General features: G+C 34.0%; 1 protein-coding gene across 6 annotated transcripts; it reads left to right on the top strand.

The window, feature by feature from the left end:
- The first annotated feature begins 23,170 nt into the window (after positions 1 to 23,170).
- On the top strand, positions 23,171 to 115,199 carry LOC131065974 (probable leucine-rich repeat receptor-like serine/threonine-protein kinase At3g14840). Of its 6 annotated transcripts, XM_058000610.2 has the most exons (24): positions 23,179 to 23,569; positions 23,719 to 23,893; positions 24,003 to 24,074; positions 30,964 to 31,035; positions 31,186 to 31,257; positions 31,385 to 31,456; positions 40,191 to 40,262; positions 40,387 to 40,458; positions 40,581 to 40,652; positions 40,883 to 40,954; positions 41,062 to 41,133; positions 74,407 to 74,490; positions 88,907 to 88,969; positions 103,784 to 103,837; positions 104,147 to 104,191; positions 104,334 to 104,380; positions 111,903 to 112,267; positions 112,420 to 112,618; positions 112,915 to 113,094; positions 113,209 to 113,327; positions 113,407 to 113,617; positions 113,812 to 114,049; positions 114,169 to 114,319; positions 114,589 to 115,199. In XM_058000610.2, the coding sequence occupies exons 1-24, from the start codon at positions 23,443 to 23,445 to the stop codon at positions 114,901 to 114,903; spliced, it is 3,021 nt and encodes a 1,006-aa protein (XP_057856593.2). In that variant the 5' UTR covers positions 23,179 to 23,442; the 3' UTR covers positions 114,904 to 115,199. The 6 variants fall into 6 exon arrangements, with proteins under 6 accessions (XP_057856598.2, XP_057856597.2, XP_057856594.2 ...); XM_058000611.2 differs by lacking the exon at positions 31,186 to 31,257 and having other exon boundaries at positions 23,177 to 23,569; XM_058000612.2 differs by lacking the exon at positions 74,407 to 74,490 and having other exon boundaries at positions 23,178 to 23,569.
- Positions 115,200 to 144,179: the final 28,980 nt, after the last annotated feature.

Raw genomic sequence — 144,179 nt, 5'->3', positions numbered from 1 at the left:
CATGCCGATTCCGGTGAAAGAATCCAGATCAATTATGTGCTCAAGAAGTTGCGGGTGGGGGTCTAGTAAGTCAAGAAGTTATTGTTGGGTTGTCCCCTGATGAACACGAAGGAGGGAGGCGGACATAGGGTCCCTATGGGTTTAATCATTGTAGGATGTAGGAATGGTCAGCTATCGTAGCGCTGCTTTCCTTTCCTTTCGCATTTGAGCCACAGGATGTGTTTGTTAGGGCGACCATTTCAATTATCATCGCTTCACTCTAAATTGGGCATTACAAGATCCAGTTGAAGAAAAAAGGTAGGGTATAATCAGCAAATTCAGTGTTATTCATATTCAAATATTTAGATTCAAAGTTTATTATAGATTTATCAGATTAATTGCCAATAGCAAAGATGGTGAGAGGTTTCTGTAATATGATATGATCGATTTAAAAGAAGAATTTCTTACAAGACCTAAACCGTTGAACAATCCTACAATCATGTATTAATTAAACACTGCATTTTAAATAATGAACAATATAGTAAGCCTAAAACATATTAACACTACTTTCCATATTTAAAATATATCCTAATTAAGGAGAGGGATGACCTAAACCTACGTGATCAAGTTTCATTATGTAAAATATATCCTAATTATGGATGCTGGTATATATGGTTTTGATAGAAAATCCTTGTTGCAGAACCGTGAGAGCATTGTGTAGTGATCAAGTGCTATTTTTGTTAGTGTTTTGGAAGGGAGCATAAGTGTACCATTAGGAAGGTGGTATAAAATGGAAGCTGAGAGGTATAAGGTTATGAGGTGTGGGTTAGGATAAGATAGGGAGGTAAGTGATGAAGGATGTAATGGTGAAAGAGTAAGTTAGGATATGTTAGGGGTTTGGAAGGTAGGAAAGTGAATGGGGGGAGATAAAAGGATGTGAAGGATGGAATGGGGTTAGGTAGGTGAAGTAAAAGTAAGTGTGTATGAGGTTAAGGTTTAGGATAGGATGTAGGAAAGTTGAGGAGGTTAAGATAGGGGATATGAAAGGTAGATGGAAGGTAATAATGATAGGAAGTGAGGTAAAGGTTATGAGGTGTGGGTTAGAAAATAGGGTGTAGGAAATGGAAGGAAGGGTCATATCACTTTGAGAGTTTTCACTAAGATGAGTAGCCTGAGTATGGACCTCAAATCTTACAAGCCATGAGGATCCACTTGTAGTAGAGGAGCATATACTTGCACCTTGGGAGCTTATTAAGATTTTGCCTTGAATTTGGGAAATACACATAGAGGAGATAGAATATTGATCAATACACATTACCTAGCCTCATCATGCATAAATACAAGAGGTATAGACTATAGCAAGCACATATCATGAACCAAAGGATCATATTCAAGAGTTGCTTCATCTCCAATCCTCTACATTTTTAAGATCCACAAATGGGGTTGAGGATAAGTCTTGGTTACTTATCTTGGACTTATGCTTTGGGTTGCATCTATATATGAGCAACCTAAAGGCATAATTTTCAATGCAATTTTTGAGAGGACTTGCTTCCTCCTTGTGGTACTGGGAGGATAAAATGCACCAACTCACATTGGAAACCCTCTCTAGATACCATTTTGGAGTGCTTCAAAGTGTGTTCTATTTCAAAATATTTTTGACGGAGATGCATAGATGAGTTTCACAATTTACATAATAAGGTTTCATAGTGGCTCAACATGAGAGTTAGTTTTTGGAGTTCTTGTAGTTTGTAGATTACATTCAAGAAAAGTTACTTGTCAATTATCTCATTAGGAGTGGAAAGCCCAAAATTTCAGTTTTCCTACACATGGCCAATCCAAATGACTTTAGGGTTGCTATGGCAAGTCTCTTATGGAAAAGGAGGTACATGGGAGGACACAAGAGGCATGAGAGAAGTTTGTAACCTTGATTAAGGGACTAAAGTGTCCATAGGCCTCCCCATCCTTCAAAGGATAATTTAGACTTACTATATGATTTACAAAGAAAAACCCAATAGTATCAATATTAGGGACAAAGGTCTAGAGCATAGTAGGGGCCATAGGGTAGTCACATGTGACCATCATCGACACAAGGATATTTTAGGTATGAGAGACTATAGGGATATCAAGCTAGGCCTTCTATGACTCAACAACCTTTTAGGGGAGAATCTAGTGTTTTTAGTAGTTAGGATCTTCTAATTATGGTGGGGCCTAGCCAACATAGGGTTATATGAGAGGCACATGTTATATATATGTTAGTATCAAACAGGGAGTGCCCACAAGGTTTTAGAGTAGGTGGACACCATCCTAGGATGTCAAAGTAGATAGTTGATATGTGGGTCTTTACCCTCCCAACCACTCAACATATACCACCATGTGTCTTTACCCTCCCAAACACCCAAAGGTCAAAGAGAGATTCACTGCTACAACACTCACTTTTTGTGACAGTCTCAAGCACTTAGGACAGTCACTCCTTTCATGGCCATTCTTCTTCACACAACACTCTCTAACATTAATTATGATGATAGTGTACCTCCTTAAAACCTTCCACCAACACCTAACTCAATACCAAACTCTTTCCCAATCTCGCTAATGGACTAATTAACTCAACTCACTGTAAAATTGTGACGGTCAATGCAAGGTTTAGGATAGTAGTAATTAGGATCTTCTAATTATGGTAGGGCCTAGCCAACATAGGGTTATATGAGACAGAGGTAAGTTCAATAGTGATGTGTATTAGATTGTCAACAAAGTTTCCTGGTAGTGTTACTTTGTATCAACATTAACCACTTATTGTCATGGGAATCAACTAATAGATAACATATATATTTATCATCAACCTCCTTTTCTTTCACCAAAGGGATAAAAAACTATTAAACACAATGAGAATTACAGAGCAAGAAAGTAGATACATAACCTAATCTAATCTCCATTTGCATAACCTAAGAAGGTAGATACAACTAAATAATATTGAAAGAATTGCATATGAAGGGCACTATTAGAAAAGAACTTATGTACCATGCTAGTCTATGTAGCTACTACTAATTATTGCACAGAAATAGATACATGTGTTAGAATGTGTTGAAATAGTAGCTAGCTTGAACATGACAAACCCTATAAATGTAACCTGTAATTTGAATATACCTTGAAGTGTGCAATATGGAAGGTTTGTATTCTTAATCTCCTGGCCATTTCTTAATTTAAAAGATGATATCTTTATTAAATATCTCCTCTATTAAATATCTTTATTAACTTGATTTCTTTGTCAATTCTTGATGAATGCTTGATTGTCTATTCACTTGGAATTGAATTGATTTTATAATTAAGAGATCACTTGAATTGTAGGTAAACCCCTTCAAATGATAGGGTAGGCTTCCTTTATACCTAATATATGTCTTGAAAGCATTTTATCCTAATGGCTTTAAATTAAAGTACTTTCTCTTCTATTTGGTATTGGTCTAGAGTATAGGTTGCATTGCATCGACCTGTGATACATATTTCTGCAGATACAACACAAGTTAAATGTATCCCAAGTCGATGCAAAGCAACCTCTGCTCCAGAGATCACCAGAAAATAGAGAAAGAACTTTAATTTAATGCCATCAGGATAAAAGGCTTTCAAGACAGATAAAATTTGAGTTTGATTGTCATCATTTACTTTGCCAAATTCTTCACACGTAACTCCTGAATCAATTTCCTACACACAAAATGACGAAAATAGGTTTGTTGATGGGAGCTTTCCTAGGTCAAATAGGTTTGAATATACCTTGAAGTGTGCAATATGGAAGGTTTGTAATCTTAATCTCTTTCCCATTTCTTAATTTAAAAGATGATATCTTTATTAAATATCTCCTCTATTTTTGGAGGTAGACATCTTTACGAAAAGATCTCTTCCTCCCTCTTTAAAATGATCCCTTTAGATCTAATCTAAAAATGCTTAAAATTGAACATGATACCTTGATGAATCTTTCTTGAATCCTCACACAAGGTTTTAGGATGTCATGCAGACTCCAGATCATGAATGTTGTGTTTTAACTTGAATTCTCCTTCAATGCTTGATGAATGCTTGATTGCTTGTTCACTTGGAATTTAATTGATTTATAGTTAAGAGATCACTTGAATTGTAGGTAGACCCCTTCAAATGATAGGGTAGGCTTCCTTTATACCTAATCATACATAAAGTGTTTGAGTTTTTTCTCACACATGAGGCAAGAAATGAGGGGTCATATTTTGGGCCCCAATCACGAGTCTTGTCAATTTAGGATGTGGCATGCTAAAGTGGGCATCAATGTCTCAAGATTAGATGGACCTTAAGTGATTGTCTCCCTTGCATATGATTTTTTTGGGTGATAAACTTCACCATTCTACTCACAAAAATTTTATTATCTCAAATATAGGGAAACATAAGGCTTCAAATAGAAAACTTGTACATGCAACTAAATCCATTGACTAATCAGAAGAACAAAATTAAGAAACGGTTCGATCATCTGAGAGATGTTGTAGACTTGCAACTCACCAGCTACTTAGTTTTTGCGTGTAAGATTTTTTGTTTTGTTTTGGTTATGGTTGTGGTGTTTGTAGGGAGACATTTACAAATTTATATCTATTTTCACTATTTAATGGTTTATGGGTTTGTAATGGTAATTTAATGTTCTTTCATATTTTTGTATATATTCTTTATAATGGCCTATTATATTGATTTGTTCTATTATGGATAATGGTGTGGGTCAGATGGCTTTGCCATCGGTGCATGAAAGCATTGAACAAGTTCTACTTTTAAAAATTACATGAAACTTTTTTAATTTATTTGATTCAGTGTTATTTGCAAAAAAATTTATCAATGATGTTTCCTTTCTCCAAGAATTGTCTAGGATCTTTCCGTCAGATAATATGTAACATCGAATGACTAAATATTTTCTTTACAAATGCTTATTTTATTTAATTATTATCTTAGTGTGAATTAAAATTTATATCTGTATGGAAGCAGAACATGCAAGCTGAAGAGTCATGTGAAAGCAAATTTTGTAAAAGAAATCAAGCAAGCATTATCTTGAATGACATGGAAACAAGCTCATCAGCTGCCTAGAAGAGAGCAATTGGAGAAAAGAAGAGGAAAGTGTTAAAGGGTGATAAATAGATAGAGAGTATGCAATACAAACAAACAATGTCTAGAGTGTGTGATGTGATGTCTCTAATTTATGTCCGGAGGGACTAACTGGTTTTGGAGTTCCTGCGAAACCTATTGGGCCACACTTGGAGGAAATCAATGTGTTCATGTAAGGAGCACCTTTTTTCTATTATGAGAATTATTATTTTGCACCGAAGGATATTTGGAAGTCAATATCCAAAACTTTCTATAGTGTGGAACCAGAGTTGGTGGACTCAATATAATTTTCAGCTTTCAGAAGACTAAGAGGTTATGTACACAATCTCCCAATAGAAGGGTGATTTCAAGCATTAACTATCCCCCCCATGAATATTCAGGAAGCACTTCCTCAGACAAAGGACTATTTGCCTCCATGGGATCAATGAAAAAAATTGAAGCATAGACTCTAGACGATGTGGTGGTGTCCTTCGTGAAGAACTCTGCACTATAATTAAAAATTCACAAGGGAAACTACAAGATAGTGAAGAGAAATACATTGTTGAAAAGTGGGAAGAATGGATCTTGGTTTGGGTGGGGCCAAGTTAGGTGGCTCCTCTAGAGGTTGACGAGATAGAAATCATATTAGGATTTGAAAAAGATCACACGTGTGGAACTTCGTGTGCGACTGATCAATTGCGCTGTTTGGGTAATGCATTCCAAATAGATACAGTTGCATACCATTTATCTGTCTTGATTAAAGCCTTTTATCTTGATGGCATTAAATTAAAGTACTTTCTCTTCTATCTGGTATTGGTGGCAGGTCAGGTCGATGCAAAGCAACCTCTTCTCCACCACCTCCACCAGCATTTCCAAGAGAACTAGTGCCACCAGTAGAGGTAGTAATAGTGTTGACTATAGAGATATGAGTTGTAGTAGAGGTAGAGGTCGAGCTACTAGATATACCTGTATACCCCAAGGAAGTGGTAGAGGCATTGATGCTAGGAATGATTGGCCTGGGATCAACCATGTGTATTGTCAAGCTAGGTATGTCAACAACCAACTAAGAACCACAAGTTTTATATTGGCCATGCTAAGGGGGTACATCTGTCAAGGGTACATGGATTTTAACAATCATAGATAATGCCCTCAACATCTCTAAACCTTTCTTGTCTGAGATGAGCATGTCTCTCAAGGTATTAACTACATTCCCAACTTGAGGGAGGATATTCTACCGATTAAGGAACCCTCTGAAATCTCTCAAGTTCTCCTCTAGAGACTAAATATAGTCAAAGTCGATAGTGACAGGGGAGTAATGATCAACAACAAGAGGAGAAGGTGACAAAGAGTTGTTCTAAGAACTAGTAGCTGACGAGCCTGCCATGAAAGGTATCTGCAGAGTATAAGAGGGGAAAGACTCGGTTGAGTCATGCTGGGGTTTTTTTATCATCGTGTCGGGTAGAGGAATGTAACGATCAATAGAGAAACTTTGTCTAGATGTCCTCCTAACTGTACAACTCCTTTGGCAGTCTTGGTCATAAAGCTCATAGACAAGCCTTGCAACACTAAGACCACACTACAGGACATAAAGTGTTTTGTCTTTTGATAAAGTTTGCTAAAGATGAAGAAACGAGTAGGTGTATGTAATGATCTAAATGATGCAAAAAATAAAACTGGTTTCATGTCAAGTTCACCAAAATGTAGAGGAGGAGATTTTTTACCCTCAAGGTGATGAACCTCAAGGAACAAACCTATCTACTACTACCTCACTTAAAGGGGTACTAAAGGTGAGCTAGGGGATACAAATGCAAAAATAAACTATCAAACCACAAATGGAGCTATTGAATTATCCTGCTTAGTCTCTATCTTTAGGACGAGTGCACAAAACCAAGACACTAGCGTAGAGCGTTGTCGTCCTGTACGGAGAGAATATAGAATCCATATGAGAGTGATAGATGTGATTAAAATGTTAAGTAAATTGATAAACTAAGTTACCATGAAATGTGAAATGTTGACACTAAGTAAAATGCGTGAGGGAAAACACAACCGGTCCATGATTGAAGCCTCCCACAAGATGATAACTTTCCTATGATTATGAACCTACACACACAAGAAAGAAAATGTTGGGGGTTGTGTTTTGGAGTCTGCCTCAGTTAGACCCCCGCTTCGGTGTTTTCACCTCTATGGACAATCCAAATGGTAGCAATAGGGAAAATAAAATGATAAAGATGAAAGAAATATAATCAGAATAACATATAGATTAGAGCAAAAGATTATGAATGTACAAATGTATCAAGAAAGGTAAGTGAACTCCCCTTCTAAGACTTATGAAGATGACATCGTGAGTTGTTCAAGAGTGTGCAAGAATGGTGGTGTTATGAAAACCTATCAAAATCGTCCAAGGAGATTGCCCAAAAGCTTCAATCTGCAAGAAGTAAATAAAAATGCCCAAAAGATCATCAAAAAGCCTTCAAATAGGAGAGATATAGGCTCTAGAAGAGAAATAGATGTCGGTGGGCGCATGCAGGGGCGTTATGATTCCTTCTAGGCATAGACATAATACTCAAATGGTCACCTATGGATTGTCAGATTCATTGGACACTAGCGTGCTACGCAAACATCTCCATGCCGCGCAGAGTCCTGAAGATGACAGGTCGACAAAGTTGGTAAGATTCCAGTTTGAAGCTGATAGAATGATCCCAGTGGACAAAAAGACAAAGATGATGGTACATGACCTTTGATGATGTGGAGGAAGGCACCATTTGTTGCATTTGAATTGTGTTAGGTGCGATTTTTGATATTACAATTCCTAACCAACACTTTGAAGGTTCATGGCCAGAAAAAAGCTTAAAAATCTATTTAATTGCAAGTGAAATGGCTAGAATTTTTGAATATTTGAGCCCTATCCCACCACAAATTTTATCCACTTCCATTTAACTATAGACCTTTTTCTATGACCTTTACCATTTTACCATAATAATTCTTGAATATTTTTATGAATTTCATTTATTTGATAGCTATTAAACATCCATACAAAATAATGGTACGATTATAAGAGGAGAGAATATTTTGGCACACTTGAGATCTATTAGTTAGTATTGACTATCAGGTATTCCATTTCACAATCTTTTCTCATTTTTTGTAAAAATTTAATACCACATATCTTTTAGGCAAGGATTAGCAACAAAGGGAATACCGATATACTTGACGTATTTATTAGGGCCTCCTTGCTAGAACTAGAAATTACTGAACCAAAACAAACAATTATATTAGTATGATGTAAGCCATGAAACTTTTACATATTTCATTTTTATTATAAAAAAGTTAATAATGCAAACTTGTTTTCACGTCACTTTATTCTATTTATTTTTCGTACTTGATAAATTATATATTTTTTTATTTAAGGGATTGTGGACTAATGAATACAAATTTTTTAATCATATTTGAAATAGTTTTAATATATTGAAAAAGATAAATAGAGTTCAAATATGAAATATTGTGATTAATATAATTAATAATAATATTAAAAATTGCATCTATTAATTTAAACCATTTAAAAAATTAACAATATAATTTAGCTTTTTGGAAGGTGGGTCTACATCTACCATGAGGAGTTGTTGTTCTTCCTTTTGCCTTACTACTGGTGTTGCGTCTCCCCATGTTTCCCTTACTTTGGTTGCTAGTGGAGTGGGTCTATCAGTATGGATGGTTTCAATAACTCTTTTTCATCCCTCATTGAGGCTATCTTGATGGTTAGGGTCTCCACCTCTTTGGATATTGAGAAGTCAGATTTTCTAGAGGATTAAGTAAATGGTAATGGTGCGAAGGATAACTCCAGTGATGTGTTGGCTTCCCTTAAGGTTTTTGAGGACCCTTGTGGAGGATTTTATGGTTTGTTGTAGGGTGATCCTATAATTTTGGGTTACACATTTTAGCCAAACTTGACACTGAAATTAGTATTTTGCACCAGGTCTTTACTTTCTAACATGTATAGTAGCTAAACCATTAAGATTTTGAAGATGAAGTAAACTACTATTTGTGAGATTTTTCATATAGATTCTAAATATAGTTTTTGAAAAATAATTAGAAATGAATTTTCCATATTGTTATGTAACTTTTAATAACTTAATATTTATAGTAATCAACATTTTTCAGAAGTGACATTTATTCTACAGTGCATAACATTTTTATAGCAAGAAGGAAATTCTAGTTTTAAAAATATAGATTTTTCACACCAATATTTAGTGGATGGATATTTTTTTATAATTTTTTGTTACAAAAATATTTTTTAATTACTTTTTGAATTCAAGGTAATTATCAATTGGATAGAGGTGTATTTCATAATGCATAAGTTTTTTTGTATGAATTTGTATCAACTTCTTCTTTTTGTGTTGAAATGAGGATATCAATAGCTAGGGAAAATTTTTTTTTTTACAATTTTTTAATTTTTCCATGTGTGAAACATAATCCTTAATGTTCAATTAAAAACCTACATTCATAAGGAGTAAAACATAAATATATTAATGAAATTAAATATATTAAAATATACTATTTGGAAAGCTTATAATAAGGAATACATACTTAAAAAATTAAAACTTTTGAATGATGTCATTTGACCCCACAAAATCTAATGTGAATGTGATTTTTTATCAGCATTTTGATAGGTGTGAAGGAGACTCCATTGTAGGTATGATTTAAGAGTAGAGAGGTTCTATCCAAGGGATTTTGTTTTTTATATTAAGATCAAGGAAAAAGAAATAAAAAACATTACAACAGACCCAGGGAGGAGAGACCTCAGCCTGGCAAGTTCAAAGTAGTAGGTAGAGCAGCCAGTGACACATAGCATAGCTCAACATAACATCAAGAAAGAAGCCAAGATACAAAAGGGCAGATAGCCAGCAACAAAAAGGGCAGTTAAGTAGCACAAATTACTATAGGATGGAGTTGTGATCCTCCAGCCAAGTAGTCTAGCCAGACGGGCCTTCCATCCAAACATTTTTTTTCCTCTCCTGGATTTGGATCAACATCTGAATTTGGTCATAGCAAGGGCCCCTATTGTCCTTGAATTCCTTAGTAAGTTTTTTGAGGGCCTCCTCAAACAAAGAAATGTTCTCAGCATGCCTCATCCACTCATAGCCGCACCTCATCTCATAAACAAACATGGAAGCAAACCCATCTTTTAGGAACCACAAAAACTTGTCTCTCTCGATGTCCATGATAGTAGAGACCTACACAAGAATGTTATAAGAGGTGAGTCTTTTAAAAGACTCATTAAGGGTCCTAGTTCGATCTTGATATCTGTCCTCATTCCTAATCTTCCAGATATACCAAAGAATGTTAGCAGAGAGAATAGACCAAAGAAGGTTGGCATCCTTTTTAATGCCATGAATAAAACTAGTAATAATCTCCATAATAGAAACACAGTGAGGAATCAAAAAACCAAACATTAACCAAATTTCTTTAGCAATAATACATTCAAAGAAAATATGCCTGGAAGTGTCCAGAGCTTTACAAATGGAGCATAGATCGATAGTATCTTTATTATTTCTTAGGGGAAGCCCATCAAGTAATAACAACCATTTAAAGCACTTAATTTTAGGAGCAATGGGAGATTTCCAGAGTCTGCTAAGAGGAGATTGCCAGAAGGAGATATCCAAGTCATAATACCAAAGGCGATTAAGATGGTGCACAATAGAGTCATCATAATTGACAATAGTGTAGATATCACGGGCTTTAACTTTGTGGAGAGGAGTCCCCCCATGCCAGCTAAAGGTAAGGAAGCTATGGGAATCAACCATACAACTCTTGGGAAGATCAAGAGCGGCACAGGCCATCTGGAGAAATTTATAGGTTCTTTTCTAAGAGTGGGGGAGGTTGAACTTGCTACTGATTTCTTCCCAAGGGACAAGAACATCCTCCTTCAAGATATCCATGAAGGAAGTGATGCCCTTTTGGGCCCAAGCCTAGCCGAGGAACCCCTAGTAAGAGCAAGAGGTTTAGAAGACTAAAGAAGGTTCCACCATATGGATCTTTCACCATGAATTAGGTTGTTGGAAAAAAATTCAGTGTTCATCAAAGACCCCCTAACAAATTCCCAGGATTTCCATATAGATTTGAACACTGAGGTGCCTTGGATAGAGGCAAGGAATTTGCCAGCAACGATGTCAATGAAGGGGAGAGATTTCTAGGTTTTGGCATGCTTCGGGACAACTCTCTCGATTTTGTTTCTAACCAAAATCTTCCAGGGCACCTGGCCATCAAGGGCATGAAAAATCCATTTAGTAGCAAGGGAGATCCCCTACAGTTTGAGGTCTTTAAGCCCGAGACCACCAAGTTTCTTCTCCATCAAGATGTAACAAAAAGTGTAACCTAATATTTTGGGATAACCCTACAAAATATTGATAGCCAGTATAGTGGTGGTTTGGATAAGGGTATTGATGCCTCTACATTTACCGATTCTCCTTCAAACTATGTGTTGTTGGCAAGGCCTACTATTTTTGTTGTCCCTCCTATGGTTGCGTCTTCTCCATCTCCTATTTTTGAGGAGGGGTTTGAAGTTGAGATTCATGAATCTCTTCTTTTTGAAAATTCTACATGGTTGGAGAGGTCTCTTGTGGGTTTATTTTGTGGCAATCTGCCTCATACTGATACTATCAAAGATAGGCTTCTCAAGTCTAGAAATTGAGAGGATAAATCAAGGTAAATACTATGTTGAATACTTTTTCTCTTTTCTCTTTTTTTGATTTTGAATATTTTTCAAGGGTTCTTCATGGAAGTCCTTGGTTCCTAGGTTTGAGTGGCCTATATCTTTCTAAACAGTCTGCTAGTTTCAATCCTTATAATGACTTCGATCTCCTTGTTTAGATTTGTTTATTAGGACTACCTTTAGAATATTGGATTAGAAGATTCTTATGTCCATTGCCAACTCTTTTAAGCAATTTTGTGTTATTGATTCTATTAAAAAATACATGAACCATCTACTTTCTATGAGAATTTATATGCTTGTGGAGAGGAATATTGTGCTCCCCATTCAACCTACTTTATCTTCCAAGTTTAACAAAAAGGTGTGAAAATTGAATATGAAATTTATCCAATTATTTGCAATTATTATAGTAAAGTGGGTCATTCCACAACTACTTGTGAGACAATTAAGGATAATAATTTGGTTTAGAGGAAAAATAAATAGATTCCTTCTAGAAATTAACAACCCTCCTCCCCAAGCACGAAGGAACAAATGATAAATAACAGGGTGAAATCTCCACGAAGCCTCCCATCCCTTAATGGTGTGTATATGCATTAGGATTCTATTGGTGGTTGTAGCGTCCTAAAATTGTGACACTTGCAATTTCGACTACATTTCGGTCTTCACGATGGCGATGCAACACGCAACCTGAATGGAGACCCCGAAACCTGTTTTTGACATTAAAAACTGCATTTTCTAGCACCCTGGCCTGAACCTCCTTTGCACCCTGCTGTCCCGGGAGGTGGGACCAGAGCGCCCAGCGCCCTGGTCCTTCAGGACCAGGGCGTCCAGCACCCTGGTCCCCCAGGACCATGGCGCCCAGCGCCCTGGTCCCTAGGCCTATTTTGGGCCCAGTCTCGTATGAGACTTCGAGTCTTTTTGTTTGCAAATTGGAAATTATTGTTTCTTGGTCGGCCTAAGGTTGGGAAAATCAGTCTTTTAACCCTAATTGGCAAGTATATAAACTACATTTTCCTCTCCCATTTGGGGAAGAAGGATATATGTGACAAGCGTGGAAACTATACTCAAGCATTCAAGCATTCAAGCATTCCTTCTAAGTCTCCATTCAAGGCTAAGTGTTGCATTCAAGACAAGGATTCAACCATTGAAGAGGAGATCACTTACTACAAGCTACATACAACATACAACAATACAACAAACAACAACATCTATACCTTCGCACATAAGGATACAAACATCCTTACAACAAGGTATTAGTACTTGTTTTACATTACAGACATTTACATTTACAACAATTTCTCATTTCTTGGTTAATTCCAAAACCGGGGTTTGACCTAAAGGCAAACCCCTAATCCCTAACCCCCCAATCATCTTCACTTTTCTGTGTGTAGGTTGCAGGTACGCGACTGAAATTGAAGATCTGGAATCCTTGTGCAGAGACGAACAGATCCCCCTTCGTTTCGTGGATTTTCCGGAGGACCGTGGCGCCGGGCGCCATCGTCCCGACAAATTTTGCTCAAATTTGCAGGACAGCGCCGTATCGACATTTTACTACTAATTCCAGGTCCGCAGCTTCATCCTATATCCCTATCTCAGTTTATAAGTGAATCTTTGTCACTTTCTATGCATTCCTAGCTTAATTCTTCTATCAACATTCTTTACAAAAGAGGGTAGCCTTGCTGTCTTAACCCTTGAAACACATTTAGCATCCAATCTTGCATTGTGTGGGATTGGATCTTGTGGGTTTCAACCCCTCTTTTGAATGTAAAGTCTCTCCCCTAAGTGAACCATCAACCCTAGCGATCTCCCTTCTCTCTCCTCGGAGTTGGAAGAGGGGAGAGCAACTAGGGTTCGATTGTTATTTTCCGCTTTACATTTTGGTGAACCCAACGTGAACATCCTTTCTGATTATTCATGGTTAGATTTGAAAATTGGATTCCTTGATTACATTTCCATGTTTGATCTTTTGCAAATTTTAGAGGTTGATTGCATAAAAACCCTAAATTTTCTTTTTGAAAATTGAACTTGTGAAATGTTTAATTATTAATGCTTGTTTCATATCTGCCCTTCTATTACAAATTATCAATTCATATCTGTGCTTTAATTTTGAAAATTAAGTGGTTAAGTGTCAAAACCCTAATTTTTGAAACCCTCTTGATTCAACCTTTGTCCAACAATTTCACTGATCAAAACATCTCCAAATCAGCTGTAACTTTGGATTCTGCAATAAAATCACAATATCTTTCATCCCTGAAAATTTGGAAAAAAGTTGCGAGGACCGTGTGCACTCCGAGCGCCATCGTCCCCGACATTTTTTCTGAAATTTCGGGAGCTAGATCTTACTGTATTTTTCTGCTAAAATCCAGAATTTTGGCTGATTTTATCAATTATAACACTTTCAAAATTACAGTCAAAGTTGGTCTTTTGATTGCTTGGATTAAGGCTTCTAATTATTCAAAAATCATTGAAATTGAAATTTTGTGTCAAAATTGTGTTCTTACTGTCCTAAATCTGAAAAGTGTGTTTGCATTCATTCGAAATTTCAGTGCTTTATTCAAATTCTTGCAATTTGTGACTTTTGAAATTAAGTGCTTAATTACAACAACTTTGATTTCCGCTTTCAAAATCGAATTTTGCGTGAATTGAGTCAATTTTTAAATTTCAAAACTTGCATTGCTTTTGACATTCCCTCTAAAATCATAAAATTCAAAATTTCAGTTTCCCTCTCTTTTTCAAAATTCAAATTTTGCATTTTTTGACAATCTTGATAGGGTTCAATTTTGAGATTGCAACTTTAATTTGGCCTATCTACAGATTGTAAAATCGCTCAATTTTTTCAGATTAGCTTTAAAATCATCATAACTTTCATCCCTGCAAATTTCGAAAAAAGTTGCAAAGATCGTGTGCACTCCGAGCGCCATGGTCCCGGACATTTTTTTCGAAATTTCAGGAGATTGTCCTGATTGCATTTAACAGCTTAAATCTAGAAGATTGGCTGATTTTACTGAAAATTGCTACCTCTGAATTCAAAATTTTCTCTCTCTTTCTAGTGCATGAGTTTTACAACAATAAGCCCTACTTCCACTATTCCCATTAGACGAAGCCGTAGAATTAAGTCTTTCCGAGGTTTAACTACCGAGGAGATGGAACCTAATTTGAATAGCCTTTTTAACGAGGACATGGGTAATTCCTCTAATCCTCCTAATGATGAAGAAGCTCTCCATGAGGTTTCTGTAGAACAACTTTCAAAATTGGATAACCAATTCGACGATTTTCACCAATGGATGTCTCATGAGTATCCCGATAGTCAAGCTCTTCCTTTAATTGAGGGTCTAAAATGCATGCTTCAAAGTGATAAGAATGGAATTGATATTTTGCATGGTATTGCACACATTGTAGATTCAAATGTGATGCCTATAAAGAGTTGTGCTGAAACTTTAGGTTATACACAACCTCCTACTCAAGTCAATCATTCTATTCCTTTGACAACTTCTATTACTAGCATACCTACCTTTACATCAAACATAATGGCTACTTCTATACAAGACATTCCTCTTGTGATCACTAGTCATGGGGGCAATCCTTCTTCTTCAATTAACCCTCTTCCTTCATTTAATCCAACTTCTTCATTCATCCCTTCAATGAGTGTTCCTATTACATCTCCGCAAATGAACATGACGCAGGGGGGCAATTCGTTCAACCATTCCATTCCTCCTTGTAGTGTTCCTCTTGTCCAATCATCTCCTATGATTGACTATCATAGGGTCCCACCACCTTACTCTTTACCTTCTTTCAATAACATAACACTTCCATCTCAATCTAACATGTCTAATATGAACTCTTCGACTGAAGCGACCATTAACAATCTTGCACAAACTGTCTCTTCTTTACAGCAACAAATTGCCTCTATGAATCAATCTAAGTTTAGTGTGCCCACATTTGATGTTGCGAGCCCACTTTCTCCTGACATTGTTCGAGCTATCCCTCCTAAACATGTTGAAATCCCGCATTTGGAGCTTTATAATGGTAAAGGCGATCCTCTAACACATGTTAAGACTTTTCAAACAATTTGTACCGATTTTGCTTATGACCAAAGGTTGCTTGCAAAATTATTTACTAGAACATTAAGAGACAAAGCCCTACAATGGTATTGCTCGTTGCCTTCTTATTCTATTACTTCTTTTGAACAACTTGCAAATGCTTTCATTCAACAATTTCAAAACAATATAAGTCCTAAAGTTACTTTGATTGATTTAATGCATTGTAAACAAGGTGTTAAAGAAAAAGTGACTGATTTCATTGGTAGATATAAGCATTTGTATGCTCAAATTTCTTTTCCAGTGCCTGACAATGATATTCAAAGAATCTTTATTTCTAATTTACAAAAAGATATTCGAGACAAACTTCTGTTTTCTGAGTTTACTTCTTTCCAACAGTTGTGTGCAACTCTTCACAATTATCAACTGACTGTGAGTCAAATGGAACAATCACATCCTATGGCTCCGAGTGATAAGGGTGATAGCAGTCAACAACCATTTGGGAAGTTTAAACCGAACAAAGATTCCATCAAATTCAATGAAAACATCATCAACAACAATGTGAATGCAGCATCAGGTGTGCCTCCTATTTCTAAATTTTTCAAGAAAGAAAGAAAGTATACTCCTTTGAATGAATCATTGCATAGTATTATGAATAAGTTATTGGAACAAAATGTGCTTACTCTTCCTCCTATAAGGCAAATTGATCCTGCAAAGATTACTTCACCTTATTTTGATAACAAAGCTTTTTGTCACTTTCATCGTCAGCCTGGGCATGATACTGAAAAATGTTTTTCTTTAAAGGGTAAAATTCAAGATTTGATTGATAATAATACTATTTCTGTCTCTAGAGTGAATGATAAAGGCAATACATCTGTAGCTCCTCCTAACCAAAATCTTCAGATTTTTACTGATCCATTACCTTCTCATACCTCTAATGTGATTGAGGCTAATGATTCCTCTCTCTCATCTGATGGTCTTGTGTCTATGACTCCGAATGTGATTAACTTTGTAGAGCAGCAAGAAATCCCTAAAGAACCTTCCATCACATTTGATTCTAGTGAAACCATTAGGGCACCTGATGGTCCTTTATACATAGTTGCAAAAGTCAAGAATACACCTTGTCGTGGAGTGCTTATTGATCCTTCGTGCATGGTTAATGTTATTACTGAAGAATTTCTTTTTACTTTGCAATTGAATCAAGTGATCTATGACAAAACAGATGTGACTGTGAAATTATTTGATGCATTTTCTTCTCCTACAACTAGTTCTATTACATTACCTATTGAGGTCCATAACAAATCCCTTGATGTGAGCTTTGCTATTATTCCTTCATCCGAACAATTTCGTGTGAAGCTTGGCTATCCTTGGCTATCTTCCATGAAAGCTATTGCTTCTCCTATTCACAAATGTTTGAAATTTCCCCATAATGGTGAAGTTGTTACTGTCAATCATAGTCTCTTTAAACCAGCTGAAAGAACTTCTAGCGTTCCTATTGATTACTTTTGGCCTAAACAATTCCAGTCTCTTCCTCTGCGAAGTGATCATCTTTTCAAATCTTATCAAAAGTGGAAAACAGATATGATCCTATCTTTAAGTGAACCTAGAACACCTAAACTTGACATTCCTATCATTCTTGAGAAGGAAGTTCTTCCTTTGAAAGATAAAACTAATGTCTTTCCTCAAGAAGATTCCCAACCTGTCCCTATGGATGTGACTATGTCTATGCCGAACAAACCTTCTAAAAGTAGACCTATACCTCCTTTTCATGATGGACTTGGTCTTCTTCCTAAACCAAAAATTCCTCCTTTATATGGAGCAGTTCCTCCTCCTTCCTTCTATAGAGAGAAGAGACCTTCTTCTTCTCCTATTATCCAGCCTAAGAGATCACAACCTAAACACCCAAGTAATAAGGATTAGAATATTCCTCCTCCTCAATCTTCTCCACTTCCTACTAAGACTAGACGAAATCATTCTGCACGTGAACGCCGACGAAAGCGTCGTCTTAGGGCTCAAGCAGCTGCTTCTCAAACTTTGCAATCTCCAAAAATACCTTCAACAAGCATTATTCCATTTTCTCCTCAGCCGGAAATTGAGCCTAAATCTCCTAAACATAAGATGCATGATGGTCTTGATCCTGTGCGAGTTAAAGATCCTATTTTTATAAATCTTGATGATGATATAGATGAAAATGTTATTCATGATGAACATGTTACTCCTCTTGCTTCTGATAGTGAATATGAACTTGTTGATGTTGATAACCATTTATCTAATGAATTTTCTAAAGCACTTATCCTAGCTCCTAGACAAGAACAACGTGGCTTGGAACATGAACATAGCCCTTGTTTGGATCTTGTGATAGCTCCATCTGCTGTGTTGGATGTTCCTCCTCTAGCGTGTTCCCTGCCTTCCCGAAACATTGATCAGCAAGATCGGGAGGTAGATGACGTACTAGACTAGTTACATTAGCATAGCAGACTCCCTCCTCCTCTCTTTTGTTACTTCTTCTATATGTTATTCTCATTCTTCTATTTGTTGTCCTTAGTGTTGTCTACTTGAGGACGATGCAAAGCATTGAGATCTCTTTTGGTCTCTCTCATGTTGACTCAAAAGACACATGTGTTCCCTTCTCCTAGGTGACCTTCCTTGATTGGGGAATAAAGAACAATTATGCATACATACATATGATATATATACATGAATTATCATATAGCATACTGACCCCGAGGAAAGCGAAGTCACCTTGTGCTTTGTGTTTGTGTCTATTATCCTTGGGTTTATCTCACACTTGGGGGCTAAATCTTTGCGATAACGTGCTCCTTTCCCTTCTTATTTCTTATGTGTATCACTACGTTAAAACAATCACCCCCGTTGAGGCGTGTGCGATCGCTTTAACGTGGGGGGCATACACCCTATCTATCCTTTCAGGATACTTGAAAATTTCTTGGCAAACTTAGCTTTGCCTTGAAAATTTTTGGTATTTTTCTTGCATGACTCATAGTGAGGGAACCTTACTACTGACAGTCATGGTTCTCCCTCGTGATCTTCCCTTTTCCTTTGTCAATCGAAGTCGTAAGATCCTTAGTCCATTGGGGGCTTGGTGTGTCTTGCCTCCTTGACGTGGTGAAAGTCTTTCAATGTTGTTTCCTTGTACTTTACCGGAAGTATGAGCATACATACTCCCGCTAAAGTGGGGGCTAAATGTAGCGTCCTAAAATTGCGACAATTGCAATTTCGACTGCATTTCGGTCTTCACGATGGCGACGCAACACGCAACCTGAATGGAGACCCTGAAACCTGTTTTTGACATTAAAAACTGCATTTTCTAGCACCCTGGCCTGAACCTCCTTTGCACCCTGCTGTCCCGGGAGGTGGGACCAGAGCGCCCAGCGCCCTGGTCCCCCAAAACCATGGTGCCCAGCGCCCTGGTCCCTGGGCCTATTTTGGGCCCGGTCTCCTATGAGACTTCGGGTCTTTTTGTTTGCAAATTGGAAATTATTGTTTCCTGGTCGGCCTAAGGTCGGTAAAATCAGTCTTTTAACCCTAATTGGCAAGTATATAAACTACATTTTCCTCTCCCATTTGGGGAAGAAGGATATATGTGACAAGCGTGGAAACTATACTCAAGCATTCAAGCATTCAAGCATTCAAGCATTCCTTCTAAGTCTCCATTCAAGGCTAAGTGTTGCATTCAAGACAAGGATTCAACCATTGAAGAGGAGATCACTTACTACAAGCTACATACAACATACAACAATACAACAAACAACAACATCTATACCTTCACACATAAGGATACAAACATCCTTACAACAAGGTATTAGTACTTGTTTTACATTACAGACATTTACATTTACAGCAATTTCTCATTTCTTGGTTAATTCCAAAACCGGGGTTTGACCTAAAGGCAAACCCCTAATCCCTAACCCCCCAATCGTCTTCGCTTTTCTGTGTGTAGGTTGCAGGTACGCGACTGAAATTGAAGATTTGGAATCCTTGTGCAGAGACGAACAGATCCCCCTTCGTTTCGTGGATTTTTTGGAGGACCGTGGCGCCGGGCGCCATCATCCCGACAAATTTTTCTCAAATTTGCAGGACAGCGCCGTATCGACATTTTACTGCTAATTCTAGGTTCGCAGCTTCATCCTATATCCCTATCTCAGTTTATAAGCGAATCTTTGTCACTTTCTATGCATTCCTAGCTTAATTCTTCTATGAACATTCTTTACAAAAGAGGGTAGCCTTGCTGTCTTAACCCTTGAAACGCATTTAGCATCCAATCTTGCATTGTGTGGGATTGGATCTTGTGGGTTTCAACCCCTCTTTTGAATGTAAAGTCTCTCCCCTAAGTGAAAACCATCAACCCTAGCGATCTCCCTTCTCTCTCCTCGGAGTTGGAAGAGTGGAGAGCAACTAGGGTTCGATTGCAATTTTCTGCTTTACAGTGGTTTATTGGACTCTCCATATCAAGAAAATATGTTTGGAGAATAAAGATCAATCTTTTATTTCAAATACAAAGGAGTGAAATTAGGGAAATTCTGATCCCAATGTTGTTTCTTGGGATTCTCCTAGTGTTAAGACAAGGAATCTAGTGGAAAAGGACCCTCGTTATATGGTTAACAAAAAATGCTTAGACCACCTTTTAAAACCCAATGATTGGGTCAAATTTCAATTTCAGTTTGTTGTCCTATTGTACTTGGTAGTTACTTTTGGCTATCCTATTGTGCTAGTTTTCAATTTGTTGTCCACTTTAGTTTTGTAGCAGTCTTTTTTGATTGTTTTTGTTGTCTTGTTGTGCTTATTGTTAAATCCTTCTTAATGTAAATTGTTTTGAGCCCTTTTAAAACCTTTCTTACTTTAATAGAAAATAATAGAAAGCAATATTTAATTAAAAATTAATAATTATATTTTTAATCTATTTTATATTTATTTGCTTCATAAATTATTCATAAAAACACTGTATATGTAAATTCTAGTATTTTATTTAAAGTTAAATGCATTCATGTTAGATTATAATTATTTTACTACATCATATTCAGAACTTTAATTCTAAATGGGCATTGGTTCTTTTTTATTAACATAATTTTAACTTTTGTTGAATTAAGTTCTTTTATTTTTACTTTTAAATATCATTTAGAAGCAAAAATTTAATAGTTCAAAAAATTTCATTATTTTATTTTTTTATTCATAAGAATAAGATTGTACTAGATTCAAAAAATGGAAGAGCTACAAGATATATATGTCCTGAGGAAACCATTAATATTTACTTCCTTCCCCCATCTAGAGAAAATTTCATTATTTTATGATAGTAGTAGTAATAACAAATTAATAATTCTATTAATAATACTTTAAATCAATTAACATATTACAACATATTAATGACAAAAATCAAATATCATTTATTAAAACATAATTTAAAAATTAAGAATATAAAAAGTTAAAATTGTAGAAAAATCCATGAAATAGAAAAATATTTAACGTGGAGGCTAAACATTAAATAATTTATGGGACGATCAACCTTGCCATCTTTGAATTTTGCGAGTTTGTTCTTTTTCTATACAAGATGATGATGAGCTCCCCCAACTTCTCAGCTACCCCTTCAAGAATCAGTTGTCAAGAAATTAATATAATTGTCGTTAATGTGTTTGTAAGCATCACAAATGTAGTGTCTTTCCAATTTGAGTACCCACATGTACAAAAAAATATGCTCAAATTCCCAAACATGGAAATTGCAAATGCATGTACATTGCACTAGCTTATGACACACACTTTACATAATGCAAAAAAATAGATTTAAATATGAGCAATGTCAAGAAACAATTCTACAACAATTGTACTATTTTTTTTTTCTTTTTATGGTGATGTATGTCTTGCATCCAATTTAGAATAATTCAGCATCATCAATAAATCAAGCATTCATTATTAAATATGACAAAAAATGCATAGTGGACACAAATAATCACACAAATTAAATATTTGATAGAAATCACAAGTTCAAAATCTTACAAAAGGATAGCTTTCGATTGTATAATTACCTTTATCATCAACAAGTCATTGACCATAAATTGAATTGTAATTTAAAAAAAGACCGAGATAATTCAATAGATAAGAGGAGTGGAGCACAAGTCCTAAAGTGAATTAAATGCATTGCACCGGTGTGATAGAAGAATACTGACACAGAAAAGTGTTGTTCGTTGAAAAGTATAAAATAATACAAATTTATTTTGATTTCTGGATAGATAATTCAATAAATAAGAGGTCTTAATTAAATGCATTGCATCGATGTGATAGAAGAATACTGAAAAAATATAATCAATGATTCATTTTGATTTCTGAACAGATACTTGGTGGAAAGTCACCATCCTCAATTCGCATTGCGCAAGGAAAAAAAATTCCCCGTTGAACGGAAAAAAGTGTTAAATATAAACAATGTCCAAAAAAGTTCACATTGTTAAATATAGACAAATAGACTGCTCCTCCCTTTAAATTTTGCAGCAATAACTTTGTTTCTTTCTCCTTCAACAACCTTACAAATGAAGGGCTTCACTATTTTAAAGGTGGATTGAAAATTCGCAATTTATGCCAGATCTGTTTGACTGTGATCTCCTCTTTTAAGGGTGTCAGCTTCACTTCATTGAGGAGGTGGCTTCTGCATTGAAAGCAGGCTTGACAATGTTGATTTCAAAAATATTTTGCCCTTTCAACTTGAGGGGCTTATCTAATTGGAACAATATCACAAAACCATTTGTGATCTTTCATGATTTCTTGCAAACTCTTTGATTTTTAACTATCCTTAATCGTCCCTTTCTGATACCGAATAAAAGAAATGTAAAACTGAGACATAAATAAATTGTTCTATTGACTAGAAAAATAACGAATAAATTACAATTGTCTTATTATATAAAAAGTTGCTTTTCAAAAAAAATAAAAATAATAATAAAACTTAAAATTAAAAAACTAAAGGTATAAAACAATTCAAGTGGAACAGAATGGCCATTCTGTGCAAGAGCAGTACTTCTCATTATTTTGCTGGATTAGAAAACTACAATGAAACTTCGAATTTCAAAAGGAGTGAAATAGACTGTTGACGAGACGCAACTGGCCATTCAGATAACCCCACAAATAAACGTTTCTTTCATGGTGAGAGACGTACAGTCCTGCTTACTTTTCTTACTTTTCTAATTGAAAGAATGCAGAAAAAAATACAGTCCCGCTCACTTTTGATTGCATATCAGCTCTCCTCATAATTTGGTCTAAACTTTCACTGATTGGTTGTCAGTAATAAGTGTGTTTTTTAAATTATTCACTCAAAAAAGTCTAAATAACAAAAGCCAATATGTGGCAAGAGCAGTGCCATTCATTATTGTACTTGGAAAGCATATAAGAAATTCGAATTAAGTAATCATACGCAGTCAAACTTTGATACAATAATATCATTGTGCTCTGATTCTCAATTGCTCCCATAATGCAAACTTTTCAACATGCCAGCTTTCCCAAAAATCTTTGACTAGTTGATATACCAATACAGTCCTTAAATCCTATATACCAATTCCAAATTAGAACCATTTCATCCCTATTCCGTAAATGAAATGTTGAGGACAATGAGCTCAACTTAGATACTTTCATTATTCTCCTTTCTTTGCAATGGCAATCCATTCTCGTTTGGGTTTCATATTTTTAGTATGGGTTTTACACATAAGTCTTCTACACTGCTATTACAGGGGACATCCAGGAGAAGCTGCTGCAGCAACAGTAACAGACCCACAAGAAGGTAATTAAATGTCTTTTATTTCTATGCATTTCCACTCCTATATTCAAAATCAACTGTCTAAAAAGTAGTATACAAAAGCTCATTTCTTAAGGAATTTTTCTCTCTCTCTACATTTCAATTCACATTATTTCAATTCTGTTTGTTGATAGTAAAAGCGCTGAAAACTATACGAGATAAAATGAGAAATAGGAAGTGGGATTTCAGTGAGGATCCTTGCAGTGGAAAGGGAAGCTGGAATGTCAGCCAGGAGTATGAGACCCAAAATAATTTATTCTGTGAGATGCATACGACAGAGGGGAGAACATTTTTCCACGTTACCCGCATGTATGTATCCATATTTTCCTGTGTTTTTTGTATAACTTCTGCTCTGTCTTTGGTTTTCTTATCTTAAACAGAGAATTTTTTAATTGTTGAATGAAATAAATGGTTGCAGATATCTGAAAAGCCAGAACCTGACTGGAGTGGTCCCAGCGGAGCTGGCCAATCTCACATACCTTGAAGAAATGTGTGATAAGACTCCACTTGCTACTGTTTTGATTACCATGCTTTATGTGAATTTATGCAAAAGATTTCAAATTCCCATATTTAGTTCAAACAAGTATTTGAGTTTTCTGTTTGGTTTTTGCTTTCTAGTTACAGCCATAAGCATTTTGTTAGGACTTCGTTTTTTCTTTGAATTTATAGATGGGGAAGGGATTCAATCCTTCAATTAGGGGATAGGTGTCTTAAAGTAAATCCGTTTAATAATGGGGATGGTCGTTGACACAATTAATCTTTTAGTGGAGCACAACAAGTTTGATATCAGAACTTATCTCCAAAAAGATTTTAGTAAATCTAAAACACAATCAATTAGAGATGGCACATAGTGTACCAATTTAACAATAACTTTTACATAACAAGAAAATAAATGTATTTCATGCATCTTTTATAAAAGAAAAGCTAACTGAAATAGCATAGACACATTTTTTAAAAGCTCATAAACTTCATTCTAACACGATTTGATAAGTAAACATAAAGTGATTACTGAAAAGATAACATGGAAGTAGAAGATTCTTACTAGATCTTTATTGCTAACATATTCAAACATGCTAACGTTAAATAAGAAGACAAAGAAGGGTTTAGAATCTACAGTGTTTTTGTTTGTCTGTTCAATTGTCCAATCAACTCTCAACATATTCCGTGTGAGGGAGAGTATCATTAGGGTGCTTTACCTCCAATCATAGACCTGGCAGTCCACACATCTTCCTTTCAGAACTGGCTTTCCCTTCATGAGGGTGCAGAAACATGACTAAGTCTAGTTACCATCTAAACCTAGTGTTTAGATACCTACACAACTCTAGCCGGTCACACACTATAGACTCGTGCTAACTAGTATGACTCACTGACTAGGTTATGCATCTAATATTGGTGGACTGACTGATGGAAGCAAAACTTTGTGTTACCTTGGCCAGAGGTTTTGAATATGCTTACTAAGCACATCTAATGTGTACTCATTTGTCCACCCACCCCTACTCAACTTGAAACTAGGAAGCACATTGATTATGGTAGTCCAATTAATTTTAGGTTGACAAGTGTTAAGATTTGATTTAGAGCCATAAGGTTCCGATCATACTAGGGCTTCATTGGTTTATAAAGACCCAAAAGTTTCCATTGAACTTGAAATAAGAGTTGCAGACTTACGGCTCCTTATATTTTATTTCACATACCGGTATTAGGCTCACTGTCCTAGTGGTATACCCGTTGCATGAATCGACCCTTGAGATGCATTTGCATAGGGTTAAGTAAGTTAACCTTCTCTGCATGCACTCGTAGATATACTTTTCTGCAGGCTACATGCATTAATTCATGTGCAATTTCTGCACATACTATAACACATTTGAACTTAGCTCTTTGATTCCCTAACCCTCTGCATACCAGGGTAATATTAATGCATCAACTAATAAAATTGAGTAACTTCAAACGTGAAGTTCAGTTTCTCAAAAACAAGTTAGGTTCCCCTTAAATACTTTTGGTAAATTGGGACTTCTAAATTAGACTTTTAAATTTACTTACCGACAGTCTCTTTACTTTAATGGTCTTGACTTCAAGATGGAAAAGCTTCTCGGCTAACACAAGGACTTGTCGTTTGAGTCTATAATGACTTCACTTTCGAGTTCTAGGATAGATTTCTGCTACTTGATTAAAGACAGTAAACTTCAAGCTTCTCTCAGATGTTTCCATTAAAATCTCTCTATAAAAGAGATCAATTAATCATTATTTTCTCCCATTGCAGAAAAAGTTACAGAGTTCTTGGTTTTCAAAAAGAAGTTCAAGATATTCATATTTATCTTTGAGGTTACTATGAACTTGTAACAAAATTTTCGTTTTCAATATTCGGTTCATCAACCTTTTATTATCTTAACTCTGTTAAGTACTCAGACCAGAAGAGCCCTCTTCGAGCTTCTACACGAATGCAAAAGAAGAAAATTCTTGCTATCTCGAAGGCTCAGTCTGCATGTCTATATGTATTAAGAGTGCAATCACTAGCAAACGATTTGGTGAAGACTATATTCTCTGGACCAAAGCTTAGAAAGTGTCGGGCCGATAGGAAGCTTCTTGAATTAATTTAAATTGTAGAAAGAAGACCAATTGATGCAGGGCATCCACGTGGAGTGAGTTCAAATTGAAATTTCAAAACTCATTGAATTGGATTTTGAATGTTATTGCTTGAGGAGTGGAGCCCGTAAAAAAAAACTCTAATTTTGGCAAATCAGTTTATGGTTCTGAGTTTTGCTTTTCTGGGAGTCAATGTGCAGTTAGTGATATGACAACAGACCTAATTTTAGCAAATGGCCAGGCGGGTGTAAATGCACATTCATGAAGCTGGAAATGAATTTAAAATGATATTTTGAGAAGGCACGAGGGGGTTTTTGTTTTTGGACGTAGCAATTTGGAGAGGAGGAGTTTTGGGAGTGATGGGGATTGTTTTTGGAAAGAAGGGTTTTAAGAAAAGATAAGAAAAACCCAGATTTTGGAGAGGACAGGATAGGTGTAGTATTTTTGTTTGAGGATTGAATAATTTATTTTTGTTGCAGGTGTAGGGAGGTATTTACATCAGATAATTAGTTGGAGATGTGTGTTTTAAATTCTACGGAGTTGATTTTGTTTGTAACAGAGAGCTGGTGATGTTGAGGTATTTGATTTGAATAGAGAATTTCTTTAGTTTGTTTCCTATGTGCTCTTGCTGTTGTAGATCAGTTTATTTTTAGTTTTGAATGCACATTTCTCAGTCTTACAGGCTGTATTTGATGTATTCTAAGTCGAGAGGTTGTTGTAATGATTTATTAGTAAATATGGTATTAACATCTCAGGAGTTCATTGTACAGATTTTGAATCTGTTTCATTGTTCAATGTGGTATTTGATTTGGGTTGTTTAAGGTTGTGTTTGATAGCGATTTTGCGTGTATTCCCACTGCATCAATGGTATCAAAGCCAGAAGATTCTTAGTGTGCAGGCAGATTCGTCAGGGAAAGGCAGCTTGCACCAAGGATGAGTTTGTGGATGTTGGAAAAATGACTGCAAGAGGAGTCCTGCGTCATTGACATAGAGTTGGAGTTAGAGGAAGCGGAAAAGGTGGTAATTTTGTTCGTGATGATGATTTTAGAGCTTTAAGAAGACAAGTTGAAACCTTACAAGAAGAGATTAAAAGATGGTTTGCAAGAACAAGAGACCTTGTAACTGATGAAGAAGAAGAGATTTTGGAGAATGCCAGCCAAACAACTAAGCAAAGACAAGTAAGTGATGAAGAAGAAGAGATTTTGGAGAATGCCAGCCAAACAACTAAGCAAAGACAAGTAGCGACAGCAGTTGCAAATTACTCATTGCTAATTGCATTATCAAAGATAGGAAAAAACACCCAAGATCGATGTTCCTACTAAAATTTAAATCCAGAAGAATTGGTAGATTGGCTGAATGATATGTAAGAGTATTTTGAGTTTGAGGAAATAAGAGATCCTCATATAGTGAGGTTTGCTAAAATCAAGCTAAAAGGACATGCTTCAATTTGGTGGAGAGAAGTTCAATTAGAAAGAGGAAGAAAAAGAAAAAAAAAATCACAAAGTGGTTGAGAAAATGTTGAGACAGTTCACTCTTGTAGACTACGAATTAGATATACTCAAGAAGATGCAAGGATTGAAACAAGGAGCCAAGATAGTGTGTTTTGAATTCTACAGAGAGTTGATTTTGTTTGTCGTAGAGACCTGGTGATGTTGAGGAGTGTGATTTGAATAGAGAATTTCTTTAGTTCGTTTCCTATGTGTTCTTGCTGTTGTAAGTGAGTTTATTTTTAGTTTTGAATTCACATTTCTCACTCTTACAGGCTGTATTTGACGTATTCTCAGTTGAGAGGTTGTTGTAATGATTTATTAGTAAATATGGTATAAACATCTCAAGAGTTCATTGTGCAGATTTTGAATCTGTTCCATTGTTCAATATGGTATTTGATTTGGGTTGTGTAAGGTTGTGTTTGATAGCGATTTTGTGTATATTCCCACTGCATCACCAATGTGTTTCCAGAAATAATTTGTTTCTAAACAGAAATCTACTGTTGCAAAACAGGGTACTCCCCTTTGCCAATTCACAAAACTCAAAACACACCTCACATAATCGCAGAGGCTCTCTGCTCACAAAATCAAATGACAATGAGACAAGATTTCAACACAACCATTCGTTTTATTTCAATTTCACTACACCATCAAGTTATTACAACACATTAATTATAGATTTTAGCCCTCTGTCATCCTTCCTCAACGCACTTCTTCCTCTATTCATATGCTCTCACTCCGTTCCTATACCCTGACTGTTACCTTCTCCTATGCAGCTATATCAATCTGCTAATTTTCTTTCTTTGGGGTGTGATTATTAGCATGTTAACACAGCCCTCACTTCGTTTCCAGGCCATACCTTCCAGAGTGCCCTTTTGGGCTGATGCTTCTCATACCATGCAGCTCCCTCACCTCTCATTATCGTAGCAGCCAGAAACATTACCCGTCTTGGGGTCGCCTCTCTACTCACTTCGCAGCCTCCCACAATGATGCTCCTTCCTCTATTTATGAACACATATGTCAATTAAAATCTTCATTCGGTCTGTCAATGGAACCGATGCCTTTTCATATGGATATCTATTCGAATTCTCTCTCTTCTCTTTATTGCAATTTTTTTATCTGCTAGCCTTCCATCGGTTCTCATTCCTGATGCTTTCACCAATTCATTGATTCGAGCTTCTATCTTCCATACTGAGTTTTTTCAGATTAACAGAATTTTGGACATTTTCCAACGTAGGAAGTTGATCAGTTTCAAGACAACTGTCCATGGAAGTTTCCAGAGCCTTTCCAACAAATGCACTTTCTGCAAAAGCGATTCACATGCCTTATTCCAAAACAGGCCGTGAATATCCTGACAAAAATTGCGCAAATTGGTTTTATATCTGCCTGTCTCATTTGCTCAAAAATATCTAGAGCCCTTTTGATAAATCCATTTTGTGCAGATCCTTCGATCAAGGCTGTCAATGAGACCACATTCGTTGGGGTATTCTGTCAAACAGTTGAGGTGCAACTCCACGCTTCTATATCTTGCACACATGTTAATTATTTTGTTGTTCAAAACTAGGCTCTGTTAGTTGTTTATAGTTTTATTTTGAGCCGGCGAACAAGGATCAAAGGCTTCTATCCGTACTGTGAGTATTGGAGTGAATTACTCAATGCCTTGGATCAGAGAACAAAAATAGCAACAGCAACAGAGAAGAAACAGTATTGCACTATGCAACAAAGGGAAAACTTAATCCTTTACCATACCAAAACATTCGATCACACTGGCTCACAGAGTTAATTGCAGTTCGAATTTCTGGAGTGTTGTCTTCTGCTGTTCCAGATTTGGAGTTGTCAATGCAGAGATGCCGAGACTAAGACAAACCAAAACTGAAAATTGGTGTTGATCGCTTCTTGGCCCACGTGCTCCTGCATCTATTTGGAAATATCAAATCACTCCGATTTTTTTACAGCAGCTTACTTGGCAAGTCCCTTACTTATAACTAAGGTTTCAGGGCCACATCATCAAATATGATGCCACATCAGCATGTTTTTTGCCAAGGTGTCCAATACAGCCCCCCAAAAAGTGAGACCAATAGGCGTGTAAAAGAGACCCCAATAGTTGTGGAGCTGATATGACATCACTTGATTGGTTACTTTTTACAACATTAGTACATTTCCTAAAAACTGTACTTTTCATAACAAAAATTGATATTCTTTGTTTCATACAATAGGTTTTATTTGTTCCATTTTTGAAACTAAAGGTATCAACAACCCTCACAACAATTGGTACATGCTCAACTACTAGATCTTTTCCCCTAGTTCTTTTTGTTTTCATACATCAGTCATCTTGGCCGAAGAGGGTGCATATGGAAGAGCACCAGTTATAGTTCAGATTTCAATAATTGTTTATTTTTTACATATTTAATTTTTCACATATTTAATTTTTCAATTATTAATTTTTAAAAAATAAAAAATAACAAATAAATAATGAAAATTCTATTAATGAATTTTACATGTATCAATAGTCAATAGTCAATAATATCTTATTTTTGATATTTTTGGACGATAATTGATTTATTTCTACACCTTTTTTCAAATTTTAATTTTCAAAAAAAAAAAAAATTCAAATAAAAAATTAAAGGTCTATTAATAAATTTTACATGTATCAATAGTCAATAGTAATAGTCTCTCCTTTTTTGACATTTTTGAACAATAATTGATTCATTTGTACACCTTTATTGATACCCATGGTCTTTATTGATATCCATAAAACATATCACATGTATGACTTTATTGATATCCATAAGACATAATGACTATGCTAACATTATTTAAAGTTTAATAGTTAAAAAAATATATATTTATTTAAAATATTTTTATACTTATGTTAGATTTTAATTAGATATCTTATATGCTTATTTTTTTTCACTTTCAATTCAAATGTTAAATTATTAGTTGTAGAGGATAAATCTTGTGTTTAATCTTTGAGTTAAAATTATATTGACATATTTTTGCATGTTTTTAATCTAAAATATTAATTCTTAATTTTAATTTTTTTAAATAATAAAAATAGATATTAAAAATAAACTACTCCGCAATTTTAAAGTAAATATAAACATTATATAACATGATCTTAAAATAATATACTTTAATTTATATTTAAATTTAAAATTTAAAATACTATCATATCATGTGAATTTCGAAGGATTTTTTCAAAGAATAGTGACACACTTTAGTAAATCCTCTTGTAAAGAGAAGCTAAGAAAATAATTAGAAACTGAAATATACTTATTGTCTCCCTTGTATTATTGATGTCTCCTTTTGCAGCGATTTTAGTTGCAACCATCTCAATGGACCAATACCACCAGAATTGGGATCTTTAGCTAACTTAAGAAATTTGTAAGTTTTTATTTAGATGATATTTTTTTGGATTTTATCTTATAAATAAAGATTTAGGAAAGAGTAGATTATTTGAAAAAAAATATTTGAAAAATTTATGTACTATATTTTTATTTTTTAAATTTGAAAGTTTTGATCTATTTATTTCAGGTCATTTGGTATGAATAATTTATTTGGCTCTATTCCAAAAGAACTGGGGAATCTCACAAATTTACTAAAAATGTAAGACAAGAATTTTGGTTGTATAAACTTTTGAAAATGAGTACAAGAATTGTAGAAAATCATGATTCAGGTGATTAAATTATGAGTAATAATTTAACATCAATGCTACTCTTTTTATGTTGGATAGGGATTTATATTCAAATGAGCTATCTGGACTACTACCACAATCATTTGTAAAATTAGACAATCTCGAAATGTTGTAAGTTTACATGTGCCATTTCTTCTCATGTATATCTTTCTTACAAATTCATTATAGTTTTTAAAATAACATAAGATAAATTATGCTTTAAAAAATGGTTTAATAGCTATTTAGATTTATCAAATAAATGCTTTAGAAAAAAAAGTTTAATAGCTACTTGGTTTAAAATATTTTTTTATTATTTTAATTTTGGTTATTTCAAATTTAGATTTTATGAATCATGATTTGAAAAATAGGAGTTTTTTTAAATAAAATAAAACTAGTAGACCTATCTTTAGAGAAATATAAGTCTATCTTAAAGAATTTTATTTGAACATAAGTCTATTATATACACCAACAAATAAAACATTAATTTAAGTAAATGCGATATAATAGAAGCCCTTAAAAGTTCTAATATGATATAGTAAAAACTCTAGAAATTACTTCAACCCATACATACAAACTTTAATAAGATATCATAGAAATATTGAGATATCAATTTCATTATTGATTAATACATATCAATCACTAAATTGATATGCATACCAATGTAAATAATAAATGCAAACCTTTGTATGTATTAATTATTTTTATACATATATATTAATTGATATCAATCAATATATTTACCAACAATAAACACATGTAAAATTTTGTGTTATACAATAGGAACCATTAAGATTTAATATGCTATAATTTTGAAACCCTAGAAATTGTAAGGAAGTTAAGTAGTGGAACAAGTTCCTACACTAACCTTGAGAGGAGGATAGCTCAAAACATAAACAGATTGTTACAACGATTATAAATTTTTAACACAAATAATCATAAATACCATTCATACCACAACACAATGATTTACGTGGGCAAAACCCTTTCAGGAGAAAACCCCATGCTCCAAAAACAGGTCAATATATTATTTAGCAATCAACAATAGATTACAATATACTTGCAAAGAAATCTCTTCATAGGAGTACCATTAATCAAAGATTCAAAGGTAACTCAATAGCCATAAGACTCTTACACACGACTTCTATCTCACACACCTGATATATAGGAAATACAATACAAGAAACTGTCAAATGGTATTACAAAACTATGGGCTAAAACCACCCAATAAAGTAGAGTTGACCTTATCTCCAATCTAGATGCCCTATGATGTGTCAAAACACACATCAACATGTGTCCCTCCCTTTTATAGCTCATTTATGTGTCCAATACATTTTATATTTTCGGAGGCCATAACTTGTGAACTAGGTGTCCAATTGTTGAATTGTTTTAAATACCAAAAAGCTCACAAAGTGCTCTATTTACTTGTAACTTACTATGTCGCTTACACCCACTTTTTAGGGCATTTCAGAGGGTCTAAATTTCTCAAAATTAAATTTAAATCTTTCACAAAACCTTCCAAAAATGAAAACTTTAATATCTTCAAAACTAGCTATGATCTTGCAACAAAAATTTACCAACATGCTTATCTAGACAATCGAAGGCTTTGAAGAGAATCCGCATGCAAATGAAAGGTTGAGACAACATTTTTCCAATAGAAATATCCATTTTCTATCAACTAATATGTACAAAAATATAATAAATACATATTAAATTTATATGTATTTATTATTGTAGATTTGATGTCAATTGATAAATCAATAGATACCAATTGATAAATATGTACACTAATAATCAATATAATTAATATATTATTTATTATATGTCATATAATAGAAGCCCTTAAAATTTTGAGGTATTTAAATGGCTTTTGTGTGTACAAATCGATTAAGCATATGAGCAGGCCACACTAAAGAAGAGTTAGAATAGGTTTTGAGGTATTTAAATGACCGGCATGTGTCAATTCATGATGAAATAAATATTCTTAAATTACATAATATAGAGGAGGCTTATCAATGATCTTCAAAGGTTGAGGAGAAGTTAAATAGGAGGTAGCAGAACAATAACATAGAAAGAGGCAAAAATGCACATGGCAAAGGGCAAAGTAGTGGTGGAAGAGGAAATTCAATGAGACAAGATGAAACCGGTACCTCTCAGACAAATTCCTATACTCAAGAAATGGGAGGAGGAGGAAATTTTCATGGAAGAGGCAAGTCCTTTAGAGGATGAGAAAGTATTGGAAGAGGAAGAGGTACATGATTCACTGGTATGTGTTACCAATGTGGAGAAATTGAGCATAGAGCTTTTGAATGTCCACAAATACTAAGTGGAGGTAAAGGAAGGGAGGCTGAAATTCATATGGTCCAAGGGGATGATGAAGTTGGAGAATCTTCAAAACATGAAGAGGATCTGAACGATGGAGAATCCTTAATGTTGAGAAGAATTTTATTAGACCCATAGAAGGCAGAGGTTGAATCAGTTCAGAGAAGAAATCTATTTAGAACTAGATGTAAGTCTACACGAAAATATTGCAAGGTGATTGTAGATAGCAGTAGCACAGATAATTTATTGTATTTGAGGAAGTGGTGAAGAAATTGAAGCTGAAATGGTTAAAATACCCCAACCTGTAAAAAGTCTCATGGTTGGAGAAAGAATGTCAATTGGTGGTAAGAGAACAATGCCTGGTCAACTTTCAAATTGGAAATTATAAGGATGAAATATTATGTAATGTAATATCAATGGATGCATATTATATCTTGTTGGGTAGACCATAGCAATATGAAAAGTAAGTTATTCAAGATGGGAAGAATAATATCTACACCATCAAGAAGGATGGTCAAGAATTTATTTTGAATCCCATGAAGGATTAAGAAGATGTGGAAGGTAGTTCGAGAGTGTGTTTGGTTTCAAGGTAGAAATTATCAGAGGATTTGAAGAAGGATGGAGTTTGTTATGTTTTTGTTTCCCAACCAACACAACACGTGATAGTAGGAAAGAAGGAGTTACCTATAGAAATCCAAGAAACTATAGATGAATATGCAAAGATAATGATCAAAGAAATTTTAGATGGTTTTCCACCAATAAGAGAAATATGTCATTTTATGGATTTGATTCGAGGCTTGAGTTTGTCAAATAAGGCACCATATAGGATGACACCTAAGGAGAATGGGGAGATCAATAGACAAGTCCAAGAATTGTTGGATAAATGGCTGATTAGGGAAAGTCATAGTCCTTATGTGGTACTTGCTATGTTGGCACCAAAGAAAGGAGGTGAGTGGAGAATGTGCACCAATTCTTGAGAAATTAATAAAATTCTCATCAAATATAAATGTCCATTACTTGGAATAAATAGTGGGCTGTTTGAGTGGATCAAGATACTTTACAAAGATTACTTGAAAAGTGGGTACCATCAAATCAGAATTCTTGATGAGGATGAGTGAAAAACATTGTTCAAGATAAATGGATGGGTTGTATGAGTGGCTAGTTATGTCATTTGGGTTGACAAGTGCACCCGACACATTCATGAGATCAATGAACCAAGTGTTGAAGCCCTATCTTGGTAAGATTCTCATTGTATATCTTGATGATATTCTAATTTTTAGTAAGACAAAGGAAGAACATTTTGAACATATTAGGAATGTATTGCAAAGGTTAAGAGAAGAAAATCTCATGGTGAATCTTAAAAAATGTACTTTTATAAAGGAGTTGGTTTATTTAGGATTCATAGTTTCAAAGGAAGGGTTAAAAATGGACCTAGAGAAAGTCGAGGCTATTGATAAATGTCCATCTCCAACAAGTATGTTTGAAGCCCATAATTTTCATGGATTCGCAAGATTCTATAAGAATTTCATAAGAAATTTTAGTGTAATATGTGCTCCCATAACTAAAACCATGAAGGGAGTGAGAAAATAATTTAAGTGGATAGCTGCAACAAAGAAAAGTTTTCAATTTCTAAAGAGTAAAGTGACAAAGCAACCCAATGTTGACATTGCCAAATTTTGGCTCACACTTTTCCAAGTTTATAGCTATGCAAGTGGAACAACTATAGGAGGATTTGTAACTAAAGTGGGAAGACCAATAACATACTTCAACAAAAATTTGAATGAAGTTAAGAGGAAATATTCAATATATGATTAGGAATTTTATACAATGTAGGCACTCAAGAAGTGGTGACACTATCTATTGTTAAAAGAGTTTGTGTTGTATATGGATCATCATGCATTTAAGTTCATTAACAACCAAGGTAAGTAAAATTAGAGGCATCTGAAATGGATTTCATTTTTGCAAAGTTATTCTTTTATCTTAAAACATAGAAGTGGTAAATCCAATAGAGTTGTTGATGCACTAAGTAGAAGGCGTTTGTTGTTGAAAGAGCTAAAAGTGAATGTTGTTGGATTTGATTATTTGAGTGAGTTGCATGAATAAGATTCCAATTTTAAGGAAGCTTGGATAGTATGTAAAATTTTAATGGAAGTGGATTGAACCCATGAATGGAGTATTTTATCCAGGAAAATTTGTTGTTGAAAGGCAAGAAACTTAGTGAGGTAGTGATTCAATTTTTGTAGTTATTGATAGATTTTCTAAAATGACTCATTTTATTCCTTGCAACAACACTAGTGATGCTTCCCACATAGAAAATTTATTATTCAAAGAAATAGTTCAACTAGTTACTTGGATTGCCTAAAATTATTATCTGAAATTAGGATACAAGTTTGTTGGCCATTTTTGGCATACATTATGGAAGAAGTTAGGCACATAGTTGGGGTTTAGCTCAGTTTACCATCCACAAACTAATGGTCAAACTGAAATTGTTAATAGAAGTTTGGATAATTTACTGATATGTTTGATTAGATATTGACCAAATGAATGAGATTTAATATTGCCACAGACAAAGTTTTCCTACAATAACTCAGTCAATAAGAGTGCGGGAAAAATTCAGTTCACTATTGTGTATGGTTACAAACCAAGGGGCGTAGATGAATTTAGGGATAGTGAATATTTAGTGATGACAAGTGCTATGACTGAAGATTTTGTAGAGTAAACTAGACATTTTCACAAAGAAGTGAAGGAGAAAATAGAGAAGATTACTACAAAGTATAAAGACTATGTTGATGTACATAGACGAAAACAAGAATTTCAAATGAATGAATTGGTATGAGTTTATTTGAGGAAATAAATGTTTCCATAGGGAACCTATAATAAGCTAAAATGGAAGAAGATATGTCCTTGCAAGATCTTAAGGATGTTTTTAGCTAATGCCTATGAAGTTGACCTTCCAAAGAACATTGATATCTCTCCTATTTTCAATGTTAGAGATGTTTATGTATTATGAGGGGTAGGATAGTGCACAAACACATTTACTAGTAGATACATCTCATGAACCAACATGGATTGATCAATTACCTAAAAAGAAATATCAATAAGTGGATGCAATCCTTAATTCTAGAGTTGCAAAGGCCATGTGTGAAAATGAATACATGGAATATCTTGTTTGATGGAAGGGAAAACTAGTTGAGGAGGCCTCTTGGTTGAAGATAAATGAATTGGCTAAGTATGGAATTCCAATTCCAAATTGGCCCAAATGTTCATGAGTTCATTCTCATGGAACATTTCTCCTACCCAAGGTGTTTGATGTAGGAACATCTTGGGTGAATGTGCAATCTTTATCACCCAAATATATTTTCCTTTTTAAGTTGTTTGCGATTTTGTTTTAGTTTTAGTTTTGGTTTGGTTTAGAACTTGGTGTTTGAAAGAATAAATTAATTCCCACTGACGAACTTGGCCCATACTTCATTCATTCTTCATGATCGATTGATTGATGGGACAAAAGTGGCTTTCATTGGTATAAGAAAGTCTCACCAATGGACTTTGTCCTTACTTGCTTTCAACTGCATCCTTCATTGAGGAGTTGATGGGGCACAAAGAAACTCCCACCAATATAGTCTTGTCTCATTGAAATGATGTTCAATTTCTTGTTCTTGTTAATGATGAGTCGTGTAGCACATCATGATTGGAACACCTAATTGACTGTTAAAATTTCATTACAACATATAAAATGCAGTTGAACAGAAGGGTAGTTGGTGAACGAGAGTAGGATGTTGAAATGATTGTCATTTGAGGGAAAAGAGAACTATGAGAGAAAGTTATATGAACGGATATTGTAATTTTGTTATTCCTGAAAGAGATTATAAATGGGAATTTTTTAATAAAAGACCCCAATTTATTTTTTTGAGTAAATATTTTTGGATTTGTATAAACAATGTTGCATGATTGGGCTTATTCTCATACTTGTCTGCTCCAAGATGGCAAGGTGAACCTTATTAAGGTAGAGACTTTGATGAATGTTGCAGATTCTTTAACTAAGGTTGTGAGCATAGATGGTTCCAATGGTGTTCGAGTGTATGGGCCTTATGACCCCTAGCAATTAAGTTATTGTGTAGATACTCCCTTTTTTCTTGCAAGGTGTTTTACAAGTGGGAGAATGTTAGGAAAATGGCGTCTCAATCTTGCATATACATAAAGTTAATATTTTTTAGTAAATTTTCATTTGAGCATGGATTGGTCTGAAATTTTCCCCAAAGTTTTGAATTGGCTAGATGAGTATGTTGGCAAATTCTCAATGCAAGATCATGTCTAGTTTTGCAAATATTTAAGTTTCCATTTTTCAAATTTGCAAACAAAAGTGTTGAGTCAATTTTGAGGCTTTATAGGCTCCAAAATGGCCCAAAATTGTTCCTAACTAAGTAGTGGGTTATAGATTGATAACCCACATTGCAAGCTTTCCAATGCTTGAAAGCGTTCATCAATCAGACACCTAGTTCAAAAGTTACGGCCTTCAAAAGTTGGGTCTCTTGAAATAGGAAATATAAAAAATGCATTAAACAAATAAATGAGTTGTAAAAGAGTGGTGAATGTGTTGATGTGTGTTTTGACACATCATAAGTCATGTAGGATTGGAGATAAGTTGGGTGCCACTTTATTAGGTGGTTTTAGCCCATGGTTTTGAAATATTGTTTGATGGTTTCATGTATTGTATCTCCTATATATGAGGTGTGTGAGATGGAGGTTATGTGTAAGAGTCTTATATAGCTCTTGAGTTACCTTTAAATCTCTGGTTGGTGATACTCCTATGAAATGCTTGCTCTGTAAGTATACTGTAATTTATTATTGTTTTTTGAATAATATATTGGGAAACTTTTAGAGTGTGAGGTTTTTCTCTCGAAAGGGATTTACCCTCATAAATCATTGTGTTGTGGCATGCATACTATTTATGTTTATTTATATTAAGTTTTTGTAACTATAGTAAGGATTTGTAAAAATTTTTGCATTACCCTCTTCTCAAGGTTAGTGTAGGAAGTTGTTTTGCTACTTAACTTCCTTACAATCACCACAAACATGGTCATGTCATGTCAATGCAAAATACATACTTTCATAACCTTGACATCATAATCATAACCAAGATTGTACCTAAATCCAACTATCATCCACATGAGACTCCTAGTCTCAAACCATCTTGAAACATGTCCTTAAACCGAGAACAACCTATGTACCTATCACCATAAAAGTACAACTCTAAAAAAACACTTGTAAACTTATAGCAGGAAGAACCAAGTCTAATAATTAGCTATTGCATCATAAATATCTCATAAAATCCATGTACCCCCTTAAGATTTCACCTCTTGACTCATATAGAGGCTCACACAATCACACTCTAAATCTTAGGCAGCTACAAGTGATCAACCAAATACACAACTCTCCATACTTATCAAACTAATAAACTAGCAACAATATTGTCTATTAGACTGGACACTCTCTCCAATGCCAATTTGAATTCGAAAATCCAATTCCATATGTAATAATTATGACCAAAACTGTGTAACAAAGAAATTATAGCTTCTATGCCCCAAAAACATAACAGAATGCCAAAATTAGAAAACCAAACCTATATTATAGTGTAGAGCTCAAAATTAGTTTTCCAACCAAGATAGGAAGTTGAAAAACTGACTCTTTGGGTAAAATTCATGCCCATTTGAAGAAAAATAGCTAATTTCCTTACACATGCAACTTAAAAGTTGGCCCCACTTATTATTCAAATGAATTTAATTTAATAGCTTTTATTTTCAATGACTTTTTCAAAAAAGGTGGTGGCTTTTTTTCATAGTTTTAATTATAAACTTTAGTGAAATACGAGGGGGACAATTTCTTCTCGTGGGCTCGAAATCCTTATGACTTTTAGGGGAAAGGACCCAGTAGTTGTGCACCCTAACTTCGGGCTTCTCAAAATCCTACTTGGAAATTTCAAAACGCTTCGATTTTTTTTATAGTAGCTTACTTGGCAAGTCCCCTACTTATAACTAAGGTTTCAGGGCCACATCATCAAATATGATGCCACATCAGCATGCTTTTTGCCAAGGTGTCCAAAACAGCCCAAAAAAAAGTGAGACCAATAGGCATGCAAAAGAGACCCCAATAGTTGTGCAACTGATATGGCATCACCCGATTGGTTATTTTTTACAATATTAGTACATTTCTTAACAACTATTGGTACATTTCCTAACAATTTTTTTTTATATAGTCATAGACCATTCCTAATGGAAAGTGGTTGTCCAAATTTTAGATATAAGAAAGTGTAATTACAAATATCTCAAGCATAGAATAAGATAGTTACATTGCAACACTAAGCTGATATCCATATAGTTTTACAAAATTGGGTTTCTAAGTTAAAAATATTATCAATTTTTTTAAGCAAAAATAAGTTATCTCAATTTCATTATCAAGTAAATAAGTACTTATATTGTTCATAGTTTTATTAGATGCATAATGTATACTTTTATAATGTATGTATGTAATTTTTATTCTTTATTCATAGGTATATTCAAAGTAATCAATTGCATGGGAAGATACCTAAAATATATGGCTACTTCCATCGACTAAAAAATTTGTAAGTTTCCATGCTTTTTGGTTCCTACTGTAGCATTATAAAATTTTATAAATTAAACTTTAGAAAATTACTATGAAATGTATATTCCATTTTAAGCATGCTAATTTGTTTTCTAGTTTTGCAGTGTAGCAAGTAGCAACAACTTTAGGGGTAAAATACCGGATTTCATTGGAAATTGGAAAAGCCTTACAATTTTGTGAGAATATTTCTCTTATTTGTTGTGAATTATTTCTTTATAATTTAAATTTATAAAAATTGTGGCACCTATATTAGAATTATAAACTTATAAATATTAAAATTATTCATTATTCATTATAGGAGACTTGAAGCTACTTCTTTAGAAGGTCCAATTCCTTCAACCTTTTCAAATTTGATTCAATTAGAAGACTTGTAAGTATTTTTTTCTTTATCATCCCAATTTATTTCTTCATTCATGATATCACATTTCATGCTTAAAATTATAGCAATTGAAAGAACTATTTCGTCAGTTTTAGTATTATATCTTTAAACTTGTACTTGTCAATATATTTAATTAAAATTTTAGATATAACAATTTTATTTAAATATATGTACTTAATTAAATTGATGCTAATTAATTTTGTATGATTATATATAAATAGGAGGATATCTTATCTAACTGGAGATGGCTCAAATTTGTCATTCATACAAAATTTAACAAAATTAAGAACAATGTAAGTATATAAATATGATTATTCAATATATCATCCAAATTATATAAAAGACACGGAGTAAAAGAATAATATTTTCATATGCTTGTGGTTTACCTTTCTCTTTGCAGAGTGCTCAGAAATGCAATGCTTTATGGAGAAATTCCAAAATATATTGGAGATTCCATCAAACCAAAGATATTGTGAGTAAATACACTACAATAGTTTATAATAATATAGAGTTAATTATTTTATAGTTAGAATCTATAATTTTTAACAAATAGGTGACTATCTATCCTCGATTATTCATAATTCTTGGCATTAGAAGAATTCTATAAGAACATATACAACATATACAACATACTCAACACGAAATAATAATTTATGATATAAATACATAACTATGACATAAATACATAATTCTATAGTTATGTGAAGGAAAACATAGTCATTCTAAGGTACAAACTAGTTGTTATTAAATAGATATTTTATTTATAATGAGTTTTATGAATATTTGTAGAACAATGATATGAAAATATTTAATAATATATCATTTTATTAATAAATCTAAGGTAAGAATGCATGTTTTGGTAGAAGTGGGAAAGGGGAGCATGTTTATGAAAATTTGTTGTGGTTATAGAGATATTTGAAAATTAAAAAAAGTACATGGATAGATAAGTTTGGATATCCTTTAGAATATTTTTAAGAATGTATTCAAAATTTAAAATTCAAATTTTAGAATTCTTAATATATTTTTTTGGTCTAAAACTAATCAACACCTCATTTTCACACTCATATACTAATTATGCATTTTACTAAAATTTTGGCATGGTAACAACTTAAAAAATGGATTTTACTTAAATCTTTTCACAATAAATTAAATATGCAATGTAATTTATTGGTTTAAAAGGGGAAAATGTTCTAAATCATCTGTTGATTCATTTGAAACAAATTAGAATCGAAAAGATAAAGCAAATAGAAAGTTATGAGGTTCTTACCTCTAATTTGTCCGAAATTTGAAAAGAATAAAAACTTCAAAAACTCCACAAAATTCTTTGAATCCAAAAAGTAACAAGTAAAATCTCCAATTCCAAATCTAATGAGCCAATACCCAAAACAATATTCACAAAATATTGCCTTCAAATCATCAAATATGTTGGAGTAAAATAATATTTACTCACATCTTAAGTTTACTTAGGCATAATCTTTTCCTATATGGCAGGTAAGGTTAATATTATTTTATGTGTTACCTTCATCTAGTGTTTTGTGTCAGGCAGTTTTACCTACCCTTGCACCTCATTGGTGCTTGCATTCTTGCCTTGCCTTTATAAGCAAGCCTCATGTACATTTTCAAGCATCTCAATTCATCATTATTTCTAGTGAAATATTTGTCTTCTCTCCATGAAGGTTATTGTGCAAGTTGCAAGTTCTAGACTGGAATTTTATAATTCTCACATGGTATCAAAGCTTTCCTCTTGCATCTCCTTTCGTATTTGAGAAGCTTCAACAACTTGTTTGAGGTCATATTATTTTTCCAATGAGTGCATTTGTTTAACGATATATTGTGCCATTGTCATTTGGCCCAAATTTATTTTTTCCTCTTTGGTTCATATTAAGTTTGTAGGCCGTATATTTGTTTGGGGTTTATACTATATATGTTAGTTGTAGATTAGCTCTAATATTTTCTGCTAATCAACCTCTTATTTTTTACTAGTTCCTTGATTGTTTGCATCCCTCAATATGTGATCAAATTGTTGTGTGTTGGGTGATCTACTGTGGTTGCATGATACTTTGGCATCTTGGCATTGGTCGAGGTCATGTTTATCATTACGACCGATATCTTCATTGATGATCCATTCAAATCAGGCTTCATTCATTAGAGCCTCATTTGTTGGGGGCATCTTCTACATTAAAATCTTCTCCCTAAGTTGCACTTAAGGGGGGTGTTGGAGTAAATTAATATTTGCTCACATCTTAAGTTTAATTAGGCATAGTCTTTTCTTAGGTGGTAAGTAAGGTTAATATTATTTTGTGTTACCTTCATCTAGTGTTTTGTGTTGGGTAGTTGTACCTACCATTGCACCTCATTGGTGCTTGAATTATTGCCTTGCCTTTATAAGCATGTCACATGTACATTTTCAACCATCTCAATTCATCATTATTTCTGGTGAAATATTTGTCTTCTTTCCGTGAAGGTTATTGTGCAAGTTGCAGGTTCTAGAATTGAATTTGATAATTCTGACAAAATCAAATTCTACATGTAAGAGGGTTTTTGAGCTCATAAAATTAAAAAATGACAAAGTGTTGAAAAATAGGCCAAATGACCAATATAAAAGCCCATTACTATTCATTTCACTTTAAGAGATGAATAAGTAAAAATAAAAATAAATAAAAGAAATGACATTTAATTTACCCCAAAATAACCCATACACCCAAATTGGTAAATGCCAACAAAATGAATTATCATAATGGATAATTTAATCCAAAATATTTAAATTACATTAAAAATCATTAAAATCTAACTCCACATTAAAATGGATGACAATATGCAATTTACACGAAAATGCATACTCTCTTTACCGGCAAACCATAAGATGGACTTAGGTAATCCAAACATCAGAAACAAGATATTTAGATCTTTACTAGTATTCACATGTGGAATCACAATTAATTAAGTAAAATGGATAAGGTTTAGTGATGATTTTGGCTAACGTGTTATCTCTTATTTAACCACTGTTAGAGAAAAGTATGCTTAGACCTATGGAGCTAGGTGGAGTCGATACTAGATACCTGTAACCACACATCAAATGATAAGGGTACCTGAATATATATAATAGTTGAAGCAAAAATGATTTCCCAAATGGGATTAAATATCACATAACAAATCATCTAATTGTATTTAAGTAATTTATAGACATAATCATTTAATCTAGTGTTAATATTAACATCATGAAATATAGTAAATCATATCACATCATTTTGCCATCTCAAAATGCATTAAATGCCAACATTACATTAAATTAGCATTTAAATCAATATCAACCGACATCTCAACATCATTAATAGAAATCAATAAACATCACATAGAATATCATAATGCCAATGTACATCAAGTCATCTCAAGCTATTAGACACAAAAGAATACAAGCATACAATATAATATAATCACAACATTATGTGATTTGTGCAAACACATCATAAGCCATATAGACAATGAAAACACATTGAAGCAAATCATAGATTGGACCCTTGAGAGAAAAGGACACAAGCACATCTCAAAATCTCCAAAATAATCTCACATCAAAACAAGATATCCACATCTCCACACTGCAAAAGGGAGAGGCATTATATTGTAGTGTTGTAAATTTTAATTGGTCCAATTTAAACCTCATGTTTGTGCTCCTACTTTATTGTGTCCTATATTTATCCCCTCTCTAGGCCCGTTCTGGCTCCTTTTCCAATCCTTGATGTCATGAACACCATCAAGTGGGCTCAATCTAGGAGGAACCTTCTCTATTTATAGATAAAGAGGTCCTATTTGCTAGAGGACTAGGGTGCAGAGTGCCTTGGTCTAGACCAGGGTGCCCCAAAATGCTCTAGTCCCCCTTAATCATGCCCTAATTTGAAATGGGGCAATTTCTTTATCTCCTCGATGGAATTTGGTTCTTGTGGCTATACTTGACCATTGGAGGTTCTTTCCCTAATTGGTAATTTACCTAGGAAACCCTATTTAATGACATCCTCTCAATCCATTTTCACCTAGAAACGATTGATCACTCATATACCTAAATTATTCATGCATCTGTGAAGCATTCATCATCAAGCATTTTTAGAGATTCAAGGTTGTACTTTATCCATTAAGCATTGTGGAGATATCTTACATCAGTATTCCTACAAGAATGTGTGTGTGATTAGGGTTTTTTTTATGTTCATGTGTTTGTCATGCCATTATATTCAACATTTGTGATTACATTCAAAGAGAATTATATCATTATCAATAATTTCAGATATGAGGTTATCTCCTTATCATTTATTGGAGTATTTACATTATTTCATTCATGGTTAATTCCAAAATTGGGGTTTGACCTAAGGCAAACCCCCATAGACGAACCTATTTAATCTCTCTCTATGCATAGGAACATGGCTAGAAATTGTACTCTAGAATGCCAACAAAGTCGATAGTGACAAATAGGCTCAACTTTTGACGAAGGAAAATTTGGAAGACTAGGGCGAATTTATGCTACTTGGTTTGGAAAAATTAGGCTGAACTTCTAGGAACAGGTTCTAAATATCTTATTTTGCCTAGACCTCAATTTGTGGCTCTATGGGATATCTGTGTTAGTCTAGTTTTGATAGTTGACTTCAATTATTCATACTCTTGCACTAATTTACAATTATCATCTAATTGTCAACTAATAAAGGAGGAGACACACCCACACAAAATTGGTAAATCTAATCAATATACTTAACCCTTTTTCTAATCAAACTATGGCTAGATCTATTGAATTCACCCCCTTCTTTCAATGTATGGTTAATTTGGTTATTTATTGGTTCTATTTGTTAAAACCCTAATTCCAAATTTACAACCATTACATTTTGGTGAACTCGACTCCTTGCATGCTTATTTTCTAATTTATGGTATCAAATATGATTTGTAGGTATTTAAACAATCAATTTTGCACTCATGGATCATATTTTCAATTAAATTACATAAATTTAGCGGTTAATTTCATAAAAAACCTAATTTATTCTTATACAATTGATTTGTGGGTTGCATAATTTTTTACTTGTGTTTTTAGAACTGATTTATTTCATAATGGAAATTTTACCAAATTTGCTTTTTTTGCTATTTCTCATATGATTACATTTCTTTTTAGTTACATTTATCATAATCATGTGTTGGATAATGGCTTCTTTCATTTTACATTACTTCTTTTCACTCATAGTACTCTTGCATATTGTATTTTTAGGGTATCAAAGATACTTCTTATTTGCAAATTATCTCTCAAAGATTTTATCCATGTCACATAAAGGCTTTTGTAGACAATGATAATCTTAGAGATGACATTGACAAAGTTAACGCTTGTACATCTCCTAAGGTACCTATTGTGAATGAAGAACTAATTAATAATCCTATCAATGATCTCTCCATTAGAAAGCAACCATTGAAGAGTAACATGACACCATCCTCTTCTCACATGCATACTCAAGTGCAAGGGGGGCAAGATCAAAATGTTGGTTTATCAATCTCCTTAGATCCTCCTTATTTTCTTAGAGCTTATCTTAATCATCAACATATTTGTAATGAAGATGATGTTATTATAGTGTCATAAAATTGCGACCCTAGCAATTTACGACTGCATTAGAGTCTTCATGCATGTGAACTCGAATCCTCTAGCCTGATCGGAGACTAGAGAGTGCTCAGCTTGTGAAAACTACTTCTTCCTTGGCCTCTGCATCACTCTGTCCACACTCTGCCCTAGAGAAAGGCATAGGATAGGGGTGTGGTGCCCCTGCCCCCCCTTGGATAGGGGTGTGGGACCCTTTTCCTCCTAGGACAGGGGCGGGGTGCCCCTTTCTCTGCCCTATTTTGGGGCAGAACCTTTCTAGTGCAAGCATTGTGGGTTGTGCAGTGAGCGGGAAATCTCCCCAATATCAGCCCGTGATGAAATTCAAATCCTTCAAATATGTATTTAAGGGGGCATGCATTCTCTCATTTATAGAGGTTGGATAGGTGTTGAAGTTGGATATGTTCAAGTGATCAAGCATTCTTTTCCAGCATTGAGCATTCTCAAGTCTCCTTTCAAGGCTAGGTGTTGCATTGAAGTCAAGGATTCAACCATTGAAGAGGAGATTTCTTTCAACATTCAATTCCACACAAACATTTATATCAGCATTGCTACTACAACCTCCCTTGAGGTGATTTACAATTCAGTCTTTCATTCACATCTACTTGCAAGTACTTTCTTTCATTACTTGGTTAATTCCAAAATTGGGGTTTGACCTAAAGGAAAACCACCAATCCCAACCCCTTTCCCTCTCTTTTCTCTATGTAGGTTGCAGGTGCACATCTATACTTTCAGATTCAGGCTTCATTTGCAGAGGTAGAAAAACCCTTTTCATTTCATGGATTTTTTGTCAGACCGTGTACATTCCTGCCATGGTCGGGACGACTTTTTGTCAAATTTGCAGGGTGACTTCGTCTCGACATTTTACTGCCAAATCCAAGTGCACAGCTTCATCCCATATTCAGACCTCAAGTCATAACCGATTCGTTATTACTTTTGCACTACACAATTCAATCAATTTCCATTTCAAATCAAACAAAGTGAATAAGGGGATCATCATAACATCCTTAATTCATTCAAAATTTAATCTATCATCTTTGTGTAGATATTAGATCTAGTGAATTACCCCTTATCTCCCTAATATAATGGTGAAAAGTTCTTGAAGAATAATCAATATTGAAACTCCCATCTCTCTTTGGGGGAAAGGGTTAGTTTTCCTCTTGATCTATCACTCACCATTTTCCCACCATCACAGTTATGCATTTTATTCATGATCTATATGTTGGCATTGAAGTTTTCATTGATGTCAATATGCGTGTGTGCAAGGCTAATAATTTGCAACCAATGATGAGTGTGCTTGAATGAAGATCAGATTGTTAGAGGTGCAAATGATAAGTGTCACATAATTTGTCATTTGATAGCTTCACACCAACTGGATGGTGGTGCAAAGATATGCAAAGACATGGATAAAAATACAAGATGATGTGTGCCCTAGATGAAGGTCAAAATGGAAGAGATGATGTTGTTTCAGCTTGATTGAAGTGATGTTGCTAAGATGTTAATGAAGAGCATATTAGTTTATGCTGGTAGAGTTGAGAAGGATGCACAACTGATCAGATCAAGATAGCTATATCAATCAAGTGTTGTGCAGGTGATATTTTCTCAAGTGGTCATATTGGAATAGCTTGGCTGATACTGAATCGTGAAGAGGAAATTGTGATCGATATGAGTCAGGCCAATGTTGAGTTGTGTGCAGCTTCTGTTGTCTTTTGTCAAATTGGGATAGCATAACATTGACAGAGTAGTAGTTTTGGGTGATACCAATAGAGAAAACTACTCCGATAGTATATCAGAATAGCTATGCTGACCTGGAGATCAATGGTGTTCTTTGTAATAGCTATTGAAGACAGGATGACTAATTTCCTCTATATCAATAGACCAAACTATCCCAATGTATGCTTATCAGGATACCCTATGTTGATGAGGACACCATCAGGAGCACATACAAGATCAGGACAACTATTTAGATAGAGGAAGAGTGAAGAAAAGACTTCTTGGCATGATCATTGACATAACTCATAGTGATAGAACAAAGGAATCACAAGGTCATTTCTGTGGAAGCTTTCTTAATCAGATAACGTATGCTGATATGGAGAAGGTCTTTGGACTTGCATTCTCAGAATAGCTATGTTGATGCCTATTCATGTTGTATCATCGAAATAAGTTTGTTTTGATGGGTTAGTGTCCAATGTGCTAAGCCGATAGTATTGGCTATTCTGATGGGTTGCATTCAGAGTAACCTATGCTTACGAGGTCTGTCACCATGGAATATACATTTTAGAATACTTATGCCAATAAAGGGAGGATGATAGTATGTCATCAGAATAACTTATTTTGTCGTTCTAACAAGTTTTTCCTATGCCAATAGTGATAGTCATCTCGATAAGTGGTTGTTTGGTGTGAAGTGTTTCAGTTTGGGGTAACCTATGTTGATAATGTGTGTCATCATGGAGACTGTGCTTGGGATAGCCTATGGTGATAGGAGAACTCAAGGTGAGGATTTCATCAGACTAACCAATGTTGACGAAAGGAACAGAAGATACACATGGTCATTAGGATAGCTAGTGAAATCAGATTAGAGGCAAGATGTCATCCCGATAGTTAAAACTATACCGATGGAGCTTTGAGAAACTGACTTCGGGATAACTATGGCGATGAACATGGGGGTAGAAATATCCAATTAATAGAATTGATCGACATAAGTGTTCAATTGTAAACCCGATAAGTGCAATATGTCTACATAACACAAAGGTTAGTCACAACATGGAGATTAACTTATCAGAGCCACCTGATTGTTCACATGGATCTTGACCAACCTTGACCATCTAATCTAGATGAATAATATGAGGATATGCGGCTCCTTGCTGGATAGAATAAATAGGATATGATGAAGTTGATGACAATGGAGATTGACATTGATTCTTCAGAGTAGGTCGACAGAGGATAGAGGTGCATTAATGACGAACCTATTATAGGTAATTGCAGGGCTCAAGATGATCAATTGAGGCAAAACCAAATCTGTGGGGTAGATTGAGTTTGCCAAATATAGTGAGCCAAGTATAGTGAACAAAGGAGATGTGTTCAGTATAGGTAATCCAATTTGATATAATGGAGATCTTCAATAACTCAGTACAGAGTCATTTAATGTAGGTGTTCAGTTCAAGAAGGGAGATCAAATCTGATTCATGCTAGATATTTGAGGACAAGAATGAATTAATTCTTAATTTCTAGTTGGAGGGAAAAAATTTCCTATGTGTAGAACTAACTATATAATATAGTAAATACATTTTGGACTCAGATGGTTAGTGAGAGAGGACACAAAGATGATGTGGCACATGAAACCGCCATGATGCCTGCAGTGAAGGTTGAATCTAGTAGATAGACAACTCAGATTCAAAGTTGATGAAGAATATAGTTTGCTGCCTCTGGGAATTTGAGTAGCTTGCTAGAAAGAGGTAAACCAACTAAGTAGATGATTTGCAAGCTACATTGGAAATGGTATAGATCATGGGGTATGATAATGAGGAAAATAAGTCTATCTGATATGTGATGTGGTATGAGCTGACCAATAGTGTGGAGATTGGTGTGTTTGATGAATGTAGCTGTGAAGAACAAAGGCATGTGACTAAGAAGAGTAGGGTTCTTGAACAAGAGAGTGTGTGTTGAATGATTGTAGTGATTTTGATGAACGTAGCTAATCAAAAAGAGATGATGTATAGAGAGTGAAGAAGTGTGTTTGCAGAGAGTGAAAGTGTGAATAGACAAGAGCCCGTGCAACAAATAAGCCATGAGAAGAGCATACCTAAACATGAATTGGAGAGTGGTAGAGACATGATATAAAAAGTGTAGAGCTAGAGCAAACATAATAGCAAGGTAGAAGGAAGAGACATTGAAGATAACAATGCATCGATCAAAGTGCAGAGAGCCAAGACATCTAGGGGCAACAAGAGATTGAGTAAAGGAATAAAGAGTAGCAGAAGGAGAGAAGAGTAAACAAAGAGTAGAGAGAAGAGAACAAGATCAGAGAGAGATAGAGGGCAGAGAGATAAGATTGAGGTATAAAGGCCTGAGGACAGAAGAGAGTCAATCAATCTCAAGAGCAGATTAGCAAGGTGTTACAAGAACTCATTTGCAACAAGGTATCTAACTTGTATTTATTATCTGTATTCATTGTAATCTCTGAGTGGGTGCTTAGAGCTAGGGGTTGGTGCCCTAAAGCTAGGGGTTGGTGCTCCTTTGGGTTGGTGCCCATGTAAGTTGTAACCAATATTTTCATTATGAGTTTGGATTGGAGTAGTAGACTCCAACAACATTTCTCACCGAGGATTTTTCCCACCATGGGTTTTCCTCATACATTCTGGTGTTATGGATATGTCTCTTATGTGTGTGTGCTCATGTGTTTGATACCTCTTCTCATTTCTTTGTGATTAAAGTTATTAATACTTAGATCTTTTAGAAGCTTAATGTTTTTATTGATTACCACTGATTCACCCCCTCTCAGTGGTCCATTGTGTTCCAACACTATATCTTCATATAACATTAACCAAAGATGAATCCTTAGATGATAAGGACCCTCATTCTCAAGATATCAAATAGGATACAAATAAGGGTGATATAAAAGTGGATCTCCCTACAAAGGATGCCTATTCTTCATCCAATCATCCATTTGATCACTCCATGCATCCTTACACTACCAATTTTAAAGAAATTCATCATAATGGTCCTTCTTCTTCATAATTAAAACATTCTTATAGGAGTGGTTATAATATAATCTTAAATAAGCCTATACTGGACAAGGACTTGGAAAATATGAAGAAGGAATCAAAATCCCTATAAACCCTCCTTCATAAGCTAGTATGGAAAGCCTAGGAAATTCTCATCATTCACCTATGGGTGATCTCCTTAATGTTTAGAAGCTTAAGGAGTATCGTGCATGTCATAAGCTCTATCATCCATCTAAAGGTGCTTCTTCCTCAACTAATCCTTTTTTCTCATATCATCAAACCCACGATCACCATGCCAATGATTGTCCTAATTTTAAAAAGAGAATACAAGACCTCATTAATATGGAAATATCAAAATCATAAAAGACAATCCTTCTCCTTCTACTAGCACACCTTGTCCTACATCTTAAGGGAGAAGACGTACTCCAATTGACAAACAAGAGAAATTAGCTACAAGAATCTTTTGGAGATTGAAGTATGATAATAATGTTGTTCTTCCTTTCATTAGACATAATAATAAGAATAAAAAAAGATGATGAACATTGTTTTTTTCATTGTTGTTATTCTCATTCTCCTGAAAATTATAAATCTTCTAAAGAATTTGTTCCATACCAATATGATCATAATCGCATAGCTCTTACAACTAATCTAGAACTTTTTCTTGGTGAAGAGGTAGTGTAAATTAGCACTCCATTCACCCTATCATGTTCCTCCTCACCCTATGTCAATAGTATTCAACTTCATTTGGGGGATCTTTCTCATGAGTGGTGATGTTTTTTCAATACCGATCATAATTAGGGCAGCAACATATTTCTTCCTTGTCTCCTTGTGTGGGGGCCAAGGATAAATATTTTCAATCCTCTCTCTCTCTCTCTCTCTCTCTCATCTTAAAATATTACCTCTTCTTTAGAGTTGCATTGTGCATATGTTGATGTCTTTTCTCACATTGAATATTCCTTTCTTAGAACTCTTTTTTTCTTGAATTTCTACATCTTATGTGTAATCTCTCTTTGGAGGTTGTATAATTCTTCTCTTTGCCCCTATGCTTGGGGCATTGATATTCTCTTATCTCATCTTTACGGATCCACTTTTCCTTTATTGACTGGTGTTTATTTATGATATGATGTCATTCCTTATGTGAAGTTGTTTATTTTCTCAAAGATTCTCTCTTATGCAAGATGTGTGTATCTTTGAATACAACCTCTTCTGCATTTGGCAATGTATGTCTCTTATTAAACCCCCTCTTTTTGGGCTAAAAGTGTGTCATCCTTCATCAAGAATCCCTTTTTCCTAGCAATAGGGGGAATGTATGAATTCTTGTTCTTCTTCCCATATTTTGGTCAATGATGTCATTTTTGTTCCAAAATATCCTCTTATATGTAGATGTCTTTGAGAAAATATCTCTTCTCCTCCAAAAGATTCCCTTTATACTTGCTGCAAGATATCTCTTTTTCAACTATCGTATCCTTTCTTATAAGAGTAATGATTCTTTATCTTAGATTTATGAACATTGTTGCCTAAAAGGATATCTACTTGATGTTAAAGGTGTGTATCCTTATTTCTAGCTTCCTTAAGACATCAACATATGACTATGTTGACATCTTAAGGGGTAGGGGCCATTGCATATCACCCTCTTTGTACTATATTTTTGTAATATATTGTGCATGTCTTATGTAGGGTATTCATGTTGGAAATTAACAATGCGGTGGTTTCTACTAGTTTTTGGTGGCTGATTATTGATTTACAGTTATCATTGATGGAAAATCTTCATAGAGATTTGATATAGTGGTCGTAATTCTTCTTATCTGGAAACGGGTGTTAACCGATAGCTAGTTAAGTGATATTTTAGGAAAAACAGAGCATTTTTGGTCCGGAAGCTTTTTGGTGATTTCGGTGTATTGAATTATGTTTGGGATGATTAGGCCGACTTAGAAACATCATTTTATTATTTTTTTGGTGATCCACATCTATATTTTGAGATCTGGTCAAGCCAATATGTGACTACACGTTACACCAACAGGCCGATATGATGTATGATCTATTTTGTGATTGTCGGTATATAATTTTGGTGTGGATGATATTTTTGGTGAATGATGCGATTGTATACGAGTGAGAAGTGATTAGGAATCTCTTTTGATGCAATTTCACGTGTGCATTCTTGATCTGGTAGCTGACTGAAACAAAGGACAGGGTATAACAAAGTATAACAATGAAGGTGATCTAGTCAGTGTATTTAGAACTCAGCTGGAACTCATCTAGGAATTGTAGATTCTCTTTGAGAGTTCATTTATTGTAGTACATCTCTATAACTATTTTGTAAGTCAGTGAGGCTTCTCTAAGGGTTGTAGCCTTCTGGGTTACTGTAATTGAGCAGTGAGCACTAGGCAATGTGCCTGATTGCCTCTACATTCCCATTTTGTAATATTATTTTTCTCCTGGCCATAGTGGAATAATATTGTGGGTTCAAATCCCACCGTGGTTTTCCCATCTAGCTTTCCACGTAAAAATACTAGTGTTATAATCTTGTGGTTATTTGTTTCATGTTTCTGCTTATCAGTCTTGAGTGTTTGCATCCAGTGTTTGAAAGTTAAGTTTAAAAATCCGCTAGAAAATCTGCTAACCGATATATCACTAATTCACCCCCCCTCTTAGAGATCCTTGTTTCCAACAATTGGTATCGGAGCCTAGTTCCTTTGAGGAATATTAACCACTTGAGGAAGGTCCGAGAGATTGATTCAATGGATTCTGGTTTTCAAAGACAACTCAGTATGCCACTTGAAGATCTTGATGTAGATAAAAAATAATGAGATCTGTACCTTGAAGAAAAACCTAAATGTTATTGATGATTTAATTAATGACTTGAAGGATCAAGTAAGCACTTCAAGAGACAAGAGGAAAGAATTGATGGACAAGCTGAAGGAGAAATAAGATAAGATCATGGAATATCGGGATAAATTTTATGAAGTTAACAAGCTTGAAAGAGAGAATGCTACCTTGAAGAATGAGATGCAATCAATTGTGATGTGGCTGACTAAGGAGATTAAGGACTGGAAGAATAATAAAGAGAATTTGGCACAATCATTGAAGGAAAGAGAAGATGAATTCTCTAGGCTTACCTATGAGAATGATCAGTTGAAGCATGAGTTGACACAGTCAAGGAATAATGGTCAAGAACTTGAAAGACATATTGTTACCTTAAGAGATGAACTTGCTACTTCTAATGAATACAAAGAAAAATTAAAGCTATCTCAACAAGGCTTGATGAGATGCTGAAAAGTCAGAGACATGGAAAGGATATGCGAGGACTTGGATTTGAGAAAGGTGAATCCTCCAAATATGGACAAGGCAATGCAAAACCTTATCAAAAGAAGAGAAAGAATCATCCGGTAAGATAGCCTAATGCCCACAAATTCAATGGTAGATGCTTTACTTGCAATAAACTTGGTCATATGGAGAATCAATGTAGAAGTAGGATGAAGAATGGAATGAACAACATGAATAATATTCCTACCTTTACCAATCAGTGTTTCATATACAATAACTTTGGTCACAAGTCAAATATGTGTAGAGTAGTATTGAATAACTTCCAAATCAAGAGGTTATATGCTTGTGAAATGTTTGGACATATCTCTAACCAATGTAGGACAAGACCAAATCAGATGAACTTTAGACCTATGTAGAATAATGTTGTTTGTCATGCATGTAACAAAACCAATTGCATTGCAAAGTACTGTGGAAGCAAGAACAACACTCCAGTAGATAAGAACAAATTAGATGAGAAGGGAAAAAATAAGGTAGAAGAGATCAGAGACAAACATAAGATGATGTGGGTTAGAAAAGATGAATCTAAAGAAAAAAATGGATCTACACTTGAATCCGATGTAGGATATTCATCCGGTAACTAGGGCTTTATGCCTTAGGGGGATCTTTTCATGTAGATTCCAAGAACCCCCTCTTTGGGGGTCTGCAATCAATTTCAAAAGGTTGCAGAAGGCTTAAATCAAATTTGTAAATGTTATCCAGAAGTTTGAGAGAAGATTTGATGCTTTTGTATGCAACTCTAATATTAAACTCATGGTAACCGATTGCATTTATTGCAGTGGAAAATTAGGTTTTCGAATGATAAAATTGCATTTCAAAGTTTCATTTGTCACAATGCAATCAAGTGAATAGTATAGTTCATAGAGAGAGGCAATTTGATGATTTCAATAGCAACTCTAAAGTGAATTATAGTGTTTGATTGCAAATCAAGGTATTTATCTATTCGGGCTTTCTGTCTCCACAAACCCTAGCTTTTGAAATGACTTCAACTTCTGGTGTTTCTACCCCTTTGGTGTTTGATATTAAGGACATGGCCATACTTGTATTCAAGAAACACCCTTTCAAGTTTACTAAGGGACATCCTGAAGATCAAGGTAACACAACACTTGATGCTGAGACCGGTGATACTCCTTCGGTGGTAGACAATTTCATATCCCCGAGATCCAACAACTTGATATTGCACCAAGTGGAAACACTACTACAAAAGATAAAGGGAATGGAGAAGAGAAGAAGGATGCTAAGACTGCAGAGGCAAAGGTTGGAGAGTTTGACAAAGGTGAAGGAGTAGCTGATCCAATAATTGTCACTCCTTCGGTTGCAGGGACCCCACCTTAGATCCCAATAAATCTATATGGTCCATTGAACCTTGGAAAGATGTCTCCTACAGAGAAGCTTATGATCGCAGCTGCTATGCAAGCCCAGGCTAGCCAAGATTTGCTGAAGTCTGAATCTGAGGATAAAAAGCTAATTTTGATGTCATTTGATGTTTTGGAGAAGGTGGCTCCAAGTGTATAGTTAGATTCTAATAATAGCTCCTCTGGTAAATTATTACAATTAATTAACAATATAAATACCAGTTTTGATTCTTTGGAGAAGACTACTACTAAGAAATTTTTGGATAAATTTAAGGATGTTCGGATGTAGACATTCCAAAAGATGATTGAGGATGATAGACTGAGATTAAATAAGAGATTGCAAATTATTTATGACACATTATCAGAAGGCAATAAATTGTACAAGTCTTGCCTAATTTTGCCTAAATTCACTGTAGATATAGATAAGCAGATAGGTATTTGCCAAGGCAAGCTTGCTAGTATTTCTTAGTCCTTTGATCTAAATGTAACTCTAACAAGAAGTGTTGAAGGAAAATTATATCTTTAAATTATTAGATCTCAAGCCTCTAAGTGGACAAGGACAAAAATTTGAGAAAAGTTGGTGAACTTCGTAACCTGATTGCTCGCTGGTTGGACATCATGTTGAGTAATAAGGCAGATTGTATGGAGGAGATGGCCCGACCTGTATCATCTGATCTAAGCAAATTAGAAATTCATGCTACTGTATTTAGTGCATTCATTATAGTTTTGGATAACTTAAAGAGTGGGTGGGATACTCACCTAGGATTTTTGAAGACTATTTATGCTGACATCTTCAAGTACTTGTAAATTTTTTTGGTAAATATCTCTATATATAAGTGTTGGAAAACACTCCATCTTTATCATTACTATCAAAGAGGGAGAGGTATGGTGAAAAATTATAGTGTAGAAGAGTAGAATCCTTTGTCTAAGGGGTGGCCTTAGAAATTATTGTGATTCTTTTGAATCGGTGTATTGTGCTCAACACTTTGTCATTTTTCACGAGTGTTGCCATCAATGCCAAAGGGGGAGATATTTTGATAATTTACACTCATCCAATGGTTTTTGGTGGTTTCTAATGGCTTATTATTGATTTAGGGTTGTCACTGATGGCAACTCTTCATAGAGATTTGATCTGGTGGTCGTAATTATTCTTATTCGAAAGCTGGTGTTAATCGATAGGTAGTTAACTCGTATTTAAGGAATAATAGAGCATTTCTAGTCTGGAAACTTTTCATGATTGTGTTGTATTGAATCATGTTTGGGATGATTGGGTTGACTTAGAAACATCATTTTATTATTGTGTTGATGATCTGTATTTATCCTTTGAGATCCGGTTAAGCTGACATTATGTATGATCTATTTTTTGATTGTTTGTATATAAGTTTGGTATAAATGATCTTTTGGTCAATGATGCGATTGTATGCAAGCAAGAGGTGATTCAAAATTTGTTTTGGTGCAGTTTCACAAGCGCATTCTTGATCTGGTAGCTGACTGAGACAGAGGACGGAGCAGAATAAAGAAAAACAATGAAGGTGATCTAGTAAGTGTATTTAGTACTCAATCGGAACTCATCCAGGCATTCTAGATGCTATTTCAGAGTTCATTTATTGTAATACATCTCTGTAGGTGTTTTTTAAGTCAGTGGGACTTCCATGAGGGTTGTAGCCTTTCGGGTTATTATAATTGAGCAGTGAGCTCTAGGCAGTGTGCCTGAACGCCTATGCATTCCTATTTTTTAATATTGTTTTGCTACTAGCCATTGTGGAATAATATTGTGGGTTCAAATACAACCATGGTTTTCTCATTTGGGTTTCCACATAAAAATATTAGTGTTATGATCTTGTGGTTGTTTGTTTCATGTTTTTGCATTTCAATCTTAAGTGTTTGCATCCACTGGTTGAAAGTTAAGTTTGAAAATTTTCTAGACAATCTGCTAATGGGTAGATCGTTGATTGAACCCACCTCTCAGTGATTCCTGATTCCAAGAATTGGTATCAAAGCCTAGTTCCTCTGAGGAAGCTTAACAACTTGAGGAAGGTCTGAGAGATTTATTCAATGGATTTCGGTTTTCAGAGACAACTCAATGTGGCACTTGAAGATCTTGATGCAGCTAAAAATGAGATCTATACCTTGAAGAAAAATTTGAATGCTGCTAATGATTTCATTAATGACTTGAAGGATAAAGTGAGCACTTCAAGAGACAAGAGGAAAGATTTGATGGACAAGTTGAAGGAGAAAGAAGATCAGATCATGAAATATTAGGATAAAGTTGATGAAGTTAACAAGATTGAAAGAGAGAATGATGCCTTGAAGAATGAGATGCAATCAATTGTGATGAGGTTGTCTAAGGAGATTGAGGATTGGAATAAGAATGAAGAGAATCCAGTACAATCATTGAAGGAAAGATCAAAAGAATGCTTCAAGCTTACCTATAAGAATGATCAGTTGAAGCTTGAGTTGACAGAGTCAAGGAATAATGGTTAAGAACTTGAAAGACAAATTACTACCTTAAGGGATGACCTTGCTACTGCTAATGAATACAAAGACAAATGCAAAGCTAGCTCAACAAGGCTTGATGAGATGATGGAAAGTCAGAGACATGGAAAGGACATGCGAGGACTTGGATTTGAGAAAGGTGAATCCTCTGAATCTGGAGAAGGAAATGCAAAACCTAATCAAAAGAAGAGAAAAAATCCTTTAGTAAGACAACCCAATGCCCATAAATTCAATGGTAGATGCTTTACTTGCAATAAATTTGGTCATATGACGAATCAATATAGAAGTAGGATGAATAATGGAATGAACAACATGAAAAATGTTCCTACCTTTACCAGTCAGTGTTTCATATGCAATAACTTTGGTCACAAGTCAAATATGTGTAGAGCAAGAATGAATAACTTCCAAATCAAGAGGTGCTATGCTTGCAGAATGTTTGGACATATCTCTAACTAGTGCAGGACAAGACCAAATTGGATGAACTTTAGATGTATGTAGAATAATGTTGTTTGTCGTACATGTAACAAAACCAGTCACATTACAAAGTACTGCAAAAGCAAGAATAGTTCTCCAGTAGATAAGAACAAATCAGATGAGAAGGGAAAAGTGAAGTTTGAAGAGATCAAATACAAACATGAGAGGATGTGGGTTAGAAAAGATGAATCTAAAGGAAAAAATAGATTTGCACCTGAATCTGTTGTAGGATCTTCATCCGGTAACTAGGGCTTTATGCCTTAGGGGGATATTTTCATGCAAATTCCAAGAGCCCCCTCTTAGGTGTTTTGCAATCAATTACGAAAGGTTGCAAAAGGCTTAAATCATATGTGTAGGTGTTATCTAGAAGTTTTAGAGAAGATTTGATGCTATGGTATGCGATTCTATAAAACTCATGGTAATCAGTTGCATTTATTGTAGTGGAAATTTAGGTTTTCAAAGGATAAAAGTGCATTTCAAAGTTTCATTTGTCACAATGCAATCAAGCAAATAGTGCAGTGCAGAGAGAAAAGCGATTTGACAATTTCAACAATAATCACAATGACTCTAAAGCTAATTACAATGCCCGGTTAAAAATCAAGGTATTTATCTATTCAAGCTTTCTGTTTCTGCAAACCATAGCATTTGAAATGGCTTTAACTTGTAGTGTTGCTACCCCTTTCGTGGTCGAGATTAAGGACATGGCCAAACCTGTATTCAAGAAATATCCTTTCAAGTTTACTGAGGGACATCTAGAAGGTCAAGGTAACACAAAACTTGATGTTGAGACTAGTGATACTTCTTCGGTGGTAGACAACTTTGTTTGCCCCGAGATCCAATAGGTTGATACTGCACCAAGTAGCAACACCGATGCAAAAGATAAAGGGGATGAAGAAGAGAAGAAAGATGTTGAGACTGCAGAGAAAAAGGTCAGAGAGACTGACAAAGGCAAAGGAGTAGTTGATTTGGAAATTATCACTCCTCTGATTGTAGGGACCCCACCTCAAATCCCAATAAATCTAGATGGTCCATTGAACCTTGGAAAGATGTCTCCTAAAGAGAAGCTTATACCCATAGCTGCTATGCAAGCCTAGGATAGCCAAGATTTGGTGAAGTCTGAATCTTAGGATAAAAGCTAATTTTGATGTCAGTCGATGTTTTGTAGAAGGTGGCTCCAAGTGTAGAGTTAGATTCTAATAATAGCCCCTCTGATAAATTGTTACAATTAATTAATAGTGTAAATACCAGTTTTGATACTTTGGAGAAGACTGCTACTCAGATAGTTTTGGATAGATTTAAGGATGTTAGGATGCAGACATTCCAAAAGATGATTGAGGATGAAAGAGTGAGATTAAATAAGAGATTGTAGATTATTTCTGACACATTATCAGAAGGTGGTAAATTGTACAAATCTTGCCTAATTTTGCCTAATTTCACTGTAGATATAGATAAGTAGATATGTATTTGCCAAAGCAATCTTGCTGATATTTCTTAGTCCTTTGATCCAAATGTAACTCTAACCAGAAGTGTTGAAGGGCAGATTATAGCTTTAAATGATACATTCTCAAGCCTCCAAACAAACAAGGAATTTTTTTTGAGAAAAGTTGGTGAACTTTGGAACCTGATTGCCCCCTGGTTTGACACCATGTTGAGTAATAAGGTAGATTGTATGAAGGAGATGGCCCGACCTATGTCATCTGACCTAAGGGAATTATAAATTCATACTACTATATTTAGTGCATTCATTACAATTTTGGATAACTTGAAGAGTGGGTGGGATACTCACCTAGGATTTTTGAAGACTATTTATGCTAACATCTTCGAGTACTTGTAATTGTTTTTGGTAAATATATTTGTATAAAAGTGTTGGACAACACCTAATCTTTGGCATTTCTATCAAAGTGGGAGAGGTTTTATGAAAAATGTACAATATAGAAGAGTGGAATTCTTTTTCTAAGGGGGAGCCTTAGAAATTATTTTTATTCTTTTGAACTGATGTACTGTGCTCAACACTTAGTCATTTCTCATGAGTGTTTCCATCAATGTCAAAGGGGGAGATTGTTGGCAATTGACACTCATCTAGTGGTTTCTAGTGGTTTTTGGTGGCTGAGTAATGATTTAGAGTCAAGTCACCTATTGAAACTCTTCATATAGATTAGATCCAGTGGTCATAATTCTTCTTATCCAAAAGTGGGTGTTAAATGGTAGCTAGTTAACCAATATTTTAGGAAGAACAAAGCATTTTTGGTCCAAAAGCTTTCCGATGATTCCGGTGTGTTGAATCATGTTTATGATGATTGGGCTGACTTAGAAACTTCATTTTATTATTGTTTTAGTGATCCACATTTATCTTTTGAGATCTGGTCAAGCCGACATGTGACTATAGATTACACCAACAAGCCAACATGATGTATGATTTATTTTGTGATTGTCGGTATATAAGTTTGGTGTGAATGATCTTTTTGGTAAATGATGTGATTGTATGCGAGCGAGAGGTGATCAATAATCCATTTTGGCAGAGTTTCACATGTGCATTCTTGATCTGGTAGCTGACTAAGACAAAGGACATGGCATAACAGACTAGAACAATGAAGGTGATCCAGTCAGTGTATTTAGCACTCAACTGGAACTCATCTAGGAATTGTAGATGCTATTTCAAACTTCATTTATTGTAATACATCTTTGTAACTATTTTGTAAGTCAGTGAGACTTTCCTAAGGGTTGTAGCCTTCCAAGTTATTATAAATGAGTAGTGAACTCTAGGCAGTGTGCCTGAATGCCTGTGCATTCCCATTTTGTAATATTGTTTTTCTACTGGCCATAGTGGAATAATATTGTGGGTTCAAATACCACTATGGTTTTCCCTTTTGGGTTTCCATGTAAAAATACCGATGTTATGATCTTGGGGTTGTTTGTTTCATGTTTCTGCATTTCAGTCTTACGTGTTTGCATTCAACGGTTGAAAGTTAAGTTTGAAAATCTACTAACCGGTAGATCCCTGATTCACCCCCCTCTTAGTCATCCCTGATTCCAATAGTTCATTCTTGAAACCAAAACAAAAAATCTTATGCATGATGTTTCATGCCCAAAACCAGGCATATTTTGTTTTCATTTCATATCTTATACAGGTAGTTGCATGCTTGAAACTAGACCAACAAGTCTTATACACGATCCTTAATTCCTAAAACTAGACAATAGCATATGCAACAAGGTGAGTTGACTAGCATAACACTACTTGTTAGACTATTCTAACTCTCCATATTTACATAAATCATACAACATAACACAACTTGTTATCAAGTGAGTATTCATGTTCTCGTGGGTCACCTAGCATAACACAACTTTCTAGCCTATCAATTCCATGACCTCTCTCACTTTTCTTCTTTTCATGGATCACCTAGCATAATGTAGCTTACCAACCTGTGTGAATCCATTTTCTTCTCTTTCTCCTCCACATGAGATCATAGATTTTTTCTTTGTGGATCATGGTTCATCATTTGATGCATGCTCTTTCTCTTTTCAAGTGATTGCTTGTGTTCTTGTGGTAGGAATCTGAGGATGATTTTAGTGGTTAAGACATTTGATTATTGAGGTCTCTTCAACTATTTGACTTGGAGCCTTTATTTAATACTAAACTCTTTGTGTTGCGTATCTTTTGTCTTTGTTTGTCTTTTTTTCTTATCTTGTTCTATGTTTCCTTGCATGTGATTATGTAAGTTAAGATCCTAAGATTGGGGTCTTGGTTCATCAAAACTCACAATTTCTTATCTTCTTGTTATCTCACTCTTAATTGCTCCCCTCTCTCATCTTTCTATTTTACTTTGAGTATTTTTATAGGCTCATATTGTCATTGAAGTGGGGGCTAAATGTAGCATTGTCAATTATAATCGGTCCAATTTACACCTCATGTTTGTACTCCCACTTTGGCATGTCCTATCGCTATCCCTTGTCTAGGTCTATTTTAGAACCTTTTCCAACCCCTAATGTCATGAACACCATTGAGTGGGATCCATCTTGGAGGACCCTTCTCTATTTGTAGATTAGTGAGTCATGTTTGCTAGAGGAGAAGGGTATGGAGCGCCTTGGTCTGGATGGTGCCCCAAAATTCCCTAGTCCCTTTTAAATGGGCCCAAATTTGAAATGGGGTAGATTCTCTATCTCCCCAATGGCATTTGGTCCTCGTGGCTATACTTGACCATTGAAGGTTGGCCTAATCAGTAGTTTAGCTAAGGAAACCTATATAAAGACATCTTGTCAATTCCTTTTCACCTAGAAATGATTGATCACTCATATACCTAAAGTATTTATGCATCCATGAAGAATTCATAATCAAACATTTTCAAAGATTCAAGGCTATATTTTATCCTTTAATCTTTGTGGAGAAAAGTTACATCAATATTCATAGTAGCATGTGTGTGTGATTACAGTTTTTCATATTAATGTGTTTTTCATGCAATTACATTCAACATTTGTGATTGCATTCAAAGAGAATTACATCATCATCAACAATTGCAGATCTAAGGTATATCGCCTTAGCATTAATTTATGTATTTGCATTATTTCATTTAAGGTTAATTCCAAAACTAGGGTTTGACCTAAGGCAAAGCCCCATCCACAAATCTATTTCCTTTCTCTCTATGTGTATTAATAGGCTCAAGAGCTACAATCATTAATTTTGGTAGAGTCAATACTGATAAACAAGTTCAACTCTTGATGAAGGAAAATTTGGAGGACTAAGGAAAATCTGTGGTACCTAGTCCAGAAAAATTTGATCAAACTTATAGGAACAAGTTCTAGATATATTATTTGTCCATACCTTAGTTTGTGGCTTTGTGGAATATTGCATCAATTTTGTCTTTTATAGTTGACCTCAATTATTCATACTTTTACCATAATTTCACAATTATCATCCAATTTTCAACTAAGAAAGAAGGAGACACAACTACACAAAATTAGTAAATCTAATGAGTATACCGAACCCCTTTTCTAATCAAATTGTGGCTATATCTATTGGCTTTACCCCCTTCTTTCAATGTATGGTTAATTTGGTTAGTTAGTACCAGTTTTATTTGTTGAAACCCTAATTCCAAATTTACAACCATTACACACACACATACACTTCTATCTACTCAATAGAGATGCATTTGTTGATTCTTATGTTTCCAATACTTTTATATATATTAATAAGCACATAATTATTATCAATTCTATACCAATATGATATACCTCCAATAGTGCTCAAATCCATATATCTTAAGTGGCTTAACCCTTTTTTTTGTTCCCTTTCAATTAGAATAAATACAAATGAGATTTGGCATAACCAAATCCCCATACATTTAATCTTTCATATACTTATTTGTGTAGAGTGTATACATCTATCAATGCATTATTCATATACACATTATATCCTCTTAAAAATGAAAATTCTTTTTATTTTTAAGAAACAATAAAGAGTTCTACTTAAATTTTATTATTGGATTAATTATAATAACTCCCATATTTAATTTTGTTTAATGGAATTTTTATTGAGAATAACATATAGCAAGTAAAATAATAAACTAATGATTATCTAATTACATGTGTCACTGCAATATTTTATATCATCACGCATAGTACTTGAAACTTCGATGAGTTATTAATATTATTATTAGTTTGTTACTACCCCTTGATATATGATGACACAACACTTGGTTCAGTTGATAGTTCAACTGATACACTTCAACATATTATAGCTCTAGTGTCCCACTCCCTTGACTAAATATTTCAATTATTGATATTAGAGGAGGAAAATATGTTAGACAACTCAGATAATCAAAGGACAACTGAGAAGGGGGGGGTGAATCAATCGTCACCAGATTACAAAACTTTAAGCATTCAAATCCTTATTACCAGAACACACAAACTCAATACCAGAATGATAGATATAGTAATTAAACATAAACATAAATAACAGAACAATTACCATCCATCCATAACATATGATACCAAGATTTGTACATGGAAAACCCAATAAAGGGAAAAGCCATGGTGGGAAGCCTACCCACAATCAGATAATACTTCTGTAGTAAGTATGTGATTACAATATGAGGGGCCTACACATGTAGGAAGGCCAATAGACTAGAGCACACTTCTCATCACAAAAAGGAGCCTCACTGACTACATAAGCATCGGGCTACAATCCAGATAGAAGAGTGAGCTGCAAAGATAACATGTCTTATGCCTGAGTACAATTTTGATTAAGCTCAATACCAAAGGCCTTAAACCTCTCTTACAAACCCAATTGGATCACCTATGATCGACCAAACCTTCTGCATATGATTACAACACTATTCGCACATAGATCATTCCATAACCTTGACCTATTATCTACAAAGAGATCTTACATCATATTTATACCAACCCGGGACCTAAACAATTAGGTCAGCCACCTAAAAGATAATACAATAAGTTCACAACATAAAACAACAATCCAATGATCAACCAAGTCGTCTTAGGCTGAAAACAATGTAAACCAATCATTAAATCCTATCAGTAATGCATCAGGAACATCCTCCAACATGTTACAGAAACTAGTCCATAACCTAGATAAGACCGAACCAAAATAGGTCACCATAAACCAAATCCAACACCATGGATGAACTAGAACATGAACAAGATAACCAACAACATCTTGAAAGCCATCTAGAAGCCGCACCAATCACCACTTATCACGTGCATCAAAAGATCTTCAACAAAGCTCTGTCGATAAAACACTTACCAGTGACCAAAAGGCTTACTAGAACAAATGATATCTCTTGAGTTATCAAATCCCAAACCAACTGATCGTGATACACATCTGAATAGCATGAATGATATATCCAAAGCAATTCCACAAACCAAAGCATCTTGGATCATACCGGATCAATATCATAATCAACCACTCTACCAAAACCGACTAGAAACCGGTAAACAACCAAAACAATAACTGTTGCCATCAATGAAAAAACATCAATGCAACACATAATTAATTCCTCCAAATTTCCAACAAAATATTCCATACTAACATTGCCTATAAATCTTCTATTGACACAACTACATCAAAAACCCATTTAATCTTCTACTACAACCAAAACTTATTGCAAAAGAGAGTTTTGAAAACATTCAATATTGGGCATGGAATAAATAAAATCAAAGAAGCCCTGATCAACAACCATTTGTTTTTCATATTGAATCTATGTAAAAAACATTAAAACAATACAATCATAAAAATGTCCTAAATAGTAAGCAACATAAAAGCAACCAATAAGAAGACTCTGAACCATGAATAGTTCAAGAAAAAGTAGCAAATCAATTTGATCAAGACAATCAAAAGACTAGCAAAGAATTCATAATGAAATATGTCTTGAACATGGCAACAACTAACAAGCAGTCTTTGAACCATATACATGAAATGTGGCCTGATCGTGAAGGGAAAACCCAAAAATATAGCCTTAGAAGCCAGAAAATTGCACAATAGCAGGAAAAGTTATATATTAGAGAAAGAGAACTAGTCATTTTTGTAAGAGATGCCAAAGACCTTGAGCTATACAAATTTAATTATTTTTGAGCAACTAGTCAATTTGACCATTGATGCATTAAATTGAGAAATTTTTATTTGAGTTCTTCCTAGTATCTACTTACAATTGAGAGAAAATAGAACTAAGATGATAGAATATTTCACAATAAAGATTTATCACTGTAGACGTATCACCCACTTTTCCCACATACAATCACTACAATTTCTTGATGATCTTAGGAGATATTAAGAATCGATTTACATCGAACTCTTTCTATATGCAACAATACAGTTTGACAAACTGCTTCAAAAATAACATTATTGTGAAGGAAAATTCTAAGTAAGGCTTCTTTCCAATTAAGAATATGATAAAATATAGCAAGCAAGTAATAAAAAATAGAGTTTCATAATTTCTTGACATGTTGACATCCTTAAAAAATGTGCCTCATATCTTCACTTTTATGGCAGAACAAACCACTAACAAGATGGACCATCATACATTTCAACCTACCACCAATAGGTAACTTGCCATGTAAAATCCTCCAATCCATTAATTGGTATTTTTTCATTAATTCCTCATTTCCAAATTTGAGCAGAGAGTTAGTCCATAATTTTCATTGAATTTTCACTTCCACTTGACATTCAAGTGAGACTTCATGCGTAAATACGAAAGCAATTGCAAATATATCTTATCAAGGGGAAAACCAAGAATGGATCACAATTTATGTGTGTTGCACATATGAATGTCATTGATGTCAAACTGAGGTTAGTCTGTATGATCCGATTGTTGTTGGTGATCCATATATGTATATGTTTAGTGGAAGTATGGTGTATCAAGTTGTTGATCCAAATGCATTTTTTTATCATATATTGCTACAAGATTGATTGCATATTCATGTGGCATGGATAAGAGGATATGGGATGATGATTTAGTGTGTTTTCATAAGTTTGGTTTTCCTTACCTAGTTTGGAAGTGATTCTATTATCTTTGGTGTCTTCTCTAGTGAACCATGTTATGTTCTAGAATGTATGCTTGTATCATATATGTTTCCAATGACGTTACTATTCTTAAAGTGGTGTATATACACTTCAATCTATTTTTTATATTGTATCTTAATATCAATTTATATCTTGCACTAAAGAAGTAATCTTCAGTAGAGCAAGTACCAATTTTGTATCTTGCCTAAGGTTGTGTGCCTTAGTTTGAAATTTTGGATCAATGATCTCTTTGGAAGGCTTCCATAATCATTGTAAACTATATATATATATATATATATATATATATATATATATATATATATATATATATATATATATATATATATATATATATATATATATATATATATATATATTGTGAGTTATCTTTACACCATGGTTTTATCCCAATTTAGGTTTTCGATGTAAAAATATTGGTGTTCTTGTGTTGATGCTTTTGGTATTTTGATGGTTTATTTTTATGCTTAAATGTTTGAATTAATGTTTTGGTTAATATGATCAAGTTTCTTTCTATGTCGATTCACAACCCCCCCTCTCAGCTTTCGGTAGTGTTCAACAATTAGTATTCAAGAATTGGTTCTTGAAGAGATAACTTAACCATTGATGTATATTTTTTATTTTTGAGCATTGTGTTTGAAAAAGAATTTAATGATATGGATGACATGGATTCAAATGATTAGAATGGTGTGGATGACATTGTTGATATGGAAGGTGAATTGAGATCTACATTGGTATACCTGGATTATAGCGGAGAAAAACATAAAAAGGGAGTTAAGAAAATTTATTTTTTGAGAAGTCTAATAAAGGAAAGAAGGTCATTGATGAATTTGAAACAAATCTTGATGAGAAGGCTAGAGAATGCTCAAGGCTTGAAGAAGAAATTGGAGCTGAGATCTACAAAGGATTAGATTGATAATGGATTAAAACACAAAAGGTGGTGGTGAAGTGTTATATGTTGTTCTCAATTCTTAGAGTTTATAATAAAGGTAAGAGTGGATTTGGCTTTACAAAAGGTGAATGTTCTTGAAAAAGGACAAAGGAAAAGACAAGATAAATGAAAAATCTAGCAAGAATTAAAAAAACTTCATTCTAGACCAAAGCTCTAGAAATTCTAGAAATGTCTAGAGACATTTTTGTATGCCTACTAGGTATTTATCCTTTATTAGTAACTATTTTTAATGTAATCAATTTGGGCATAGAGTTGGTGAATGTAGAAATCCAATTAGAAATCAATGTTTTAATGGAAGATATCATTACTCTAAAAAAATGATCATAAGGCAAGTGAGTGCAAAAGTAGGATTGGCTAGAATAAAGATGAAAATTTGAAATTCAGTAGACGTGTTAAATATTTCAATTGAACTTTTTATACTTGCAAGACCTATGGGCACAAGGATATTGATTGCAAAATAAATTGGAGATTAGGAAATAGTAGAATGAATGTTAATAAACCTTAGAAAGGTCCAATATGCTACAATTTACAAATAGAATGGGACACATTGCAAGACATTGCAGAAATAGAATTGAGAAATATAATGATCTAGAAAAGAGAATTAATATCAATGAAGAAAGAGAGAAGATGAAGACAAAGTGGGTGAATAAATCAAATGATAAGACTAAAGAAAATATTGAGGATGGATATGTAACTTCTGTGGGTGTAGACCCTTCTTATGGTAACTAGTTCAGACAACTATGTCTAAGGGAAAATATTAACACATATCTTTTGTCCCCTCTTGGTTTGGTGCCGAGTTTATCTCAACGTGGTAGAAGAGTGAAAGACATTTTTGGTGGATTCTAAGAAAGTTTGATGGTTTAGAACTTTTTTGGTGACTTTAGGTATATAGTATATTGCTTATTTGGAATTCATTTGTGCAAATACAATTGAAGAGTTGTAGAGTGCAAAGAGAAGTGAAGAAGATCAATCAAAGGTATTATCTTGTTTTGATATTTTCAAATGGAAAATCCTATAATTATCAATGTCAATAGTGAGGTAAGACCTAGTTCTGAGTTTTGATTGTTTATTTCAGCCATAAGCAATCCTGTTGCTGCATTTTCTATTGCTCCTAACAAAGTGGTATGTAAACAAGATATTTTCAATTACATTCATGTTTCTTTGGAAGAGTGTGATCACAACAAGCTTAATGATTTTTAGAAGATTCATCTAGTAGATGGTAAACGTAGACTTAAGGTAGAGTATGCTAGTTTAGGGCATAAGGGTTTGGATTCTTGGAGTAATTTTCCCATGTTTAATGATTAATAAATAATTAAGATAGTGCTAAGAAGAATTCATGAAGACTATTTATGGTTGGATCAACTATATATTTGATTTCAAAAGAAACCCTAAGGGATCTAACTAGTTTATGCTTGATTGGAATCATGCCTTCTTTGAAGTATATAAAGAATAATGAGGTGAATAGATTAAATGTCGTTGCGTCTAATGAGAGAGACCTTCAAATTGATAGTATTGATGACTTTTTAGGTATGCAATTATGGGACTTTCATACAAGGTGTATCATGAAGGATTGCCTTCTTCAATTGTGGTATATGTGGCCTATAAAATGGTAAAGGAAAATGTTGTCTATGATCTGTACGAATTGTTGAGGCAATAGTCATTGGATAACCTCAAACTAATGAAAAATGAATTGTACCATTTTCAGTATGGATCACTCATTGTGTGCTTGGTATTTTATTTTCTTATTGCATTGCCTAGATTAAATAATATTGTATGAAGAAGAGATGTTTTTTGTTAGAGCTCAAGTTAAGGAACATTTGGATAATTTGGATGATTGTGATACTACTTGTTGCAAGTTCTTCATGAATATTTTGATAAAAATGGTAGTGAGGAATTGGATCCCTTTGAAAGTTGTTGAATGGTACAGGGATGCTATTACCTTATTTATTGACAAAGATACTTGTTTCATTGATGCTATTATTCCAAGGACTTCATGGGTGGATAAGCTTCCTTATGAAGTCTTTAAAAATGAATGCATGTGTATTGTGGAAATAACTCTTAAAATGCCAAAAGATATGAATTAAGAAAGATTTGGAACATATGATGAGATAATGAGAAAAAGTGTTGGAAAGAGACCCAAAAAAATTGGAAATGTGTTGAAAGGAAATCGTCCACATAATCTTGTGCTTCTTCTTTTTCAAAAGCTAAATGTGTACCAAAGGAATTTGTAGAGGCTGTTTTTGTTGAGAGTGATGATGAAAAACTAGAAAAAGTCAATGTACTGGTGATTTCTTCCCCTACTTCTTAAAAGGAATGTTATTTTAATGAAAATAAAGTTCTTGAGATGCTTGGGAGACTAGATGTCTTAAAACTAGTTGGTAAGTTTTATCTCACTATTCCCTCTTATGATCAAGATAGTATTGAATAGGCTTGTGTAATGTATTTTCTCTAGAAAAATCTTGTTCCCATAAATGTTGTTTATGTTCTTACAAAAGTATTAATAGAGTTTTTAATTTAGCATATGGATATATTTGTTGGGGATGACAATAATTATAGTGAACCTACCTTGAAGGAAACGTGGCAAAGAAAATGACAGAAAAGTGCATAAAGACACATCATGATCTTAAGTTGAACTTGATTAATTTCGGGAAAATGATGGATAATGAAACATAGTTGTATAGGTATTGCTTAAGGTTTCCTATGGATACAAAACAATTTAAAGATGAAATAGACTCCATTGAGTATCAACTTACAGAGTTAGCCTAGACTTTCAATATTTACAAGAATTCTCATAGTGCAATGAGATCCAAGGCTCAAAAATTCAATTCTTAATTCTCATTTCGATGGAAATAGAGAGGAGAATGTGTGAATTTGTTTTATGGACTTAAGGATTCCATGGAATTATAATTTTCTACTTTCTTAGACTATTGGCTAATGCGGAGAAAGTTGAGTGGTGTGTGGTTGATACCGATGTCTTTGATGATGTAGTGAATTTATGTATTGATTGTGAGTGTTAGAGAAGAATTCTATTTACCACTATTTGTTAATGGAAATCTTCTTTTGTTGGATTGAAGAAATAAGGATATTTGGCCTAGAAATGTTTGAAAAGTATTCTTCTTTTCTTTGCTTTAAGGAGATTCTTGTTAGGGAGAGTTGCAATTTTTTCTTAGTATATTTTCTTTTATAGTTTGAGAAGTTTCCCTTTGTTATTGTTGTCAAAGGGGAATAAATATTGCTACGAAGAAATATTTCTTGAGGAAGTTTTTTATTTTTCCATCAATGACAAAGGGGGATATTGTTGCACATGTGAATATAATTGTTGTCATTGATGTCAAACCGATGTCAATTGGTATGATTCAGTTGTTGATGGTTACCCAGATATATGTATATGTTCAGTAGAAATATGGTGTATTTGGTTGTTGGTTTGAATCTTTATTTTTATGATATATTGCTACAAGATTGATTTCATATTCACATGGTGTTGATCAAAGGATATGGGACGATGTTTCGATGTGTTTCCAGAAGTTTGGTGTTCCTAACCTAGTCCAGAAGTGATTTTGTTATCTTTGATGTTTTCTCTAGTGAACTATGGTATGTTTCAGAATGTATGTTTGTACCGAATATGCTTAAGATGATGTTACAATTCTTAAGGTGGCATACTTCTTTTACGAAGGGCCACTTATTCTATTTTTGGGTCCAGATTAAGATATTTTGTATTTAGTATATCAGTTTGTACCAGCTTATGTATATTGGTCTAAACAGTTGCATGCAAATCTTTTTGATGATGATCGGAAGGTGTGACAACTTGGTGTGAATAATCACACATCTTCTTTACCCTCGAGATGATATATTTTTGGGTCGATTCTATATACACGTTACTTTTCTTTTGCCCAACCTAACAAATTTATTTTGATTAGATTCATATATATTAGGTAGAGTGTTTATGCATGAGATGCGATACATGATGATGAATAAAAAGGAGTGTGGTATAATGATATAAAGGAAATGCAAAGTAGATCTAAGGTTTGGTGGTTGTGTAGGGTAGACAGATGAGTACAAATTGTGAATTGGTATCCACATTCAGACATATGCTATATTGTATACAATTCAATTTATTATCTATATTGTATCTAAATAGTAGTTTGTATCTTTCCCTGAAGAATTGATCTTTAGCAAAGCATGTCTTGATATTATATCTTGCTTAAGGTTGTGTGCATCAATTTGCAAGTTCAGAGCAGTGAGCTCTTTGGCAAGAAGCCATATTCATTGTAAACTATTGATATATATATTGTGTGTTAGCTTCTCACTGTGGTTTTTCCTAGTTTGGGTTTTCCATGTAAAAAACTTAATGTTCTTATGCTAATGCTTTTGGTGTTTTGGTAGTAAATTTTATGCATAAATGTTTGGATGAATGTTTTGGCTAATGTGATAAAAATTTTGTATATGTTGATTCACCCTCCACCTCTCTACTTCTAGTAGTGTTCAACAAATTGGACATTGATCACAATTTTACTTGGATAGTAATTGATACCACTAGAGTTATCTATGAAGATAAATGTACTCTAATTCAATGCAATTTTTTCAATCACCAACCATTTTCCCTAACCTCTCAATGCCATCTATCTATTCTATCAAACACTCCCAATGCCATGTTATTTTAAGGTTCTTGAGATGGAGTTTTCCTAATAAGTTTATAGGTAAAATTATATCTCCATAATTACTATATATATCATGTAGAAGAAACTCCTATGAATTCTATGATCCTGCATGTGTATTGTATGTATTAAGTAATAAATTATTGTTGTTTAGAGTATATATTTTCCTTGAAATTATTTTTCTCACATAAGTTACTATTATTATAGTGTTTATTTTCTTGTAAATATATGACCATTTTAATTTGTGTAGATATATACTATCATATGTCATATATTAGCACAAGAAGTGTATTTTTACATCTTTTTACATTGAAGAAAGCAAATTATGGTTCTGGGACATCCTATCCTAATTGCAATGCCCAAGAGGTATTTTTTTAGAGGAAATATTACCATTAAAAAATATTTATTTATAAAATAATATATATATATATATATTTGAAAAAAATTAGACATCCAATTTGAAAATGGATATTCTTTTTTTAAATAAATGCTTCATAAAGATGAATATTTATGTTGTTTTGGTGCTTGTATCCAAACTTGCATAATCAAGTAAACTACTCTAAAAATGATGGATATGAAATTTTACCAAAATTTAGTGTATTATCATGTCTATTGGTATTCGAAAAATAATGCGTAAGCTTCTATAGTTGTATCACCTCAAATTCACCCATCTTCACTCATAATTTTTTTTGGTGAGCTTGCGATTACCACCTCAAGCTCACCACGCTTGACTCATAAATTTGTTTTTGAATCTTAAAGAAATGCTTCATAAAGATGAATATTTATGTTGTTTTGGCACTTGTATCGAAACTTGTATATTAGAGTCAATTACTCTAATGCATATGAAATTTTACCAAAATTTAGTGTATTATCATGTCTATTGGTATTTAAATAATAATGTGTAAGCTTCAATAGTTGTACCACCTCATGCTCATCCTTCTTGACTCAATTCATTTTTTGGATCAGCGAAGACACAAGCCTTATGATTGAAATGGCCCAATGAAGGTTTGAACCTTGGCGGTCACAATAACAACACCACCACTTAACTAACATATAGGAAGAACCCCAAATCATATAATAATTTAGTTTATACATATTAATTGAATTTATTAAATGATGTTGTTAAGGAAGCTATCATTTGAATTAAAGAAATATAATAAAAATTGTAAAAAGCATAAGAAAAAACCTACTTCAAATATATTGTATCTAGTATTTTCTTTTTCTAGCCAATGAATTCATTCTATACATTTTAATAAAAATATTTTATTAAAATTTTTTCAAAAACTTATATTCTTCTTGAAGATTTGATAGGTTGCCTTTAAATTATTAGAAATGTTGCCTAATAATAGAAATATGTAATACATAAATATTTTATTTTACCATTGAGGTACTTACCTTTCAGAAAAGAAAACAAATTCAATAATAAATAGTTAGAAGAAACATATATAATTAGGAAGAGCAATAAATTTATTTTTTATATGCTTGCAATTTAGCAATGCGTTATTATGTTTAATTGGATTAGCTATTCATATGCTATCTATAATTATAACTTAGCCAATAAAAATTCATGCGATAGAAGTCCCTTTTTACTTTACTAATTAAATTCATTTTCATTATTCAGGGATTTGAGCTTCAATAATTTGACGGGATCTATTCCAAAGGCATTAGAAAATACAGCAAATAAGCATCAAAAGATTGAATATTTGTAAGTATAAAGTTTTTATCTATTGTATTTTATAATAAATTAATAATAATAAAAAGTGTTATTTATAGAAAAATATTATTGTTTTTATTTAGTTTAAATTACACTGGAATCACAATAGTTATTGTCTAACTAATGAAAGAATTATTATATTTAGCATTAAAAAAATCAACTAGATCAATTTTTGATATGTTAGTTATTACGATAAAAAACATATTTATAAGAACATAATATTATCAAATGGTGATATATAATTTTAGTATAGAAGAAAGGATGCAATGTGTCAAGTTCTTGCGAAAAATAAAAGCAGAGATGATAATGTCTCACTGTGATAGAAGGATAAAGAGATAAAGATATAAATAAATATTTAAGCATTGAAAATGAGTGTTAAAAGATTATAAACAAATATTATTGTTAATGAATAAAATACATAATCCTTCAGATAATGCCCAATGTTAGGGGGACGTAGTATTATGTTTGCCTCTACGTTGTCCATTCTCTCACTTGCAAGATAGTCAGCTGCTCCATTAGCTTCCCTGAAAACATGTGTCAAATTAAAAGAGGATAATTTATTAAGACTGTGATTAATCTTAGGAATCCACTTCAATTTCTAATTTTTAATTTGACCCTTGGTTATAGCAATAATTTTCAATTGTGAATCTCTCTCAATCTCTAAATTAGTGATTCTATATTCCATAGCCTTGGTCCCTGTCAATTGCCACAAATTTCACCTCATTATTTGAGGTGATACCAATACTTTTACGAGCAGCCACAATGCATTGACCTTCCCTGTTTCGAATAATACATCCATAGCCTACCATCCTAGGGTTTCCTCTTTCCACCTCCATCAAAATTCATCTTACATTTCCCTTCATGTGGTACCATCCACTGAGATTCTTCCCTATTCTTCAAATTTCTAGTTATACTGATTGTCCAGTCTTGATTTGCATCCAATTATCCTGCATTTGTTTGTCTCGTTATTAATAGTACTGAATCTTCTTGTTAGAGATCTTCCCATTCACCACCTCATAGATGACATCTTTAATTTTGGAAATGATGGATTCTGCCAAAATATTTTGATCACAAAAAAAAAATATGTGGTTCCTTTCTTTCCATAATTGTTAGACCATAATGGAGGGTCAAACAATCCAAATATCACCCCAAGAAGAATGGGCACCACCAGTAGGTCAACTGTGAAGGAAATCACTTAATGACTAATTCCCAACCATGCACCGCCCAATTGAAGATATAAACCATTCCCAACAATATGAAGTCATAGGACACTAGTATAGCAAATGGTTCATATATTCCTCCTCTGATTTGCACATGGGACAGAAATTTGGTTCCTCTACAACTATTATTTTTAGGAAATCTCCAGTGAGTATGCATTCGTGAAGTACAATCCACAAGAAGGTACCTGCATGTGGGAGGACTCTTTTGTGCCAAAAGAGCTTTGTTGGCCATTCTGAGTATTACAAAGATTTATGTTGCATTGCATACCCCAAATTAACCTTATAATCCCTTGTTTGAGAAGCACACCATATAATCTCATCTTTTTATAATGATATCACTTTTCTACTCTTCGAGAAGATCTTTGTAAGAATGGGCCTGATATTATCCAGTGGTATAAGTTCCTTGATGTGACGTCATTGAGTTCTTGTGTTTCCTTACACGTTTGGCTTCAAATAATCCACAACATAAAATCCTATTCTATTTTCTAGTATGCTGATCCAATCCTTGTTATCAATCAGAGACTCAATAGCAATTTTCCCAATCCTTGAATCTCTCCATAATTTTGCCTTCTTGCTATCACCAACTTTCCAATTCAAATGTTTGGTGATGATACTTTGCAACCTACCCTACCGTAGGACAACACTACAAATCAATGACCTGCTCTTGTATTAGCTCCTTGATGTAGTGCATTAGGATCTCAATGTGTTTGGTCATCTAATGGTGAACCGAGTTCTTTGAGATCTGAAGGGAACTCTAATTATTGCAATGAAGGCTTGTAGGCCATGAAGTGGTGAAGAAAAACTTTGATAGAATATTATGAAGCCAAATAGCCTCAATAGTTGCATTAACAACCCCCCGATACTCAGCCTTAGTCAAAGAAAGAGCAATAGCATGTTGCTTATTTCTCTACCGACAAATGGGGTCGAAACCAATTAAGATGAAAGATGTAGCCTCAAGTGGACCTACAATAATCAAGATCACAAGCCCAATTAGAGTCTGTGTAACCAACGAAGGTGAGTCATGTGACTACTACATAGTGAATCCCAAAGTGATGTGTACCCTGTATGTAGTGAAAGATGCATTTGGCAGCTTTCCAATAAAGCTCATGTGGTTCCTAAATAAAGAGTGAAACCATGCCAACCAAAAAGGAAACATCAGAGCATGTGTGAGTCAAGTAGATGAGACTCCCAACAAGCTAACGATACAATATTGCATCAACAAGTGGAGTGAAACACTTAGCCTCAAGCTTGACTCATGAGACAAAGTGAGTCAACGCGGGCTTACAGTCAGCAATGTGGAACCATGTGAGAAGATCAAGAGCATACTTGGGATGAGAAAGAATAATCCCAAGAGAATAGTGCAAAAGGCCCAAGTCAATCGTAAAAAATCTCTCATTAAAAGTAGATTTGACACTAGCAATGATGGATGAGGTACTCCCTATAATGATCAAGTCATCAACATAGAGCACAAGTATCAAATGAGAGTCATCATGTTGCAAAATGTAAACATTCAGATCTGAATGACACCTAATGAATCATGTGGAGAGAATAAAGGAATCCATCTTGGCATACCAAGCCCTATAGGCTTTCTTTAGGACATAGATAGACTTCCTCAATCTACAAACCAAATAAGAATCCTGAATGAATTGATACAGCTACTCTAATAAATCTCCTCTTATAGATCCTCATGAAGAAATGAACTCTTAACATCCATTTGATGTACAACCCAACCATGAACCGTGACAATAGCAAGTGTCAAGTGAATGTAGTTCATCTTAGCTATGGGTGCAAAGGTCTCAATATAATCAACACCAGGAACCTGTAAGAAACCTTTTGCAACAAGATGAGATTTATACTTACTTATCCGCACTACCATCCATTGCAAACTCAGTCTGATAGATCCACTTACATCAAACTGTCTTTCTCCCCTTAGATAGAGGAACTAAATCCCATGTGTTATTCCTCATCAAAAAATTACTTTCTTCCTCCATTATTTAATCCCATGAAGGAACCCCTAATGATTCCTTAAAGGATTGTGGATTGAAAGCTAAATTAATGTAAGCATGTGGAAGATCTTGATGTTGTGACTGAGTCCTTCGAGTATATGAAGGATCCCCAACAAGAGATTCCACTGACTCAAGAGTCTATTGATCCAAGTGAGGTCTTGTAGGAGATGAAAGGTGAGCTTCCTCAACTTCAAGTGGACCTTGCGAAGGTGTGAGCCTACAAGTCAGAGTTGAGGTGGAATCATCATCTGAGTCACTATCATCACTATTCACTATGGTGGAAGGTCAAAGAAGCATGAGAGACCAAGCTAGGAGAGCTTTCCTCAAAGTGAACACTCCTCTCAATGAATACCCCATGTGTCTCTAGATCCATAATTCTATATGCCTTAACACCCTCAAGATATCTAAAAAATATGCAAGGCCTACTCTAAGGTTCCAATGTCTTGTACTTCTATGGAGGAATGGGAGCCCATGCTAGAAACCCAAAGACCTTGAAGTGTCTCGCAATTAGTTTTCCATTACACCAAGCCTCAAAAGGAGTCGTACCCTTTAAAAATTTACAGGGAACCCAATTTTGGATGTGTGCGGCACAACTAATAGCTTCTACCCAAAAAGATGGACCAAGAGAATGAGCATGAATCATGTAGCTAGCTATCACCTTAAAGGTTCTATTCGTCCTTTTTGTAACACCATTCTATTGTGGAGTGTAGGAAACTAAGTGCTGAAGATCAAATCCCTCAAGAGTACAAAATTCCTCAAGTCTATTGTTCACATATTTCCTTCCATTGTCTGTGAGGAGAATCTTGACTATCTTCCCATATTGCTTCTCAACATGAGCCTTGAAGGCTAGAAAGATGTCAAACACTTCACTCTTGTGAACAAGAAAGTAGACCCAAGTGAAACGGGAGTACTCATTAATGAAGGTGAGAACACATCATGCCTTGCTAAATTATGGCAATGAAAATGGGCCTACTACATCACTGTGAACCAAATGGAGAACTTCCAAAGCACTCTAAGTCTTCCCTTTATCAAACTTCTCTTTGGGATGCTTTCCCATGGAACACCCATGAGGGATTCACTTAGTGAACCTATGTTATAGCACATGTTTTCATGGCATACTAAAGAATCCCCCTATTTTCAATAAATATTGCCCTAAACTCCTTTTTATCACCGCCTCCTAATTCATAGCCTAAATTAAAAGCCCCCTATTTTCATCAAATACTGTATTTTTTCATAGCTCAAATTAAAAAGCCCCCTATTTTCACTGATAGGAAATATATTATACCCTCATTTTTGGGATATTAAACCCCCGAATATGAATGCACATGATATAATATTGCCTAGCCAGTGAAGCCCATGTGGGAACACCCTGAACATACACAATCAAAAAAGATGATTTGACATAGACTTGTGACCATGTCCTTAGAGATTAGTTGTTGAAGATAGGGATAATTGAGATGTCCAAACCACTCATGCCATAGATTACTTTCTGAATTTGAATGAGTGAGAAAGGAAATAGAGGGAGAATGAGGCAAGCAGTGAGAATGAATAATTTCATGTGTTATGATTGGCTTGTCCCATTGCTACCAAGGAATCATTCTCAAGTTCTTTGACCACAACTGAATTAGGTGTAAAATCAACTTTATTTTCATTTCCATAGTGGGTGATTTGGTAGATTAAAAGAAGGTTGGTGGTCAAGTTAGGAACATAGAGAACATTCTCAAATGTTCCATCATCTATGTCAACCAAGCCCTCCCCTTCAACTTCCACTTGTGTATCATCACCAATGAAAATGTGAGGTACCTTGGATGGCTCCAATGAGGAAAACTACTCCCTTGTAGAACCCATGTGATGAGAGGCACTTGATTGAAGTATCCACTGCTATAAAGAACCTATTGTTGCCATAAATGCTTTCCCTTTTCCTTTTGATTGTGAGGAAGTGGAAGGAGATGGATCCTTCTTCTTGTAGGCACATAGCAAATTGATGTTGTTCTTCTTAATGATGTTTGTCAACTCATCAAATTTTTTTGAGTGGAAATGATGCTCATGATGATAAACTTTCTTGCAATATGAACAAGTTGGCTTCTCCTTAGGTGTATTTCCCTTCCTGAAAGAAGATGAAGTATTGCTTTGTTGTGGAGAGGATGATTTCACTCTATCTTGTAGTGGCTTTGGCTTAGAATGCTTTTGGTTCTTGCCTTTTTCTTGATTCCTTTGATTCCATTGATTAGCCACCAATGCTTTGAACTTTGAAGACTTTATAATCCCCATCTTGATCGACTTTGTTTGCTCAAGCATCAATATTTTTTATGAATGCATCAAATGATGGTGTAGTGAATGAAGTACCTGAAGTCAACTAATGGGTTTGGAAGGTAGAGACAAAGGATGCGTACTTTGATGGAAGCTTGTCCAACAAATTATAAACCAACTATGCTCTCTTCTTCTCAATGCCACAATCCTTGAATTTCTCTCATAGCTCAGTTGTTTTAGTTACATAGTCTTGGATTGTATCAAAATCCTTGGGATCCAACAATGTGAATTCATTGTCAAGCTTGTGGCCCATAATCTCATCAACTTGGCCATACAATTTACCAGATATGTCCCAAACCTCTGTAATTGTACCACATTTCTCAATTTGAAAGATAAGATCATGTAATACATACTTTCTCAAAGTTCCAAGAACCATAAAAATTATGGCGAGTCATTCCATTTGAGCATTTGGATTAGCTTTAGGATCTACTAGTGATACTATTGTTCCATTATGTAATGAATTATTCTTGTAGAGTTAGAAGTGAAAATTCAAGAGAACCCATAACTAAAAATGAAAGTCAAAGAGCACAAGATAGAGAAAGGCAAAATCAAACAAGACAACCCCCCAAATTCACTCAATCAAAGAATACCCCATCGAAAATAAGATGATTTGGCACTTTATACTTAGTGCATGTACAATGGGCCACTTGCAAACAAGGGAAAAACAAACTTTTTATTTTATGATTACAATTGCCTCAAATAGGCTATAGCAGACTCAAATCAATGCACAAAACCTTAACCGAGATCCAAGAATTTACATGTGCCAAATTAGGCTAAAAAAGACCAAGTTTTGAAAGTGATATTTCTACTCACAATGATGAAAAAATTATAGCACCACATAAAAGTAGAAAAAAAATATTCACTTTTAAAAAAATGGCACAAGAAAAGGAGGTCGTATGAGCCTAAATGGAGCCCAAGAAGTTGCATATAAATGAGAACTAGACATGTACATTTATGAAAAACCAATATTTCTGAAAACTATATCCACCAAAATTGGAAGCCAACCACACCATTGTGGAGAGAATGAAAAATTAGCCAAAATTTAAAAAATGCATTGAAAAAGGCCTCAAAATGACCAAGTTATGAGCCTTCAAAGTTGGATTGCAAAATAAAAAAGCTCAACAAAGGGGTCAATTTTTTTTCAAAAAGTGTTGATTAGTATTGATGTCAATAAAGAACCATGTTAATTTTATGGTTGTATGCCCATTGTGCCAAGAAACCTCCTTGTCTACATGACTATCCATATGATATGGATTGATGACATGGCAAAGTACGAATGTGACATGTGATAGTACAGATCTGTTGTGGCTCGTATGAAATCTTGATGTATTAGGGGACTAGGCTATCACATGGTGGTACATAACCTAATTGGGTGTATGGATCTTACGTGGCACTTGTACGAAGGTTTCAGTGTTAAATTGTTATTGGTACTATACTGTATGATTGTTGATGTGGTTGTCTGTTTGTTTTCTAAGTCAGATCATTTGTACGATGAGGTACCCATTGATTTGGTATCGATTGGGCGTTGAGTTGGTACTAAATAGGTGCTAACTATGTAGGGAAGAGTATGGCATGTGGCAAAAAGGTGTTGCATGTTACTAACATGGAAGGCATTGCATGTCACTGATGTGGCATCAACCAATGAGTGAAAAGGAAACACTTGTGATGGGATTTTAAACCCGTGGGCCAATGGCCGCCTGCCATGTGGTAGGCACAGGTACCTTCAAGGTAGTGCTAGTGGAGAGTCGGTGGTGGCTGGAGGGAGGGAGCTGGGAGGAGGAATTGTTGGGAGAGTAGAGTGGTCTATAGCAGTGGCAACAACACCAAAGTAGCAATGAAATGACAGTCGAGAAGCATGCGGGCAAAAGTGAAGGTATTGTGGAAGGACGTAACAAGCAACATACAGGCCAACACAACCTACACAATTTGTAGTATGATGGTACAAGAGGTGGTATGTGGGTCTCCCATAAACCAAACTAAATATTTCCAAAAAAACCTTTTTTAATGATTTTTTAAAAAAGATTTTCCAAATATAAAATGTGGTAAAATAATAGTAAAAAAAATCACAGATTTTTTTTTTGAACAATCATACTGTTGTGCAACTATGGCCGTATGACCTACATGCTAGAAACATTTTGCCTTAAAAAAACAACTTTTGCCCAATATAGGCAAATTTATAGTCAAAATTTATGGAAATGATTCCTTGGATGTAATGGTGAGCTCAGATTTGGCATAGGATGCTCCAAAAAATTTCTACTCAGATTTGAAAATAAGTGAATCTACAAATGCACCAAGATCTCTCCAAAAAGAGTATGCAATGATACCATGTAAGAACTAAGTAAAAACCAAATATCTACAATTGATTATCACAAAAGAAAGAGAGAACAAGATAAGAAAGAACATATTATATTCTCATCAAGACGCAAAAATTGATCAACATGTAATGTACATAAGCCTGCTTATAAAGGCAAGGCCATAAGGAAAGAAAAGAGAGCACACAATCATGGCATGTGGCCTAATGAGATAAAAGGATAGGTAGGGGTAGGTAAGAGAAATGATAGATAATTTCACTAAAGGTGGTCACCCATCGAAGGTGGAATTATCATTCCACTATAAGTGGATATGAAAATGTGATAACAAGATAACACCACCAAAGGTGGAATTTATCCTACAACCATATTCCCTAGTTATCCTATGCAAATTACTATGATATGAATTATCCGAAGCTAACTTAAGTGTAATTACATGAGACATAAATTACACCAACAACATTGAATCTATCTTCTATCTCTTATCCTTTCTAAGGATCCACTTTTCCTATTATGAGTGTTGTTTACCTATGATATGACATTATTCCTTGCGTGAAGTTATTTTGTTTTCTCAAGGATTCTCTCTTATGCAAGAGGTGTGTATCCTTAAGTACAACCTCTTATTCACTTGACGATCTATGTCTACTATAAACAAATCCCTCACTTTGGGTCAAAATTGTATTATCCTTCATCAAGAATCCCTTTACCTAGAAGTAGAGGAAAGGTATGAATTCTTGTTCTCCTTCCTTTCTTTTGGTCAATGATGTTATTTTTGTTCTAAATCTCCTCTTGGATGTAGATGTCTTTGAGAAAATATCTCTTCCTCCTTCTCCTATAAAGGATCCCCTTTACACTTATTACAAGATATCTATTTTACAACTATTGTTTCCTTGCTTACAAGAGTCATGCCTCTTTGGCTTGGATTTATGCACATTGTTTCCTAAACGATATCTCCTTGGTAATGAAGGTGTACATATCCTAGTTTCTACCTTCCTAAAAAGATCAACATACCACTATTTTGACATCTTAAAGGTAGGGCATATATCACATCCTCCTTGTACCATATTTTGATTCATATTAAATGGATTTCCTAGCATAATGCCTTACTTGGTGGTCCTTTTATATATCTTATATGGGTTGTTGCATGATCGAAACCAGACCTAACTCTTAGATGAGATGCTTCTCTTCAAACAAGACCTAACTCTTACACGAGATGTTCCCAAAACTAGACATATTGTTTTTTGATTGCATGTCTTATACAGGTTGTTTCATGCTCGAAACTAGACCTAACTCTTAGACAAGATGCTTAAGTTCTAAAACCAAACAATGACATATGCAATAGGGTGAGTTGAATAGCATAACACAACTTGCTAGACCTTTCAAATCTTCCTTTTTCAACTTCTTTGAGGTAGGTTGACTAGCATAACATAATTAACCTCTAAGCTATTCAACCCTCTTTGTGCGACATTTTTCAATATGAGTGGAAGTACCATAACACAACTTGCTAGACTATTTTGACTCTCCTCTATAAAAATCACACAACATAACACATCCTGTTGTCCCATGAGTAATCATGTTCTGGTAGGTCACCTAGTATAACACAATGTGCTATCCTATGGATTCCATGATCTCTCTTGCTTTTCTTCTCATGGATCACTTAACATAATACAATTTGCTAGCCTGTGACATTCATGTTCTCTTTTTTCTCCATCTCATGAGATAATAACTTTGCTACTTGTTGGACCATAGTTTATCACTCAATGCATGCTCTTTCTCTCTTCATGTGACCACTTGTGTTCTTGTTATAACATTCCATGAATGAGATTAGTGACTGAGACATTTTGACTATTGACATCTCTTCAACTAGTTGACTTGGAGTTTTTTGTTTCTAGTAGTAATCCCCTTTTTGTTGTGTATATGTTATTTTTGTTTTCCCTTCTTTTTTCCATTTGTGTCTTTGTCTTGTTTTGTGTTTCCTTCTATGTGATTGTATGAGTTATGATCCTAATATTGGGGGATTGGTTCATCGAAATTAGTAATATATTATCTCCTTGTGAGGCCGCTCCTAGTCGCTCGTCACTCTCTTCCTTATCTTACTACATTACTATGAGTATTTGCATAAGTTCATACTTCCATTAAACTAGGGGATAAATATAGAATCATAAATTGTAATCGATGCTATTGACTCCTCAGATTTGTGCTCCCACTTTAGCATGTCCTATCTTCCTTCCCCCTAGGCCCATTTTTTCCCTTTTTATTATGAATTTGATGTTACTTGTTTGTATCGCTAATTGGGCCCTAGCTTAGAGTCTTCCCTCATTTGCTGATTTGTTGGTCGTATTTTTTGAGGACCAAGGAGTGGTGGTGTCATGGTCCAGATCAAGGTGCCCCACCACCCTAGTTCCCCTTAAATATGACCCAATTCTAATTTGGGTAGACTCTCCCCCTCCCTGATGGATTTTGGTCCTTGTGCCTCAATTTTACTATTGGAGGTTGGCCTAATTGGTAATTTACCTAGGAAACCCTATGTAAGGACATCTTATCAATCCATTTTAGATCTAAGAGTCCATAGCACACATACACCATCATCTGTGTATCCATCTAGTATTTGTCATCAAGCATTCAAGGTAATATTTCATCCTTCAAGCATCATGGAGAAAAGTCACATAAATATTCATGTGCAAGCATGTGTATTTGATTACGTTATCCATGTTCATTTGTTTGTGTTGTTATTGCATTAAATATTTATGATCACATGTAGAGAGCATTGCATCATTAATCTTCTATCAACCATTTCAGATTTGTGGTATTTCTTCTATCATTTACTTTAGTATTTACATATTCAATTTAAGGTTAATTCCTAAATTAGGGTTTGAACTGTCCACAACCTCCTTTTCCTTTCTTTCTTTGTGTATGAAATTGATTTAGGAATTGTGGTTAAAAATTCTAACAAATTTGACTATAACGAACAAGTTCAAATTTTGAAGGAGTGAAAATAAAAGGACCAAGATGACCTACAACCACAGACATTAGAATTTTACGTGAAGTTCTGATAGTGGATCTTGTGTGTTTCTTTTCTCTGAAAAAGATCCCACTTGCCTATGAAAGAATTACAAGACCAAAGCGACCTACCACCGTAGTCCTGACAATTCAGGCCAAATTTCCAACAACAGGTTCTGATCCTATCTTTATGCTCAAATCCCTGCTTGTGGCTTTGTTTGATGTCTATAACTCTTTGTTGTTTATAATTTTGTTCATTGATCCATTGTTTCAACCTAAACCTTACAATTCACATCCAATTTCAAGTATAAAAGGGGAGACATCCTATAGGTGAGATTTAATTGACATCTCAACCCTTTTCCTAATTAAATTATAGCTAGATCTATTGAATTTCCTCCCTCTTTTTAATCTAATGATTAAATAGATAAGATTAGTATTTTTCTTATCTTAATTGGTGAAACCCTGATTTTACCACCATTATAGAGGAAAAAATGTTTTTTCTATATAGTGGCTAGCCTATGCCAAAATATGTGCTGGTGTTCTTACCTACACAACAACAATGATGAGTGATAAATCATTGAGTGCTCCCTTAGAAATAATAGAAAATAAATAAATAATAATACTAAATAGATAGTGATTATTAAACATATGTGAATCCCTAGCTTGGATCCCACACGTGGTGTTAATGAAGCCTACAAATGCTAGTGCTCAAAAATATAATAATAATAATAATAATAGGAAACAAAATTACTTTAGTAGTATGTAATAATGTTCTCGAAAGTGTCCTTAGACTTCTCAACTCTATAAACTTTTATTTCTTGATCATTACAACGATAAATTGCTAATTAAAATGATTATAATTGAATGATAGGATTTCAAATGAGAGAGGGAGTCACGTCTATATGTGACTTACACTTCCTCATCAATAATTAATTATAAGAGATAAACATAGGAATATGACCAATGTTAGGAATTGGAGTGTTGTACACCTTCCATAATATTTATAGTGTTAATTTATTATAATTATGTCTAGTATACCTAGGGAGCCTAGGGATACATGCATCACTAGGTGTTGAAATTCTTGGGACCACTTTATGTGATGTATTTAATATTATAGAATATTTAATGTGGGGTCTCACATGGGAATAGTCTTTAAGTTAATATTATGGAACTACATTTAACAAAGTAAAAACATATTTCCCTAAGTGAGGAAATTTTTTAATCTCATGGTATTAGTCACATTTTTTATGTAATACTACTCAGTGGTTTTGTGTGAACTTGTCTCTATAAAAGAAAACATAACCTAGTTAGTTGTCTAAGGTTGGCTAGTTGGCCATTTTGGCTAAGGGATTGATAGAATATCTTGTTTAAGATTTGAGAGATTGTGAAGCATGGCATGGGATGTGTGGTTGCATGCTTGTTCACATGGAGTGCCTATAGAGAGATTGTGTTTTTAGAAGTCTTCATTAATGACTCTAAGATTTATTATAATGGTTTCATCATTGAATATAAATGAATGATTGACATTTTTAGAGGTTATTTTTTCTTCCTCTTGAAGGTTTTCCTAGGGTATATCTTGTGTCCTCTTTGATAGAATGTTGTCAATTATTTTCTTATAGATTCTAAACACTTGTTTACATTGATTTCTCTATTTGGGTTATGTGGAAATGATGATTATATAGCTAAAAATTTCTTATTTGTATTGCAGACATGCCTGTAGTTGTCTAACTCTTGTTGCAGTAAATATGGTATTAAGTGGAATTTAGGGCTTACATTGAACAATGAAGACATGCCAAGTTATGAGGGACTTTTGTTGGCTATTCTTTATAAATTTGGGGTTCCAAATTTTTGGTTGGTTTTTAGATATCTTGGCTTATGAATCTTTGTTGAAAAAAGGGTGTTTTGTGGGTGTTCTTGATGAGGGTTTCAGTGGGGATATTTGACAAATGACTGTGCCTATACCAAAATGAACCTTACCATTAGATTTAGGAGGCCCAATAAATGAAAAATGACAGATTTTTTTACCTATTTGACCAATTTTGGAAAAAAAGGCAAAACAATTTTCTCACACAGCCAATCATACAATCATACGATATCTACCTACACAAAAGTAAAAATCTTGTAGAAAGTTATGAGACACCATAAATATTTTTTGGGTCATTTCAAGACCCATAAATCCACTATATTCGTATTAACAAATATCATTCATGTACATTTGTATAGGTCCTTACACCTCTCTTATATCCTTATATCTCCATATATTGTCATTACATCATATACATATCTATTCTTATTATTTATCCCTTTCACATACTATCTATTACATACTTTATCCCCCATATCTATTATATTATATCATTATCTATACAAATGGGATGTAACCCATTCATACTACTCTAGTTTACATGTTGTCTCTTTGGTGTGGGGCTCCACAAACATTTTGTGGTGAATTATGGTAGGATCAATATTGAATGTGCTTGCTATTGTACTTTCCTACCAACAATTTTTAATTACATCATTCTTTTGCCTTTAATTTATGCATTCTCATTTTGTTATATTTTCTAAGATATGTATTTGGCTATTTTTAAAAAAAAAATTGGTTAGTTAATTTTTTAAAGCTTTTGAAGCATTTAATAAATTTTGAAGACATATTTCGGGCCTTTTTCAAGTGTATGTTTTTCAGTAGACCTTTCTCTAGTAGCTATAAATATGATCTAGTATGCTACATTTCTCTCTTATTCTTTTAAAGCTTAAAAAGTTATTAAATAGTAATTTCCTTACTAGTTAACTTATTTGTGTCACAAAAGGACCACTAGGAATCATCTTCTTGAGTGCAAATACCAAAAACAATCTATCAAACTAGATTTAAGTGGACTTAGTTCTTTTAATATAATTTGCACACCTTAATGCTTAACTGACATGTACATTTGATACCAACATTATCTTTAAAAATTTGAATCTATAAAACCAAACTCAAAAATTCATTACTTATAAAATTATTGCTCCAAAATTCTAGAATTATGAAAGGAGACTTCTTCAACATGTCAACCATAAATCTTATAATGTTATAAACCAATCTTAAAGCCACAAATCTTTAACTCATATCTCATAAATTTAAAGTAAGAATTATATAATTTCTTTTCACACTATTATATAAAGTGAAGAATACAAAATAAAACTAGGAAACCACCAATTTTCTTATCTTAAACATATTATTTATGATATATTTAATTTTTGTATCTATTAAGAAATTAATAATCCTTTCAAAATTCAATTCACCATTAGACTTGTACTAGAATTATTCATGGTCTCAACTTAAAATAACTTTGATTGTTCATTAAAGTGACACTTACTTAGTACTTCCCTAAGCTATTTAGATCCTCTCCAAAAAATATTATAGTAATGATTTCTCCAATAATATTATAAACTATTTTCTTTTTCGTAAAATGTGGATGTAAAAGAAATGTGAATATTTAGCAATTCTTAACGTTTACTAGTTACACTGTTTTACTAAGAGAATGTTTGTTTCTAATGTAAAGTAATTTTCATGTTGGAATTCTAGGTATCTTGGAAACAACAACTTAATGGGGAAATTACAAGAATGGCTGAGCACAATTAATAATGTGTAAGAGTTTTTCTATCTCTTTTCAAAATAAGCATTTGTTTGTATGATAATATTGATTTTTAATATCATCAAATATTAAACATTATTGTTTTCTATTAGAGTAAAATAGGTTTTACAGGGGCCCAAAACCCAAACAAAAAAAACTAGTCACCAAGGACAAACCAGACGCCAAGCCACAATGAGCCAGTAGAAACAAAACAACATAAAACAAGGTCAAACACCTAGAGATTATACAATATTGTTTAGAACTTGAACAATATTAACATTTTTATCAATAAAAATCCTATTAATCTCAACAAGATCTTCCATATCATGTGCATTCTCTTGCTTACCTTTATACCTACTATGTGTGTGAGCTGATAGTCCCTATTTGGCCTATGTATCACATTCTGAAATAGACACCTTCTCCTTATCCTTTCCATAGACTAAGATGGAGGGGGAGGCATGAGAAGACGAGGAGGATACATTGAGGGATTGATATTTATTATTAAGTCTATGAAGATCCTCTGTTCTATTAGTCATGGATGTTCTACTAACTACAATAACAACTCTTCGCTTTTCATTAACCCGATCCAAAGCCACCTTTAGGTTCATAATATTTTCTTCATGGCCTTAACATCCGTCACTAACTTCATACTGAGGTCTAGCAGGTTGTTCTATTATCTAAGGATGGGGTGTTCAAAGTGCTATGTCCAACAATCAGATCATTGATCTTGCATTTCAACCTTGAAATCTCTACAACCACCCATTTGAAGAAATTAGTTTGTCCATCTATGGCATCCTTCACTGTGTTCTTCCCAACCCCTATATGCACTAGGAAGGAACCCATGTCTTTACCCACAAGGGTACTCTCATCCACTTCAACTAGGATTTCAATATGGAAGTCTAGATTTTGTTGATCTTCATCGAGACTAGGAGGAGTACAACTATCTACATTTCCTTTCAATTTTTTCTTGGCATCATTGTTGCCTTCAGAGGACTCTGGGGGGGATTTTATTTTTACACTAAAAGAAAAGCCCAACTCAAAATTACTGTCATTAACAATGGAGCATGGGGACATAGGGTCCTTGCCCTTTTTGGCAGAGCTAGGACTTAGGGAATCTGGGACAAACTCATTAGAAGGTACATAATCAGAGTCTCCCTTGTCAGAGATTTCCTTATTAGAATCATACCCCTTTCCCTTGGTAGAGGTTATTTTTTTGTCGGTACCTAGGTGGAAAGTATCTTCATCAAAAGATTCAAACTCTGTGGATTCATTAGTGTAGTGCCAATGGACATTTTGGGAATAGTGGATAATGTTCTTTTTAGAGGTCGAGGGGTGCAACTTAATCTCAAGGTATTTAGCATGTCCATAATCAAAATAATTAACCCCTAATGAAGAACATGGGATCTCCATTTTTTCAGGTGGGCATTTACACTATTACACAAGGATGAAAGAAAAAAAAAGGAATTGAAATACATCTATCATGCCTAAAATGGTTCAGAATGGTGAAATGATAAGTACAAATTCTCTTGTAGCAGCTGTTAAAGGTAGGGTCCCTGACGAATTTTATGGAGGAGTTGGTTGATTACGATAAAGGTAGGGTTAATCTTGCAATCTCCAAAATAACTGAAAATTGGAGTAACGGGTCTTTTAAAATCCATGGTGTGAGGTTCAAATTGGACACGGGCCTCATTGCAACTGTAACAGGTATGCCCCACTCAGGGCTCAATGTTTTTAGAGATCTTAAAGTTTCCAATAATGTGGTTAAACTTTTTCTGTGTAAGGGGGCTAAAATTGGTAAAGCTACGGAGGATTATTATGACGCCTCCAACATCAAGAAAATTTGGGGCTAGGTGTTGAATGCTATCATGGAATACATAATAGTTGAGGGTCATTTTACTAGGGCCCATACTTATCACTTTGTGATATTGAACCACTTTAGGCATGAGAAAAGGGTTTCCCTGCCCTACTTTCTCTCTAGGTCCTTGTCGAGGTCTCTCAACAAACAAAATAAGAATCCCTTGAACTCTGTGCTTCATTGTGGCCTCATTCTGCTCATTTATGAGCACTGCAAAATACTTTCCATTCAGGAAAACAAGAGGTTGTCTGCTTCTCCAGGGAAAGCAAAGAGAAAGCTGGAGGAAGGCGAACCCAGCAAGGAAGAGTCTATTCAGAGCAAAAAGAGCAAGAGCGCCACTGGGATGAAAACCCAAGATGACAAGAATGACACAAAGGAAACTGGAAAAGATGGCAGTGAAATGGAAATGGATGAGTCAGGAGGTGAGGAAAGTTGGAAAGACGAGGATGTGGGTGCAGAGGAAGATGAAGACGAGGACGTGTCTAACCAAGATAGTCCAATTCACAGTGCTAGCTTAGGCAATGACAATAGCTAGCCTATGGGGGATAAGGATGATAAGGATAATGAGGAAAAATATATGGATTCTGAGAGGGAGAAGAATAAGGAACCCGAGAAGGAAATGACTAAGGATAGTTTGAGTAAGGATAAGGAGTGTGCCGGAGAAGGGTTGTTCCTGGATAACCTCAAAAACCTTACTGAGGCTAGATTGGGTTTTGATAGATGGACATATGAATTTTTGAGAAATTTGGAAAAAAATGGGAAGCAGATGGATGAGAAAAGGAAGGAAGATGACAAGAACCAGAAGCAATGGAAGCAAGACATGGAGGAAAAAGCTAAAAAGATGGTAGCCCAGATTGACTATCTGGAAGAAGGTAAAGTGGTGATGAAAAACCTGTTGGGAATGATCCCAAATATCTTGTCTGTTGTTACAATGAACCTAGAGGATATTTCTAATGTCCTTGAAAACTCCAGCTCTCCCAATCTATTGGTGGACCTCGACATTGATGAAGAGGCTACCGACACTGGGAGTGGGGAAGCTATGCCTGGTGGAGCGGCAAAGAGAACTAGGGCGAGTGTGAAGAAAGCTGCTGTGACGTTTGCTAAGGAAATCCCTAATCTTATGGATAACATCAAAGATCTGTATGGGATTAGCAGTAACTTGGCTAATGCCCTAAAAAACATAAATTAGTTTTTGTGCTTTGTCTAGTTTGGCTGGTTATCGCTGGTTTTTTGGGGCTTTTTAGCTAGTTTTTTCTAGTTGTTATGCTGGTTTTTCTTATGTATGTTCCTTTTGGTTTCTTAATGCTTTTATCTCATAAGGATATTTTGTAAAGGGTTTCGGGGCCCCTTCAAAAATTGTTTTTACCTTAATAAAAAACTATGTATATTTTTTTAGCATCAATGTTTCTAATCACACTTTATGATCCATCATCTGGATGAGAGAAATGAGAGAAAATGGATAAATTGTAGACCAGATAGCTTAAAAAGGAGAGGGTAGATGAGAAGCACAACTACCTAGGATAGGAAAGGACACAATAAAAATAATAATAATAACATAAATAAATAAATAAAAGAAGAAACACTAAAATGACAAAGAAACTGAAATAACAATCAAGACAAAAAGGAATGGAAAACGAAAAGAGAGCATGCATGCACAAAAGAGTATACACACACACACACACAAATATATGTATCTATACACACACACACATATATATACATATATATATATACATATATGTATATGCATATGTATATGTATGTGTGTGTATAGATATCTATATGTATACATGTATATATATATATATATATATATAGATATATAGATATACATGTGTATGTGCATGTATGTGTGTGTGTACATGTACATGTAGATATATATGTATATATACACATACACATACACATACACACACACATACACATACACATACACACACACACACACACACACACGGACACACATGTATATATATACATGCACATGCATATGCATATATGTATATACATATGTACATGTATGTATGTATGTACAAAAACCTATACACACACACACACTCAATACGTACAATAATATACATATATGTGAGAAAATAGATATGAATTGTGGAAATTTGATATCTAAAATCAATCTAGTTATAGAGAAACTTTTTTTGGATAGATACAATCTTTTTTCTAGCTAAAAGGTGAAGAATCACCTATATATTGATGAAATCCTTGAGGTATGAAAAGAAGATTTTTCTCGAATGCAATTTGGCTATCAAAGAGATTTTTCCATATGAGAAGAAAAACTCTTTGATGGATGAATTGCATTCGAGGCAAATCTTCTTTTCAAACATTAATGATTCTAGCATTTGGAATAAGTCAAGAAAATATTTTTATTTTGTTAAAGAAGGGTATGCATCTCTTCAACAATTACCTCAGCCTCCTTCAAGATGACCTTCTCATTTATGTTGTGGATTAAAGTGTTTTCCTAATGCTGGGGCTTTTGCCTGGTTGTCTATCAGAGGCTAAATTTTGTTTGGGATGAGACTTGATGGACTAGGCATCAATCCCCTATTCAAGTGTGTTATGTGTAGTCAATCTTATGAATCTTCTGACCATCTTTTGATGGAGTGTAAATTCATGCAAAGTATATGGTCTTGGTTGCGAGGATAATTACTATGTTTTGGCCCACTACAAGGAAAGCTCTTGTAACATTTTCAAATTTGGTTGTCTTTGAATCCTTCTTCTACTTTTTCCTGTATTTGGAACATTTTGATCCCATAATACTGGGTTATACTTTTTGGTACACCCTGATTTTTGTTGAAATCATACGCTTTTTAGAAAATATAGTGATTTAAGCCTCAAGAGATCTCATTTGAAATAATTAATTGAAGAGAGTTAGATCAAAGCCCCTCAGATCAAAATCTCTTGGATAGAACCTATCTACTTTTAAAGCATAGTTGCAACGAAGTCCTACTTGCACCTATCAAAATGTTTACAAAAAACCACTCTTGAATTAGCTTTGGGGGGGTCAAATAAATTCATTTAAAAGTTTTTGTTTTTTCAAGTATTTAGTCCTTATTATAAGCTTTCCAAATAGTATAATTTTTAAAATGTTTAATTCTCATGATATATTTATGTTTTATTTCTTATGAATGTAGGTTTTTCATTGAACATTAAGGATTGCATTTCATACATGAGGGAAAATTTAGAAAATAGAGAAAAGAATTGTAAAAAATATATTTTCCCTTGATAATGATATCCTCGTTTCAACACAAAAATAAGAAGTTAATTCAAACACATACAAAAAAATGTTAGAATACACCTCTGTCCAAATATAAATTACTCCAACTTCAAAAATTAACTAAAAAAAATATATGCAACAAAAATTTATGAAAAAATATCCATCCACTAGATTTTGTTGGGACAAATATATATTTTAAAAATTAGAATTTCGTTCTTGCTATAAAAAATGTTATGCACTATGGAATATACATCACTTCTGAAAAATGCCAATTACTGTAAATATTAGGTTATTAAAAGTTACATTACACTATGGACAATTCATTTCTAATTATTTTTAAAAATAAATTAGAATGTATATGAAAAATCTCACAAATCAGTAGTTTACTTCATCTTGAAATTTTTAATGGTTTAATAGCTGCTATAAGTGTTAGAAAGTAAAGATCTAGTGCAAAATACTAATTTAAGTGTCAAGTTTTGGCAAAAAGTGTAACCCAAGAATATGGGATCAGCACCCATCTATTCTCATTTGGAATATTTGGCTTGAGAGGAATAGTAGGATCTATAAGGGGGGAGGAATTGGAATTGGAACAAATTCTCTTCAAAATTGAGTCCTCTATTTTTGTTCAAATCTTCAAAGGTCAGAGTTTTTTCCTCATGAGACAATTACATCTTGAAGACTTGGCCACTTTTCAAACTTCCTCTTGCTAGTAGATCGATAAAACAGACTAATTAGATAAAATTGAATTTTGATGGGGCCTATAGAAGGAACCAAGATATTCAAGGGAAGGTGTAGTTCTAAGATATCATTCTAAAATTGTCATCAAGACAACCTGTAAATTTGTTCCCCTTGCAACAAATAATATGGTGGAGTTCTTTTTGCTCTCATTATGACTCTCGCATTTGCAATTAATTGTAGTGAAAGATTTAAATACATTGAAGGTGATTCAATGGTGGTGATTAGAGCTTTAACTAAATCTCATACAGATTCTTGGCATTTGAATTATTTATTATAACTGGCTATGAAGCTAATAGGACAATCGAACTATTATATGATCGGGCATTGTTATCAAGGGGCTAATGGTTTGGCAAACAATCTGGCCAACAAGCCTATAAGAGATGGAATCCAGTATGCTGAATGGGACTATGTTCCTAGTTGACCCCTATTTTGTTTTGGATTATTTTTGGATGATTCATTTTGGTTGATATGTATCGAATTATGCAATCAATGGACATACTTGGATACAACTGCATTGGTGTTTTGCACTTCACTCACTAGTTTGTTCTGTCCTACATCATGGGAGTTCCATTTTTGGAGCATATTTTGTACCTATGCCATGTGCTAAATTTGGCCCTACACTTTTAATCCCCCTTGTGACATCATTAATCTCGCACCATCATTGGGTCTTTGGAAGCTTGGATGGGTTTTTTATAGTAGCTTCTTTTGGTGGTTTATATGTGTTATGGGATTCAATTCTTGGATCTCTTTCATGCGGATGAGATTGCAATCATGTTTTCTCCTAGCTTTTATTATTTATTCTTTGGTTCGCCTTGTTTCTTGCCCATTCCACTCAACATGGCCTTTTGAATTTCTCTTGCCAACAAGTATTTTGAGGTGCAAGGTGGTGACAAGGAATTATGCTTCAAGTTATGCTCAGCCTTCACCATCCCATTTCACCCCATGGAAGATGCACTATCACCTTGCGTGGCCCAAATTGTCTCATTTGCAACTCTTTTGTGCTCCTGTCATTTTCTACTTCCTATTTTTCTTTGATTGTCAAGGATTTTATTTGGTCGATTGACCACACCAAGCTCCTTGTGGGTAGTTATGTACACCTGAGCCTCTTCACTTGGCCAAAATTAAACAACTAGTTGGAGAATTACAATTTTTTTTGTGGCTCTTCCCTAGTGGGTGGTTTCATTTGCAGAGATGAGCTCTTGGGGATTCACTATGGAGATAGGAGCTGCATCTACCAACCCATTCCATTTTGAACTCTTCTCTTATCTCCATAGTGAATGGGTTGGTAGATGAATCTCCTATTTCTTTTCATCAGTGGCTGTGGTTTTACCAAAAGGTAATTGAAGAACCCCTATTTTCATTTGCTGTTGCTTGGATCTACACTATCCATTTTCTCTTTTCCGTCATCATTTCATAGTCCAGCTTTTGTTGCAAGCTCAAAGGATTCATCCACTGGAGTTTCGAGCCCGGGTGATTCCACAGTTCTCTCATGAATGTTGCTTTTGGACGTCTGCTATGAGCCTGTGTCTTTTGTTCTTAGTGTCTAAGTTTTAGATGGTTGAGTCTTATTCTTTAGTTTGTAAATACCATACAGTTGGAATGCTTTGGGGTCAGTTTTTCTCCTAGGGTTTGTCGTATCTTTGTAACATCTTGAGGGATGAGTATTTCCCCTCAAGATTGGTTTGGGTTTTTGTGTGATGGCCACATTTCGATCTCTGAGAATCCTTCTACACATATCCTGGATGGATGAGGATTTCTCCCTCCATTTTGGTTTGTACTTCAATTGTAATTATTTCCACTACATTAATATAATGTTTTAGGTTTCGACCTTTTGTCTAAAAAACAATCTTTTCTTGATAATTATATTAAACATTAAATGTATTTAAAGATATAGATACACGACGAAAAGAAAGACACATACTTGAATGAAAGATAATAAAATAGTAAAAATTAATAGATCCAAGAATTAAATAAGAAAGTAAAATAGGAATCTCATATTACAAAGAACTAGAAGCTGAAGAATTAATAGGTTGTTGAGGAGACACTAGTATACGAGTGAATGCGGAGAATGGAGTAGTGAGGGGCAAAGGAGGAACATCGAGATACAATAATTTAATTTATGGATAACTATTTGTTCCTTGGTATCGCTATCTATATCAATCAACCTAAAGTACATATCCATTCGTATCAACAAATCCTTTGATGCATCCCCTCCACTTATCCCATCATATTTAGGATATTGAATTTTTTCAGTTCCTAAATCAATGGACCCCTTTGTCATTACATTTTCTCTACTTAGATAATAACCATCGAAAGGTATTGAATAATTATTCTCGTGGTCAAAATGTAAGGGTTTTTCATTATCTATATCCCATTCCTTTATGCCTAAATATGTGTCATGTTTTTTTTCATTGTTCTTGATAATTTATGAACCTCTCTATTTGATGTTATTTATATTTATATGAAGGGAGTTCATTTTCTCTTGAAGCTCTTGTAGTGACATGATTTTTTATGGTATTATATTCATATTGGTTTCTTAAAAAAGGGTCAAGCTAGGACTTATTTATGTTTGAGTTGTTCTCTTTATTTTCCTTACACTCTATCTTTATGAAAGGAAAAACAATTATGTTTTAGTTTCTATGTGGAGAAAAATTATCATAGTAATTTCTAAAATAGAGGATTATATTAGAAATAATTATCAGAATAAATAAGATTTTTTTCACTGGTGAATTAGTCCATTTATAATTATAAATTGTTAGAAATATATTATTTTTAGCAAATACAAATATCATTGTTAGTGATGGACTCATGGAAGGAGGATCCAAGGAAAAGGATTTTTCAATCATGTAACCACTTTCTTATCTAAATAAATAATTTTAATATGATCAATATACATATATATAAACTAATTAATATACTTTATTCAAATAAAAGAATGCAAGAAATTAAAATGTGCAAGTGTAATATACATCAAATTCACCAAAGTGAAATATAAGAAAAGGTATTCCTAGACTAACGTGTGCATTAACTAGGATCAATTTATTTTTCCATACAATGTTAGAGATGTGAGTGGGTTTGGATTCTTGCACACAAGGGAGAGCCATGCTATCTTGGACTTTTAATACTTTTTTTTTATTTCATGTGATTGGGATTTATAGAATGTGTTTGGAATGAACTAGGCTAATAAAGGAAAATGAATAAATATAACAAAATGGAGTAGATACATCATGAAATAGAGAGAGAGAGAGAGAGAGAGAGAGAGAGAGAGAGAGAGAGAGAGAGAGAGAGAGAGAGATTTTGTAGATGGGAACTTGGAAACAAAATCTCAAGTTGACTGTGTAGGACAAAAATATTGGGTGTTTATTTCTGGAGATGATAGAGGCCTTAGAGATGACTAAGGATGGAACCAAGAAGATTCTCATACCTATCTCCTAAAAATATGGGTCAAAGTCAAAAGATATCTTGATATTCCAAACCCTATTCTTATGGTTTTGCATAATATAAAGTCTAAAAACAATTGTTACTATCTACTTCAAGTCCATCTATAAGTTTTTCATTATCAAATCTACACATGAACACAAAGAAAATAAGAAAAAATAGGTTATGTTGTACAAAGGCTTGCCAAAGTCAAACCTTTTTCTAGTATTCCCACCTCCACAACAATGATGGTGAAGGAGAGCATGCCTTCACATAAAATGAGGCTAAGGACAAATTCTAAAATGGCAATATTTCCTTAGGTATGAAACCCTCTCAAGGAGTTGCACATAAATGTGGTCCTACTAGGGTTAGTTCAATAACATAATGACAACAATAAAGGAGGAACATGAATCGACACCTGAGTGTAGCCTAATTGTAGTGAAATTATAGAAATTTCTTATATTCTATTACTTTATAGTTTGATAGCTCATTCCTTGTATCATTTCTCTATATTTCTATTAGATATTATCAATGATTAAAAAGACTCCTTATATAGAGATCACAAGGTTATTTCAAGTGTAGGCAAATAAACATCAATCAAATGCAAAAATCAACATCGAATCATCTAATAAAAAGGTTGACACTCACAATTCCCCAATTTTCAACCCCTTTTTATGTGACTATGGTGTTGGGTGATTAGGTCCATCAAGAAAGGAGCCTCTAAAAGGGAGAACCAAGCATTAGGGCCCTTAACATAGGATCTAGTCTGATATTTTGTATTTGATGAAGAGTTAAGCACATGATCATCATTAAATTTTTTAGATAGCCTAGGGCATAAATGGTCTTAAAATGAACAAAGGAAATGCACACTAAAGCAAGTGCCAAATAGAGTGTGAAATTGTTATGGTAAACAATTTACAATGCTATAATACTAAATAGGAACCAAAATCTAAGGCAAGGAAATTAGAGAAAAAGGGATCCTTATCACTAAAAATAATGGGATATGTATATGAGGCACAATAATAATAAGTTAAAAGTAGTTATCATTACTACAATAGAAAACCGTTAAGGTGCCTATAACCATTTGATTCTTCCATTTTTGTTTGACTTGAATAGACATAAACGTAGGGTTAAAGGATATTAAATATATTATGAAACATTTTCTAAGTCTATATTTTTTGCACCCTTGTACAGATAAAACCATTCGAGATTCTCACACCCAATTCTTTAAAATATCGTTAGTATCCAACTAGTCCAAAAGATAACACACATTCAAGTAAACCATGCCACCAATGGACTAGATACAATTAGGTCATATAATATTTATGTTTCTCATCAAATGATAATTTATTCTAAGATAATTAACAATCAAAAGCGTTATCCTATAACAATTACAATTAAATTTATATAAACATCCAAAATAATCAAGTGTGATTATTGTTCAAACATTAGGGTTCTCACTTTGGTCCAAATTGCATAAAGACATTAGGTGTGAAGAAAAAATAAAATATAATATTTAAGCAGATATGGACAATACCTTCTAAGGTTCTTATTATGTTCAAAAGAGATAGGTTGTCTAAAATTCTTTAATCAATTTCTTAATTGCATAGATTCAATGGGAAAATAAATTGATTTGTGTCAAAAACCATTTATATTTGCTTGGAGATCATATTTTACATTTCCCTTTTATTTGGGTCAATTAGTATAGGATATTTTAGTGTGTGAAATTTTTCAAGCCGAGCCTAGAAATTGGAATCTTGAGAAAAAAATTATTTCTTCGTTGTAATAACATGGGAGTAGAAACAAGAATTAAAAGTCAAATTGAATGGTGTTGAAAAAAAGATAATGATATTAATAAAAAGCATGTTTCTATAGTAGAATATTACTTGCGATTAGATGCTACTCTTTCTAGGTTATAGCTCATTATTTAGAGAAAGCTAACAATTTTCAAGGAACACTTATTCAATCTTTTTTAAAAATTAAGTAAATTTCTTTTCAATATTTAAAGCACTAATAGTTATAAAAATCTCACTAATATTAAATATGAATATTCAGTAGTTAAAATTATAGTTCAATAAATCAAAGTCAATGTATCTAAGGAAGATGCATTATTTGTAGGAGTAGAACTCCAAAGCCAGGATCATAACTACTAAAACCTTCACAAGAGAACCAAAGATATCACCAGATGAGATAAAATACATTGAGTCGAGATGTACATATGCTTTCTTATATAGGGAAGAGCTATAGAGTCAGCACCAATGAGATGCAAGAGTAGGCATAACCACTTGCCAACTAATGGCACAAAAACTAATGTAGATAAACAATAAAATATAGTAAATCTTACCTACTATCTAGGAAAATGATATGCCTAAGTAAACCTAAGATTGTGAATAAATATTAATTTATTCCAACACCCCCCCTTAAGGGCAACTTCGGGCAAAGAAATGCAGTATGCAATGAAGATTTAATATTGGTCTTGGCTATAAGGCCATGATAGGTACCCATGTACAGTGCAAATGATCTCTTACAAACGGAGAAAAGGAGAAAACCTCATGGTACAAAACTCCTCTACAAAAAAGAGATGCAAATCATGTACAAATGCAAGCTGAAGTGATATATGGAGGTCTCCACAATATCCCTCAATAATGACATCCATCACTAAAATACAATACAATTACCCCTCCAATGAAAGGATAGATTGAGACAACATTGCACCCCCTTGATGAATAATCACCTACAAAATGGTAAGTGTCTGAACATGATGCCATGCATACAAATAGCTTGTCACCCATAAGAAGAAACAAACCCATGTAGAAATGTAGGAATGCCTCCCAATCCAAATAGGAATGAGTAGGAAGCTAAAGATTATGTCTTTGAATTGCTCATGTCTCCTTGTGCATGTTGATGAAGTCACAATCCAACCAGGTACATGCCTAATCAATGAAGAAGGCGACAACTTGGAATTAATATGGAAATTGGTGTAGAACAAGCTCCAAAGATGAATTGATGACCGGATTAAGTCATCAAATAGATATGTCATCCATCAAATTTGAAAGACAAACTAGGCAAATTGACCTGATAAATGGTGAAATCAATTGGATTAAGATGCTCCATTGCGAAGGAAAATCAGGGGGATGAACCTAACTAGGTGGATTGACCTGTTCCATTGTTATGAATTAAATCACTGATATGAAGCCCAATCAACAAAAGAAGGGAGTTAGATTAAGCTCTACAACGGATTGACCCTTGGGCACATACATGACCACCTACTAAGAATGGACAAAAGTTTCTCAAAATTGAAATTTTTTTAACACCTAGGGGCTGACCCACTAGATGTCCATATGACCCTCAATGCTAATGGGAAGCAAAATATTAGCCCACCACCAACAAGAAGGGGTGCCGCTGCGATGAGCGGCGCTAATGGGTCGATAGGGTGGTGGGACATAGGCCACGCCACCTTGAGCTAGAAGCTTGTGCAAATACATGAAACCCCAAATACAATACATATCAGCTGCTAAATTCAGCTCCCACCGCCAAATAGTAAGACAAGCCATCACTCTCAAATGTACTCCATGAACCAAAACGATACAGCCAAAACAAGAGTTGCTAGCATAGGAAAGGCAACTGGCTGATGTTGAGCGGGCTAGGTAGGTCTGTTGGAGTGATGATCGATTGAGAGGGCTCGGCGTTAGGAGTCGCCGAGCAAACAAAGGAACCAAAAGCAAGTTGACGGCTTGATAAAGAAAAACCAGCGGATGGAGATAAAGAACAGGATAAGGCCTCGAACTCGCCACCAAATGTAAACACTCCTCATCTAAGAGTAAGAGACCAGGCAAAAACAAATCCGTCCAGATATGAACAGATCAAATGCAATCGTAGCCACCAAATAAGGCGAAATAGAAATTTGACAAAATTTCAAACACCAGAATCGTACCAGACAGTCTGTGAATCTGCGAACCCTTGATACCAAAATAATCAGAATATGGCCTTCTCAGATTTGGAAGGAGTTCCAAGCTGAAAGGCTCTGATATTATGTAGGAGTAGAACTCCAAAGTCAGGATCACAAGAGAACCAAATATATCATCAAATGAGATAAAATATATTGACTTGAGATGAACTAGATGTACATATGTCTGCAAGGTCTATAGAGTGAACACCAATGATATAACCACTCCCAACTAATGGAACAAAAACTAAAATAGTTAAACAATAAAATATAAAAAAAGTTATCACCTAAGAAAATGACATGTCTAATAAAACTTAAAAGTAAATATTATTTTACCTCAATAATATTTTAAAGGGGTCAGATGAGTTGCATGACTAATTTTTCAAATCGATAATTTATTTGTTATGTTTTGTAGTATAGAATGATAAATATTTAACTAATTTAATGATTTAGTAACTTTATTCATGACTAAATTTAGAATTAAGTTACTAAAATTATAAAGAAATTCTCTCTAAATAATAATTGAAGATGTTATACTAACCAACATTAAAATTAGAGGAAGAATTTAAATAATATCAACATTTTTATATAGATTTTGTTAAATATACACAAAAATGTGAATATATTAAAATAAATTTCAAACATTAAGTTTATTATTAAAATCTTACAAGTGAATCAAATATTATTATGATTGGAAAATAATAATGTTTTGAAATAGTTCATAATTGATAAATTTTAATTATTAAAATTTATTTTAGCTATCATTAATCACTATTAATGTTTGAACTACTATGTTAGTCTATGTGACCCATCTTTCAACTTATTTATATTACATTCTACTTTGAAAACGAAGATTAGTTTATTCTTTTTATTAGATTTCAATTATCATGTTTCATATATAACAATAGTTATGAATGAATATCAAGTTTGAGAAAATATAATTCTAAACATTTATCTAATAGATTTTTCTGTTTTTTTTGTTTTTTAAAAAAGAAAATTTGAACCCAACATCATTTAGGTGCCTCCAACATAGACTTTGCCACTAAACCAAACATTTATCGTATAATTGCTTCAATTTAATTAGTAGCATATTCAAATTCCATTTGTAAGCTTTCATATTCTATATGATCTTTAATTTGAAAGACTTTTTTACTTGTTTAATAGGTTGTGTTTGATGTATTATTAAAAAATTTTACTATTTTATAATCAAGTTTTTATTAATATATTATATTTTAAATGAACATTCTCTTGCTTCTCTTTAATTTTTTTTTATGAATTATGCACATTTATATCATGGTAAAAATCTGATGTGTGTTATTGAAGTTATTTGCTAGTTTTGTATATTTTGATTCATTTACTTGGTAGCATTTAACTAGATAATGTTGTGATCAATGGATTAGATTCTATGATCATAATATTCCAACTTATATTTAAAAAAAAAAAAATGAATTACTAAAAACATATTAGATACTTGATTATGTTCCTTTATGTTCCAAGTCACAAATACATTTTCTTTTTTCTAAAACTTTGCTAATAGTTTGTAAAAGTGAAAGCAAATTACTAGAATAATTTAAGAAGATGCTGAAATCTATGAAATATTTTTTCTTTCATACACCAAGACTAATGTTGAACATTTGTTACAGAGATCTATCGTACAATTATTTTTCAGGAGAGTTGATAACAAATACAAGACAAGTGTAAGCATATCAAATAATTTATCTTTTGTCAATTAGACAAGTCAACTGACTACTTTTTATTTTAAGCCTTTATATATACTCTTATTATATTCTTTTACTAATATAATTTAATAAAATATTTCAAGGAAATAATTATCTTTGAAAGTATGGAATCCTAAACCTAGTTGATTTATATCTAGAAGAGTAGTTGAAAATCAAACAACCTTATTAGATCTCTTTCCACAGAATTGTATTGTGGTATGGTTTGTCTTTGCTTTTGCATCTACTATAGATTTTATGCTTAACTATTGTAGTCGTTAAAATTTACAGGAATTTGATACAGAACTCATTTGACAGCAATGTCTCTAATGGAAGGTTCGCTTCCAATCTATTTGACATTTTAAATAATATATGTTAAATAATTTTTTACTTTAGTACTTCTGTGTAAAGGAAGAGTTAATGTCTGTCACCAGCCACTGAAATGTACATGTTTGTGTTGAAAATGAATTGACTCCAGAGATCAAGCTTATTTTCAAAGAGGATTCACTTGCAGAGATCCACAATGTGAGTTCGTAAGTAGTATTGTAGTATTTTTTTATATTTTTTTTGTCATTGTGATTCCTATATATAGTTATAGGAAATGAAATAATGCTACCATTCATTAGAAAAATTATATCTTCTTATTTGAGATGAGATATTTAATCTTTCATTTGAATTACAATAATTGATTAAGATTATACTTTCAAAATTATATCCAATTAAAATATAATGATAATAAATGTACATCTTAATTAAGTGTTAGTTTCAAGTCAATATTAGTTGATGAACATACGCAAAATCAAATAGTCTGGATCATCTTCAAACATCACATGTTCGCATTGTGAATGGTTCAACCATAAATAATCTATACACAAAATAGCTAGATCACACGTATGTCACACATACATAGGTGATTAACACTTATGCGCCTCATGGGTACATATGGGTGTTAGCTCAATCATATGTTACCTAGATGCATAGGATAGCTAGATCATACATACATCAAAAGTGAAAAAAATAAATCAATTAAGCATCTCACATATACATAATATGAATGATTCACATATATACACATTATTATAACTTGCACATACATCACACGTACATGTGACTAGCTTAAATGCATCCATTGTGGACACAATATAAATAATTTAAGCATTAAATATTCACATAGAGCTTAGCTATAAAATAGAAGTGGTTGTGGTCTCATTACAAGAATCTTCCTCTTCACTTAACTTACAAATACATAATCCCAAAAATGTACCTTAGTATAAAAAGAGGAATTTGGGTCCATTCCCTATTACATCATGGGTCCCATCCTTTTTCTCAATCCTCTACTATCTGGGATGATATCAAGCATCACATACTACTAGATATCATCACTAGCAAGAGTAAAAGTATAACAATATACATAATAATTGAGGTTATTATTACCTATATATATATTGTTTGACTCACACACATATAGTAATTAACTAATAATAGAAAGATGATGGGACACTTATCCTTTAAGTGCATCTTAGCCATAAAAAATGTCAACACTTCTCATATTACATCATGGGTCTCATCTTTACCCTAGTTTTGTATATCATTTGTGATAATGTGCAAGTACTTGATACTACTTGCAATCATTATTGGATATAAGGAGTGTAACATTAACATCACATAACCTCATTAATAATATTTATATATCCTAATGAATCTTTCAATTTGATGGGTGTTGACATCTACCAGCTCCATGCCACTAGTGAATGTTAGTCCAATTAGGTACGAGGTATTTACTAGTAGATATTGCATGCATTGTAATGGTGAAATATGGTTAAGCCCTATTTTATCATGGGTTTCTCCTAGCATTATTAACCTGTGTTCTATAATTGATAGTTAGCTACAATTGAAGATATGATCATTATCCTATGTCATCCATCACTTGCATAATACTAATCACAACTAGTTAGACCATCCCTATATATTGTATCATGTATAGCTATTGGTATCCTTCACCTATGTGCTATTAGATAGTGAAACCTAGCTAATCTATATGATTTGAAAGATAGTTTCTAGAATCCACTAGCTACATAATATTGGTAATAGTTTATTATCCATGCCTATATTAGACTCAATTCTAAAGTGGTGTGGCCACTTTTTTAGCATCCATATTTTTGCACTTACCCACTAATTGATATCTTAATGCACTAATTATTGATTATTATAGATTCTATTATTTTATTTTTACAAAAAAAATGGTTAAAAGAAAATTAATTTTAATTTTTTATATTTATATTTGTTACAAATGGAGAGATTGAATTGATGTTGTCTATATCTGAATTCATCGATCCATAGATCTTTAAATAGATAACATATATAGATAGTCGTGTCTCTTGAATGAGATATGACTCTCCATGACAAATATTTTGGAGTTTGAAGAAATATAGTTTATATTTTAAACACCCCCTATAAACTTTATTTTATTATACAATTTAACTAGATGATGAGGGCTACATATAAAAAATAGATATATTAGCTACCCATGTCTAAATAAAAAAACATTTAATAACGATAACTTCTTAAGAGCAATATCATGATTCAAATGCACTTAATTACCTTTGTCCATCATTATCCATACTAAGATGTCTATCATGTCTATATGAATGGAGCAATTGAAGTAATTTCCAATAATCTATGTGGTCGAACCCCTCATAGATTTACCAATGATCAACACTACAACTTTTAAGGTTCATCAACGATCATTGTGACCAATGCTACAACTTTTTAGGTTGATCAACAATCTTTGTGCTCAAAACCTTCATAAATTTACTAATGATATCTATCATAAATACTATTAATGAAATTTGTAATCAATGATACTTATTTTTATATTTAATGCTCCAACATTAAACCTCATTCCTTTACATGGATATAATTCAGGTAGGCCTTATAGTGGTTGAAATTGTATTAGATTAAAGTGGAGCCAATTGATCTTTAGATCTACAAAACATTAATATAGAATTACATTGAGTCTTACAAACTTACTCTTAGTTTTATAATTTGCATAATGTCTTTCAAAAAATATTTTTCTTCCATTAAAACAATTCGTCACTCTATTTTAATTTTTTAACTTTTAATAATTTTTATTATTTTGGAATATGAATATTTATACTTGTACAAGATTTTAAACATGTATATATGTTGTATTTTTCCAAATAGATTTATTGATCCATCCATAATACATTTGCATATGTTTTATCATAGATTTCTTCTTCCACTTTTTATTTTAAATTATTTTTTCAAAATAATTCTTTAATTTAAAAAACTATAGGGATGAAGATCCCAACACATTTTTTTTCTATTTCCTTGTCTATGACAATGAGAGCATCACATACATTTCATTCCTTTAGTTGATTCAATTTTGAACCTATATTACTTGTAACTGTTGAACAATCTGGAATACTGAGGGGGAGTGGGGGTGAATTAGTATTCCTTTCATAACAAAACAATCTAAAATTCTCAAACTTAATTTAATCTCAATTAGCCTTAGCATAAAATGATATATCCAATAGAAATGAAATGCAAGAAATACACAAGCATAAGAGAGACACCAAATTTTTATATGTCAAAAACCCAAATGGGAAAAAAAGTGGAGAGGGTAAACTCTCAAGATAATATAACCAGTTATATGGGATTACAAGGCTCGTTGCCCAAATTACAATGTCTTGCTATTGGAAGGCTTACTGCTAAGAGAAACAAGTATGAACTGAAAAAAATTACATCTACATATGCATGATTTCAATTCCTAATAATCTTAGATATCACCATAATAGTTTGTGATAGATCCAGCTAGGAATCTCTACAAATCTTTCTCAATACACCTATACCAATTCGTTATTGCACCAATTCTGCCTTCACAATTCAATCTTTGATCCTCATATTCAACCTTCTATCTCTCACACACACCATCATATTCATTTCACTCCTTTCTTTCTCCCTTACTACTATTAAAGCATAACACTCATATATACACACCACCGGTATAAGCACCAAGTCGGCCTCAAAGAAACTTTCCCCAAAGACGCTCCAATAATCAAATCACACACTACAAGCACCAAAGCAAAAAAAAGGTTAAAGACATTCAAGGTCACCCGAACATAGAATAAACATTTCCTCAAACTTCCACAAGAACACGCTTCTGAAGCACAAAAAACACGATCCAAGTTAACATAAACAAGTCAAAGACATAAATAACTAATCACCAAAAGATTATCATTAGACACTAAAAAACTGGAGGAATTCAGAGTTCATAGAACTATCAAATACTACACAACCAAATATACTTCTGGAGCACAATATCCGAAGCACAACTTTTGAAACACAAATACTTGAATACAACAATCTTAAGAAATGATTACTAACATAACAATAGTGTTCTTTTATATCTGCAATGAGACAAAAAATGAGGAGCACTGCAATTTTGAGACAAGTCAACTGAATACTAGTAGATTGCATTGCATATATATTTGGAGCACAAACTTAATTCCCACAACCAACACCAAAACTCAGACACAATGAGAAAGATATCCACCTACTAACATTATACATTTTCAGAGCAACAATCTACCAGAAAAAATACCAGCAACATACTTACAATGACTACTAACTGCCTTACATACATGCATAACTATCTTCCACTACTCTTAACTGTCAACACTCTACATACACTGCATAGTGCAATATCCGGATCAATCCAGATCATCGAGATTGACATAAGTGACAAGCAACATACATTTGTAATAGTAACATCATCTGTAAATTTTTTATCTCTAATATTTAAGTCCTTCATGCATTAGCCTCACTCTTGGCTTAATAGGCTTGAGAATTGCTTGTGCATGTTTTTCCAAAAAAATCTTGTATATCTCATTTTTTAAATTATCTTAAAATCAACATTTGAGTGTCATAAATTGTACTCCTTTAATTATGAGTCCAATTTCACACTCTCCTTAGCATTTCTTTTAATTTTCTCATTCCTCTAAGTATCTTAGGACCTTTTCTTGTCTTGAATTTATTCTTAGCTCAAGATTATGAATCCTATTCTATTTTAAAACTCCAACACAAATTCTTTTTGGGCCCTTACTTTAAATATGCCATTTATCTTATATCATTTTAATCTTTTTATGTGTCCTATCTCATTTTAAATTTCAATACACATTTTCCTCTATCTAAATATTGTCATTTTTCATATAAATTACATATATGATAGTATGGCCCTATTATCTTGTTACTCTTGAAATTCAGACCTATTTTGTCAAGACACTAGTTACACCCAATGTCCAACGCTTTTTAGCTAAAATTTTAGGAGGAAAGTGCGGGTCTCACCATTTTTGGATCTATCCTTGAAGTGAAAAATTATTATTTTAAGTCAATGAATTTACCTTGAGAACCCTTTATAAGACATCACTCCCTATTCTTATTATCAATCCACAAGTCTTATTCTAAGAGCAATTATTTTTTTTAAGGAGCAAATCTGAGTTCAAGGAGCAACAAGCTACAACAAGGAATCTTCAATTATGTTTTCATGATGGATTTTATTACAATTTTTCATGTTATTGCTTATCCTAAGAGCATTGCATCATCAGTTGAAGGTATAAACATTTCAATTAAGCATTTACTATCAAGCATTTACTTCAAATTTCTATTTCTTTCTTAATCACAATTGTTGTAGAGTTACGTCCAACCTAGGGTTTGAGTAAGGGAAGCCCCTATGTAATTTTGTGTAGTTGCAGGTTTAGAAATATGTTTCAAACTCATACTGAGGATATAGGAACCTAATTGTCTTGAAATTTTGCCTAAAGTGACATTTTAGTTTAACTTTATTTTGGAACCTAACAATAAGCCATCGTTATTTCTTTACATTTCTTCCTTTATAGAATTTTAAATATAAGTTGCCTTCTAATTTTTTTCTTTACGACAACCTAAATATTTAATCATTTAATTTATTTTCACACAATTACAAAATCAAGAAAAATAATAAAATGGACCAACTATGGATTTTGTCCACACCAAAATTTTCTTAAACTATTAGAATATCAGATATATATGAAAACTTGCCACTTTCCAAAAATAAAAACTTCTCCAAGAAATGTGGAGAGCACTCAAAATGAGACAATTGCATTTAGAAAGTACCAATGGACTCATCTTGATTTCTTGAACTCATTGCCACTATCAAAATTTCATTTCAATATAGTTGATGTTCTTCACAAGTTTTGAAAAATTCTTGGAATGGACCCACAAAAGGCATTAAACAATAAGAACTACGATGAGCTCTAATGCCAATTGTTAAATATGGAGAGATTGAATTGATAATGTTTATTTCCAAATTCATAGATCCAAATATCTTTGAATAAATAAATTATATGGATAGATAGGTGTCTTACATGAGACATGACTCTCTATGACAAATATTTTGGAATGCGATATTTGATATTTGATATCACTATTGATTTATGTAATTTATTTTTTAAAGACAATTATATGCTTTAAATGTTTTTAATTTTATAATTTCATCATCATCTTTTTGATATCATAAGAGGTAACTTTTCATGAGACTATATAGAGTAAAACTAATATTATGCTTTTGATGCAAATATTGACAATATGTGGTAAGCTATTATTGTAGAATATTTTCTATTTTTTCTAGTTATCTTAAGAGATTTCTTAAGTGGTGAATGTGGAGCAACCACCTAGGTTTGAGATTTTAGGCCATGAAAACAATTTTTACAATCTAAAGTGATTCACTATGGACTCAAGCAAGCCCCAAGAGCTTGGTATAGCATAATTGATTGCTATCTTTTGTAAAATGGCTTCAATAGGTACAACAATAATCATAAATTGTACACCAAGATGAATGAGTAAGGTGAGATTATGTAATTGTTTACTTGTATGTTGATGACTTGATATTAACGAGTGATTCATCAATTGACATATTCAAAGTAGCTATGAAACAAGAATTTGAGATGACTGATTTGAGCTTATAAGGTACCTTTTTGATATTGAAGTAAATTAGAATGAAAAGTATATTAATTTCACAATCTAAGAATGCAAATGACATTTTGAAAAAGTTTAACATGATGAATTTCACTGCAGCCCCAAGACCAAGTGTGATAGATTTGAAATTGAATATGGATGACAAAGGATCCGATTTAAATCCAACTTTATATTAAAAACCTTTTGGTAATCTTATATATTTAATAGCCACAAGACCAAAACATAAAGTTTTTAGTTAGTCTAATTTCAATTCTCTTCTCAAGGTCAAGTCAAGTGATTTGAAGCTAACAAGATGTACATATAGTGATTGTGTAGGCAACATAGATGATAGAAAAATCACTTCTGGTTATGTTTTTTTCATTTTGGGTCAGGTGTAGTGTCATTGCCTTCAAAGAAACAGCCAAATCCCACTATTTCATCTGCTGAAGTAACAAAGTATGCAGCAGCTATAAGAGTAGAATGTTAACAGACTTGAAGAATGAACAACAAGAAGCAACAAAGATATGCTAACAGACTTGAAGAATGAACAACAAGAAGCAACAAAGATCTATTGCAGCAACTTAGCCATAGCACTGTCTAAAAATCCAATTTTTCATAAAAGAAGCAAACACATTTACACAAGGTGTCATTTTATTAGCGAAATATTCTTGGAACATTGCAGGATGGAAAAATAATTTGTAGATATCTTCACCAAACGAGTAGAAAAAGAAAGGTTTATACATCCCCTCAAAAACCCTGGCAGCAACATCTATTTCTGTTAAAAAGTAGTACCAAAAACCCTGGCAGCAACATCCATTTCTGCTATTTCATTTGCTATCCCCTCTTTTCTATTTGCTATCCCCTCTTTTACATTAAATGTGGAAAATGTATGTATTTTGCACGTCTCATAAATCTAGTTGTTAAAAAGTAGTACCAAAAACCAATAAGAACAGAACTATTAGTAGAAAACGTTGTTTCCTAGAACTGTTTTTTATTTGAACAATGATCTAACTTATGTCCATTTGTTTTGCAGACACTTCTTTGGACATTAATTGTGGGGGTATTCCATGGACTACTTACGAGGGAGATGTCAATCCATTAGGCCCTTCCTCGTACTTTTCAAGCTCTAATGGGAACTGGGCAGTCAGTAATACAGGACTTTTTATGGATGCTGAACATCATAAATGGATAGTGGCAGGTAACAACTCTCAATTCGCCAAAGGAATAAACACAGAAGTGTATGGAACAGCACGTTGTTCATCTAGCTCCTTGAGATACTATGCATTATGCCTTCAAAATGGAGAATATAATGTACAACTCCACTTCGCTGAGATAGTAATATCCAACGGAATGATCTTTCCAAGTCTAGGAAGACGCATCTTCGATGTTTATATTCAGGTATATAGCAATATACTCTTTTCCCATATGTTATCTAGGTTTCCTGCAAATCTTGCTAGTTATTATTTACTAGACAGGGACATAAACCTTTGACAGAATTTCATATGTTGATTTTTCATAGGTGCATTGTTTCGCTTTTGAAATTTATTTAGGGAAGTAGAAGATTGAAAGATTTTAACATCAAAGATGCTGCTGGAGGCTCATCGTATAAGAAAGTAATCAGAAATTTCAGTGTAACTGTGACTGAGAACTTTCTGGAGATTCACTTTTTTTGGGCAGGAAAGGGAACATATGACATACCAGTGAGGGGGACATATGGACCATTGGTATCAGCTATCAAAATCAGTCCAAGTAAGATTCCTTTGCAAATGACCTTGTGTATTGAGTCTTTCTAAATAATGGTATAGCAAAGTTTTTTATAAATTTGTTCTCTATTCACTTTAGAATTAGATGACATGATCTGTTAGCAAACCTGGAGAACCTTCTCTGTGTATCTTAAACAGGTCCCATAATTTTGAGGTTCAGCAAATTATTTTATTGATGTCACTGATAAAATTATATTCTGGTCATTGCCAAACCCTCACCTTTGTAGATCACATGAATTGTATATCTGATATAAATATAATGATCTTTCATTGTTTTGATAGACTTCAAAATCAACAACACAACCATTAGCAATGGGAGAAATAAAAGCAACACAAGTATGATTGTCGGCATAGTATCTGGGGCAGTAATAGCTTTAGGCTTCACAGTGTGCTTATCGTTCATCTTTATTAGAAGAAGAAATAGAATGAAGAGCAGATCTTCGGAAGGCAATGATGATACAGGTGATGAGAGAAGTGTCTTGCTTGACATACACTGTCCATTTGTGCCACATTTTATACTCCTGTGAATATGTCGACGAGTGTACTGACACATGTTTATCAAAATACTGTATACAGAATTCCTAAATATGGACACAATTTCAAACACATTCAGTCTAGAGATGATTAAGAATGCCACAAGTGACTTCAACCCTGAGAATAAGATAGGAGAAGGCGGGTTTGGTACAGTTTTTAAGGTATATCAAATACACTTCGATTAAATCAGATGGGCCTATGACAGAGATGCAATTTCTTTAATGTTTCCTTTCTTTTCAGGGAATACTGCCAGATGGAAAAATGATTGCAGTCAAACAGATGTTTCACAACTCAAGGCAAGGCGTTCGAGAGTTTCTTAATGAACTGGGTACAATATCTGCAATGCACCACCCCAATCTTGTGGAATTGTATGGTTGTTGCATAGAAGGGAAAGAACTGTTCTTGGTCTATGAGTACATGGAGAACAACAGTTTAGCTCGTGTTTTGTTTGGTACATCCTAATAAATTCTCCTCCACTAATTAAATTTTATATAGATTATTGTTTCAATCGTGTCTCAATCTTTCTTTGCTGATAAATGAGTTTTTTTAATGTAATTGTCCATTTACAAAATAATGAATTTTCTTAAAATATGCAATTGGAAACATGAAAGTATCAATTGAAAGAATTTGTATTGTCACTCATAGGTCCTCAAGGATTCAGGCTCAACCTTAAGTGGCCTCAAAGGTACAATATTTGCCTCGGAGTTGCACGTGGCCTAGCATATTTGCATGAAGGATCCAGACTGAAAATTATACATCGAGATATCAAGACAACAAATATCCTTCTAGATCAAGATTTGAATCCAAAAATTTCAGACTTTGGATTGGCCAAGTTATTTGACCAAGGCAAAACTCATGTCAACACCAGAGTGGCAGGAACAATGTAAGATTCTACAAGAAAGGTTATTCTCCAGAATAAAATCTAAACATTTAGTACTATTAACAAAGTTGTGCAATGGCATGAAGTTTACACCCTCTAAATTGCTTTTAAATTTTTTCCAGAGGATACATGGCTCCAGAATATGCTTTGAAAGGTCATCTCACAGAGAAGGCAGATGTGTACAGTTTTGGAGTGGTAGTCCTTGAAGCTGTGAGTGGCAGAACTCACACAGAGAAGACAATGCAGGCAGAGATGGTTTATCTGCTGGAATGGGTAACCTCAAAACCCGTCTCTTAAACAACACAACTAACCTGATATTATATCGATTTTTTTTGTGGAGTTAAAAAATCACATTAAGAAATTGCCCAGTGTTTGCAAAATGTTTTTAAAAAATTGAATTTGTTGTATAAGTGCAGACTCATAACACACAAAAGATTAAAATTAATATCATTGTATTTTTATGAGCAATAATTTCTCATAATTCAGAAAACAGAAATATGCTTTCGGATAGTTTATGATATATTTTTGTGATTACCATACAGACTTGGCATTTGTATGAGAAGAAAAGGTTGCTCGATTTGGTTGATGTGAACCTCAAAAAATCAAGCTATTCCAAGGAAGAAGTTTTAAGGGTGATCAATGTGGGTCTGTTATGCACCAACGGAACTCCTATGGAAAGACCTTCAATGTCCACAGTTGTTGAAATGCTGGAAGGGAAAATAGAAGCCCATGTTTCACATTCTAGACCGTCATATCAAGAGAACTGGCAGCCTAATATATATACAGAAGAGAAACCATCGTCACGCAGAGAGAGCTTAAGCTTTGGAGGACCATCCCATGATAGTTCCTCTGCCTAAGAAAGCTCTGGTAATAAGAACCAAACTAAGGGAAGATAACAGAAAGAAGTGTCGTATATTACATAGTATCTTCTGATTTATATAATCACTTCTACCTTTGATAAAAAAGATGGATAATAATGCTATGTTGATGATTGGATCACTTCCTACATACACAATATATCTGTTAAGCATTTCTTAGAACTTGTTAAGAAATGTTTGGAATGACAGACTACGAGGAAGTAGAGATTTTTCTTGTAAATGAATTTACAACTCCTTTGAAGAGACTGTCTAATGTTTCACTTTTTTTTTTATTGTTTTTTATTTTCATAAATCAGGTCGTAGTAAAGCAATTCTTGTATATTTGCATTAAAAATAAATAAATAAAGCAACTTCAATCTTAAACCTCGACATAAGTAGAACTTGTTGGAATTTATTATTATTTCTAAGCCATCTGATGGAAGTAATTGCACAGCGCATTGGAAATCTCTTGGGATCTTATCCCTCTTCCTCCCTTGACACTGCAGCAGCAGTTATTGTTTTTGGCAGAGGTGTACATGTTGGTAGGGGATTTTGAAAATGAGAAAGAATTTTTAGAAAAGGCAGAAAGAGACAAAAGAAAACAATATTGGATGCAATTGAGAGTTTTTTCCAAATAATAGAAGGAATACTGCAGCACTAGCATAAGTTAGTTTTGTGAGGAGATAATAAAAGAGAAATGTTACAGGAACAACAGGTAGCTCTAGACACAGAAGAATAATGTGCAACTCCAGATAGTTAAGGGAATCAGTTGTGATCTTCAAATAGTTATAGAAGTTCCATTTGTAATCTTATTGTAGTATCAATTTGAAATTTAATTTGTAAATATTATTATTTTTAAATAGAAATTTGTTCTTTTCTTTTAATTGTGTGTATTGTGTTGTTTGATATAAGTCATGGTCTTTGTTTTGTGTTTTGAGTTTTAGTTTAGATTTTATTCGAACAAAGTGATATCAGATCTATATCTATGTCCACCAATTGAATTTTTATCCAACAAATTGTGAAGAGCTCTATCTCTATCCATGGATTGAGTTTTCAAACCGTCATAGTGATATTACAGCCAAATTAATAAAGCCCATTGTTGATGGTGAATGGAGACACAAACACAATTAATCAATTTCTTGAATGTATAACTATTCAGAATGCTACAACATTCACTCACTCTTCATCTCTTGATTACATGATCGGCCAAAAACCTGATGCTCAAACCCATTACAAATGCCTCTTTAATTAAAAGTCTAAAGACAAATCTAGAAATTACACGGACTTTTTTAGGACTTAGGCTGACTTCTCTCCCACAAACAAATATTTAATATTTTCCATTTTTAATCTTATCTCTATCCTTTTCTGGAACATTCTAATTACTCTTATATCTTATTGGTGGCCATTGAGGTGGGAGAAATTATGCATCCTGACACTCCCCTTCATTTTGACTGTAAATACTTTGGCATTCAAAATACTCATTTTACTTTGCTAACGAGGCCTTCAAACTTTCTCAAATCCTTTTCCTTTGTATAATACCTTCAAACCATCTTCAATTTTTTAGATCTTTTCTTCAACGATGATGCATTTATCTTGGCTTCCTTTAGCTATTCTGATAGTCTCTAAATCTAGTGTATTTTTTTCTGGATTCGATTGTGTGTATATTTTTCCATCAATCGAATCCAGAAAAAAATACACTAGAAATGCAAAATGGATTGTGGAAATCTCATAGCTTTAGTCTCTAAATCATTAATTTTCAAACCTTCGAAAATTCATTCTTGAACTTCTTGCAAACTTGAACTTATAGATTTCTTGCAAGACAATAAATTCTTTTGACTCAAACACTTTTGTTATTTTTTTCTAACATTCAAACCTTACATGATTGCTATCAACATCTAAATATTTATACTTAAACAATTTTGTGACCATATTTTAATCTTTTGCAAACTTGATACATAGCTTTATCCACAATTAGTGTTCATGGATCATCTCATGCATTCATTCTTCGATTCTTTGTTCTAACATATCTTTTCACAATGATTCTTAAATCTACATAAGGTACAAATATGTTGATCCGAATAATTGACCTTTGTGTATCCTTTCTTGGTACAATGAATAACCCAATACATTGTATTTCTTGAAATAATTTGCTTAGACTTTTAACACTTGTATCACCATTTCCTCTACCTATGACATACCCAAAGCTTTCATAATTTGATCCTATTGTTGACTCAATAAGCTTTCTCTTCCTTCTTCATGATTTCCTAATCTTTGACCTTTGTATCTAATTCTTTTCATTATCATAGTATCTAACGAAATTTGCTTACTTTTTGTTGCCCTCTTAGTTATTTCCCTTGACGACAAAGGTAGAAAAATCTCCTTTAATACGTGATTGGCATATACTTTATTCACATACACAGTGATTTACTTGCATACTTGATTGGCATATTGGCAGTGACACTTACTATGGTAGTGGCATATACTTGATTGGCATATACTTGCCATGCTCTGTTTTGGTATAGACATTGCTTATTTGTTCATAATTCCTTCTTGATGCTGCTATACTTTGTTACAGTTCTTTTTACAAGGAATAGATGATTATCCTGATTATCTTTGATACACATACATTGCCTGCACATGACAGTGATGACATCGCTCAGTGTTAATATTTACAGGTTGAGGAATGACACTATGGTATATAAGTTGATGGATGAATACAGGTTGATGATATTGTTCATTTGGTATATTGGGCCTTGGTTAGATACATGACATATGATCACAGTTGGTGGTATTTGATACAGTATGAACATCAGATAGGTATACAGGAGGATGGTTTGTCATATGATATTTTGTATCATATGGTTCATTAAGTATTCTTATTATTTAATGCATTATGTATCTTGTTACACATTAGAAATTAATGCCTTATATGTCTCTGCATCTAATAAGAAATTAACATCTTATCAATGTTTTGTTGATAAGCTATTAACATCTTATTACATACAAGATGTATAAGTTATTATTAATCTTTTTCATACAAGGCTTGAAAGTATCAGGTGATAAGGTGTTAATGCTAACTTGTGTTACACAACGATAGTCACTTGATCAATGACAAATCTATGAGTGTAATGGCATAAGACTATTTGGTCTCTATAAAAGACATTGACTATGTGATCTTGACCTAGTTTGTGAAAATACTTTGGTATAAACTTATAACCATAGTATGTGCAAAAGATACTATGGCATGATAAAGTGGTAATAATAATGTCTTTTGACTTTGAGCACAAGTCGAGATATTCATAATAACTATCAATAGATAGCATTGTTATTGAAGGTTTATATTCGATATTAAATATTTTTATCAAGAAAAGGCAGTCGTTTGTGTCATTTTGTTTTAAGGTGATGGGTTTTCATTATTGCACTAATACATTTGGCCTAAAATTTTGATGGAGATTTTCGACAGTCAAGGTATATTTTGACCAAATTTGAATTTTTTTTGAAAAATTGCCCACATTCATCGAAATTTTGACGATAATTCAATATTTGGTTTCGACGGAGAAGGAATTGGCAATGAAATTTGTGTTTTTTTAGAAAAAGTGCCCGCGTTCATCAAAATTCTGACGACCGCGAGCATTACTTAAAAAAAAAAGAAGACCAAGACATTTGATAAACATTATTCCCGCCTCTTCCCATTCTCACGTTGCCGCCCTCAGCAGCGTAATAATGGGTGGGTTTAACTTAAACATACATTCCTGTCCATTCCTTTCAAATGAATAGTTGTTAACATTCGAATTCAAATTATTCCCGCCCAGAAGTCTTACCATATGGAACAAATAGGTTTTCATCCATATCGATGTTTATTTCCAGCGTACTCCCTACCCGTGCCAATATGGGAGCTTTTGGATAGGTAGACATCCATCAAACCATTACAGAAGGGCTTATTACCATCGAACATGTTTTGGGAAATTTTATGCAGTAAAAAATGCTCTAATAAACATAATGTGGCACCTACAATTCTATGGGGCCACAGTTGGAGGAGCAACGGTAGGAACCATCAATGAGGCACGTGAATCGTTTGACCGAATGCTTCCAAGCAATGTCATCTCATGGAATGATATGATTGCAGAATATGCACAAAATGAGTTTACTAAAATGTATCCAGATGCTTTCAACCAAATGCAATTAGCAGGTGCAAAGCTCTATCAACATCCTCCAGCCTGTGCGAAAATGGGAGCTTTGGAATAGGGTGTGGACGTCCATCACAAGATAAACAGTAGAGCAATTTTATTAGTTGGTGTAGCTACAATTTCCCTGTCAATCATGTATGCAAAATGTGTGAGATGAGATAAGGCACACCAATTGTTTGACAAAATGCCTCAAATAAATTGCTCCCACAAAACACCTGATTACAGGATATGAATAGATTGGTTTTGTGGGAAAGGCTTTAGAGACTTTCAATTAAATGCGATTGTCAAGTATAAAGCTTTGCTAGTATCCTCCCAATGTGTGCTAAATTGGAAGTTTTGGAACAAGGTATGAACATCTATCATAGGATAAATAATAGAGGAATTTTATCACATGTTGTAGCTGCAATTGTCAGGGTACATATTTTAAAGATATTTTATATCATAGATAATTGTAGTTAAAATTCAATGTGCCAACTATTGAAGAATATCTGAGATTAAGAAGGTTTATCATAAATGATGAAATGCTTAGGTTGAAATTGATGAAATTTGCATTTTGTCAATGTTTATTATGTGTGAGATTTTTCATGTTATTAAATTGTAATCATCTATGCTCAAGCTAAAGTTATCATTCTAAAGTTAGATAATTTATATTCATTTAAGTATGTTTATAATGATTTCTTATATCATTTCTCTTGTCATCATATGACAACTCTTCATTTTTAGTGTGATTTTTCCTTCCACTACCATTCCATTCTATTCCCTCTTACTTCTCACCCTCTTTAGACATCCTCTAATCTTCCCATGTTTCTCATACCACATCCAAACCTTCAATATACTAATGAAGTAGTTTGATCAGCTTAAGAAAATAATGGATACTATGCTTGTAGCTCTAATTCTATTATATTAAAAATGTCTTTCTTATGGACATAGAGATTGAATTTAATAATTAAATCAAAATAATATATGGCAAAGAACCAATAAAAAAATTAATAAACAAATAAAATAAGGAGCAAATGAAACCCTCTTCATTGCCTCTTGATGCTCTTAAGCACGAAAATCCAACTTCTAGCTCTTATTATCTACCAATAATGTAAGAGAAATAGGATTTTACCTCCATATATATGAAATCAAGGAAGCTTTCATCTTTATGCTCCAAAAAAAAATAAGAGAGCAACTTTCAAGAATCCTAATACGATTGTATTTGAAGACGGTACTTTCACATGGGTTGCAAAGAAAACTCAAAATATTATTTAGTTGAGGTATTAGAAATAGTTAATTAATCTTGGTCTAGTAAAATAGTATTGTAATAATCTATTACATATTAAAGCATCTTTCTACATTTATGTAGTATGCATGGAAAATTGTTGAATTTACATAATGTGGTGGTTTTTAACTATTCTATCTTATTATTGGTAATAATCAGTGATGTGGTATTTTGGTGCAATTTATATTTTCATTCTTTGGGTGGTATATAGTGTAATAATCACCATGAAAATCAAGCATCGTTATTAGAAGGGATCTCTTAAGAACAAATCAACTCACGGATACAAGATTGATTTAAACCTTCACTTCAAATGAAATAGGTTCCTTAAGTTAGTTTTGGGTAATAGTAATTTTGTTAATCATGTCCCCTACATTAGAAGGCTTGCATATGGGAGGCTTTCATATTGATTGGCAGTATTTATCCCCAGTGTAGCTTAGAGTGTAGAGATTATATGTTTTCTATATCCTACACATTTAAAGATATGAATATATTGAAGTTTAAGGAAGAAGTGGTGATAAATATGGAAAAATTATTAGTGACATCTGATGTTAAGAGCCATTCAAATACTTTAGGATTTTTAACTATAAACAATGAATAATTGAAACTAGTGCATTGTAAGTTGCTATTTCTTCATAATATTTATGCAATTGTATGGTAGGTGTTGACTATTTTCATGGTGATTCACAATAAGTGGTAAGTAGATGTCTCTAGCATCTCCCCAATTTTATTACTTTTTAGATATAAGATCCATAGAGCTTAGAATAGGAAGGATTTATTTCATGAAATAGGTTCCATTACTTGATCCCATAGTTGGTAGTGTCTTGACAAATGTAATGTAGAACCCTAATGCAATAGAGGTTGAATACCTAGTGGATTGTAATGTGGTATAGTGAATTCAAGATTTTGGAATTATTGAGTTTTTATTTATCCCTTGCTATTTATGATTTGTTTGGTTATGGTTGTGGTGTTTGTAGGGAGACATTTACAAATTTATATCTAGTTTCACTATTTTATGGTTTATGGCTTTGTAATGGTAATTTAATGTTATTTCATATTTTTGTTTAGATACTTTATAATAGCCTATTATGGTGATTTGTTCTATTATGGATGTAATATTTATATTATATTCATTTCATGGGAAATGTTCCTAATAGAATCTCTAATTAATTAATCCAGAGAAATATAACACTAAAGAAAGAAATCTAATCATCGCCTTTATTTTTAATTAAAAAATTATGATAAAAGACCAACTAGGGATAATTAAGACATAATATTATATCATGCAATGTAGGATACATTAATGATATAAAGTAACAACTAAATTGGTTAGAGATCTTGAATACACATTCTAATTAGAAGGTCCTTATCTTCAAACCCATCAATATATGAAGAAACTAATAAAGGATTTATGATTAGGTAAAATTCTATTTTCTATCACACTTTATGATAGTTTTTAAAAAAATATATAAAATAATTCATCATTCTAACATATCGATTATGTGACTTAACTAGTTCCAATTCAAAAAGGTCACACTAGAATTTTTTGAATTAGTCTAAAGACTAGGTAATTGGGAGAGGGTCCAAACCCTTATATAACAACCAACTAAGCAAAAAGAGGATCTCACAAGAAGTGAGAAAACCAAAACTAAAAAAGAAAAAACTCTTTTTGAAAGAGATGCTTTTGATTGGACCATCAAACTGGCAAGAAAAATGGTCCTAGCCCTACATTAGATTAAAAAAAATTCAAATCAAAGGCGTTTAGGTAAGAACCCCAAACCAGATTCCAAAAAAAGAAACTTAAGCCAAGACAAAAGTAGCTAAGGGAATAGACAACAAGCAACGGGTTTTGAATGGCTCTCTAAAACCTTTTCCCTATAAGAATACTTTGAACAAACAATCTCTCATATAAGGAGAGGGATCACCAAGATTTAAAAATAAATTAGTTTTAGTAGGCACCTAGAATCCATGAAATAATACAATCACCTAGCCATTCCCAAAAAACATTAAGCACAATGGAAAGTGTAGTCAAGGAATTAACTAGAACATGAATTACCAATGGATTTTGAAAGGCACTCCTAAACCTATTAGTAGCATAAACCCCTACAAACACAATAATTTGGTACATAGGAGCAAGGCAAACCCCATAACTCATCTCAATAGGACCAAGATCACCATAATTGTTAGATGCCACCATAATAGTATCTGTAAAACTAGCCTCTAATAGGATAATTGCAGCTACACCAACTGAAAAAATTCCTTGACTATTTATCTTGTGATGGACGTCCACAACCTTTTCCAGCTCCCATTTTCGCACAGACTGGAGGAGCATTTAGTTGAAATCATCTGAACCTTTCCATTAAAACCATTTTGTGCATACCCTGCAATCATACCATTCCATAAACTGACATTTCTTGGAGGCATTCAGTCAAACAATTCACATACCTCATTGATGCTTCCACATTTTGCATAAATGTCTATCAGAGCATTTTCAACTGATAAAAACTCCAAGAGCATTTGTGATTCTAAGATTACACTCAATAAGAACCCTCCCTTTACCTTGGAACACATTCTCATTCCTTCTCTTCTAAAGAAACCAAAGAATTTCAATAGACAATAAAATCCAAAAATAGTTAGACTTTTTACTCAGATTGGAGATATACCTGACAATAATTTCAAACCATGAGAAATTATCAACAATATTCCTGCCTAAAATGTTATAATGATTGACAAACATGAGTTTTCTCCTAATTAATATCTTCCATGGTTCATTCCCTTCTAAAGCCTTGACAATCCATTTGATTTCTAAGGAAATACCTTTTAGCCTGAGGTCTTTGATCCCCAATCCCCCTAAGTCCTTACTCAAGCAACACCATTTCCATTTAACAACATGCATCCTTTTCTTACCTCTTCCATCTAACCACAATATTACACTGACGATAATGTTGTGGTTCTGACGGTTTGGTTGTCAGTGCATGAAAGCATTGCATGAGTTCTACTTTTAAAAATTACATAAAGCATTTTAATTTATTTGATTGAGTCTTATTTGAAAAAAAGATTATCAATGATATTTCCTTTCTCCAAGAATTGGATCTAGGATCTTTCTGTCAGATAATATGTAACATCCAATGACTAAATCTTTTCTTTACAGATGCTTATTTTATAATTTATATCTGTGCAGAAGCAGAAGATACAAGTTGAAGAGTCGTGTGCAAGTAAATTTCATAAAAGAAAGCAAGCAGGCATTATCTTGAATGACATGGAACAAGCTCATCAGTTGCCCAGAAGAGAGAAATTGGAGAAAAATAGAGGAAAGTGTTAAAGGGTGATAAATACATAGAGAGTATGCAATACAGACAAACAATGTCTGGAGTGTGTGATGTGACGTCTCTAATTTGTGTCCGGAGGGACTAACTAGTTTTGGGGTTCCTGGGAAACCTATTGGGCCATGCTTGGAGGAAATCAATGTGTTCATGTAAGGGTCACCTTTTTTCTATTATGAGAATGATACTTTTGCACCAAAGGATATTTAGAAGACAATATCCAAAAATTTCTATAGTGCATGGAACTAGAGTTGGTGGCATTTATAACTTTAAGAAACCTCCCCTCAAAAAAAGATATAAAATCTTGGCAAATTTTTATTTATTTTGGATAAAATTAATAATTTTTATTGGCGAATCTTTCATTTTTTACAAGAAAAATATTAAATTTATTGGCAAACTTTTTTACATGAATTTTTTTAGTAGAAAATCTTGGCGAATCTTAGAAAATAATACAAGTATGTATTAATTACTATTGCAAATAATTTCATTTAAAAAAATAAATTCTTATAGAAAAGTAGAGGCATAAGGTGGAAATCATTAACGAGTTTAAAGGGTAGACAATACTTTTTTTAACTTTACTGCCATTAATTTAAATTAATCTAATAGAATTCTTTGTATTTTGTCAAATAAAATGTATTTAAAATTTGTAATACTCATGGGGTCCAAAATTATTTTTATACCATTGATTTCCATTGAGGTCGACAATTGAAAAACAACTCAACCTCCATGAGCATTACCACTTGTAGCTACAATTTACCTCAAGGATTGCAATGATGGACATTAGATTATATTTTAAATTTAATGGTGGAAATGAAAAATTGCTAATAAAACCCTACTATAACTAATAATTATGATTTATTATTTGCGAATTAATTTAATTTTTTATCATAAATTATAAATTTTTGGCTAATATGATCCAATCATGTATCAAATATTTTGGCGAATATTTGAGTTCAAATTTTCAATAAAATAAAGTCTTTGGCGATTTAAATAAGACTAAAATATTTTTTTGTAAAAATGTGGCCTTAAAACTTGAACTATTAGCCAAATTTTGATTTCTAAATTTTAAAAAATAGCCAATTGGCGAATATTAGCCACTAAAACAATCACTGGTTGGTGGACTCGAAGTACTTTCCAGCTTCCAGAAGACCAAGAGGTTATGTACACAATCTCCCAATAGAAGGGCAATTTCAAGCATTAGCTGTCCCCCCCATGACTATTCAGGAAGCATTTCCTCAGACAAAGGACTATTGGTCTCCATGGGATCAAAGAAAAAAATTGAATTGCATAGACTCTAGACGATGTGGTAGTGTCCTTCGTGAAGAACTCTGTACTATAATTGAAAATTCATGAGGGAAACTGCAAGATAGTGAACAAAAATACATTCTTGAAAAGTGCAAAGAATGAAACTTGGTTTGGGTGGGGCCAGATCAGGTGGCTCCTCTAGAGGTTGATGAGATAGAAATTATATTAGGATTTGAAAAAGATCACACTTGTGGAACTTCTTGTGTGACTAATTGATTGCACTGTTTGGGTAATGCATTCCAAATAGATACAGTTGCATACCATTTATCTGTCTTGAAAGCATTTTATCCTGATGGCATAAAATTTATTTCTCTATTATCTGGTATTGGTGGAGCAGAGGTTATTTGCATTGACCTGGGATACATTTAAGTTGTGTTGTATCATCGGAAATATGTGAAAAGAACAGGCTTGTCCTTAATAGTTGGTGGACAAAAACCCAATAAACAAGTAGGTTGATTCAAAGGGAAGATGTCCAAGATTTGAATATAGAAGTATTGGAGTTTTTTATTAGAGTTTTTGAAGCCATCTTGAACTAGAGTTTCCATTGCTGCATTTGAAATTTTTTAACACTTCAAACTTTGCCTTATGTGATTTACCTTCTTACTTTGCTATAGAGGATGCCAATCTCAATCCCTTAATGTCATTATCTGCTCTTCAGTGTTGTTGACTGGAAGACTACCATGGACTGAATGAGAGGAGGACAATTTTTCTTTACTAGATTTTTAATGCATGTCAAATTCCTTCCTAAGGAAAATGGTTTACCAAAGCTCAGGTTGCCAGCAACTCTCCACATTTTCTGCAACTTGCCATTGTTTCTTCTCAAGGAGAGGCAAATGATCTAGGAGGATCTGACACTTTGATAGATTTGAATGAAATGGTAGTACTTCATTACATATATTTCTTCATCACTACCTTTAGCACATTGCCTAAAACACGTGTTCACATTGCAACATTGTCATTGTCAAAATCAAAGTTGTAAATTTGAACCTCTAGAGGAGCCACCTAACCTGGCCCCACCCAAACCAAGTTCCATTCTTTGCACTTTTCAAGAATGTATTTTTGTTCACTGTCTTGCAATTTCCCCCGTGAATTTTCAATTATAGTACAGAGTTCTTCATGAAGGACACTACCACATTGTATAGAGTCTATGAAATTTATTTTTTTCTTTGATCCCATGGAGGCCAATAGTCCTTTGTCTGATGAAGTGCTTCCTAAATAGTCATGGGGGGGGAGAGGTAATGCTTGAAATCACCCTTCTATTGGGAGATTGTGTACATAACCTCTTGGTCTTCTAGAAGCTAAAAAGTACTTCAAGTCCACCAACTCTGGTTCCACACTATAAAAAATTTTGGATATTGTCTTCTAAATATCCTTCGGTGCAAAACCATTATTCTCATAATAGAAAAAAGATGGCCCTTGAATGAACATATTGATTTCCTCCAAGCGTGGCCCAATAGGTTTCTCAGGAACTCCAAAACCAGTTAGTCCATCTAGACATAAATTAGAGATGTCACATCACATACTCCAGACATTGTTTGTTTGTATTGCATACTCTCTATGTATTTATCATCCTTTAACACTTTCCTCTGCTTTTCTCCAATTGCTCTCTTCTGGGTAACTTATGAGCTTGTTTCCATGTCATTCAAGATAATGCCTGCTTGCTTTCTTTTACGAAATTTACTTGCAAATGACTCTTCAGCTTGTATATTCTGCTTCTGCACAGATATAAATTATAATTCACGCTCAAATGATTAAATAAAATAAGTATCTATAAAGAAAATATTTAGTCATTGGATGTTACATATTATCTGATGGAAAGATACTAGATCCAATTGTTGGAGAAAGGAAACATCATTGATAATATTTTTTTCAAATAAGACTAAATCAAATAAATTAAAATTATTTTATGTAATATTTAAAAGTATAAATCATTCAATTCTTTCATGCACCAGTGGCCAAGCCTTAAGGCCCACAAGATCTGATCCCGTCGGAATTTCGACGACAACTAAAGAAACATCCAACAAGGATGTTGTATGTCCGACGTCACTTCCTTGTCGAACAGTCATCGATGGATGGTAGTGGGGAGCGTCGGAATTCCAACCGTAATCCGACAACATTTTTGGTCGGAGGAGCAAACATAGCAGCTGTTGAAAGAGTTCATGGTGTCGTCAGAATTTCGATGCTCAATGGCATCGTCGGGAAGCCCGATGATGAGTTTTCGATGGTTACATTTGTCGGCAATCCAATGTGTTGTAGTTATAATTCCGACGATGGGCCGTCAAAAATTAGCCCCGAATGTACTAGTGTTGTCGTGCATTGTTGGCAAAGACTTAAACCTTGAAGCTAATTAATAACAAGGTATTATTCGGGTATTAACCTCATTGTAAGTTTTCTTTGATTTTCATTATGCCTTTGGGCATCGAAGGAGGTGATAGTGTTGAAAACATTTGATTGTTCGGTGCTTTCATTATTAAAACCCTAGGTGAGACTTGCTAGGGCACATATGGTGTTGATAGTATCTGTCATGGGCTTCTTTGGTGGTTTGTGAAGCTGGAAACAATTGCATACAAAGAACATGGTGTTTGTTAGTTGTGTATAGATAGTGGAAGTTGCAAGTGTTGGTATCATACTCTGAATAACATTCAGTTTTTTGGTAATATAGTTTTGATTCTAATTTGCTTCTTCTACTTTGATTAAAGGTAAAAAAATGAAGTTGTTGTTGTTACCAAAAGTATCTTTTATGCAAATTTGTGTTTAAGTAAAGAAGGAAAAAATTTCTTTAGCCAATGTCAATGGCTCTTCTCGATAGTTACTTTATTATGTCTCTGAACTGAATGGTAGTTGATGGAAACAATTGGGCTTTTAGTTTTCCATTGAAAATAATGAAGGTTTTTCTGCTTTATGAATATGTGACATAAACACTGTGTAAAGGTTCGAGTGGTATGAATGCATATATACTCTGTTAAGAGTGATTCTTGAAAAACAGAGCATTGAAACTTGATTTGTAGAACACAGTGAAGAGATAACATTAATATGTTTTGTGTTTTCTAGGTTTTAATTAATGAAATCTATAGGACATAAAATATGTTAATGAAGGAAGTTGTAATGAACTGCAGAGAAATAGAGAAACCCTCTTTTATTCTGTCAAGATATACTTGTAACCAATGATTTTTTAAAGCCAGTGAGACATATTGTGTAGCCAGTGACGCTCTGCCAGTGAGGCATTTTTCAAGTTTTTTTTCATCCTTATGAGGGTTTCCCACCTAGGACAATATTTGTGTTATGAGTTGTCATTATTGATGTGTTTTATTCTCATGTCCATTTACTTATCATGTGTCATTTAGTTTTTCCAGTTGTCCTAAGATTATATGAGCTCATGTCCATCATGTATCATTGTTTGAAATAATGTTTTCTTGTCATCTTCAGGTCAATCAAACTTTACAATTAGTTTATGTGTTATGACATCTTTAGTTTGTCTAGTATGTGAACATCCTTTCTCTCAAAACTTATGCTCATGAGTTAATGCTTATCATATATTGCTTCATAAAATTATTGATGGTAGAAACTGTCATGATGTTTATAGATGATCTATGTCAATAGAAGTTGCCTTTATATCATGTTAGTCTTGTCAAAAGTGTGAGTTGATGTCTTAAGTTAAGAATGTCTAAATTAAAAGCCTTCCATATTTTCACCAAATATTGCATGTTTTCATAGCCCAAATTAAAAATCCCCCTATTTTCACCAATGGACAATATATTGTACCCTCATTTTTTGGATGTTAAACCCCCCAATATGAGTGCATGTGATATGATATTGCCTAGCCAGTGAAGTCCCTTTGATTCTATTCTCATGGTAGTTATCATTCAAAGTTTTGAAAGTTTATTTCAAGGTTATTTGGGATTAGTATACCATTGATTCACCCCTCCTCACCCCCCCTTCCCCCCTTCCCCTCAGTAATATTGTACTCCAACACTTTTTAACATTTACATCTTCGTCCCAAACAATTTGAACAAAATCACACTTACCAAATGATTAACACAAATCTTTTGTGCCACATCAAACCTCATAAACCAATGGCTTTGACCTTAAGAATTCATTGCATGCAACTAATTGATCATTCTTTTCTTTCAGTTTTAACATTTTCTTCATCTATAAATTATTTACTTCTTCTAAATTTTTTAGCTTTTCTTCCAAATCTTCATTCCTTTTCTTCACTTCATCAAGTACCTTTAACCTATCTTTTCACTCTTCATTTCATCTTTAACTTTGTTGAAATCTTTCTCAAGGTCATAATTTTCATCTAAAATTTTACATTTTTATTTTTACCTCTCTTTAATAGTTGCTATCATTTCTGAATTACCTTTCCTGAGTTCCATTAATTCTTTTTCCAAATTATTTTTCTCCTTTATCCTTTTATCTATTTTCTCCATTTAATTAAACTATTGAACTCACCTTATGCACAACAAATACCTACATGATGATAGCACTAGTCTCTTTCTCAACAATGTTAAGCTTCCTAAGGGCTCGTATATTTGGAACAACTTGATTAAGTCCAAGCCTCTACTCCAAAAAGGTAGTTTATGGTGGGCTGAAAATGGTAGGTGTATTAGTTTTTGGAAGGATCTTTAGGTGTTGGTTTTCTCCTTGGATTTCAACCCAATCTGTTTGTTTATTGAGAATATTTTGGTGGATAGATTCAAAACTCTTTTAGTGAATTATTGCTTTCCTAACTCCTTTCCCTCCAAATGGAAACTCTCCTTAGAGGAGTTTCACCCCTATAAAAAATGGCTATTGATGAGCTTCTTAAGATTCTAAATAATTTTATATTCCTCAGAGAGGATGCAAAGGATCTGTTGGTGTGGGTTGGTTCTAAGGATGACCAATATTTTGTTAAATCAAGTTTTGAGCTTGTCCTCCCTCCCACTCCTTATTTTAATTGGTTGCATATTTGGAAGTAAAAAATTGTCATTAAGGTTTTGTTTATTTGGTGTACTGCCTATCATAATAAGATACTGACTATTGTCAACCTTCATAAGAGAGGCCTTCAGTTGGTGAACAGGTGTGTTTTTGTGAGATAGCGAAGGAGAGTGTCAACCACCTCTTTTTCCATTGTCCCTTATCTTGGTTTGTTAGAAAAAAGATTAGTAGTTTATTCTTGGTTTCCTAGGTATGACACCTAGATGCTAATTTGGTTTCTTTTAGCTGGACTCCACCATCCTTCCTTGGGTCTCATCTATGATCTTTGGTGGCAGACCTTCCTCCATATGAGCTAGAGTTTATAGAAATAATTCAATAGAAAAATATTAAGATATTGCAATACTTACTGGGAATCTCTTTCCTTTTTCATTATTAACCAAGTTAAGGAGAATATGAAAGGCTTTAGTAAATCCAAACATTCCCACCCTCCCTCAAATTTGGACTAGAATATTACCAGGAAATGGAAGTTGGTGGACCTCCTTTTGATCTTTATTTTCTCACCAATTGGAATGAGAAATAATATTAAATGGTCTCCCTTGACACCTATTGGTTGAAACTTAAATTTGATGGGTCTTTTAAAGGTAACTTGGGTCAGATTAGTGGGGGAGAGGTCATCAAAGATCCAATGTATAAGTTAATGGTGGCCTATGTGGCAAATTTGGCCTCTCAAACATCCAATGTGGCAGAAGTAATGGCGGCCTTCTTTGGTTATTGGCATTGCAAAAGATAAAGATTACCAATGAATCATTATTGAAGGTGATTTAAAAAAAATTATTATCATGATGGAAGGGAAAGTGAAGCTAGGATTGTGGGTAAAGGATATAATTTACAATCGCCAAGACATGATTGCTACGTTTGGCCATGTCGGATACCAACACACCTTGAGAGAAGGAAATAAAATTGCAGATAAATTGGCCAATTTAGGCCCTTTTTTTAGGGTCTTAAATTCTAGTGGCATTGTACGAATCACTTGATGTCGTTCATGTCATGATTGCTGAAGAGAATCATCCCAATGAGATTTAAAGATTTAATTATTACCTTTTCAATCTCTCTCCTACCCATGTTGTACTATAATCAATTACCAAAAACGATTAGCTTTGTTACATCTTCTGATTGTTGCGCTTTTAGCAATACCACCCTTTGTTTTATATTTCCCAAAGATGGTTTCTATTATCCATCTCTCATTCCTATTCTTGGTTTTACAAAGCATACTATGGGTAGGGACCTCATCCAAATAGAAATGGATAGTCGTGATAACTTTATACAAAATGAGGCACTTTGGAATAGGGTGGTGGAAATAAATTTGGTGACCTATGTGGAGTGAAATTTGGTGAGCAATGTTGAAGGAATGAAGGGTTTCGACCCTACTCTATCAACACAATTCACCAAATCTTGGGCAGATGGTGAAAATTAGGTGGGGAGGGTAAAATTCACTATCTATGGAGACCATATTGGCTATGACGAGTCTAGTGGTGCAAGGAAAAACCTATCCTGAGAAGCCAAAGGGTAATTACAAATAATATTTTCAAAGGTTCTCAAAGCCATGTGAAGATGTAGCACATTATTAGAGATGTTTCAATAGGAATGACCTAACTGGTATTTGGAAAGAGGTGGTGTTGCTCATTTTGAAAGTCATCACCCTAGATTGTGAGTTTAAGCACTTCCACTCTCATCTTTTCCCCATTCTTAATCACTTGAGGGATGGAAAATGAATTCCTCATATTTTTTTATTTCATTCATTTCTCAATCTATTGTGATTACTAAATAAAAAGATATGCTTCCCCTACACTAAGGGCTTATCCTCTCGCCTTACAATTTCCATTTTAACTTAACCCCTTCTAGTGGCCCTACTTTTAATCTCTCTGGATGATGCCAGGCTTACTAACAATAGGATTACAAAAACTTAAAATTGATAGAAAAAGAGGAAATAATGATATGAATTTCAATTTTTAAGTAGAGATTAATCAAAACAACAATCTTACACAAGTTGGGATAGGAAACAAAATCTAGGTTTCATACAAAATAGACAAACAATGCACATAATCATTATCAACTTTGCATCATTCACAATGATTTATAACACATTACAAAAGTTCTTTGATCCCCTGCAAGAACCGGTCTGCAATGGTTACATCACACTTTAAAACATTCAAACTTCACCTTGACCTTTCTTCCCACACACCCGATCGACCTGTCTCCTATATTCCCTTGTCGAGCTTCTCTTTTGTTTGATCCCCTATCATACTTCAACCAGCCAACATTGAAACCAAATATTCAACTCTTATATAGGTTGAGTAGTCAGTGGATAAACGATTAACTACCAACCTTCACCTTGAAACAATTGGTAAACTTAGCTACTAACGGTCTGTTTGTCTTCCTATCTCTGTTGTGGAAGGAAATCTATAATTTACACATGGTGACAGGAAGTTTATTACAAATTTTATAACTTACACACCCATGTGATGGTAAATTTATTACATCCCATTATAGGAGGCACAAATCATACTTATTCAACCAAAATAAAACTAAAGAAGCAAACCAAAATAGAGAGAAGAAATAATAAAAAAATGAAAGGGAGGGAGATGTCCTTGCATTAGACTCCCCAGGTAGAAAATAAATCATGGGCTCCTGCTCTTGATATTTGCAGCAATATGACCTAGCTTAGTGATCTCTGATTTAGTAAGCCAAGAAGAATCCTCAAAAGTGTGATGTTTCCACTTGACCAAGTACTTGAAATAGTCTCATTTCTAGGTCTTGTTTAACAACTTCCAATCAAGAATGCACTCTATTGTTAGTGGAATGGGTGTGGTTCCGTGTTGCTCCTAGATGAAAGGTGGGGCAGCCTCTACTACATCTTTGTCCCCATCTCCTTTGTAAGGATATATGTTTTCCACATTAAAGATAGGAGAGATTTCCCAAATCTAAAGGCAAAACTATTTCATATGCATTGGCAGAAAATTTCCTGAGGACTCTACAAGGACCAACTTTCTTCATTTGGATTTTGTTGTAAATACTAATAGGAAACCTCTCCTTTCTATGGTGAGCCAAGACAAGATCTCTCACCTAGAAATGAAGTTCTCTTCATTTCTTATTAGCATACTACTTGTATTATTGATTGTGCCCTTCAATATTCATCTTCACATCTTCATGGAGATCATGGATGACTTTAGCAAAGTCTTCTTCCATACCACTACACTTTTCCATATTACTAAAGTCTCCTAATTCAAATACCTCGCTTGGATTCAAACCATATACCACATAGAATGGACTAGATCTAGTACTCCTATTTGGAGAGTCATTATATGAAAATTCAACCTATGCCAAATCTAGATCACATTTTCTTGGTGTGTTTCTAGCAATTCACGTCAACATGTTCCCAAGACTCTTATTGATAGCCTCTATCTGACCATCTATTTGGGTGGTAAGAAGAATTGAAACTCAAATTGGTGCCCAATTTCTTCCATAGGGTCCTCCAAGAATGACCCACACATTTAGCATCCCTGTCAAATATTATACTTTTTGGGATTCCATGTAATCTCACTACGTCTTTAAAGAATACACTTGCATTGTTATCACATCACTAGTTTTCTTTCAAGGTATGAAATGCACCATTTTTGTAAATCTATCTACTACTACAAAAATTGAATCATTGACCCTTTGAGTATGAGGCAAACCCAACACAAAGTCCATACTCATTGAGTTCCAAGGTTGAGTTGGAAGTTGTAGTGGTTGATATAATCCAATATTTTGGCTCCTTCCCTTAGAATGTTGATAAATTCTACGCCTCTCTACATAAATCTTAATATTTGCTTGTATCTTAGGCCAATAGTAATGAGTGCTTAACTACAAATAGGTTTTGTCCTAGGGTTAGTGCAGGATCATGTGGGTCAAAAAAGTGGCGATGTGAAAAAAATAGCCTTTTCCACTCACCTAAAAATGCAAAAAATCCATGTTCACTTTTTGCTTGGTCTAGGTGTCAGTACACCTTGGCATGGTAAACACCTAAGCAAATCGGATATCCGAGAATATTGGATATCTGATATTTATAGGTAATTTTAAATTAAAAAATAAATTATATATTATATAATATATATTGCGTATTATATAGTATTATCTAATATATTATGTATTATATATTATATAATATATTATATAATATGTAATTTATTCTTGTATTTGAGCTATAGGATTTTCTTCCTGGTTCTTTCCCTATTGAGCTCTTGAATCATTTTTCATATATATATAATACATATTAGATAATAGATAATATATTGTTATATTATTATATAATACATATTATATAATATAATATAATGTTATTTTAAAATAATTTAACTATAAAAATCCAATATCCGATTTTCTAAGACAATATAAGTGGACTGTGACAGCCCATGAGTTATTTATCACCCACGAGCTATGCAATTTTTAAAAATCCAATATCCGGTTGGACCCGATATCTTGTTTTGTGACCCAATTTTGCAAAAAAATCCATTAAAGGGTAGGATTTTTGTTGTTTTTCATCATTTTTATTCAAATTTTTGTATTTTTTTAAGATTTATTTGTTTTTTCATTCAAAATATGTTTTTTTCATGAAAAATAGGTTTTTTTAAATCAAATACAAAACTGTTCAAATTTGTTAACTAAATTCAATTGTTTACATTCAATTAGGTTAAAAACGGGGGATAATAGTGAAAACATTGATCGACCACAACCACAACAACCAAACCCTTCTACACAAAACCCTCCTTTGCCAAATCCCCCCTCAATTCAGGATTTAATTGCACAAAATTTGAACCAATTGAGGGGGATTGTAGATGTCTATTGTAGGATCCCTCGCCTGAACCCAATGTTTGATCCCCTCACGTCGATCATAAAGAGTATAGAAACTGTCACTGAGGAGCACAATGCCACTCTTTCATGGTAAGATTCTATGAGGGAACAATATGCAAATGGCTTGTCCTATAAGGAGATCAAGGATCTCGAGATATCCAAAGCCGCTATCACTGCATTGTTTGTGAATCCCTACACTGGTCAACCCATAGACCCCCAAAAAATAAAACTTTCTATTAAATGGTGCACAAATGATGGTATTGTGAAAAACTTTTGGATCGTTGGTGGTGGTTTTCAATAAATGACCCAACAACAATCTTGATGTCCCCTTCTACTTTATCAAAAAATTATATGTTGAGTTTGAACCTACGGGGCCATGATAGGGGTCTCTACAAAAGCCTATCTCAGTTTTTCAAATTTTCCTGCAGCTTTATTAGGGCAGCATTTTTTCAGTTGGCAAAAAAATTGTCAATCTCATTCAATCGAATGTTGTCGCATGGCCAATTTCTCATTTTGCTCGTCATGATAATGAACCATCGGTTTTGAAATGTCTAATTAGGAATTATTACTCTATGCATGCTCCTATTTCCCCCCCCTCAGTTGAACACTCGAGGTCATACCCTACTAGCGTCGACCCTTGAGCACCCTAAGTGCTAAAAATTGTCAAAATTTGATGGGCCCTAACTCAGAATCTGTGGCACTTGTGAACAATTCCTTTGAACCTACGGGGCCATGAGAGGGGTCCCTACAAAAGCCTCTCTCAGTTTTTTAATTTTCCCTATGGTTTTCTTAGGGAAGCATATTTTCAATTGGTGAAAAAATCGTCAGTCTTATTCAATCAAATGTTGTTGCATGGTCAATTTCTCGTTCCGCTTGTCATTATAACAAACCGTCAGTTTCGACATGTCCAGTTAGGAATTATTACCCTATTCATGCTCCTTCCCCCCCCCTGCTCAGTCGAATGCTCGAGGTCATACCCTACCAACGTCGTCCCTTGAGCACCCTAAGTGCTAAAAATTGTCAAACTTTGATGGGCCCTAACTCGGAATTTGTGGCACCTGTGATCAATATTTTTGATCCTACAGTTCCATGAGAGGGTTCCTTACATAATCCTATCTGGGTTTTTCAATTTTTCCTACGGTTTTATTAGGGCACATTTTTCAGTTGGCAAAAAAATCATTAGTTTCATTCAATCGAATGTTGTTGTGTGGCCAATTTATCGTTATGCTCATCGTGATAATAAACCATCAATTCTAACATATCCAATTAGGATTTATTACCCTATGAATGCTCCTATTTTTTCCCCCTCACTCGGTCGAACTCTCGGGGTCACACCCTACCGGCGTCGTCCCTTGAGCACCCTAAGTGCTAAAAATTATCAAACTTTGATGGGCCCTAACTCTGAATTCATGGTACCTGTGAACAATCTGTTTGAACCTACGAGGCCATGAGAGTGGTCCCTACAAAAGCCTATCTTGGTTTTTCAAGTTTCCCTATAGTTTTATTAGGTCAGCATTTTTTTAGTTAGCAAAAAAATCATCAGTCTCATTCAATCGAATGTTGTCACGTGGCCAATTTCTTGTTCTTCTTGTTGTGATAACAAATCTTTGATTCCAACATGTCCAATTAAAAATTATTACCCTATGCATTCTCCTATTTCCCCCTCCCCCCACTCGGTTGAATGCTTGGAGTCATACGCTACCTGTGTCATCCCTTGAGCACCCTAAGTGCTAAAAATTGTCAAACTTTGACAGGCCCTAACTCAGAATCTATGGCACTTGCGAACGATATGTTTGAACCTACAAGGCCACAAGAATAGTCCCTACAAAAGGCTATCTCGGGTTTTCAATTTTCCCTATAGTTTTATTAGGGCAGCATTTTTTCAATTGGCCAAAAATGTGTCCGTCTTATTCAATGAAAAAATATAGATAAACAAGCATTACACTGTAGAAACATAATTATCAACAATATTTTCATGTATTGTATACACATAATTACCATTACACTTGCATGTGACATCCATGAACGAATATGCAAACATGATTTTTCATCATTATCAATACAACTACACCAATGTACTCATGTACAGATACATTGTATATCGTCAATATAACTAAACCAATTTTCTCATGGACATCATCTATCATCATAAAAAAGTTACATAAATTCACATCCATATACAAATGCAACATCCCACTTCATCTACATCACACATCCTCATGTCCTGTAATGCCCCACCAAGAACCCCGAAGGAAAAACCCACAACAAGGGTGAAACAAATTTATTTTTTTAAAGTATAAACATAATGAGTGCATAAGCACAACATGCACAAAAACACAAGCGGAAGACTTACACTAGAATTCCTTAAGGGTTACCAACGAAGAATTAACTTCATAAGATAAATTCCATAATTAAAAATAATCCATCATCAACTCAATGATCACAAGAAGCCATAAGCAAATAAAGATACACCATAGAAAGATTGAAAGGATACAATATAATTCCACTTCAATAGCATGAACAAATATCATAAAGGAAACTGATAAAAACATCCCAACATAGGATTACATTGCTCTTCCAAAACATAGCTTCTCAATATACATGTAAGGATACATCATAACCAAATACAAGGTTACATAAGATCAATATTACAATGACCACATAGGTCTCCAAACATGAGATGAAGCATGAGCCACGAAGCACAGGAACACCTGCGAAACCAATCCTTGCATGAAGGTACAAATCTGAACATCCGATGGGAAGTGGCACGACCACCCGACCATGTAATTCTCAAAATGGAATCACCCCACCATGCTAGGAGATAGTTGAGGACCCCCAAACAAGCATAAGCATGACATGGTCGACAAAACAATACAACTCCATGGCAACACAATATGACTCCAAAAAATCTAGGTGACTCAACATAACAAACACACAAGTGAACCAAATGAAAGAGTGTAATCGCATAGCTTAAGATGGATACCATGGTACAGCCTCCATAGGTCCCAACCCACTGTCCTAGTAACCTCTCTCAAACCTCTGGTTCAAAATAAGTCTCATGCGGACCCTACCAGCCTTTCGAGAAGACAAGGTGGTCGTTTTTCCATTCCAGGCCTTCTTGCAAAATTATGAGCCTTGTACTAGAACTTACCAATGCACGAGGTAGAATTATCTTAATTAATGTTATGATGCTACCCACCTAATCAGTTTATTAGATTACCAATTATTATCTGACTTTCGTTGGGTCGTAATGCCTACCACTTTGGCGCAACCCCCAAGCGAAAGCCACTCTCTCAAAGGACACTAAACAAGCATGGTCACTCTCCGAGGACCCTATGGCGAAGCAGACAACCATAAATCCACTATCGGAAACAAGTGGTCAAACAAGGACATACTAACTCTTGGCTAACCATAAGGCAAAGGCACTACATGGTTACGACAATGGAGCCAACATATATCACTTGGTCAAAGGTACCAAACATGCCACCAGAGGACGATTGAACCACAGACCAAAATAACACATAAAACACTTGCAACATCATTGATTGAAAATTAAATAAAACACTCTTTTCCAGAAATCACATTATTCAATTTCCAAATCAATATTCCATCAGGAATGAAATCCACATTAAACATTCAACCAAATTAAACATGAATTCCAACTAGGCATTTAATTCATTTCCAGAACGTACCCAAATTACCATTTGAATTCTTAATTCATGCCTAGATTTCCATTGATAAATTTATTAACCACATAATAAGAATCACATGAAAAATTACCATTTCATTTAGCACTGAAACCACTTCACAAAATATATTTATAATAAAATTAAGTTCATAGCACAAACCGGTTTGTACCGGTAAGGGTACAAGATCAAGTGGTGGCCAAGGCCAACCCGTAGTAGTGTTTTTGCTAGGCCAACACACACTACCTACCGGTAGTACTGCTACCACTCATAACAACCCTACCGACTGATAGTGCTACTACCACTGGGAGTAGTCGCTTCCAACTGATAGAACTGCTACCCACCTGGTAGCGGTACTGTCAACCGGTAATGCCACTACCGATGGTAGCAGCCGCTACCAACTGATAGCACTTCTACCAACTGGTAGCAGTCCTACCGATCGGTAGTGCTGCTACCAACTGGTAGCAGTCCTCCTGACCGATAGCATTGCTACTGCGTAGTGGTGCTACCGACCGGTAGTTCTGCTACCTGCGGGTAGCAGACACTACCGACCTGCGTGATGAGACAAGCCCATCACAGGAGCAGTAAAGTCCATAGGCAAAGACAAAAACACTTGCTTTCCAAGCACTCAGAAACCAATTAACCACAAAATCATTTAACACAAGAAAAGGATTCATTTCCAGAATATTTCATGACACACACACACCTAGTGCCAAATCCAAAATTTCAAAGGAATATTTACCAGCAAGGTAAATGATGAAATAAACATACTGGAAGCAATAGCTAACCAATTCTTGGCAAATAGATACTAAGCTGCACACAGAAAAATGAATCTAAATCATTCTTTTCCAAAAAGAAGAGGTAAAACAGGAAATTGATTTCAAGAACAAAAACACACAACAAATAGAGAAATGAACCATTTCTTTCCTATAAGCAACCATATGATTTAGGATTCACAAAACCAACAACCACATGCATTCTTTCTTTCATTCCTATCATTCCACAAGAATTTACAGGGAATTTTTCATATTTTCAACACACAGGAAGCAACTGAAAGATTCAAATTTAAATTTAAACCAGAAGAGATTATCCAACCTTGAAGCAAACTAGCAACCAAAATGAAGGAAGAATCCCAATCCCTGGAAACTAATTCGAATTCTGGCTCCTCCTTCTAGGATGAATTCCCAATTTTCTCTCCAAAATTTCTACTGCCCCCTTCCCATGAATTTTCAGAATTATATAGGGAAATAATTTTAACCTAAACTTTCTAGGTAAAGAGTTTCCATCCAATCAGATTTAAATATTTAATTTAAAATTAAAAGGCAATCAGATTTTCTTCTTTTTGAAAAAAAAATATTTTCCAACCATTAAAATGAAAAAGACAAATGGAAAAGTAAAAAGACAAGCTTTATTAATTTCTATTTCCAAAATACTTTCTTTCAACATAGGCATTTCTCATTTAAATGGCTAGGAAATTATTTATTTCCTTCCAAAATATATCAATGCACTTTACACAATGAAATAAGCCACTTAACCATTTGATCTAGCAAACCATTAGTTTAATTAAATCAATAATCACAGAGCATAATAATCAACTAATTACGCCAGCAAGATAACATCATCCATTTAAATGAAATAACCATTCAAATAAACGAAAAATATGCAAAACCAAGAATGATCAAATGACGACTCTCAAAATGACCAAACCAAGGCACCATGACTCGCATACCAGCTAGACGGGACAAAACAACCAACTGACAACACTCACTCGAGTGTAACTATGGGTCAATATAGGTTACAACAACTATCTCCTCCACTCCCATTGGATATATAAGGCATGCTCAGACTTGTGCAACTAGATGGAGTCAATACCTCGTACCTACCCGATACTAGTACCTGCAATGTCTTGCACCAAACAACCACACGTGCATATAGACAAATATATATACAGACATGACACGCACACTGATGAAGGAGAATCATGGCGTTCCCTGTCTCATCGAAGCGAGTGAAGGAAAATCATCCCCTCACATCCCAATATACTTGCAAACATGCAACATATAAATAACGCATCACAATATAAGGTAAAAGTGTCAGTCTGTGATAATGATCCATAAAATAACATTAATCATAAGCACAAAAATACTGCATAAAATCACTCACCATAAATCTAGATAAAGCATGAAATAACGTGGCATAACATCCGAATCAATATACAAAAATGTTCCACTGAAGTCAATCAAAATATACAAAATGAGGTTGATTGAGGAGGGGTACTACATCCTCCCCCCCAAGCCAAGGCTTACTCTTGGAAGCCTAAAATAGATAAGAATAAAGCTCTCTCATCTTTGTTGCATCTTTCCAAGTCACTGAGGTCTCATCACTAGGATCCCATAGGACACTTACCTGCTCAATGGTATGACCCCTGAGGGTCAAATCTCGATGCTGAAGGATGCGCACGGGCTCCATGGAAAGCTATCCATCCTTGACCTGCAAAGCATTCCAATCAAGAACATGGGTAACATCACAATGATAAGGACAAAGAACAGAAACATGAAAGACATCATGGATGCAGGATAGACTCGGCGGCAAGGCACACTAGTACATTTGGAGCTAATTTCCGACGGCCGTTTGTTAGATTTGCAATGGATTTTCATCGGAGTGCCAACAAAATCAACCGTCAAAAACTCGGCGTCGGATTGGTCGACAATGCCATACTCGTCATAAATTAGACAATCCAATGGACTCTGCCGACGTTGTATGTCCACCAATTACATCGTTGATCGAAAGCTTGGTAGTTGTCATAATTTCGACGATGATAATTTTTATCAAAAAAAAATAATTATTATCGATGTCAGCGTTTCCTTCCTTTGATGGCTCTTTTATATCAATGAGACATCACTGGGTCTCATCGATACCTTTTGAATTTGGATCGATGAGACCCAACAATGTCTCATCGATATAAAAGAGCCATCGAAGGAAGGAAACGCCAATGAATTCCAGAAAGGACTCATCGAAGATAATAACTTCATCGACAAAAGATATCGAAGAAAGCAGAGAGGGTCTTCATCGATGGGGAATAGTGATATCGATGAAAGAAGTATTTTGATGGAAAAATAAAGGAACACACCAAAGCCCAAGGTTTCTTCGACATAAGACCTGATGGATATCAGATATGTTTCGATGAGGAGACAACCATACTGATCGAATATAGTATTTCGATGAAGGGAAAAAATACTTGATCGAAGTAATATTAGAAAAAAAAGTATTGTCGATAGAAACAAAGAGATCGATGGACTAATGAAACAAATGATCAAAAGACATATCCTCATCGAAATGATTATTGATTGCCATGAAAATCAGAAACAAATCCCATGAAAGGTCACATCACCATTAAATTTGAACGTGTGCCCGAGTGACCGTTGTCCAAAATGGCCATTACTAACTGATTAAATATGCCATAAGTAGTGGATCAACATCAAAGCACACAATATTAAGGAATTCACAGGCGACAAACTGAAAGCGGAAATTGGGCGAATTCACAGATAAAGCTCAGTAATTCCAAGTAAGTTGTTTGCACATAGACCTCTTTTTAAAAATTCAAATGGAATCATCATCTAAAACTAATAAGACCAGAAAGGGAAAAGAACCTATCACTGCAGAAGAAAAACCTAAAAGACAGAAAAGGGAAGGGTGTTCTTTGGCCCAGGACCTGATTGACCAGTGCCCATCATCTAGTTTGAGGTCCAAGAAGATTAGAGCTGATGAGGAAGGCCTGGAGGATCGGTTTGAGGATCTTGGAGACATATGGATAAACTTGAGAGGGTATGAATTATTCATATATGGGTATAGCAGAAGAGTTGCCCCTCAACCTATCAATAATCTATGGTGATTGAACTTAGGAAGGTTAGCTATGGATAATGTATTTGTGAATGTGGAGCTCATGAAGGCATTGGCAAACAATTATGACCCTAAAACCAGGACCATATATAACTACATGGGTGAGCCAATTCTTGCAATCAGAAAAGAGGTTATTGACATCGTGTTCGATTTGGATTGGGGATTTGAAGAATTGATTAACCTCAAGAAGTTAACAAGTGAATATTTTAACCTAGAGAACATTTACAAAATGTGGAGACTCCCTATACATAGACCTAGGAATGCAGGGTCCTTAGTGCCACTAGGTCAGGATGACAAAGCTCCCTATGATGTCAACTCTTTCCATCCATATTTCAAGTATGCATATTACTGTGTTGCCCAAGTGCTAGGGATAAAAGCCCATCCTTTGATGGATATTGCAGCCATGGTCATTTGTGCTGATTTGTAGTCTAAGGACCCTCGCTTCTTTGATTTTTCTGCTTATTTGGTTGAGGTTTTGAATCATGGGTTAGAAAAGCTAAAGGGGGATGTCATCAATGTTCATTTCAAGCATTATTCCTTACTTATGCATATGCTATTGTATGTGGGCCAAGATGAAGGGTTATGGCCAGAAGAGTTATGTGTCAGGACATATGACATTGCTGGGATGAGAAAACGAGTGCAACTATGGGTTTCTTCATGGGACTAGAGGTATGCAAATAATCAATATTGGCATTTTGAAGAGTTCTCTGTCAAGCCATTATATAGACTATTTGGATGCCCATGTGATCATGCCCTTGCACCAGAGGTTCAAATATTCCTAAGACCAAAAGATTTTATTGAAGATCCCTCAATTGAACACAATTGGGGAGATTAGTATTGTTTTTCATACTGCACACAAGTCAGGGTATATAGGTTCGAAGGGAGACCATACTTACTACCACTTACAGTCCCTAACAGAGTGGCTTGTCTGGAAATTGTGAGGCAACTATCAATAGTGAGTATAGAACATCTGACAAGCCATGAGAAACAATCAATTATACCTGGGTTGTTAGTATTTTCAGATTTTATTGTGAAAAGTTCAAAGAATTATGGCTTGTTGCAGACAAAATTGGATTATTATGGCATGGCTATGGGGGATCCAAGGCCCAATTTTTATCCTAAAGGATACATAAGGATAACCCGATCATCACAAAAGCTGAAGGCTAGAGAGCATAAATCTTACCTACTGGATGACCTCATTAAGAACATTGGCAGACAAGAGGCCAGAGTGAAGTGAGTAAAGTTTGAGAAAGCAATGCAGGCTTATAAATGGAATCTTTTTAGAAGGAAAATGGATGAGAACGTGCTACAAAAGATTGAAGACCCCTTGGAGTTGGCCAACAAACTTGTGGATCATGAATTGGAAATACTTGAGGGAGTCCTGCCTCATGTTTTTAGGGATTACATTGATACTATTAGAAATACAGAGCCTTTGGCTCATATGTCTCCTGCTTCCACATCTGGCATCATTCCATTCACTACTCGAGAGGATTATCCCCCTGGTTATGAAGAGGATACACCGATAGACTTGGCAACAGGACAACTAAATGTCCGAGAAGTGGCTGACATCATATTCCTGGAGCATGAGGATTTCATTGCCGATAGTGACTTCATTTCTTCCAAGGAGTTCACCACATTCCTCTATCAACATAAAGGATCTCAAATTAGGAATAACATGAGAAATAGTGAAGAAGAGAAACAACTTCAAAAGTTACAAGAGGAGATGGATCTTGTGATGAGAGAAATGACACCTGAGAAGGGAAGACAATTGCTTAAGGAAGCTGGTGTGCTATTATACTTTAGATGG

This window comes from Cryptomeria japonica, chromosome 2 (genome assembly GCF_030272615.1).
Source record: "Cryptomeria japonica chromosome 2, Sugi_1.0, whole genome shotgun sequence".
Lineage (NCBI taxonomy): Eukaryota > Viridiplantae > Streptophyta > Pinopsida > Cupressales > Cupressaceae > Cryptomeria > Cryptomeria japonica.
Note: the sequence above shows the minus strand (reverse complement) of the source record. Positions and strands in the feature narration are given on the sequence as shown.

Excerpts from the sequence above, each read along its gene's own strand:
- LOC131065974 (XM_058000610.2), top strand. The coding sequence starts at position 23,443 with ATGGCAATCCATTCTCGTTTGGGTTTCATATTTTTAGTATGGGTTTTA. Across the intron at positions 40,459-40,580 it reads TGGAAAAGCCTTACAATTTT|GAGACTTGAAGCTACTTCTT; the intron begins GTGAGAATATTT and ends TATTCATTATAG. Across the intron at positions 113,328-113,406 it reads GGTTTGGTACAGTTTTTAAG|GGAATACTGCCAGATGGAAA; the intron begins GTATATCAAATA and ends CTTTCTTTTCAG.